General features: G+C 49.0%; 4 protein-coding genes across 6 annotated transcripts in view; 2 read left to right on the forward strand and 2 right to left on the reverse strand.

Moving 5' to 3' along the window:
- The window catches only part of DNAJA3 (DnaJ heat shock protein family (Hsp40) member A3), a 12,235-nt gene extending 5,186 nt beyond the window's left edge, over positions 1-7,049 (forward strand). The window contains exons 2-10 of the mRNA XM_035339814.1: positions 34-161; positions 301-384; positions 1,081-1,293; positions 2,331-2,483; positions 3,502-3,649; positions 4,492-4,556; positions 5,459-5,587; positions 6,025-6,140; positions 6,935-7,049. Coding sequence (XP_035195705.1) covers positions 34-161; positions 301-384; positions 1,081-1,293; positions 2,331-2,483; positions 3,502-3,649; positions 4,492-4,556; positions 5,459-5,587; positions 6,025-6,140; positions 6,935-7,049 — 1,151 coding nt within the window. The remainder of the gene's footprint in view (positions 1-33; positions 162-300; positions 385-1,080; positions 1,294-2,330; positions 2,484-3,501; positions 3,650-4,491; positions 4,557-5,458; positions 5,588-6,024; positions 6,141-6,934) is intronic.
- A 3,075-nt stretch (positions 7,050-10,124) lies between these two features.
- NMRAL1 (NmrA like redox sensor 1) lies at positions 10,125-14,654 on the reverse strand. The gene is made up of 5 exons (XM_035339905.1): positions 14,472-14,654; positions 14,147-14,385; positions 13,164-13,413; positions 12,731-12,921; positions 10,125-11,926 (listed from the first exon to the last, which is right to left on the reverse strand). The coding sequence occupies exons 1-5, from the start codon at positions 14,509-14,511 to the stop codon at positions 11,756-11,758; spliced, it is 891 nt and encodes a 296-aa protein (XP_035195796.1). The 5' UTR covers positions 14,512-14,654; the 3' UTR covers positions 10,125-11,755.
- A 7,136-nt stretch (positions 14,655-21,790) lies between these two features.
- On the forward strand, positions 21,791-34,901 carry NLRC3 (NLR family CARD domain containing 3). The gene is made up of 18 exons (XM_035339890.1): positions 21,791-21,960; positions 22,527-22,787; positions 23,989-25,732; positions 26,057-26,143; positions 26,884-26,967; positions 27,351-27,434; positions 27,844-27,927; positions 28,303-28,386; positions 29,021-29,104; positions 29,327-29,410; positions 30,144-30,227; positions 30,329-30,412; positions 30,658-30,741; positions 30,900-30,983; positions 31,100-31,183; positions 31,427-31,510; positions 31,599-31,682; positions 32,187-34,901. The coding sequence occupies exons 1-18, from the start codon at positions 21,954-21,956 to the stop codon at positions 32,275-32,277; spliced, it is 3,282 nt and encodes a 1,093-aa protein (XP_035195781.1). The 5' UTR covers positions 21,791-21,953; the 3' UTR covers positions 32,278-34,901.
- Positions 34,902-36,178: 1,277 nt separating this feature from the next.
- Positions 36,179-106,712, reverse strand: CLUAP1 (clusterin associated protein 1). 3 transcript variants are annotated; one of them, XM_035339902.1, is made up of 13 exons: positions 106,679-106,712; positions 105,954-106,065; positions 103,875-103,959; positions 99,091-99,270; positions 98,011-98,106; positions 82,472-82,555; positions 80,268-80,401; positions 78,936-79,077; positions 58,544-58,616; positions 48,906-49,013; positions 39,471-39,526; positions 37,235-37,288; positions 36,179-36,711 (listed from the first exon to the last, which is right to left on the reverse strand). In XM_035339902.1, exons 1-13 carry the CDS (start codon positions 106,695-106,697, stop codon positions 36,556-36,558), a joined length of 1,299 nt encoding a protein of 432 aa, XP_035195793.1. In that variant the 5' UTR covers positions 106,698-106,712; the 3' UTR covers positions 36,179-36,555. The 3 variants fall into 3 exon arrangements, with proteins under 3 accessions (XP_035195793.1, XP_035195792.1, XP_035195794.1); XM_035339901.1 differs by lacking the exon at positions 106,679-106,712 and adding an exon at positions 106,282-106,374; XM_035339903.1 differs by lacking the exons at positions 37,235-37,288; positions 106,679-106,712 and adding an exon at positions 106,282-106,374.
- Positions 106,713-107,632: the final 920 nt, after the last annotated feature.

A 107,632-nucleotide genomic window follows, 5' to 3' on the forward strand; every position in this document is an offset into this window, starting at 1 on the left:
CCCCTCACCGCCCCCCTCCTCCTCCTCCCGCAGGCCCCAGCCGCGTCCCGGCCTCCTCCTTCCACAGCAGCGCGGCGGCCCGCGCCAAGGAGGACTACTACCAGGTGCTGGGGGTGCCGCGCTCGGCCAGCCAGAAGGAGATCAAGAAGGCCTACTACCAGGCACGGCCCCGCCGCTCCCCCTCCTCCGGGGCGCCCGCCGAGGGGCTCTGCCCCCCGGGAGCAGGCACCGAGCTTCGCCTGCCGCCTGCGAGGTTGGTCTCGGCTGTCTCTAACGCTTGGGTTTTTTTTTCTCGTTTAGCTGGCGAAGAAATACCATCCCGACACAAATAAGGATGACCCCAAAGCGAAGGAGAAGTTCGCGCAGCTGGCAGAAGCCTACGAGGTAACGCGCGGGGTTTTATTGCCGTGAAAGGGGAAGAGAAACGGGAACGGCTCTTGGAGTAGGAATACCGCGTCTTCTTGTGCGCGTTTGTTGTAAAAGCATAGCTGGATTTTGGCCTCTTGTGCTTCAGGTTTGGGTGCACCTGCCCCAGAGGTGTCTACAGCAAGTTATTTAGCCCAGATTTCTGATTTACCTGATGGTGTTTTGGCTCTTAGCAATGAGGGACCGGCGCAGTTGGGAAAGGTGGTTTCTGCGGTGGAGTTAGCGCGTAGGTTAAACAAACAAAGCAACCTGTCAGCAGTTAGGAGCTTTCTGAGACCAAGGTACGTTCCACTGTGCTTCAGCTCCGTTGCTGCTCTCCACCTTGCTGCGTGCTGGTTTGCCCTCTGGCGGGTTTCAGATTTCCTCCAGCGCTCTTACCACCAGCTTTCATTCAATATACAAGCAACGAAATGCACGACCTAAGTTACTCGTGCTTGTTGTGAACCAGTAAGACCTTGTCGTGCTGCTGATGACAAGCTCTTTGATAATTCATACAATCGCGGAGGCTGGGGCGCTCTTCCTGAGCACATGGAGGTCTGAGCGAGCGCCGTCCGGTACCAGACAGCCCTGAGTTCCCCTGGGGGGGCTGCCCAGGACAGCCAGGCCGCTCGGGACCTGGTCGGTGTCCTGATGGCATCGTTCTTTACCCCCAAGGTATTAAGCGACGAAGTGAAGCGGAAGCAGTACGACGCTTATGGCACAGCTAGTTTTGATCCCGGCGCAACAGGCGCCGGTGCCGGTGCTGGGCGCCAGTACTGGAGCAGCGGTCCGTCGATTGATCCGGAGGAGCTTTTCAGGAAAATCTTCGGCGAATTTTCGGGGTCCCCTTTCGGCGATTTCCAGAACGTCTTCGACCAGCCGCAGGAGGTACGAGACGCGCGCGTTTCCTGGGTGTGTGAAGCCGCAAGGCTGCAGCGGGGCAGCAGGCTGCCAGATCGCTCCCGGAGCGAGTTTAAGCAAAGCGTTTGGGGATGTCAGCACGTGAGCGTCCTGCTGTGGGGGGGGGGGGGTATTTTTGGTAAGCCACGCGGATACGCTCTCCACGCCTCCAGACCGAGCATTTTTTTGTGGACATCAGCTGCTTCTCCTGGTGTTTACTGACCCGGTTAGTGCTGCCAAACAATTTCCATCTCTGCACAGGCAGCTCTTCTGCTCTAAGTTGCTTTGCGTACGTCTGCTTTGTGCTGTAATGCTGAAAACCACAAAATACCTTTCAACTGTAAAACAAGCCTTCCGGCGTTGGATTTGACTGCCTAATTGAGTTAATTTTGCAAGTGAATTGACTTAACTTTGCAGCGGAGCCCGTAATAACGCAAAAACTATTTCTTGGTCTTTGCGCTGCAGCTAAACGCTCGTTCAGTCTTGACGGCCTCGATTCACGCACTGCCCTCGGAGCTGTGTGGTGTTCAGTGCTCCTAGCTGGAAGCGGCCTTCCTGTTGCAAACAGAACTTCCTGTTTTGTGGAGTCACCTTTTCTGCTGAATTCCCTTGCTCGGAGTTTATTCAGGAAGAGCAGATGCTTTCCTTGGGAGCGAAAGCCTCCGCCCTTACCTGTTGATGTATTTCTGCTCAGTAAAACCTTTGGGAATACTAAAGGTCTTTCCTGAGCGCAGAGAAATACATGACTTGTATTTCTACTTCTCTCGTTTCTCTTTTACAATCCCCTTTCTGTTACACAAACATCATTCCTGTAACGTTTGCCATCCTTTTTATTTACGTGAGGCAGGCTGTTGCTTCCCAAATCGAGGCAGAACGTTTCCGAACGAGTTGTGCATCCGTTTCTTTCCCCCCCCTGTTACCCGGACGTATTTTAGCGCAGTTTGATATTTGGCAAAACCAATTCCAGTTTGCTTAAGGCCCCACCACACCTCGGTTGTGGACTGACGTCAGTGTTTCCCGTGCAGTACATCATGGAACTGACCTTCACCCAAGCTGCAAAAGGTGTTAACAAGGAGATCGTGGTGAACATCAATGACTCCTGCGAGCGGTGTGGAGGGAAAGGCAACGAGCCTGGTACCAAAGCGCAGCACTGCCACTACTGCAACGGCACCGGCATGGTGAGTGCTTAACGCGCAGCGGGACCCGCGTCTCTTCCTTACCGGGGCAAGTCAGTCCCTTCCACGCCGAAGAATTCTCACCACGCTCATCGGCTTATCTTGGGTGAAATCAGGTTAATGTGGACTTGATGTTAATCTGCGCTAGGAACGTTTTGTCCGAAGTTAAAGGCGTGTTCTGCCCAGCTGGGCAGTGGCCTTCAGGGTGAGGTCAGTTCAGTATCGTGCCCAGTAAGCGGTATTTACCTGATGTAGCCATTCTGAAATTCCTCGGGCATTAAAGGGGATACTTGGAATTGAGGCTGGAGGGTGGAGCAAGGGTAGCTTAAGGATAATCACGCAATGAGAAGAGGTGTGCTGCTGACAGTAAGTAGAGAAGTCAGGAAAGAAATAATCAAGCCTTGGGCTTCTGATTTTCCACGCATCAAAATGGAAACTGGCGATCGCTCTGTGGCCAGAATAGCTCGCTGTGCGGAACGGGTGCAGTTGGCCAGAGGACAGAGCAAGCCTTTCCCACCGCCTCCTCCTGTGACGGGTTGGTCCATAGTTTAGTCCCCGTAACCTTTTCTTGGATACAGCAATAATTCTTGCAAGTGGATTGTCCTTGGGCTCCTCAGGGTACAGTTGTTTGTGACGCCCTGTGAAAGAGCACTGCGAGGAGTCTTGTTCTGCGTTACATCCTCGAGATGAGAAGGGTCGTGTCTCCCTTCCCCAGGCCAGCAGACACTTGCTCATAGTCGGGATGGTTTTCAGTGGAAATCAGCATATGGTAAGGGAAGCTGGATGCGATCCAGCGTCTCACAGGCAGCATCCTCACAGGCAGCATCCTCTTTGGATTTCTGAGCCTGTTTGCTGCTCCACCCCTTGTTAAAAGATAACGCCGCCCTCACCTGTCCTGTCAGGCTGCGTGCGCGATTAGAGGGATGCAAGTCTGCCGGGCCCGTCACTGTCAGCGGTGCTGTGGAGGTGAGAAGTACCACCGCAGTGCTAAATATTGGATGATCTGTGTTTTCTTCACCAGGAAACGATAAATACGGGCCCCTTTGTAATGCGATCTACGTGCCGACGGTGTGGCGGTCGTGGTTCCATCATCACGACCCCGTGCGTAGTGTGCCGAGGAACGGGGCAAACCAAACAGAGGAAGACGGTGGTGGTTCCGGTGCCAGCTGGTCAGTGTTGTGTTTGTGCGCTGCTGTTCAAGGCTCTGTAGTTAGCTATTTCTGCTGGGCTAACAGCAAGGCACTTGCCAGGTACAAACGTCAGGGCAAGGTAAAGAAGTTTTGCTGCAGATAATTGAATCTTAAGAACAAAGCGGATCCATAGCTTGGTAACTGAACGCATTAGTAATGAGAGAAACTTTCTGGCCGTGCGTTTGTACCTGGCAGATCAAAAATACTTGCTTTGCCCTCTTTGAGAGGAAGTTCTGTTTCTTGCATGGATCCTTCGTGGCAGTTTTTGAAGAGTGACGCTTTCAAAAGATTTTAACTTGAATTTTTCATTTGTCCTTGGTGAAGCTGGTGGAGAGGGTGGGAATCCTGAAAGCCTTAGCTTAGCTCAGAAAAGTTTCCTGATTGCTTTCCTCACCAAAGACGATAAAACGAGCAGTGGGACTGAAAACTTGCTGCTTTGAGACCACCCTGGGTAACCAGCATGTATTTTTCCTGTAGCTCGTAGAGGCTGCCCAGCGTTCCTTAGGCCGATGCGTTTCTCAGGAGAACTCTGTAGGCACTGAGGGGCTCTGTAGGGCTGCTGCTCTGCTCGGCAGGCAGTGACCACCCCTGGGGTACCAGCGTGTGCTGGCCCTCTGCCCTTCGGCCACGGTCCTGGGCTCGTGGCGAGGGGCTCGCTGTGCCTCTGGTAGGCCTTGTGCCCCCGCTCGTGGTCTGCGGGCGCTGCTGCGGTGGGGTGGCAGGGACCTCACGGGGAAGCTGTGGTATTCCAGTGGCACGTAGACTATAATACGAGACTAACATGATAACGTTCCCCCTTTTTTTCTCTCTCCTGATTGCAGGTGTTGAGGATGGGCAGACAGTTCGGATGCCTGTGGGGAAGAAGGAAATTTTCATTACGTTCAGGGTACGTATCGTTACAGCGCAAGCTCCTTTCCATTACTAAGTTGCTCGTTCCCTTCACTACTGCCGGGGAAGCCCAACAAAATGGGGAGCAGGAGGAGGAAGAGCAAGTGATCCTTCCAAACAGCTGAGGTAACGTGAGCCGTGTGAACTTTCTGAGGTAGCAGAAGATCTGCATTGTGACAAGTTGAGTCTGCTCAGGAGGAATTGTGCTGCTAGTTCTGGGGTGAGGCCTTTGTGGTCCTGCGTATCAAAACGCAGAGCAGGTTCTTGGTGCCTTGAGAATTTGACTTGGAGACTTGAAGGAGGTGTCTGCAGCGGTGGGAGGGCTGGAGGAACGCACGTGAGGCTGGCTGGCCAAGTGCCCGTTTGCAGATTTGCATTAAGTGCCGCTTTGCACGTTCTTTGTAGCTGGGGCCCTCTTCTCCTGCAGGTATCCTGTTATATGCGGCTCTGTCAGGGAGAAAACTCTTATTTTCAGTACCTTGGTGGTGCAGGAGGATTTAATTCTCTTTCAGCTTGTGAGGCCACCGCAAAGGCTCCAGCCTCCCTCTTCAGGCTTTGCTTTTTTCAGGGTACTGGACAAGACAGCGTTGTCTTTGTCTCTGCAGAATCGTACTGACGCTGACGAATTAACAAACGGGATTAGAGGAGGGAGCTGCTGAGATAAGCAGCAGACACCCCCCTAAGCCTCTGGCTAGTTACAGTTATGTCAAGAGCTGTGATTTTCATAGAGTGAACGTTAACCTAGGCTTGTTAGCCACGCGGTTTGTGGGTGGTGAAGATAAAGGCGGTGAAGATAAAGGTGCAGCTTCTGGTGTTTTCTGCTGAGACCTTTCAAAGCCATTTGCCGTGATAACTCTGTATTGTTCTGCTCACTGCTTTTTGGAACTGCCTGCCTTTCAGGTTCAAAAAAGTTCCGTGTTCAGAAGAAATGGAGCAGATATCCATTCAGACCTCCTTATTTCCGTAGCACAAGCTGTTCTGGGAGGTACAGCCAGATGTCAAGGCTTGTACGAGACAATCAATATCACGGTAGGTACCGTTCCGTGGAAGACCTCGGGCGTAAATCACTGTGGGGCATCAGAGCCCCGCAGTGCTGCAGAGATGGTGCAAATCTCTCAAATCTTCCCCCAGTATCAAGTATCAGACCTCCTCAGGAGTGTCAGGTAGCTTGCGACCTGCTTGGGCCCACCTCCTTCCCAGCTCACTGCGTGGGGGCAGGGACAGGAGCGGCTGGGTGGATTGCTGCACAAATCCCTTCTGAAGTCTGATGAACCCTGCGAGGTTCTTTACAAGCTTGCCCATCGTTGCTGACGTAGCCTCTGACCGTGTTCGGACGCACGAACCTACCAGATCTCTCCCATCTTCTTTTGAAGCCCGCTGGAGAAACAATTGATTACGAACATGCGGCACAATGACTATGTAAATGCATGCAGTGGAATAACAAACGTGCCCCTGTGTGTTCACAGATACCCCCCGGTATTCAGCCAGACCAGAGAATTCGCATGAGTGGGAAAGGCATTCCCAAGGTGAATAGTTACGGCTACGGAGACCACTACATTCACATAAAGATAAAAGTTCCTCAGTAAGTACTGCAAGTTTCTGGGAAATCTTGGGCTTTTTGCAAAAAAAAAAAAATAAATGTTCAGAAAGATTTTGTGAAAATTTCTTACTGCTTTATCAAGAACTGGTTTGAATTTTCCCTGGACAGTTAGAGTCGTTTCTCTGCCTTTTTTTCCTAGTGTGAGGTAGACAGGCAGACTTTTGGACTTCTGTTGTGTTTTTTGTTTGTTGGCTTACTTTTTTTTTGAGAATACATTTTGGCAACACAGCTGTAAAAATCCGAAACCCTAGAAATATACAAACAGTCACACACCTGCATATCTGCCGCTTCTTGTCTGGAACCCAGGGATGTAAATGCAGTGTTCTGGCTTACAACGTGTCCGTGCTCTTATACCTGCAGCTTAAAGTATCTGAAGTCCTTGGCAGTTGCTTTTCAGGCTGCCTCACCACCCTCTGCTCCTGTGGTGAAGCAAACCTTTTAGTTTGCATTGCTGCACGCAGCAAGGGAGGTCATTTCCCGAGGCCTCCCCCCACAGGTGTCTGTTCTGTTGCAGCTCCAGATGTTTCTCTCAGCACTTGAAAAGGTTTTGCTGTTTCACGGCAGTTTGGTGACCTGCAGTGGGTCGTCTCCCTCCTCTTCCAGCGGGGCTGGCTCTTTACAGATCGGTCGCAGGGATTCTCAGGGAATGCCGGCCGTGTTAACCTTGTGCTTCCAGTAGCTGCCTCTTGTGTGTGCTGCCGGAGGAGGTTAAGGAAGCCTGGCGATGTCTCTAAAGGCAGCCGCGACCAACAAACACCTCTGCCTTTGACCTGCAGGAGGCTGACGGATCGCCAGAGAGCCTTAATGATGAGCTATGCCGAGGACGAGACCGATGTGGACGGCACAGTGAACGGAGTCACAAATACAGCATCAGGTGGGCTGGGGGAATGAGTGCTCCTTCCTCGGGGGGCGGTGTGGGAGAGCACAGTGCTCCCCGGGGGCTCAGGGGCTCAGCGGAAGGTGAGCCGAGGCGACTGTCGGACGGCGTGTCGGCACAACCTGCCGTGTTACTTGGAAATTAGTTTCAGTGAGATGTTTCTAGGCCGTGGCACAAAGCCTCTTCCCAGGGAGCCTTGCTCTGATAGTCACCGGGCAAAATCTCTGTGAACAAAGAGCAGGTACTGCGGTACTCCAGGTCCTGACAAGTTCTGGTGAGCCTCGCTGTGGTGATGAGTGCCTTCTGCTGCCAGCTTTTACCCCCGGGCCAGCAGTAACTTGTCGTGGTAGCAGAGGTGGAAAACGCGAATGTGCTTCAGGCCAGCTCTCTGCCTGAGCTAATCCGTCCTCAGCGCTTGCTTCTGGCTGCAGTGGGGACATTTCTCCTTGAAAGCTGAAGGGGAGTACTGCTGTCAAGGTTACTCTGAGCCGTACTTGGTGCACATGGGGAAACCTTGGCTGGAAAGGTTTGTTGGTGCTGGGTGTCGGCTCCAGTCGGCAGAGAGCATCCAGCATGACGGAAGGCATGAAGTCAGCTGGGAGCTTTGTAAAGCTGCTTTTTCAGTTCCAGATTAAAACCTTGGATCCTGCAATTGTGTTTAAAGTGTCAGTGGTGAGGTATCTGGCAGCAACAGCAGCTGCAGGGAAAATATATGCAGAACAGTGAAGCAAGACAAACGTTTTGTCTTCTCTGTTAGCAAAACAGTGTTTTCCTTACTCACACTGGAACAATGAGCTTCTTAATGCCTGTTAGGTTGTGGTTTATTTTTGGCTGAAACCAAAAAGGGCATTTTTGACTGCGTACAGCTAGGCAAAGGGAAGCTTTTCAAAGCTGCTAAGTGGTTGTGGGAATTCAGGTCCTCTCTACCTCACGTGCCAAAGCCTATGGTGTTGGGAGTTCAGGGTACTGGAAGATGGAAGCTGCCACATACTTACCGAGGTTGTGTTTTAGAGTGCTTTGATGATACAGAAGTGAATGGGATTGCCTTTTCCGCTGCAGGTAACATTAAAGATGCATCTTGGAGGGAAGGGCAGAGATCTCTTAAACGCAATTAAGCAACAAGGTGGATTAAAACCAAAGCCAGTAGCTTGCAGTACTGAGATGGGCTGCTGCTGAAAGCCTGTCCTTGCTCTGGGAGGCAGAAAGTACCCTGAGCATCCACGGTCTGCTGCAGGCCTCACTGTTTCATGCCATTGCATCAGTCTGAGCTCGGGTGTCAGCTGTGGGAGGATGGGGAGGACTGGACTTTGTGCCCTCTGTGTCCCAGAAAAGGCTGGGGAGGATTTTGGTTTGGCTGATGGTTAGGCTGCAGAAAAAACAGAGTAGCAAAGAGGTTCCCTTTGTTTTTGCTGTAGCCACTTCTCAGAAGCACAAAAAACTTCGCAGGACTTTTTTATACAGGAAAACTCTGCTGGCTGCTGCCAGTAAGGTTCCTTATCTGGACACTTGTTCTGAACTATCTGTAGCCTTTTTATTCTAGCCTGAGCTGGGTTTCTCCTTGATCCTGTTTGTCTGAGCACTGCATGAGAATTACAACAGGCCCCTGCTGTGGTTTCGCACGGCTTTGCCCTAACCGTGACACAGACGACGGATGGAACACGGGCAGACAGATTTGTCCAGGGACTGCTAGCGTAGCATTTTTTTTCTTCTGTAGGGTGAAGTCAAGAATTTGCTTTCAGTGGCAGACCCTTGCCTCCAAGTGCGTGTGTTCTAAGTCTGTCAGGCCTCTGCCCTGGTTGTGCAGAGCACAGGAATTCCCTGGGCAGCTGGAGGGGTGAGGAGAAGGGAAAGGGACTGCTCTTACCTGGGCTGACATCCTTCTCTTCCCCTTCTGGGGGGGTCCAGGCTCTCTGGTGCTTTCAGAGAGTGGCCCTGGTACTGCGGCTCGCTGCCTGCTGCAGCCCCTCATGGGCAGAGATACTTGAGGGTGCTGGCAGAACCAGCTGACCCGACCATTCCCGGTCTGAAATAACCCTCTCCCTTTGTCGGGGGCGCTGGCTGCTGGTGGGAGACGTAACTGGGGCAGCCTGAGGAGCGTGTCTGACTGCAGCCCTTTGCTGTTTGTGTCCAGGTGGCAGGGCCACGGCTAGCGCTGACGCAGGCGAGGATAGGCCTGAGGCTGAGGAGAACAAGGAGGGATTCCTTTCCAAACTTAAGAAAATGTTTAGCTCCTGATACCCCATCCGAGGTAGGAAGCCTCTTATGTTTTGTTGTTGCCTTTCCCCCACCCCGAGCGGAACTTGCCCTTCTTGGGAGGTGGAAGAAGCGAAAGCAGCGCGTTGCTTCTCACTTAGCCTCAGGCCTTCCAGCCACCGACGTGACCAGCCCTAGCTGTCCCCTGCGACCTGGAGCAAAAAGCCACGGTCCCAGTTGCATTGTTGCTGCACCAGAAAGGGAAACGCTGGAGACAGCTTCAGGGAGGTTGGTGGCCTCCCCTGCAGCTCCGCTTCCTGGGAGTACTTGTACCCTCAGGGACTGTCCCTCCTCCAAAGCACTGAGGGCGTTCCTGTGAGCTGCCAAAGCTGGGGGAGCACTGAGGGCGTTCCTGAGCCTCTGGTGCTGGTCGTGGGCTGCCAGCAGCCCACTTGGAAATACCCCTTTGGATTCCAGGGGCTCAGCTCCCTGTGGCTGACAAAGCGTGACTGCGGGTCAGGCAGGGACGTGCTCATGCTCCAAAGCAGGCTGGAGGGGCTGTGCACCTCAACCTGGTGCATTCAGGAAAAAAACAAACATTTTGCTTGCTTCAATTGCAGGGAAACGCTCTACTGGAAACTAAGAGCCAGCAGCAGCAGATCATCTTAGCAGTCGGGGATGAATCCTTCTGGCAGCGGGCTCTGGAGAGCGAAGGATGTCAGTCAGCAGCACAGTGAGAATCCCAGCTGGAGGCCACAAAGCACTGAGGCACCAACCCTCATCACGACACAATAGCAACCCAGCGTCCCTGGTAACAGTGGAAAATGCCAGCTTTGTGGTAACGTGGGTGTCTCCTGAGGTTGTTCCACTGTCCATACTGCTGCTAGAAGCTTATTTGGTTTAAAAAAAAAAAAAGTTGAAAAATTATTTAGAATCCAAACCAGTGGAAATGTGAAAATAAAGAATTGTCCTTCCAGCACAGAGTGGAGCAGTCTGCTGTATGGAGCCCGAGATGGCTGCTGTTCACTCAGGTGCCCCTCTGAATGCTAGACGTGCGTGGTGAACTTGGCACTGCTTATCTTCTCCTAGGAGACTCGGTGTGTCTGTGGCCTTTAAGCCCGTCTTCACAACAGTCTCCCGTGCCCTTCTAGCTGCCCTGCATCGCGCTCGCAGCAGGATGTCTCCCCTTCGCTGGGACTTGTCCGAGCCCAGCTGCCCCGGCTTCCTCAGCGGCCTTGGGGTTTCTTAGTCCTGCTGATTTCCTGCACGAAGCGCAGAGATGGGATCTGCGCTTTGCCTCAGGTTTCCTCCCCCTCCTCAATCACCTGAAGTTACCCCGGAGATGCTGTTGCTTCTGAGCTGGTACAAGTTTATCACCAAGCCCTTTGCCAGTTTGGACAAACTATTTTATTGTTAGTGCAACACCCATAGCATAACCGATTGGTCAGAGTCATTGTTCTACATGTGTGAGAATGCAAGTGAAGCGGATCACTCCTTCCAGGAGGAGCCGAGCTCTTGCAGTGAGTATTTTCATGGTTACCGTTGCCCGCTGTTGTTAGCTATACCGTGCAGGTACCATCAGCCCACGCACTAATCAACCAGCTAAACGAGAACATGGCGTAGTCCTGCCCTTCTTCATTTGCAGAAATAAAGCACGCGTTGCCTCCTGATTAAATTGCCTGTAAAGTGATTCTGTATCCATGTAAATAAGATTGATAAAGATATTTAACACGTGCTGTGCCTCGCTGCCTCGTCTGCTCTTCCCCCATCCTGCCTCTGTGGGTTTGTCTTCGCTCCCTTCCCTGCCCCAGTGACGGGCAAGGAACGAAGGGCGGCTCTGGGAGGGGGGCGCAGGGCTGGGTGCCGGAGTCGTGCCCACAGCTGACTTCAAGCAGGAAGCCAGCCGTGGCCCAGAGCTCACCCAAACAAGTACCTTCAGGGGAGGGTGAGGGAAAAAGCTTTAACAAGCCTTAAATCCGAAGGCTGGGCAATTGTGAAAGTTATACTCAGCTAATGAGGGCAGTGTTTGAAATTAGCCCTGGGAGCCCAATGGCCAGGCTGCAGCTGCTGGCTTGAGGAACTGAGCTCTCACCCCTCGGGGCTGTCAGCACCAGGCTGTGTCTCCACAGACACGCGGCCAGGCCTGCCGGCTTACCTGCGATGCCTGAACGTGGTCCAAGGAGAAACCCCCGCCTGCCCCAGTGCTGCTTTGGGGCACTGCTGTGGGTACCTGGCGTGGGCACCGCGCTGCTGGGAGCTGAGTGCACGACATGCGGTGTGCTCGGAGCTGCCTAGGAAAGCGTGCGATCCTGAGAAACCAACCCCACGGATGTAAAAACACCCAGAATCACTGAACACCTCCCTAAAGACAGCGTGCAAGGCAGTTACAGTCGCAGCCCAGCCAGCACGCTGCTCCTGCACGTGCTCCTGGAGGTCAGCTGCACCCAGGCACGAGCAGAAAGCTGCGTGGCTCACGGCCTCGGCCAGGTCCCGCTACCTGCTGCAAATGCTCGGGTGGAAGGAAAGGTCAGAGAGCAGCTTTGTTGTCTGCCAGCCACTGATGGAAGGTGCGGGCCTTGGGGTTGAGTTTCATCGTCAGCTCCACGTTGCGGTCTGGCCTCAGGGCATAGAAACGGAACATGGCAGCCAGCTCCTTCGCCCCCGGGAAGCCGAGTTTCTCATACTCCTCTGGTGAGATCTGCAGAGAGGATCAAGGAAAAGCACCGTCCTCACAGGGAAAAAGCCGTAGGGCATTTCTCTTACACCATGCAGGGAGGCTGAAGAGGGCTGCATTATAGCAGCATGCTGCATTACTTTCCACAGGTGAGGGAGATCTGCTGCTCAGTGAGTCCATTGGGTAGGGTCCACGAGTCCTCCCCAGCCCAGCCTTCAGCGCGAGGAAGGTGTGCGTAGGGGGACATCACACCGCAGATGCTCAGGAGCTTGTTCTGCATCCGTCCCGACGCAGCTGCCTCCCAGATCCACAGCCACATGGCAGGGCAGTGTCACTGAGCGCCCTGAGGTCCCATCTGGCAGGGAACAGCCCAGGCTGTTCGGGGCCGGCACCCAGCCAGGCTGAAGCTCAGACACGCCACGCACACGTCCCAGCAGCCGAGGCCCAGGGCAGGCACCAGGAGCCTTTCCCTGCCCCGAGGCACAGCCGTGGCTGAGGGGCTCTGGAAACACCTGGAGGGGTCTGGGAGAGCTCTGGGGCAGCCCAAGCAGCCCGGGCTGCCACCAGGTACCACAGGAGCTGCTGTCCCTGCCTGAAGCAAGGTGTGGGGCACTGCTTCTGCACTGTGCTGAAGGCCTGGGAAGAACAAGTCTGCTTGCCTATCCCTGGCAGAGAAGCTACAGCGAGCATCAGTGGTGCTTTGTTTCTGCTCAGAGGTGCTTTGTTCTCAGAGCAGAGAGCTGCTGCAGCCCCCGTTTGTTGTCCCAGACGGGACCCAGCTTCCCACCCCACTCAGCAGCATCAAACACACCCAGGGGTGCTTCCTACCTTGGAGGCTTCCACGGTCTTGCCCGTCTGCTGGGAGAAGGCAGCGGCGTACTCTGCCACGGTGAGCTTGCCAGTGCTGAGCCCGATCACTCGGCCTATGTACTCCTCTGGGGACTTCAGCAGGCTCAGCACAACGGGGCCCAAGTCCTCCACTGCCATCCCATCCATGGGGGTGTCCCCCATGGGCAGCGCTGCAAGGGAGAGAGCGATCCCAGTCAGAGCGCAGCCCTGCGCAGGAGCCCAGCTCCCCCGATGCACAGCTGCAGTTTTTGACACCCAACACGAGGTGTGGAAAAACCAGGATCTTTTGAGCCTCTACGTTCTGAGCTGTGGAGAAGCCCGCAGAGGGGATGGTTCCTCCAGCCCAGGGACTTAGCACTGAGCGGACAAGAAGTTGGGACAGCGAGCTGCAGAGCGAGAGACCCCGTCTTACCCAGGACAAACGCATCTCCTTGTGGGGCCTTCTCAGGTCTGAAGCAAGAAAGAAAATTCTCGAAGTAGCACGGCATTCGGATAACTGTGGTGGGAACGCCGATGGCCTGGAAGTACTCCTCCACCACACCTTTGCCATCGAAGTGGGGCACCTCGAGGCAGCCTCCTGTCAGCTGCTTGACGTTCTCCAGGCCGCTGTACACCACGTGGCGCAAACCCAGGCGCTTCGACAGATCAGCGAGCCGCTTCCCCTGCGTGAAGAGCGACACGAAGAGAAGCATGGCTCCCATGGGGCACACGCAAGCTTTCATCCCCACACCCCCCATTCCCCTTCGTTCCACTGGGCGGACAGGCAGCATCCAACACACCAGGGGACAAGCTCCACACACCTCGTGCTCTGAGCCCTCAGCTGGACCGGGGCTGAGCAGACCCAGCAGTGTGAGCTGGCCAGGTGGAGCAGTCCGCTTATACATCCTACTTTAAAGGCTCACAACCCCTCCAGCTCCTCCGCCAAGTGCACAAACCCCAGCCCTAAGCACCTACCAGGGATCTACCCCAGCAGATCTCACCTTTTGAAGCCATCAGCCTCCCCTGGGGTGAACTCCTCCCGCAGGGGAAGGTCCCGGGATTTCTGATGCTGCAACGCGCTTTGGCCCCACAGCTGCACGTGCAGCGGAGCGCAGGCAGCCACAGCCCTGGCTCCCCCCTGGGAAGGCTCTGCGGGGCCGTCAGCCCACCCCTGCCTCTGAGGGCCCTCCACCGCCCCGACTCTCAGGGCATCTAACCGTGTGACAACGTGGGCGCAGGGAACGAGTTCTGGCTTAGCAAGAACCGGGACCCGATTCACTTGCAAAGCCCGGTGACTGCTGCGGACTGGGTGCCTGAGCCAGCGGGGCTGCAGGAAGAGCTCTGAGAGCACCCGCGCCCTGCTGCCACACGGCTGTACCCCCACGAGGCGCGGGGCCCGGGACGGCAAGGCGCTACCTGCTCCACTTCCCTCTCCTGGCTGCAGTGCTCCCAGAAGTCGGTGACCACGAAGGCTCCGTAGGCGCCCGCCAAGGCCGGCTCCAGCGTCCGCCCGTCGTCCAGGTCCGCCGCCACCACGCGGGCCCCCAGCCGCCTCAGCTGCACGGCCGCCCTGCTGCCGGGGCTCCGCGTCACGGCGCGGACCTCCCCGCTGCCCTCGGCCAGCAGGGCCCGGGCCACCGAGCCGCCCTGAGCCCCTGCGGCGGGGGGTGACACGGGGCCGTGAGCCAGGGGCCGCCGGGTCGAGCCCCCGGCCCCCGGCCCGCCCCGGGCCCTCGCTCACCGGTGGCCCCGAACACGACGAGCGGCCCCCGGCCCGCCATGGCCTCACCTCAGGCACCTCGGCTGTGCTCGGCTCCGCCCGGCTGCCTTCGGCTCTTCTCGGCTCCGCTCGGCTGCCTTCGGCTCCGCTCGGCTACTTTCGGCTCGGCTCCTTTGGGCTCTGCTCTTCTGGGAGCATTATTTCCTATTATTATTATTATTAATGCTATTATTGCTATCATTATCATTGTTATTATTAATTATTAATAATTATTATTAATCGTTATTATTTCATTTTAATGCCGCATTCTTTTCTGACTGATGTGAGGTTTCTGCAAAGTTCATCGCTCCCCACCTCCTTGTGCTGGGACAATGGACACGGATATATTAATATAATATATAATATTATAATATATAATATAGCATATAATATATTATCTAATATATAATAATACACTATATTAATATAAATAAATTATCGTATTAATGTATTAATGTAATATTTTGATATATTCTATTAATATGTGTTAAATAAATTAATGTATTAATTATATAAGTGTATATTCATTTAATTTATGTATATTAATATATATCAATATATCAATATATCAATATATATTGATATATATATATCAATATTGATATATATATATCAATATATATTGATATATATGGGTTCATATTAATATATATAAGCAAACATATGGGCACATGATACTAGCTGAAAAAATCAATGTCCCGTTCCCCAAGACCTAGGGGCTGCACAACGGGCATCGGGGGTTTCACTGCGGCTTCATTCGCGCTACCTGCCAGAAACGGAGCGACCCCGTCCCCACGCAGGACACGCTGTCCCCACCCCACACGCAGGGCAGACAGGCGGCGGCAGGCAGAACGGCAGGGCTGGCACGGCGATGGCAGCCCCGCGCCCACGGGCCGTGCTGCTGCTGGGGGGCACCTGCCGGGGGACACCCAGCTGGGGACACCCGCTGGGGACCTACAGCCAGACCCACGGAGTGACCGAACAGCCCAAGGTGGACGGGACCCACGAGGATCCTCACGTCCATCTCCTGGCTCCACGCCCGGCAACCTGAGTTACACCTTGAGAGCATTGCCCAAGCGCTGCTCCAGTGCTGGCAGGAGCACAGCTCCGGAGGAAAGGGACTTTATTCCTCCCCTTCTGCTCGTTCAGCGTTTTCAAGACACAACTTGAATTTACCGGTGGAATGGCAAAGGTTTCCTGGTGCAGCCCAGCGAGGGGAAGAGCTGCTGTGCGTGGCAGCAGCCTCCTCTGTCGGGTCTCCCTGGAGCCTGAGCCCCGGCTTTGCGACGTTCAGCACCCAGCTCCCCCGAGCTGTGCCCACGCAGGGCTCCCCCGTGCTGTTGTCTGGGGGGAATTTGGTTTAGTTTGCAATCGCTCGGTGGAGATGCAGCAGCCAGGAGAGCAGCCATGGCTCGGGCGGCGGCCGTGCGCCGGGGCCTCACGTCGGATGGGGTGGTTACCAGCACTGCGGGTTTCTCGGTAGAGCCGCGCTTCGATTTGTGTACACGGCAGCCCGACAGCTCTGCCGTGACAGGAAGGAAGATCGAGCAAGACCCACAGCACAGGAAGGGGCAAGGAGCGAGACAGAGCAAAAGCAGCTCGGCTGGCACGGCACGGCGGGCGGGGGGAGCCGCCACCACCACCCCCCAGTGCTGCCCCGGCTCCTCTGTGGGGGCCCGTGGCCCCCAGCTCCTCCTCGGGTCCCGGAGGGGCAGGGGCAGGGGCTTGGCTTCCATTTTCTGACTCGAGCAAGAACATCCGGACGGCGAGAGAGCAAAGCTTTGGGGAGACGTCCGAGCGGGGCCATGCAGGGGCGTGGAGGATGCTCCCACCAGGACTAGGGGCGTCCTCCCTGCCGCCCTGCTCGCACAGGGACCCGGGGAAGGCGGCGCGAGGCAGAGGTAAGGTCTTGGTGGGGCTGGTTGGAGCTTGGCCCTTGTCACCTGGGTGGTGTGCGGGATGGCCACGGGTGCCGCTTGGCCACGAATTCTGTCCCCTTGCCTGCTGCTGGCTGCACACATGGGCCCGGTGCAGCCTGCCCACCTCATGCATCGCCAGGTTCTGCCCCCACCTTAATGCCGCTTTGATGATTTGACTCCTCTTCAAAAACAGCCAAAGAAATGTAGAGTAAATAGAATATGCTATTTATGTGGTGGAAACAGAGAAGGATGAGATCAGCATCCTTCAGCGCATCAAAGAGTGAGTGGGGGTCCTGGGGCTGGGATGAAGCCAGATGGGCCTTGAAAGCTTCTCTGCTGAGCTACACCCACACGTCCTTCTTCGGGACATGGGACCACTGAGCCCTCCCTGGGCCCAGCCGCAGGAACAGGGAGGCCGAAGGCTCAGTGGCTGCACCTGGTACCTCCTTGGGCTCTTTTTGCTTGTGGGGATCCCAAACACGACGCACGAACTGCAGGTGCCAGGGCAGGCCGAGGAGGCAGGGGACGTGTGTCCATGCTCAGCATCCCGCAGCACAACACTGCGTGCTGGGCACCGCGGGCAGTGCTTGAGGCTTAATCCTGCTCTTATTTGAGTACCAAAGAGCATCAGGGATGCTCTGAACCCTGGAGGCATGGGACTGTTGGGAGAGGGCAGCCAGAGCAGGGGCCGGGTGCTGTCACCAGACGCCTGCGGTTTGAGCGCTGTGTGGAGGGCGATCCAAGGCCAGGCACGTAATTTGGGGCAGTCTGAGGAGAGCGCAGCACGAAGGACATTCGGTGTTGCACGAAAGTTTCTTGAGAACTTGCAGCTGGTTTTGGGGCTTCACAGCCGCAGCTCCGGGCAGGCGCCGTGTGACCGAAGCCCTGGGGGACCTGGCGCGTCCCCAGGGTTCGGCAGCGGGGCAGCACCGCGGCAGCTCAGCGCCCTCAGCTCGGCCTCGCCGCTGGGGCTGAGGCCTCTTGCTTTGGGGCAGGCTCGTGCTCAGTGTTTGTGCTGATATCCTGAGAACGGAGATCCCCGGGGCGAGAGAGGCTGAAACTGCTCAGGGGGAGAGGATCTGCATTTCCGTGAGCTGCAGACACGTATGTGCTGAAGTTTGTCCTGGGGCCACGGTCGGCTCAGTAAATGCTTCATTTTTCATTTTGAGGCTTCTGAGGTGTAGCAGCACCCTGCAGGAAACCTTCTCTGAAATTAGCTTCATTTTTGTCGGTTTGGAGTTACCCGTAGATCAATCCTTGCTTTTTGCTGATGAGATCTGGTGTTCGGGCTCCTAGCACACAGCCTGCGGGCACTCTCCGGCTCCTCACCTCCACTGCTTGCTGTTTAACTCCAGCTGTGTCTGGGCCCTGCTCTTCTGGTTGAGGTTTTGGAGGGAAAAAAAATGAACCTGGTAGGGGTTAGATGTGGTGCATCTGGAAGACATTTACCGGGGCAGTGACAGCACTGCCTGCTGCGATGCTGGGACGCGCGAGGCCCGGCCAGCCTCGTGTCCTGGGGACACTTCACACCGGCTGGTCTCTACGGGGCGGTGGCCGGGGTAAAATGGCCTCTGGGGCCTCTGGTTTTGAGCAAGTCCTCCTGGTAAAGAAGGGCTGGCGGCAGAGTGCACACAGGAAACTCTCTTAGTGGGCACAATCATCTTTGCTAACATCAGGTGCAAACGGTAAAAATAAAATAAGGTGGCATCGTGTGCAAGCTGAGGTGGGCGAGTTACCTGCAGATTTGTTGGTTCTGTCATTGGGTCGAACGCAGAAGACGCTTCAGTGAAATTCTTTTCTGTTCTGCCAAAAGGTGGCAGCCCGGGCTGCGCCTGGAGGATTTGCTCAAACCATCGGTGGAGGGAGAGCGGCTGGAGAGGACGGCCTGGAGCGATGGAGTGCGATGCGCTGCCCCTCAGGGAGCTGCCCTCCCTCCCCGCCCCGTAGATAAGCAGCAGGAAAAACCAAAGCACCCACTGCTGCTGGGGTGGTGCACCGATAAAGGAGACTTCCAGCCTTGCAGCAAGAGCACCGCCACCTCCCACGTCACTTTAGCAGGGGCAGTTTTCTACTTTCAGCTTCCAAGCTTGCCACCGGCTTTACCTACAGCCCCGAGTCCACGGTGCTGTGGGGACAGATCCCGCTCCGGTCCTGGGGACCCAGCTGCTCTCACGCCGCCTGCCCCAGCTCGGAGAGCGCTGCCGGAGGAGGATGCCACCGAGGCTCATGCGCGCCAGGAAATGGTGGGAAGGCAGGCTGGTTTCTCTCTGAGCAACGCTGCTGCCATGGCTGGGGGAGAGCGAGCACAAGAGCACTGGTCTTGGCGCGGGGCCTCCCGAATTAACCAGCGAGCCCCAGCAGGGTGGTTGTGAAACGGGGAGAAGGCAGAGGCAGCACCGAGGGTTTCTGCTGGTTTGAGGGCATGGAGCTGCACTGGAACGGGCAGTTCTTTGCTCCTAGAGGCACCTTTTTAATAATGCAGCTACTAATTAATGTAAGAAGCTTTATAACATACCTAAATACTGCAGATCAGCCATTTTCCACAGTTTTCCAGGTAGTCTGGCATCTGCAAAGGCTCCGTGCCATGCCACCCCATCCTGTCCCACCAAGACAGGCCGGGCCCCTTGGCTCTGCCAGCTGGGCTGCGCTGCTCGGCGTCAGCCACATCCCCCGGAGCACGCTGCTCCGCACCTCGGTCACACACACCGCACGAAGCAGGGTTACGGTGCGCGCAGCCCGCTGAACCAGGCCTGCTGCAGGCAGGCACCCGAATTCCCTCGCGGTTGTGCTGAGAGCAGGAGCGTGTTTAGGGAGCTGGAGCCAAAGGCGAGCAGAAGGGAGGATGTGCGGCTGCGTACGGGACCCTTCCAGCACGGTGTCTGCGACTCCCGGGCACGGACGTGTTGTGGACACCGTGCCCTCTGCTCACAAGCGTGGTGGGATGAAGGAGGTGGGGCCGCAGCTCTGCTACGGGACAACGCGAGCGTTGAGCGGACATCCTCAGCTGGGCGAATCTTCTGTTGGAAGACAAAAGCACTGCTAAAACCAAAGCACTCTGCACTCCGCTGTGCCCAGGGGTCACCCGCAGAAGCCTTCCCATGCATTGGCACTCCACTTACCCCAGCCACCACTTACCCCATGTCCCCAGAGCCCCGCATCTGGTGGCATCCCACCACGTGGGACCCTTCCAACGATTAACGCCACCTTCTTGCAAACTAAATCCCCCACTTCCCTGCCTGGGGCTCACAGACGCTGTTCGCCAGCTCAGCTGTGCAGCTTCTCCTTCTCCCTCTTACCACCTTGATGCCCCCAGGGACACTGGCAGCAAGGCAGGACAGACACGAGCCACCGCTGGATCCTCCTCAGGCGGCCGGGCAGCGTTCACAGCCTCCTGGCTGGTGCAGGTAACACCTTCTGCCCTCCTGGAGAAAACCAGCACCCACCGGGCAGTCCTGGAGCAGTGTCCATGGGAAACTTTCCTGCTGGAAGCAGAAAGAAATTGCTGCCACTGCATCATTTCTTCTGCTGCTTTCTTCTCCGTGTCAGATGCTTTTGGATGAGCTGAGCCACGGCTGCTGGCTTCCAGCAGCAGGATTACGTTTTGATGTAGCACCAAGGGATGTGATCAAATGATCTCTAGCATTAGAGCAGGTTCTCCCCCATCAAAGGGCTTTTCCTGACCAGCCACGTTTCAGAGGAAGGGCTGACAGGGAAACATCACTGCAAGCAGCAAAAACCCCTTTCATTTTAACCACACTACTGGGTGCGGAGCAAAGATGAGAAACCTAGAGACTGCTGCATGCAAAGGCTTAATTGAACCTTCCAGGCCAGTTAGAGATGAGAAGACATCAAAGGTGAAAATTTTGCTGTGAACTGCTCCCTGAGCTCTTTTAATTTGTGCTGATATTTTAATTGACCTAGAGGCTGCCTGGGAGGTGAAATGCGAGGCAGCTGAGCTGCCTCCAGGCCCCTGAAACCAGAGGGTCAGAGCTGGGCAGCCGAGGAGGAGCAGAAGGACTTGGCTTTCCCTCTTGGCTGCCCCGCATCCTAGCCTTGTACCATGGACCTGACCACAGACCAGAATCTCCTCCAGGTTCCCTTGGTCAAAGCTGTATTGACGCTTTTTCTCTGGAAGAGGTCGGGTTTGTTTGACCAAAGCAAGCAAGAGTTAGCTGGGACTGCTGGCCAGGCAGCACAAAGCCCCCGTGGTGCCCGCGTTTGGCTCGGGAGAGGGTTTGGGCAAGGGCAGCCCTGCCTGCGAGCTGGGTCACTTCTCGCAGAGCACCTGGCTGTGGGGGTGAAGTGGCACGGACCTACACAACCCTGGTGCTGTGCCAGGGCACTAGGATGTGGTGCCCGCGTCGCTGCTGTGTTCAGGCTGCCCCGGCCCAAAGCAGCTGCCCCAGGAGGTGCTGGGGCTCCTGGCTCCGCGAGCTCCCCCCCGGACACAGCCACAGCGATGGCTTCAGGGCTGGTGACGAGGCACGGTACAAAGTGCTAATGCAGATGAAGCCTGGAGCATTCTCAGCAGGAAGGTATTTCCCTGCTCGGCCCTGCTCTCTGCTTTAAAAACAAAGGGACTTAGTGACTGGATACGCTTCTAAACAACAAAACAAAAGTCCGAGCAGTCCGGCAGCGGTCCGGCAGCAGACGAGGGGGAGGGAGTGGGTAGGTGCTCTGTCTGCGCTGCGATTCACCAGCACTGCCGCTGAAATGGAGCGCCTACAGCTCTGCAACAGGATGTGGTGTTTGCCACCGATCTGTGACGGAGGTTCTGGACGACGGCAACGAGGTGGCTTGGAAACTGAAACGGGTCCTTTGTCGTTCTGCTGCTGCCCCACCACTTCCTTTACAACAAGAAGAAAATTGACGAGCAGGGCACAGTCCTGCTGACCCATGGGTGATGGTGCCGGCACCCAAACGCTTGCCGGGTGCCCTGCAGGTGGCACGGGGGTGTCACCGCATGTCTGGGCACTTAACGCAGCCACAGTGCCCGAGAAAGGCACCTGCAGAAGCGGTGCTGGCAAAGGCACCAAGCCTGCAGCACGCGAGGTCCGGGCAAGCAGGCAGAGATGCTGCAGCACGATGGGCTCAGCCCCCGCCGAGCCCACAGCAGGCTGAGCTTTGGGCTGACCTGAGCCCCAGGCTCAGACGGACGCTGCTGGATTTTAGTGTCAGAGGAGCAGGCGGGGCAGGGCTGGCATCCGAGCTCTGCACGCAGCAGCCTCAGCGTGGGTCCATGAGGGCTCGTGGCAGTGGCTGTGGATGGCCACCAGCTCAGAGCACGTCCCCCTGTGCCGGTGGCGGGGAGGGCAGCGTTACCTCGAGGCAGCTCCCTCCCACGCCGCTCCTCTCGTTCCAGCAGGAAGATGGATAAGGGCTGAGCGGGGCAGCCAGAGCCTGCACTGACGTGCCGTCTGCTGCGTGCCTGCCCGAGGGAACAGCGGGCTGTCCATGGGAAGGTGGTGGGCGCAGGCTGAGAGCCGTGCTGCTGCCAACACCGTGCTCCTTGCCCCGGGATCGCCGATGCCACGGGAGGCCTCTGATGGAAGGTGAGTGGTGGCCGCAGGGAGCTGCAGGGACACAGCCGGGTCCTCGGGCCTGGCTGTGGCTGGGCTCTGCAGCAGGATGGGCAGTGGTCCAAGGAAGTCCAGCACCTTGGTGGGGTTCGTGTCCAAAAATGGGGTGAGGGGGGCACCCAGGTGTGAGCACTGACAGTGGTCCCTGGTCCAAGGGCTTGGGGACTGCCGTGCTGGCATGGGGGGAGCAGCTGCCTTTGAAGGCAGACGATCTTCCTGAGACCCTGCTCTCTGCACAGGCTTTGTTTCCAGGAAGAAGCACCATCTCTTGTGTTCTTGGGTTTCTTTAACTCCATTTTTTATGGCCACCACCTTGACCAAGCACCTCCTAACAAACCAGCCTGCCACAGCTGTGGGACGGCATCACCCCCAGGAGGATTTTGTCACATTCCCCTGGAGGGCTCTGTTTTACGCCCTGCTCCCAGCAGAGCTGCCCTCACAGCTAGACCGGGCGCTCCACTGCCGCCCTCCCCAGCACCCCCGAGCCACGCACCCAGGACTCGTACCAGACCCAACCCTGCTGCTCTCCTCTCCCACAGAGGCTTGGATCAATCGCTACCAGAAGCAGCTGGTGAGGTCCATCTCACCACAGTTCCTGGAGGAGATCATCTGCCACCTGCGGAGGCTGGACCTCCTCACGGCGGAGGAGGCCGGCCGGGCGCAGGAGGCGAGCTCCCTGCCCGAGCAGGTGAGGGCCGTGGTGGATGTCCTGGCTGGCAAGGGCAGCTATGCCTCCCAGTGCCTGCAGACCTTCATCGAGACCACCAACTCCCAGCTCTACCTCCACATCACTGTTTACGGTAGGCAGCGCACAGGGGGTCAGGACACGGGGTGTCCGCGTGCCCGTGGCCAGGAGCCGGAGCGCCCCGCGGTGCGCACAGAGCCGGGCTGCGACTGGCAGCTCAGGTGGGCTCCGCAGCCCCATGGCAGCGCTGCTGCTGCTGCCTCAGCTGAGGAAGGACACAGCAAGGGGGTGACAGGAGCCGTGCCAGCTCTGAGGGACCTTCCTACTGCCTGCTCTAGCGCACTTCCCCGGGCAGCCGTCACATTTGGCAACGGCCACACCGGGGGCAGGGCCTCGCAGCCCTGTAGGCAGAGCAGAGCAGAGCTGAGGGTACAGGCAGCAGCCGGGCTTGCGAGAGTCACAGCAGAGAGCGGCACCCCCGCGGGATGCAGCAGCGATGCCGTACCCGTGCTCAGAGGGCCGTGTCTCCCAGGGAGTTCACGCAGTCTGACAGGACCTTCTGGGGATGGATCCTCCATCGCCACCCAACTGCAGCAGTGCGGGGATGCAGCAGGGCCTCGGGCAGGCCACGCAGCCTCCGAGACACTTCTGCAGCCTGGGAAGAGGCAGAAAGCGAGAGGACCATGTCAGTAGTGCTGAACTGCAGCCCCCAGGCTCATACCCCAGCTGAGGCACCTCCTCTGCTCCCTAACCAGAGGCAGCAGCCCCAGACACCAGCTTCTTCCTCCCCTCGAGTCCCTCTTTTATCCCGCACCTCGATATAAACAACTTGCTGGGGTTCGGGTGCAAGCAAGGGTCCAGCTCTGTGGCAACGAGGCTGAGGCCAAGCCAAGTCACGCCGCAGGATCGGGCCCAGGGAGGAAAAACGGGGCCAGGCACATGCCAGAGATCCCCAGGCAAGTGCAGAGTGCTGAGGAGGGCCCGAGGACAAGCTGCAAAGGCAGTGCACAGATCAGGGTCGGATCAACAAGGCCCACAGCAGGCACAGGGGAGGTGGAGCTGTCGACAAGCACTCCCACAGCACAGCTCGGGCAGGGGCGGGAGGCCCAGGCCTGAGCTTAAACGGGCTCTGGGCCCTCTGGGCGCGCGTGGAGGCTGCAGGCGAGGCCAGTCGGGGCCTGGCACACGCCTCGCGTACGGGCTCCATGCAGCTTCCCCTCTTCACGGGAGTGGCAGAAAAGTGGAGCAGCGTCTCTCATTTGCATTTGTGGTTATTCTCCTCCCCCTCACCTCCTGTTTCATTTCTCTCTGTGCAGAGCCGATGGTGCAGAAACACCTGGAGAGCCTCCAAAGCTACTATGGCAATGGCCTGGAGACGGGTCCTCTCCAGCGCCTCACGAACCTGCTGCTGGTGGAAGGCTTGACCGACATCCAGCAGAAGGAGCACGACATCCTGCAGATGGAAACCACCAAAGGCCTACGAAACGTATCCAAGAGCATCCCTTTAGAGAAGCTCTTCCTGCCCCTGTCCAAGGTCAGCATCCCCCCACGGATCTCCGTGACCGTAGGGGTGGCTGGGATCGGCAAAAGCACGCTGGTGAAGCTGTTTGTCTACAGCTGGGCAAAGGGGGAGATCAACAGGGACATCATGTTGGTGCTGCCCCTCACCTTCCGGGACCTCAACACCTACGAGAAGCTCTCTGCCGAGCGGCTCATCCGCCTGGCCTTCCCTCACATCACCGAGCCCAGCTGCATCTCCGCGGGAGCCACCAGGACGCTGCTCATCCTCGACGGCTTGGACGAGTTCAAGACTCCTTTGGATTTTTCCAACACGGTTGTGTGCACCGATCCCAAGAAGGAGATTCAGGTGGACAACTTGATCACTAACATCATACGTGGCAACCTGTTACAGGAGGCTTCTGTCTGGGTCACCTCACGGCCAACAGCAGCCAGCCAGATCCCCGGTGGCCTGGTTGACCGGATGACAGAAATACGAGGTTTCGCAGCCGCAGAGATGAAAGAATTTTTGGACCAGATGTTCCTCGACAACAGAGACTTGGCCAGCCAAGTTCTGCATCATATCAAGGCGAACAGATCTTTACACATCATGTGCACAGTTCCTGGCTTTTGCTGGATTTCTGGCTCTTCAATTGGTTATTACCTAAAAAACATCACCGATCAATCCCAAGAAATGACAGTTGTTCCTAGGACCTTATCAGAAATCTATTCCTATTATTTTAAAATGGCTTTGAGCAGCGACTGGCCAGAAAAACAGAGAGAAACACTCAGGATTGAGCAAGCTGTGAACAGCAGCAAGAAAATAATGGGCAGCCTGGGCAGGCTGGCCTTCTACGGCCTGCTCAAAAGGAAGTACGTGTTTTACGAGCAGGACATGAAGACGTACGGCATAGACCTTTCCTTGCTGCAGAGCAGCTTGTGCAGCAGACTCTTACTCAAAGAGGAGATGCAGTCCTCCACAGCCTATTATTTTTCCCACTTAACCATACAGGAGTTTTTAGCAGCTATTTATTATTACACCGCTGCGAAGCGGGCTATATTCGACCTCTTCACGGAGAACGGGATGTCCTGGCCCAAGCTGGGTTTCCTCAACCACTTCAAGAGCGCCGTTCAGAGGTCTCTGCAGGCCGAGGATGGGCAGCTCGATATCTTCGTGCGTTTCCTCTCGGGGCTCCTCTCCCCCCAGGTGAACAAGCTGCTCTCCGGGTGGCTCCTGGCAAAGGATGAGCACAACAGCTTCAGGAGCCAAGCGATCAGCTTCCTCCAGGGCTGCCTGAACACGGACTACGTTATCTCCTCGCGGACAGTGAACACCGTGCACTGCCTCTATGAGATCCAGCACATGGAGATTGCCAAGTCTGTGGAGGAAGCGATGAAGAACGAGAGCTTGGCCGGGATGCTCACGCCAGTGAACTGCTCCGTCCTGGCGTATCTCCTGCAGGTCTCCGACGTGTGCATGGAGGAGACCAACCTCTCCAACTGCCTCACTTACAACGTCTGTAAGAGCCTGCTCCCCCAGCTCCTCTTCTGCCACAACCTCAGGTAAGGCGCAGTGGGGCTGCCCTCGGATTAGCAAGCAGGGACACCAGACTGCTCCCATGACTCAAAACCCCAGGTGTCTACGGGAGATGTAGGCCCACCAGCGCTGTCTGTCAGCACAAAGCTGTCCTCCTGTCCTGGGGATGGCATGGGGCCAGCTCTGCAGTCTCAGGGAAGCCACCTCTGCTTCTGTGCCTGGGTTTTTCTACTTGTGAAGTGCAGACGTCATGGGACAGCTGTGTTCCTATGCAGTTGTGGGTAGTCTTTTCCTCACTCTTTGTTCTCCAAAATACCTTGGCTTTTGCTCTTTCCTTCTGTTTCCTCCAGGCTGGACAATAACCAGTTTAAGGACAACGTGATGGAGCTGCTGGGCAGCGTGCTGAGCGTGAAGGACTGTCAGATCCAGAAGCTCAGGTAGGGCCCGGCCCAGATGAGCTCTTCCTGGGGAGAACCAGAGCGAGGGGCCTCCAGGAGCGGCCGTCCTGCTGGCTCCCCAGGGTGCCAGGTGACAAGGACAGCCCCACACGGGGGGCTCCTGCACCTTACCCCTGCACCTTACCCCTGCTTTGGGAGCGTGCTCTCGCCCAGGCTCCCTGGGACAAGCTGCCAGCAGCAGCCCTGTGTTTGTCTTCAGTGCAGACGTGAATCATCCAAAACCCCGATCAGTGCAACCCCCCCTCAGTTATTTTTAGCTGGACTCCTACCTCCTTGCCGTTCTTAAACCTGTAATTTGGGCAGCAAGCTGCAGATCGCTTGTCTTCCCAAGGTCCTGGTTGTTTGCAGGGCACAAGGGGCTCAGCATGGGTTAGACCAGCTGGTACATGGAGATGCGGTCCCCTCTCTCCCATCTCCCTCCCCTTCCTTGACTGCGGCTGCACGCAGAGGCCCCTTCACTGTGACCTCTCCATTTCACTACATGAATTAAGTCTAGAAACTCCCCTTCCACCCTGTCCCTGCAGTCCCACCCCAGGGGCGCACACCCCAAGGCAGTTGCACAGTGAGGCAGGGCTGTGCTGCCCACTAAGCAGATGCTCCCCATCGCTCTCCTCTGCCGCACCGTCCCCAGCTGTGTCCCAGCGGCGCTCGTAGTCACACCGGGGCTGCAAGCGCCTCTTCCTTCCCCTGACAGACACCCACTCTCTTTTTCCGGGCAGCTTGGCAGAAAATCAGATCAGCAACAAGGGTGCCAAAGCGCTGGCCAGGTCGCTGATGGTGAACAGGAGCCTGATGGTGCTGGAGTAAGTGTTACCCCCTCCCAGCTCGCGCCGTCCCTGCGCAGCCAAACCCCTCCTGACCCGACGGTGCTGGGGACAGCCTCGTGCCCGACCGGCATCCCACAGCAGCACTCAGCTGAGCGCGTGTCGGCCAACTGCCACAGTCCCTTCACGTGGGTTTGTTAATAAAGATCAGACTGATGGCATCCCACCCAGCCACTAACAGCTTGGGGACAAGGGGACATCAGGAGGGAGCGCAGTGGTCCCAGGGCAGCGCCACGTGGAGGCTTTTGGCTTAAAGCGGGCTCAGATGCCGCAGCCGGCCGGTCCCGGCGTGGGTGGGTGAGTGATGCTCGCACCTTGCTAACCGCGTCCTTTCTGCTCACCTCTCCCCTGCCTCGCCCCAGCCTGCGGAGCAACTCCATCGGCCCCTCAGGAGCGAAAGCGCTGGCTGATGCGCTGAAGAAAAACCAAGTCCTGCTCTCCCTGAAGTAAGTCTCAGCTTCTGCAGCACCCCCAGGAGCAGACGCAGGGGACGAGCTGCCTGCGGGGCTGCATGTCGCGGTTTCCCTGCCCTGGTGAGGAGTCCCTGGGCACACCCTGGTTCAGCTGTGCTGGGCAGCAAGTGTGACTGCAGGAGGCACAGAAATAATACGGCCCCAGAACCCCCATCAGCCAGAGGGGCCCTAAATCTCCGTTGGGATGCAGGACTGCGCAACAGCAAAGCAGACTGCTGTGGGCAGTGAAGCTGGGAACCCTTCAGCGCTGTAACGGGGGGGTCCTGCTCACCCAGCACTGGTGGCAGCCCTGGACGGGTGTTTGTGTGTCTGGGGGTGCTGAGATGAAGCAGGTGCTGCCCGCCCTGGCGCTCGCTCACAGCTTGCTCCTCCCTCCTTGCAGCCTGCAGCACAACGTGATCAAGGAGGACGGTGCCATGTTCCTGGCCGAGGCCCTGCTCACCAACCACAAGCTGACGACCCTGCAGTGAGTGACGGGGACCTGGTGCCCCCCTGCTCCTCCCAGCCACCAGCAGACCCCGCGCAGGCTCTGGCTCGGCCGCATCCTGGTGTCTGGCTGGCCACGAGGGCCAAGCAGCAGAGCCCGGGCTTTCCCATTGCTCTGCTTCTCCTAGCTTACTGTCCCCACACCACCCCTGTCAGCAAAGACCTTCCAGACCTTCAGAGATTGTCACAACCCAATTTCTTTCCCAGCCTGACGTGTTCTCAGGGTGCATGCGGGGTGGAAGAGCACTGCCAGAGCTGGGAACGGTCCGCAGGGGAGGAAGGGGGTGCAGGTGCTGCTAGCAGAGACGTGGCTGGGGCTGGCAGATAATCGTGGGTGATTTCCTCTCCTTCGCAGCCTGCAGAAAAACTCCATCGGAGCCCAGGGCGCGAGGAAAATAGCAGAAGCACTGAAGCGGAACTGCAGCCTCAAGGAACTGATGTGAGAGCCGAGAGGGGCAGCATGAGGCCGAGGGATGGCAGCACCAATGCCACACGTCCCTGGGAGCTGAGGGCAGGGGTCAGGGCCTGTACTGGGTCTGGCGCAGCCAGGGCAGGCTTCGCTAGCGTTGTCCAAGGGGGCTGTCGTGGGTGAGGGTGGGAAGCGCGTCAGGATGGCGTTTGGATAGAGCCGGTGCTGAGATGCTCTGCTTACCTCCGGGGAAGCAGGGAGCCGCGGAGCGAACCAAGGGGCCAAGCTGCCCTCCAGAATGGTGGGTCTCCAGGCCCTGTAGGTACGTTAAAAGAGGTTTCAGCTAAAAAGTAACTTCGATACAGCAACACAGGTGTGTGGGGGTTGGAAATTAGACCGCAGCAAATTCCTGCTTGTTGTTGGACCCTGAGGGTGTTCCCGGGACCCAAAGGTACACCAGGGGGCACATGAGGACCCTGTGGTGGGACTCCTGCTGGGTCAAATGAATCCTTGGCAGCAGGTCTAAGCACGGCCCCAGCAAGGGAAGGCCAGCAAAGCTGCTCAAGTCCCGCCGGAGGGCAGGGGGCTGCGGACCCCAGGCTGCTGGCAGGGGCTCTGGCCGTGACACGGCTGCTGGTAACGCTCGCTCGGCCTCGCGTCTTAGGCTCTCCAGCAACTCCGTTGGAGACAACGGCTCGGTCGCCTTGGCTGAAGCTCTGAAGGTCAATCACAGCCTGCAAAGCCTCGAGTAAGTCCCGGACACGTGGCAGCCCCTGGCTGCCTCCCACCCTGCTGCCACAAAGCCCCTTGCTGGGTGCTCACTGCTTCCTCCGCGTTTGGCCTCGGCTCCCCGCAGCGGGGAGCTGCTGGTTTCTTGCTGTACCAGGCGCTTTTAACCCCCGACGCACCCCCACAGCCCACCTAGTGCTGCCAAGAGCGGCCCATCCTAACGCCCCCCTGTCTGTGTCAGTCTCCAGAGCAATTCCATCAGCAGCGCCGGGGTCGCCGCTCTGACAGCAGCTCTCTGCTCCAACAAGGGACTCATCAACCTCAAGTAAGTGTCGGCCCCTCTGGTCACCCTGTCCCAGCGATGTCGCCCTGGGGCACAGCTCTCTCGACAGACGGGACACGGGAGCTCCTCGGCAGTCTGGGCTTGCGCCCGGCTGCTTCCACGAGTGCTCAGGATGCTGAAAGCAGCCCCGGCCCCTCCAAAGGCCGAGAGCTGGCAGTCGTTAACTTTCTCCCCACGAGGCAGGATCAGCTCAGCTGTCTCTCGCAGCACAGTGATCGCGGCAGGGAAATAGGCTGAGAAAAGCCCCGATAAGCTGGCAGTGCTCACGGCTCTGGGATGCACTGCGAAAACTAGCTGCTGCAGGGAGGGGTGGCAGCAGGGCACTTGTGACAGCAGCTCTGTTCCATCTAATGCCACCCCACAGAAATCGCAGGAGGCTGGCTGAACACCAGGAAGCACTTCTTTACAGGTGATGGAGCTCTGGCACAGGTGGAGTCTCCTCCTTGGAGATCTCCAAAAGCCACCCGGACACAGGCCTGGGCAGCCTGGGGGTGGAGGAGATAGGCCCAGGGGTCCCCTCCAACCTCAGCCACGCTGTGATCCGTGATCCCTATTTTCAGTGGGGCAGACAGCAACGCAGGGACTGGAGATGCAGATGCTGGTGGAGGTGTTGGTGCCACAGATGGTTACAGCCCCAGAGCAGGGGGCAGAGGGGCTGGGGGGGCAGCCGGTGCCCTGCCTTGGCTCTCCCCCCCCAGCCTCTGTCTTTCCCCAGCCTACGGGAGAACTCCATCAGCAAGGAGGGGGGCCCCGCCATCGCCCGCGCCCTGCGGACCAACAGCACCCTCAGGAGGCTGGAGTAAGTCCCACGGGCCCAGGAGGGCACCCACGCTGCTGCGCCGTGTCGCTGGAGATGCCCCAAACCACGTGTGACTCGTGTCCCCTGTCCTCTGCCCCTAGCTTAGCAGCCAACCTGCTGTACGACGAAGGCGGCAAGGCCATCGCTCTGGCGATGAAGGAGAACAGGGCGCTCACGTCCCTCCAGTGAGTTTCCCCTCGGACCTGGTGTGCAAGTGGCTTCCTTGAGGTGCCCTTCCACGGGACGTGGAGCGTGCCATCCTGCATGGACCCGTGGGGGCCTTGCACTGGGTGAACAGGGTCACCCCTGAGCCTCCACTGCGTTGGAGGTGGTGAGCGGATGGGTGCTCAGCTCACTGGGTGCTGAGCCCGGAGGGCCCGGGGCACCCCACAGCCTGCAGCCCCGGCCTTCACCTCCCCTTCTTTTGCAGCTTGCAGTGGAACTTCATTCAGGCAAACGCTGCCACGGCGCTGGCACAAGCACTCAAGTCCAACAGCAGCCTGGCCAGCCTCGAGTAAGTGGGGATACAGGTGGGCAGGTCCTGGGCACCCCCGGGCAGGGACCCCCAGGGCACTTTGGCACACCGTGCCCTGCGCTCGATGCCCTTCGCTGCCCGTCTCCGTGCTCCTGGGTGCTCGGGCTGGGGGCAGACGCAGGATTTCCGTGTCTTAGCTTGCAGGAGAATGCCATCGGAGACGAGGGAATGGCCGCCCTGTCCGCTGCACTGAAGGTCAACACGACCCTGGCAGATCTCCAGTGAGTACCTGGGCTGTGGCAGGGCCCTGGCATTGCAGCTAGTCTGATTAGCTCGCCTAATTAGCACACCACAGCCACCTCAGGACGTGCACTGAAGAGCTCTTGTTCTCTTGCAGCCTTCAGGTGGCTTCAGTTGGCGCGGCCGGGGCCCAAGCCCTAGCAGAGGCCTTGATGGTCAACAAGAGTCTGCAGATCCTGGAGTAAGTGCTTGGTGGGACCAGCGAGTCCCCATCATGGTGACACTGCTTCCTGGGGGTGTCCGAGGCCCCGGTCTTTGGCTCACCACCTCTTGCATCCCCTACATCACTCCCTACCAGACTTACCTGTCCCTTGGCTCGCTGATGTGGAGCTGCCTCTCCCACCTCCTCCTCTTGCCCATGGAGAGTGCGGGGCCCACGGGTCACCCCGGGCTGTCCTTCCCCATGGCCTGCCTTCCTTTGCAGCTTGAGAGGAAACTTCATCGGCGTGGCAGGGGCCAAAGCGATGGCCAACGCGCTGAAGGTGAACCGGAGCCTCCGCAGGCTCAAGTGAGTACCCTGCTCCCCGGGGAGAGGCAGGAAGAACGCTCCCAGACCTTGCTGGAGGTCGGTGCTCTGACCCTGCCGCCTCCCGCAGCCTGCAGGAGAACTCCCTGGGCATGGACGGAGCCATCTGCATCGCCACCGCTCTGAAGGGGAACCACGGCCTCACATATGTCAAGTAAGTGGCTGCTGAGCTGGACGGTAAGGCAGGGGTGGGGGAGACCGCAGGAATGGTAAGGAGACCTCCCCCACTGCTGGCTCTGCCCATCCCCAGCTGCCCTGAAGGGTCCTCCCCAGCGGGGCTGGGGGCCAGGGCACCCTGATCTGCTCCCAAGTGGCAGCCAACATCCCTACGCTGCTCCAGACCCCACAGCTCCTCTGGGGATGCCTTCAGGGCAAAGAACCATCCTAAAAGTCAAATGCTCCCCAAAATACAAGGTCCAGCTGGATCAGCCCTTCCAGCTCCCCAGGGGCATTCTGCAGCTACTCACGGGGCTGCCTCAGGGCTCTCAAAGCCAGAGTCCTCTGTGGCCAGGGTCCTTGCAAGAGGTCTGGGCTGGCATGGGGAGGGTGCAAGCGATGCTGGAGGCCGGTGCAAAGCTGGGGAGCTTCTCTCGAACTCGCTGGGGATCTTGCTGCACCCCACGTCCAAGCCTGAGCTCCTCTTCCTCCCCTCTCTCAGCCTGCAAGGGAACCGCATCGGCCAGTCGGGAGCCAAGATGATCTCCGACGCCATCCGGACAAACTCACCCGACTGCGTCGTGGAGGTGTGAGGGCCCCTGGCTGCCACGAGGAGGTGGCCTGGTGGGGCAGAGAGCGTCCCTTCGGCCGCTGTGCGTGTGCAGGGGGACGCTGGGCCCGCTGCCCGTGGGGAAAGCAGGGGCAAGGAGAGCCCCACAGCTCTCGGCATGGCCCCGAGGGGCTCGCGGCTGCTGGGACCTGGGGCTCCAGATCAGCAGTGCACGAGGGTCAATGCTCACCTGCGTTAGAAAGCTGGGAACGCATGGCTGGGTGCCCCTTCAGCGGAGCCCCGGGGGAGCTCTGAGGCTATGTGAAAGGGTGAAATGGAAACAGGAGGGAGGGGGGGACACCCCACACGCCAGGCCCTTTTCCCATGCAGAGGGGTGACTTACCTCCCACTGCCGGGGCAGCACACCCCTCCTGTGATCTCCGTGATGCTGGGGCCGCGGTGCTGTGCCCAGAGCCTGTCCTAGACCAGGCACATCCTGACCACCCAGGAGCTCGGCTCTCTCCTCACCCTGGGCTGCTGTAGGCAAACGTCGTGGCACCCCAGCCTGGCCCCAGGACATTGCTCCCAGTGCCAGCTCTTCTCCATCGAGGTCTGCTAGGGAGAGGCTGGGAGAACCGGGTGAAACAGCTGCCCCTTCTCACCAGACCAAACACAGCCCCGTCCTGCAGCTCCCGCTGAAGTCCCGGAGAGATGAGAGCTTTGCTGTTCCCTTGCTCAGATCAGTCGGTGGTGCTTTGGACCAGGGTGCTTCAGAGCAGGGGCTGCTCCTTGTGCAGCGGGGTGCCTTGCCGTGCCCTCAGCAAACACGATGCTTTTGGCTGGGCGTGCCCAAAGCGTTTGGCAGTGCTGTCCTGCATCAAAGCCTCTTGGAAGAGACGGAAATCCCAAGGTGTAGGAGTAGAACCAGCTAGAAAGGCCTTGGGAAATAAAGAGCCCTTTGGAGAAAGGAAGGAGCGGGAGGACGTTTGGAAGAGGAACAGCGCTGCACGAGGATGGGCCATCTCCAGCACGTGCATCCAGGTGCTGCTGGGAAGCCTCCTGACAACATTCTGCCTCTCACAAGCTTAGGCTGGGCTTCTTGGGTTTCCTGTTCTTGCCATCGGTGACAAGCTGGGTGACCTTGGGATGTGTCTTCCCACTGTCCCAGCTCCAGAGAGGGTCGTCCCCTAGCAGGTCACCTTCTGGACAGGCAGCTGCTGAGAGCAGAGGTGCCCAGCGATGCCTCTGGGTGTGCAGCAGACACGGTGATTCTCCAGAAGGTGACCAGAAGGCAGTCTGTGCAGCCCCCAGAGCCCCCGCCAGCCGCTGCCCCTCTCCCTGATCCACCCCAGCCGGAGTCCACACTTGGACATGCTGCTGCTGTAGTCCTGCTCCAAACACCTCTGGGGGCTGATCCTGGAGGAGTGCTGGGGTGAGCTGTGCGATATATACATACTTGGAAATAAATTGGTTCCTAGCTGGAGAAATGCCTTTGCACTGCCTTCCTCGATCAGCTGTGGATCATTACATAGGACAGTCAGGGTGCACCACTAGGGCTACGTTCCCCTGCCCAGGCTGGAGACCCCACGCCCTGTTCTAGCACATCAGGAGGGCTCATGGCTTTTCCATGAGGCATTAGAGGCTGGCTCGTGATCTCCAATCACTCAGCATCACTATATCCTGTTGAAGTCCTACCTGTCATCATTATTTCAGGGCAGACAGGGCCTTGAGACCAGCTCTGCCCCAAGTCTGTGTTTAAGCCCAAGCTGAAACGTTACCTGAAGTACCAAAGGGAGACAGCAATCAACAATCCCAAGCAGGCTCGCAAACCCTGGGGCTCCAGGAAATATGGGGTTAACAACAATCTGAAAGACATTTATAGATCTGTTTGCATGTACACATACCTAGCTATAGATAAACACTTCCGTGCTGAAAGCGTCAAATACTCAGAGGGTGCATTTCCCCTGGCACCGGGGGGTGGCTGCTAAAAGCACTTCTGTTCGTGCCTGCTACAAGAAGCTGCAACGCAAACCACAGCTCCCCTAAAAAGGAGCCCCGGCAGGCTGTGTTGAAAGGCTAGGTGGCAGTGCTGCCTGAAGAGGCTCTGGCTCAGGATTTAATACATCAGCTTTCCATTTCAGCCTACGGTATAGGAAATAACAGAAAACCGGTCCAAACTCAGAGACTGTGCCCTGTCACACGGGAAATCTCCCTCACAGGTGAAATGTGTCTCTTTCAGCACGCAGGGAGGACCAGAACAGATTCCCTGAATACCACAAAAGAATGTTTTCAGATCAGGTCCTAAAATCAGGACATTTCAGCCCCTTGGAAAAGGGATGGGGCAAGCACGTACACTTTTTCCCTGGCTGTCACAGGACCCCCCTAATGGATTTGCAGTAGGTATCCAGCACTAAGAACGCCATCTTCTATGTCTGCTTTCTTTGAAGCGAGGTGCAAAATGCTGATTAACTTTATAATTAAGGGTGCAAAGGAAGGTCCTAACTGTCAGCCAGTTCAGCTCAAGCCTATGTAATTCTGTGCACTTCAGCACATCACAGCACCCACATGTCCTGTTAACGACACAAAAATTGTGGAGTGTTTACCTGGGAAGTTTTGGCTCATTCCAACAGGACACTTTAAATTCTAAGCTCTGCTGACAGGTGTCAGAGAATCAGAGAGATGAAAAGTCTCTTGGTTTTTCAAGTAACTCACGTGCGTTCCTTCAGTGCAAAAATGGAGGGGTTGGACCTGACTGTAGACTTCAGATGGAGGGAAAGCAAAATACTTCGGTGATGTGAAGAAAAGGGAAGGGCAAGAGAACAGCCTGGGCTCTTGCCTGCCCTGATGAACACACACCAGAATGAACTCTTCTAATCAAGCACTGATTTCTGCTCCTGTGAAGACAAACCGTGACACTAAAGCAGAGCTAAAGGAAAGGAGGGAACACGCTAGAAAAACTCCAGCTTTTGCTTTCATCTGAGTACCTTCACTGATGGCATCAGTTAAACCCACCGACCTTCCCAGTATGCTAAGCACTTCTGTGAGCAGCAGACTACCAAAGCCTGGATGCCTACAGGCTTGTGCTCATGTCCCAACACCACCACTGCCCTCTACTAACCCTCAGCTCCTACCACATACCTTCTGATCTTCTGGCTCCTGCACACATCTCTTATTCCTCAACAGGTTAACTGAGTATCTCCATTAAGTATTCTCCTAACATCTCCTTATTTTTTCCCCAAAGTGTGCAGGAATTTGATATCCAGACATCCTTACCACTCTTCACTGAAACTGGCTGGGTATCCTAAAAGTTCTTCAGGGAGGGGTAGACAAAGGGGGCAATCACTTGATCTTGTTCCTGTAGAAAATCAGGCTAAAACTGGTGAATAATTAAGTACAGAGAATACACCTATTCCTGGTACAAGTGGGAATGCTTTCTTAAATAAAAAAAATGCAAAGGGGACCTCTTCTACCAGGAGAACAGCACTGCACACCTGCCAATTTCTACTGATTTTGGGGTTTGGACATTTGTTCTCTTGGTGACCCGTGATACATGAAGAAAGGCAAGCAGAGGAACAGAAGGAAGCAACAGTGCCCAACTTTTGGCCATTTGAATGCCTAAAGCTTAGTCTGCCCCAGAAGTACCAGTCTAATTAAAGGACTAATTTCATATGGATTTAATTACAGCACAGTCTCACACAGTTGCTCTCAGGACACTCAAGCATGGCGCACTTAAGTCTGAGAACAATTCCCATTGACACAGCTGAAATACTAAGAGATGCCGCATGGAAGGCAGGCTTTGAGGATCCCTTCACTAGTTTCCCAGCTTTAACTTCCCTCCTTCAGTCCTGCTGGCACTGCTTTTTGTAGAGACAAGCCCTTGATTAAGTAAAGGGTATGTTTAGGATAAACAGATTTAAGCCAGTTTTAAAATCAATTTAAATGTGTTCCCAGAGCAGCTTTTCATCCAGCTTTATTAAGCCAAAAAATCTGTTTGGACATAATAAAATGCAGGGAAATCAGGCACACAATGCTCACTGGAGTGAGACTTCTGGCACTGCAGCGCATGAGGGCCAGTTCTAATGCAATTATGGAAATAACAGCACTCCACATCACTGTGACTCTCATTACGGATAAACTGTTCATACTTTGCGAGTCACAGGACTGGCAATCCAAGTTTAATTTTCAAGTTTAATGAACATTATTTACCAACTCCTGAATTCATGCTGACGAGCACTTTTCAGATGGCAGGACATTAGTTCCTGGCCTGAACGCTCTCCAAAGTTTTTATTTCAAGGTGCCTCCTGGCCCTGCTACTAGAGGGTCAGAAGTCGTTGTCACTTTCCTCTAGAGGCTCTGGCTTCTTTGCTCGGTGATTGGATTTGCCTGGGGAGATTTCCATGCTGTCATCTTCCACATCCTCTTCCTCCTCTTCATCTTCATCATCATCCAGGTCAATCTCACTATCCCCCGACTCCTCCTGCAGGGAAGCACACAGAGTCCATGAGCAGTTCAGCTCTCAGGTGGCGAGGCACCTCTGCCAGCTCAGAAGTGAGGGCTGGCGCTTCTGGCTGACATCAAGCTGCTTCCTCCCCTGTGCAATCACACGCCCGGGGGCTGTGGGGAAGGCCATTTGCCTGGACTGCTATGGATCCTGGATCCAGACTTGGACTTGCCCTGGGCAGCAGCAGCAGATTCTGCAAGAGGTTTCATTCTAGCCCACGGCTCCGGCTGCTGCCTTTTAGAATAACAATAGGCCAGAGCTCAGCTGCCTCTGGGAGCTAAATGCCCACACGGCTCCCCCAGCAGCTCCCCGCCTTGCTGCTCCAGTCGATTCACAACAAACATCCTTCCTCGCTTCATGGGGCTGACAAAAACGAACTTCCTGACTTCTGCTCAATCTGGGGTATTAAAGGCCTCGCAGTGTTTAGTTTCAAAGTGATGCCTACTGCGAGGCCGAAGAATCAAGGCCTAGTGGAAGAAAAACTGCAGAAGAAACCCACCTGTGCCTTGGTGATGATCTTGCGCTTGCCTGGCTGGGCTGGGGCAGATCTCCCCTTGGAGAACCCGAGCACAAAGAACAGGAGAGGCAGAGCAGGAAAAAAAAGGACAATAACATAAAAGAAAAAAAAGAAAGTAACCAGAATGGGAGCAGGAGGGAAGGCGGCAAAGGCAGGTACAGCTGGGGCATCGCGTGCCACATCTGAGAACCCTTTGTTATACGCTGCAAAGGACACTGAGAATACAACCAAAATGGGGGAAACTGAGCCGAAACTACAAAGCACGAGCAGGTGCCCAGAGACCTGCTCACCAAAAGGAGGCATGCAGGTGTCCTGCCTGAAACGGGTGCTGCAGGAAAGCAGCTGCCCTGTATGGGAGGGGAGCTACAAGCAGGGAAAGGCAGAAGAGACTGGGCTCACACCCACCCTCATCCCATGTGGGGCAGCGGTCACCTGCAGTTGGAGTGCTCACCTGGTCTTCCCAGACTCAAGGGCAGCTCTGCCACATGACGGGGTCGGTGACTGGACCCCAGCTGTGCTGCTGCAGGAGATGCCCTGCTCCACACAGGAGAAAACCCCAAGCAAAGGTGGGGTGCTCCATGCAGGGGGTGCAGGCTCACTGGTGCAGCTCAGGGGCTCATTGGAGAGGAGTAGGGAAGGGAAGGGGAGCCACACAAGCAAAGAAGTGCCAGAGGCCAGCTCCTGGGGAGGCTGAAGTCTGCTCTCAAACCCACAGCCTGATTAACTCCTAACCAGCCTCACTAGTTTTGTTTCCTGACCTCAGACACAGAAGCCTGTGAGAGTCCCTAGCAAGCTTCTCAGCCCTGATGCCTGCTGAGATGCAGAACTAGGAGGGCAGAGCCCAAAGACAACCAGCGTGGCTGCAGCTGAGGCAACGAGAGGCTTTCCTTTCCATACCTGATGTGCTCGGGCTGTGCCAACAGGGAGACATGGGAGAAGGCTGTGAGCAGGTGTGGTAAAAAAAAAACAACACGAGGGAAATCCAAAGGGTGGAGAAATTACAGAGGATGATTATTCACAGACAGAGCTGGCAAGGACTTGGTAAAGAACAATCAGGCAGCACTGTGACTGAAGTCACGGCGTCTTCACCTACAGCGCTGGCACACCTGACCCTACCCAGAACTGGGTCTGAGTGCCAAGGGCCTAACTCACTCCCCAGAAGGCAACAAACAGCCTTCTCTACATCCATTCTGGCAGAAACAAACAGCAGAGCATGGTCTGTAAGCTGCTTTCCAGAGAAAAAAAGCGAGGACAAACCAGGTGAAGGCAGCTCGGCCCTCTCTGGCAGGGCACTTAACTCCCTTCTCGCTATGGTGCCTCCGAGTCTCTACAACGAACACTTAACAGCGGCGTTTTCTCTCTTCTGACACTACCTGCAGGAGAAATAGCGTGCCCAGAGCTTGGGGAACAGGACAGCCCCTCTGATCCCTGCTGGCAGCTTGCATACAGGCACCTTTCTGGGATGGTGGGGACAGCTTACGGTGTGGATGCAAGCCATATCAGAGCAGCTGGCTTCAGGGCCAGAGGTTCTGTCTTCCTTGTACAGATGTAGCCACTTAAGAGCACCTAGAGGCACAGGAAGATCGCCCATATGCCAAAGGCTGAGCAGAGCAGTCAGAACAACTGCCCGCTGTACAAACCTGGGTGTACCTGTTTAGCTACCATCTATTCACCAGGTCAGCCTCAACCAGATGCAAAGCCATCGGATGGCTTCATCTGCAAGGCAGGGACCCCAGGGGTACAGCTCGCAGCTCAGCTCCCACCCACCCCATCAGCTGGAGGACTGATGCTTGAGGTGCTGCGTGGTAGTACAGGTTGCTGAGAGGGCTCCAGGGAGCAAGACTTTGAGCAAATTAGGGGATCCAGATCAACACATCGAACTCCTATTACGTTGCACTGATCCTTCCTCCCAGCAACCTGCCCCCATGGCTCAGCAAAACAGCATCACTGTCCCCTGCGCGCCGCTACTGACGTGCTCTGGGCTGAGGTGAAAGCACAGGGAAACACACAGGGACTCTAAGAGCAAAAGAACAACGGGAAAGTGTGTGTGTGTGTGTGCAGATAAAGGGAGAGCAGGCAGCTGGAGGGAAAGAGGGGAAAAGCAGGCCCGTGGCGTGAAGATTGAGCAGATACAAATCTGTTTCTCCAGCTAAGGAGAGGGCTGTCATTCTAAAGCACTGCCAGAGAAGCCCTGCAGGCGCGTGGGATGGTTACTTACTTCTTCCTCTGTGTCTCCACCTTGCATCGTTCCCACGATCCGCGTGCCAGTTCTCCCTGCAGAGCAAAGAGAATCACCATAAAGCCTGGCTCATGGTTAGCACGGAGGGAGAACGAAAGATGAAGTTCAGGGTTTCCTTTTAGAGAAGCAACCAAACGGCAGTGGGAGGGGGAGATCCCGACGCACGTAAGGCCACCCCGCGTGTTAAGCCTCAGAACTGGGAAGAAGGCGGAGAGGGTGAGGCTGACAGGAATTCCAGTCAAGACTATTCCCAGAGCCACCTGATGCTGCTAGGCCAAGGCATACAATAGGCTGAAGAAGAGAGACGCATGACAAGTGAATCAAGAACTTGATAGCAGTGTTTAGACACCTCTTTATACCTTCAAGCAAGGAGAACCCCCAGCCACGTAGCTCGATCTATTCAGGTCACTGGAAATCTGACAGAGAGGACAAAGCACTCCAGCTTCGCTTTGGTACTTTGGGACACGTAGAGGCCATCTGAAATAGGAAGGTGACGGCACGGTCCTTTTTGCTGAGAAAGGAGGCTGGAAAGGGTTGGGAAAGGGTAAAGCAGAGTAGTAACTGGCAAATTCTGCACACGGGCTGCCTGGCTGAGCCAGCCCTGCTTCCTGCAGCCACTGGAAATGACCCAGCACCAGCTGGATGCCTGTTTAACAACCCTGCTGTGGCCATCCCATTTCTCCAGCTCATGCCATCACTAGTTTTCTCTCTGACAGGCAGATACGGGACTTTTTCCAACTTAGACAAAATCTTTTTTTTTTTTTTTTTAAGCATGAGAACACCACAACTTTAAGATACATCCTGTCAAACCTCCTTTGCACCTCCCAAAGGACAGAAGACGGGTCCCTCTCACCCCTTTTGCAGGTTGCTTTGGGTTAGTTGTAGCAAACAGCTGGCTAACTCATCCAGAAGCCACCAAACAGCCCTTGCTGTGTCAGGACAGGTAATTTAAAGGACCCCGGATCTTCAAATAAAACGTATCGAGCTGGCCGCTGACAACACAGGGAGTGGAGATGGAATTATAAGATGACTCCTGGACAGAGCTTTAGATTCTCAAGCTTTAGAGACTGACACACATAGGCATACTAAGTAAATTCAGAGGTGATTGCAGCTGACATCATTAGATGACGATGGAACTACCCGTTTGCTCAGCCTACAAAAGGAACCAAGAGTTTACCTGCAATTTTCTTCCGTAGAAGATTCGGCCTAAAGTGCTAGATAGGGATTTATTACCTCAAAGCAGAAAGCAGCAGAGTTCCTAAGATTTACTGATAAGACAAAGCTGAGAGAGATCCTGAAGAGAACCAGACTATCAAACGAGGAGAGCTGATGAAATAGGGCAGTTCAAAAACGCAAGGAAAGAGCCTGGAGAATGCTAACAAAGTCTGCAAGATGCTTTTCCATCAGCAGATACAGGAATGGCACCTTACTGGCATCCAACTGCTTACAGCTGGAGAAAGAAGAGGATCAGGTACTGGAAGTCGGTGCCCCGACTTTGATACCTACGTGGGTTTAAGCTGGGAGGACATCTTCAAACTAGCGCCTGCGGGATCAGCAGCATTAGATCCCGTGGCACAGCCCTGGGATGCTCACAGAAGACACCACGACACGCAGAGAGCCTGGAGCTTCAGGCTGTGCAATACGCTGTAGTCTAAGCAGGAGAGCAGGCAGATTTTCCATGTTACCAGAAGAGCTTCTGTGACAAAGGCAGGAGCCTTTTTACAAAAGCAGGATCTCATTTTACCGTTCCGATATTAAGCCCCAAGTCTCTGCGTGTGGGAGCAAGAGAAGTGACCGCAGTGAATTTCCTTGTGTGCTGGAGGGGAGGCAGGAAACAGAGGCGTTGCCTGCACGCAACAGGGAGGGCTGGCAGGTACGGGGGTGTTTGGCACTTGAAATGTACTGGGTTCAATTTAGCTGGGCTCAGCTTGCTGCGGCATTAGTGCCGCACCACTCTGGCCACAGAGGCTCACGCAGCTTCCAAGCGGGTGAAAGCCTGTTATGTTTACTTACAGATAATGTGAATTCAGCTGGGACAGGCTGTACAAAGTGATAATTAGGTAAAATGCTAGTAATGAACAGACTGCAATTCACTGCACCTTTGGATTCAAATCTAATCTCAGTGCATCGCCATGGTTTACAGCCACTGAGCTATCAAAGATCAGAAGAGAATGTGCATCCATGATTTTATCCCGTGAGCATTTGCCATTTTTCCTCTGCGTGTGATGCCTGCCATTGTACTGACCTGTGCAGCTGCCTACAATGGATCCACAGGACCAGAATGATTTACATCTTACTCAGCAGTAGGCATATGTTAACCCTGTTCCTGACAACAAGAAGTGATGTCCTAACCTCTCAGGTTAAGCAACCTACCACGAGGGGAAGGCGGATTTGCAGCTGAAACATTTTGCCTCCCGTTTGGAGATCTACCTTCAGTCTTCCGATCTCAATGCAAATTTCCAGGGTGAGCTCCCTACCCTCTGGCTTCCCCTCCCTGCACAGAAAATGAGGATGAATTTTTTGCCTGATCTTTCTGATTCGTGCACCCCTTGGATTCTGCCCTCTTATGTGTGAGCGTAGCCCTTAGAAGGCCCTGATCTCAGCAGCGTTTTGCAGACACTGCCAAGATCCAGTGATTTACCAAGCACACTACAGCTGCTGCTCGTAGTTCTATTTCTTATACCACCCACGGAAAGGAAACTTGCTTGGAAGTAAGTCACCTGTCTCAACCCCACCAGCTCAGACCTACAGCCCTCCTCCTCCACTAGGTCCAGCGGCCATAAAACGGGCTGAAAGCACAGGGACACACTTCCTCCATCCCTGTGAGCACTTCACTTTGATGACACAATAGGTGAGGTCGGAGATAGCTCTACTGGGAGAAGATGATGAGATGGAGGGAAGGCTATTTCAAGGTAAGACAAACTCACTTCCATGAATTCCGAACTGCTGCCCCTTTTTGGTGTGTCCAAAACCACCCGACTCTTCTTTCCCCAGCCACACGAGCACGTCCAGCAGCTAGCCACATCAGTAAACCTGAAGACTTTGCAGACTCTCATCTTGAGGATGGGAATTTACAGAGATCCACACAGAAATACGCTAAGATCAGAAGAGCAGCTCTATTGGCTTTCCTCCTCCCCTGACGAGTTTCCTCTGAGCACTGCCAGTCAGACCCAGCCAAATGCCTTTCTGCAAGACCCATTCTTCACGCCTCAGCCTTCTCCCTCTGCCACCACCACAGGACGTGCAAAATCCAGAGCCACTCATCTCCTGACTTGCACAGACTTTGGATCGAGGCCTGTTTGCAAACACAAGCAACGAGAGGCCTGCAAACGCCTGCCTTTGTGAAGAGCTGTCAGGAAGAGAGCAGTCTGACCGGGTCAGAAGGGAGTTTTGTTTCTGTTGCTGTGCATCTCTTGTTACCTGCCAAAGAATCAGATGGGGATTTTCAGAGGAGCTATGGGGTTACAGACAAGAACCACGATCCTCCAACAGAAGGGAAAAGTAAGAAGAGTTCAATGCCCAGCAGAGCTGGTGTCAAGGCTGCTGTTCGCCCCGACTCACCTTTCTGTGAGATGTGTGCACACCTGTATCTCCTTTCACTGCAAGCATCAAACTCCATTCTCTAGTCTGTAGAATGCCTGCAAGCCTCACTGAGTATTTGAACTGCAGACTCCTGGTACTTTTGTGAGCTCTTGGGACATCGGAGGGACGCTGAGAGTTTCTTGAGTCTGTGGCTGAAGTCTGCATGTGCAACAGACCCTGGGCAAATCCTCCTTAGTGCCACTTCAGTTACCAAGTGTGGCATGACTCTGAACAAGGCATTTTCTTCTGTTCATTTATTTCTTTCCAACAACACAAGCTCCAGTGCCTCTGACTGCAGCAGCAGGGAGATCCTGACTGCTGCTTCTGAACACTAGGGGGGGGATGACTGGGCAACAGTAAAGGGGGAGACCACATCCTACACTAAGCTGCATGCCAGTAAGAGGCAGCTGTCCCTAGGGAAGAAGCAGAGAGATCACGGATAGGCTCACACAACATCTGAATGATGTCTAGACAGCTGCAGCAGGCTTCAGCGTGTTCTTCTTATCAAAACTCATTTTCACAAAAGCAAAGAACGCAACATTTTGAGAAAACCTGTGTTTGTAAAGATAAATGCACTTGTATGTTTCTTGGTCTTACAAACGTAATTTCTTCTAGGAACCAGAGAAAAGCGAAGACGTAGATTAATTATTTAACGCACATTTTTAAAAATCAGACAGGTGACATCCACAGGAACTCAATGTGAACAAGCCATCAAACAAGGAACAGGCAGCTGTTGCACATTCATAATTGCATCCCTCAATTCCTCCTCATATTGATGCCATGCTTCTGGTTTCTAGGCACCGAGGAGGTTAGAGGGAAGTAAAGCATTCTAGAAATTCAGTAGCAGAAGCCTGACCACGGTCATGAGCTGGGGAGAGAACTGCCACAGGAGGAGTCTGGCCACTTCCTTATGTGAGAACAGATAAGGACTTTCTTGGTTTTCAGCTTGTGTGCTGTAAGGAGGGATTAGGAAACAGGACAGTGCAGGCCTGGGAGGATTTCTTGCTGCTCTGTCAAAGTTCCCATTCTCCCTAAAGGACTGAAAACGTGAGGCTAATTCCCCCGCTGGGGCCTTGCCCCCAGCATGCAGGGTATCCTTAGCCCTTGCCCCACGCCTGCTAGCCAGCTCCTACTTAAGTATCACCAAAAAAAAAGCTTAAGAAGAAACGTGGGACAGGGAGACTAAACATCACTGTCATCTCAAAACACCAAATATCTGCCGCAAAAGCATCATTGGCATGCTTTAGGCGCGCTGCTCTGTGTGCACTGCCTCCCTGAGGTTCATCTGTACGGGACCAGGGATCCCCACAGGCCCGGCTGCAGCACAGGAACAGCTGGCAATGGCAAGCCAGCCCCTGTCCACGGGGACCTGGGGCCGTGCTCCCTGCCTGTCCCCAAACTCATCTGTGGTTTGATTGCTGTCTATTTGGTTCCACTTCCTTCAGTGAGCTGGCTTTCTTAATAAAAGCCCTCTGTTCTCATCCGCTGCCCTTGCTGCGTTAAGCTGCAGGTTGTCACAGGCTAACATTTTATCCCTTCCCTGGCAAGCAGCCTTGCTAACCTGGCTGCCAGGACTTCATTACCACATTGATCCTCTGGGGCAGATCTGGAAAGGTAAGAGGCTCCAGGAGAGCTGTTCTCGCTGTTTCACCGTGGACTGATTGTTTAGAAAGGAACATTCAGCATTTGATAAAGCTGCCTCACAACAAAGACCAAATGGAGCTGAAGTTGTTATTGTCTCGACAGCAGAATAGTCTCTGTAGTCCTAACGGGACAAAAATGCCCCTCAACGCCAACATCACAAACGGAAACATAAGAGAGAGAACAACTGGTTAACTGGTTTTGGGGAGCTGAAAGATCCTGACAGTGGGGAATAGAGGACGATTTACTATATGGGCACAGTCCCACTGTTTTGCAAGCACTAATCACTTCTGTTTCATTCAGTAGCATTTCCACTGCCTACCTTGTTCCAAGCACAGCATGTGCCAGTCTGCCACGGCTCGCACAGTCAGCCAGGGCAGCCTCTGGGAAGAGGAGAGGTCCTGAATTTGCTCGTGATTCCACAACGCATTTCAGAACTCTGGATGAATGAGACTGAAAAGATGGATCTGCACATGTAACCACAGCACCACTTCAAAACCTGCCACTTTTGGTAGCGTGGGTAATAAAAAACCACTTTGGTTCAAGGGGAGACCGGACAGGTTCTCAGAATAGAACGCCTATCAGGGGTTCGAGCAAGTATGTGGAAACCAAAACCAGCTCAGAAAACCCCGATGGAGCTGGAGCCAGTTTGAGAATGGGAGAGAACCTGAGGGAGGTTCTTGCAGTCATCCCCAGGCACGTTCTTTCAGGCAGTGCTGGAAACAGCAGACCTACATGGACCTTACGCCTGACCTGGCATGGTAACTTCTACCTTCCCAGGATGAAGCCTTGCGTATTTCTCCCCAACATTTATACCATCTGCGCGTGAACAACCACGCTGCTGCAAAACACTGGTCTATGGCCTGATCCAGGGAAGAGCTTTGTCTGCATTGCAGATGGCTAAGACCTTGCAACACTGCAAGAACTTCTTTTTCTTTGGCTCTCTGACAAAACAGAGTTATTTCAAACATCAACACTAACTCACAGTTTGACCTCAGGAAAGTTCAAGCATTTGCTATTTTATTTGTGTAACAGCCTCACTTATCTATTCCCAGGCAGAACAAAAGTGGATGTGGATTTTTATTTACACTCACAAAGTTCAAATTAAAAGATGCAGATGATAAATAAATGCATTCTTTCACTTATAAAAGCAAATGATTGGTGACACGTGAATTTGTTACAATAAGCCACATCAAGGAGAAGGCTTTGCCTTTAGCTGTGTTGACAATGCTGGCTGTAGTGCCACAAAGCCAACAAGCCAGCGTCTGCCAGCTTGGTGACCATCCTTCTAGACTTTCATTCTCACCCCTGTGCCTGTTCTCTCCTTGTACAGAAGCACCTCCTGGCTTCCTAAGGCTGGGTTTGCTCTATCAGTGAATCAGTGTAAATATCCTGAACCCAAAGGAGATACAGGCTCCATAGCCCATTTCAACCTCCTCCTTTGCCCACCTATTCCTCTTTGTGCATGGGGAATAAGGATTTGATTCTCTCTCTGTACCACAGGAGTTGGCAGTCTGTCACGTCTCCCCTAGCCAACACTCTTTTCTGCTCCATGGGAGACTAAATCCTATACCTTCAAGTTTTTTAATTGGCTAAAAGAATAAAACCAGGAGCAATACTGTCAAAGCTGCATTTAGTGTGAATTTTACTGCATTGAGACAGAGCTGCTGAAACGACTCGAGAGGGAAAGTGTGTTGATTTTCCTCATTTATACCCAGTGGCCTAATAAGAGTCTCCCTATGAATGAGAACACACGAGACTGCCTGCCCACCTATTATAGAGGGAGGAAGTCTTCTCTTAGAATACTAATAACGTGGAAATTAGAGATGTAAAACCGAATCACAGCTACTGCAAGAACTGACCACAGCGAACTACTTCTCCTTAGCAGAACAAATACGGCTCAGAAGCATCACTTTGTAAGAAGACACAATACTTCAAAAGAAAGCAATGGGAATCTCTTGAATTGAGCCAAGGAAAAAAGTGGTAATTAATAAAAATGATGTTCTTATTATATTGTCTTCGTTATTAAGTACATTTTAAAATGAACCTACCCATGCTGAAGTACACGTATAGATTCTCTCTGCATTTAAGGATGAATGGCTCCAGCTCAACCTGCTAACGAAGCTGAAGAACCTGACATTGTCTCCAGTGCTTCAGTTTGCCAGGTTCATGCAGTCAAACACAGCCTCACCACTGCTGTGACCGAAGGGGCCAATTAACACAAAAAAGAGGCAGACTGAGCTTGTCCTCGAGGCTAGAACTGCTCCTCACTAAGTGCGCACTCTGGATCAGGCTGGACCTCCTGAAGGCCTGGCTGGTGTCTTGACATAGTCTTTCTTCTTTCCCTGTGTTCTGTACCGATAAGGAATCAGCAGGCCTGAGAGAGCTCATTTTACACCAGAGGCAGAGATATAGGAAGGCTGAGTTTCCTAAACAAAACATTTTGAAGCAACGCCAGCAGTACGCAGAGCCTGCTGTTAATCTCAGTGTACGTACAGCTAGAGCAACTAGGTGATTTGCCCACGACGATGAGGAGTAACCTCAGCAAGGCAGAAAAGCAAGCTGATAATTCTTCCCTTAGAAGTCTAAGGATGTTTGTATCCATCTCTGCCAGCAGAGATTGCATGGCAGCACAGTAGGACTGAGGTGCTGTGAGTTACAGTGGGAGAATGCAGCCTCACCCCTGGATGAACCATGGAAAAGGCATCTCAGGATCCATTTAAACGTACAAGGAGTTGGTTCAGTGCTTCTGTTCATAGCAAGTGAGAGGCAAAAAGAGGACAGAGAGCTAAGGGAGACTTCCAAATTACAGAGACACACTGAGTAAAGATTGGTAAGGCTACCGGGTAGTCAGCAAACCACAATCAGGACATGCAAAAAAGAGGATAATTGTGTCAGAAGTAGTTTACTGAGGACTAGGATGAGACCTACAAGAGCAAAGAAGCCATCTAAGCAGGATGGCAGAGGAAATACCTCAGGGATTTCAACTGCTTTCTTTAGGTTGGACAAGTTCAGGCTGAGTCTCCAGTAAGTGTAATTAGCGATAAAGTTCATTCTAGAAAAATTCTATTTGCAACAAAATCTACAGCTTTTAGCATAATAATACTTCCTCCTGAAGCTGATGTTAAGAGCTGACTCTAACTGCAGCCGGGATCCACACTGCTGGGTTATGATGCCTGCTGAGAGGGGGCAGCACAGACAGTTACAGTCAGCTCTAAAGCTCTAAAAACCGAGTACAAACTTCTCTTTGAGAAACTGCACTTTTTTGTTAGTGAATATTAGCGTATCTGGCACTTTCAAGACTTTCAACTTTTCAAACTTTTCAAGAGTTTTTGACTTTATGAAAAGTAGAGGAAATGGGGATAAAAATGTTTGAATTTTTTTGACTTGAGAACTTCAGCTTCTTGCTCTAGTCTCAGTTAGAAAGAGGAGAGCAGAACTCTGCTCAGAAAGAAAACACATTTGCAGTCTCTACAAGTAACACGTTCCAGCAGAAGTAGTGGCACACGATGTTATCCACACTGGCGCTTCATCCAGAGCCCAGAGAGGCTTTTGCTGATGGACAGAATCACTCACAGCTGACAAGAGCACCGGTGAGAAATAACCCGATTTCCTGGTTTCATTTTGCTTGACTGTAAACTGAGCAGAACATTTTTTTTCCACCTAAAACACAGAGCCTCAGACTGCTTCTGACCCGGAATCTATAGGAATCGGCAGCCAGGGGCTGAAGTTCCACTCCGCATGAGCTGTGCCAGAAGCTGGGGGTCCTCCCCTGAATGAAGTAACTCAGATGTGTCACACCCTTGCCTGTGTCAGTGCAGGAGGCTTTACAGACTCACTGAAGGTGCCATTTTGAAGACGACCCTACAGGAGGTAATGTCTACACCTAAAGGGAAATAAATGCCTTGCAATGAGAAATCATATTACTTTTCTAAGGCTTTGCACAAAGCTACTTCTGAATCTGCAAAGTAATACTAGGAAAGGATTCTCTCACTTTTTTTCCCTTCAGTAAATCCTCCTTAATTCACTCCCCTGAAAGTATTTTCTGTATTTTCTCCCTCTGTCCTCTTACAGCTCGCGTGAATGGAGCAGTGCCAATGTCCTTGAACAAGGTCTTTTATATTTAAGATTACTCAAGACGCTTTGAGCACCTCCTTTTGAGTAAAAGCAACTCAGGATAGCTGAAGGTACCTTGCACTAGAGCCTCCGTGGCTGTGTGCTGCTTCATGATCTGCCCCTCTTCCACTTCACTATCAGAGCCTTCATCTTCTTGACTGTCTGCATCGGAATCATCATTATCTGGTTAAAACAAAAGCAGAAGATAAACATCACTGAAAACAAACCGCAGCAGCCCATAATAGCAGTTAGACGGAAGAGATGCTAGCGCTCTCTGTCTTTGTTCGAGTCTAAGATTAATTCATTAATTCAAAACGTGTTGGAAACAGGGCACTGTCTCTGCTGACAGGCGCAGGGGAATAGCCGGTTTGCACAGCCTCACTAAGGAAGGCATCTTTCCACACCTAAGTGCCGAAGAAGTTGAGATGAGCAGTGTGCAATACAAACAATTGTCCTGAGACCACGCTCAGGTCGTACCGTGAAGGCAATGTCCTGAACGCACTCCCTGGGTATGAGCCGTATGTCCAGTCAGGAGGTGCTATTTCTGAAACTGATCTCAAAATAAAGGTCTTTTAACAGCTTTTGGGAAGTGTGGGCTTATTAATACACCTTAGTTTTTTACTCTGCTGTAAGTAATACTAAAAAATGTCCCCTTAGACTCTCTGCCTTTCATTTAGTCATAGGTTAGAAAAGCACAATGAGACATCTCCAGATAAATGAAAGTTGTTAGAGCTAAACCCAAGCTGTCTAGAAAAACAGGACGAGGAAGAGAGCCTGGAGTTCCCCAGATGCAGGAACTTCAAAAGTTTTCATAACCTGCCTTTGTTTTCTTCCTCCCACCCAAACTACAGGTGAATCCCTGCCAGCAACCCCCCAGTCACCAAACTGGAATAAACCTAAAGGACTGGTCCTTCAGAGGTTGGAAAGGATGACAAAAACCTTCAAACACGTCGAAGCACCTGCAGTGGAACCGAGGGCAGGCTGTTCTCCCAGTCAGCCATATCAGTCCCATCTGAGCCCAACCTCGGGGTTCACATGCAAGACCAACCAAACTGATTCTGCTCTGAGCCTCTTCAGAAGCAGTCCAGTTGGGTGCAGGAGCATGTGGGAAGTTTGGAAGAGGCTCTGCTCCATTTAAGTCTCCTTCTACCTATGAGCTTTTTTCCCCTCTGTGCACACAAGCTTACTTGTTCATGCTCCTTGGCTCACGAAGACCAAGCTCTGCCTTCCAGCTTCTGCCCACTTGTGATTGCTTAATTCCCTCCCCAGCTGAGCCTTCAGCTCCTGGCATCTTACGAACTCGTGTATTTTACATAGAGACGAGCCCCCCTACAACAGCTGATCCGACAGCTCAGGGCCAATGCTCCAGCAAGAAGCGCAGCTGCGTGGTGGCCGCTCTGCAGGAGCTTAAGGAATCACCGGTGCTCTGCCAAAGCCCACGGGGCTGCACGAGCTTAGCACTTGGCACAGCAACAAGAGTTGTCTGTTATTTGCAGAAAGCAGGCAGTTCTTCCCCAGGTACACTTAATTACACGTCTCAGGTGAACATGGAAGTAACTACTTCGATTAGTAACGAGCTGATATGTCTTCACAATATTTAATTATCAGACAATATACGATATATCAGACTTTTTTCCCATAATCTTTTTCATTGCAATATTAAGCTAATGACAAAACGACAAGGGATATATTTGATGCCCTGGTAAGACTGTGAGGCTCTTTTTCATTTTGGACTTCTTTTTTTGCCCCTTCTTTGAGCAGTAATTCCTCTCTTGCAGACTGTGTCACATGCGCCCCTCCTGTTCCGCAGCACCACCAGCCAGAGCGGAGGATGCTGCCGAGGACCCTCATGCCCGCTCTGCCAGACCAGTTGAGTTTCCTCCCCATTCTCACCTTCTCCTTCTCACTCTGAACGTGAGCGGACAGCTGGGACCTAGACTAATGGATCCGGCGCTCTCTGGTGGCAACCCAAAGTGACAAACCCAGTTAACTCCACTTCGGGGACAGGACTTAGAGCCTTCACCCTGCATAGGCACAGCGATGCAATTCCGCTCGGGGTGGGGGCACTGCTGTAACACACGGGGCTTTAATTCTGCATTTCACTTTCCTGGAAACCTTTTTTTAAACCATTTGTAGCAACACTCTCAGATACAACACCTAAAGCATACTTCCCTTCAGACAGAACAGCGGTAAGATGACAAGAAGGACAGAAATGAGCCTGCCACCATCCCTCTGCTGCCCGTAGAGGTGCTCTCTCCCCTAACCAGCCGTGCTGATGGCTTAATGCTCTCCTGAACCCCACGAACCCTGCTGCTGCCTGCAGCGTGCTCCTGGGCTCTCCAGCCATTTCTGACCCATTTCAACTTGCAAAAGAGGAAGATCAGCTCATCATAATTCCCCACAATATCTTTCTGCTGGAATTGGGACTGGCAGAAAGATCCCACGGCGAACAGTGCCTTGGGACAGAACTGATACCTACTGTGGAGAGAGAATCCATGGCCGGAGGGCCTCAAGCTACTGCTTTAGGAAAGGAGATGGTTTAAACACAGCTGCTTTCTCTCCTAACCTCTTTCACTCAGTTGCTCTGCTCCTCCTAATGCTCTCTTTCTCACACTTACTTTTATCCCTCTCCCCCACTGCCCCAGATGTTTGGCCTCTCACCTGCCAGTGATGGAGGTGCTCAGCCCATGCGTGGCCAGAGAGCCATGGGCACCCCACAAAAAGCACACCCGGTGCCTCAGCTCCACCTCTCCTCTTTCAGAGTGTGCTCTACCAATCAAGTCACCAGCAGCTGAAAACGTAGCTTTTATTTACACCTTCAAAAATCCTGCATTACTTCTCAGTAAAAATGAAGAGAAAATTCGTCAGGTGAGTTACCGCATGCAAACGCGGTGCATCGTTCTTCCAGCTGAGCTGGGACCTCAAAACAAAGCTTGTTACGGATTTTGGCAAGGATCTGGACTTCCTTTGAACAGCCTGTCTGGAACTGTGCTGCACAGACCCCAAGGTGAAGTTTCACCGGGCTGCTACAGTGAGCACATGCTGAAGGAACAGAAAGGCTGGAGCTGAACTACCAATTCAGCAACAACCTGTGCCTCCGAGCCTCCTGCCCACCGCTTGGACAGACTCTGAGCACCCTCTTCACTTGCAAAAAAACTTACTGCGCTGCTCTAACCCGGCCTTCTGTGATGGGTGGCTCAGCAGCTCCTAGCACTGCGCTCTTCAGCCCGTGTTATCGCCCACAGGGCACAGCTGTGCAGGGCCAAAACACCAAGGATGCTGAGCATATTGCTAAAAAACGATTCATGCATGGTGAAAACAGGCTGAGTACAGGTTTTATGGACGGATGAAATGGCAAACTAGCCTAATGTTGTGTGATCTGACCTACCTAGAGCATTACAGGACTCCTCCGCCCTGTATGTCTCGTTGTACATGCCCAGGGTGTCCAGTTTACAGAAAAACATTCTGGATAGCCAAAACAAAAAAAAAGGTGACAATTCAGAATGTTTCACTTAACACACAAAGAAACCACCTGTTGTCCTCGGAGAGGTGACAACCACTAGCTGTGTAATGCTGCACAACAGAAATTACAGCACGTCACACATGACAATGCCTCCATTCTGAGCACACAAGGAGAGTTCTTCACGGAGGAAATGCGGATTTCTCTTAGTATCAATATAAAGCAATGAGAATAATGAAGCATACGACTTCAAATTCCCACATACTCGTACACGAAGTACAGAACACCTGCTAATGTAGCTGGATTAAGAGATTTGCATGGCTTTACATGAAGATTATTTAACTTTTAACCAGAAACTGCAACTCAGCAAGCTACGTGCCCAAATTTAGGCTAATGCTGGCAGCTCACTGAGGCTTAAGGCTGGTATTTTAACACGCTCCTGTATTTTTACTATGCAAAGGTAATCAAGAGAAACACTTCATGAACTGCATTTGGCCCAATTCCTCGCTGCTGGGATTAACTCCACTGCACAGAGAACACAGGCAAATATCAGACCACCGGAGAGAGAATACACTGGGATTATAAACTCTTGCCTTATATTTCAGTCTTTCCATTTCATAAAGGTGAGCTTTAGTCAACTAAATTAGTCTCAATTAAACTAGTCCAGCCACACAAAGGACATCCTGGTTATAGCTGGGAAACGGTGCTCTCAGAAGGTGTGTCACTTGTTCCAAAACACACCTGTTTCCAGAAAAAAAGCGAGAGCAGATACCTGGACTGATGGTACTACATTTAAATGATTTAATTTGGGGTAATTTGCAAAGCTTGAAGGAGAAACAGCATGATTGAATAACGTACCGGTGATGTCATTACAGATTTGTAGGTTTGCATAAATATTCAAGTAAACGTATCCAACTGTAAAATAAGAAGGTACTGGGGTGAGGATAATGAGCACAAAGGGCATAGTTTAATGATAAGAATAAATAATTTTAGAATTAGATGCAAGTGTTGCTTCACATGTTCACTTTGTTAATAAAAATCACCGCTTTGAAAACAGGCCCTGGTTGCACAATTACCGTATTCAGCAAGATGCTGCTTTTGGTGAAAAATGTCATGAGAAAACCAAGTGGGGAACCAACAGCCACTTGAGCCAAAATAAAATCCACTTAATAAATAGCATTACATTTTAGAACAGGAAAGAAAAAAGGAGCGGATTAGGACTTTAACGTTACCAAGGGAGGAAAAACGTTCAGCTCCCACTTGAAAGGCTCGGTTCTACCGAAGCCATACTCACGTCTCACCAACCTCAGAGAAACCAGTCAGACGTATCAGCCCGAACACTGACGTGTTTGCAGCTCTGCAAATTTGAATGGGAAGAAGTGCTTTGATGTATGCATTTCAGCAGGGAATATCCCGTGTCCTTCGCACACAACCGAGACCCTGTGTGTCATCTCTGAAAAAGCCACCTTGGTCTAAGAACTCCCGAGCAAGTCCAAGCTATGGTCCTCCTGACCTCAGCAGGACGCACGGATGTTCAGACTTCACGTAGGAAAATGGAGCAATACCGTGCCACAAACACCAAGCAGGTGTTGCACTTAGGTCTAAGTGCCCTTTCTCACCTCTCACCTTTTGCCATTTTAAAATGGTCTCTTGCTGCACCATCTGATCTCGTGTCTTAAACAGTACAGATAACTAACCGCTGCCCAGGGAACCTATCGGTCTCCATCACCTGAAGTTGTGAAGAATAATTTTCCATTCAAACTGAGATTCACAGCCTTGGCACGGGAGCGAGTAGCTATTTGGCCCGTTTTACAGAGGGGTCATATTCAGCCACCATAACAAGTTTCTAATGATCTCAGAGGCCAAGAATCCATCGCAGGACTATTAAATCAGAACATGAATTTGCAATTATTTAATAAGCCAAACACAAGACAATCGTGGACAAGTTCCAAGTGCCTCTTACAAGACGGATGGTCTTAGCACGCTACTGGTGAAGGTGCTGAGCATCAGCAATACCATCCAGGCACCCGTGGGGATTACCCAGCAACTCCCTGCTACACTTCACATATGACAATTACTGCCACAGGGCTTTTTGTTTATCACCTGTCAGATATCAGAGGAACAGTTCTGGAGCAGAAGGAATACAAGAGATTCAGAGTGCTGCGTGGCACGGGTGCTTCTTCCTTCTACAGACCAAGCGAGAGCAGCCAGGGCTGGGCGGGCTGGCTGCAGCAGCAAGCCGGAGAGCGGCGCCTGCACTGCACCATGCAATTGTACAGCAAGTATTTCTGCAAACCGAAATAAAAAGCTAGGCATAGATTTGGCCAAAAGAAATATAGGAAACAGTTTGAAACCTTTTAAGGGTTTATTTTTATATACTGAAAATATATCTTTTAAAAATATGTATATATATTATGCTTTAAAATTCACAAAAAGAAAGAACATGTATAAATGAAACAGGCTGGTTAGTCTGAAAAAAATGTATTTTAGCTTAGAAAAAAATTCACTAGTTACTTTTGCTCTGTAAACACTTTTTTTTCCAAAAACAGGAGAAGCTGAAAAAATATCCTGAACTTCTGCTGTGGTCAGTGACCTTCCTAACCCTCTCCTCTCACACCAAACCATTATCAGAGCAACTCTTCACGTATCTACACCTGACAATAGTTCTATCAACAGTTTTCACAGTGCTCATCCAGCAGTGTCGAATATAATATTTTAAGAGGCACCGTGCCATTACCCACAACCACACAAGCCCTGGGTTTCAGGCAATTGGCTTTTGGTACCTTGCGCCAGCCTTGGATGTGCTACAAAGGCAGCACGCTGTGAAAAAACAGCGCACCGTGTATTGGTTTCTCTAACAGTGTCTTATGTGAAATTAGGATTACAAAAATACCAGCAATTTCCTTATCACTTCACACACAAAAAATGTTTCTGTAGTGCTGCAAGTACTTAACCGCATACATCGTCATCATGCAAATCCCGCTGAAAGCCCGATCTGGATCTAGAGTTCAACGTCTTTACATAATTTAAGAAGTTTTTACCACCTAACTTAGTGTTTTAGTGTTAGCTTTTTTTTTTTTTTTTACGTTCAGTGGTTTTATGAAGATCTTCTGTGAGAAATAAAAGATCATTTGTAATGTACACTAGATAAAAAAAAACTGGGCTGTTTCTGAATTGCACTAAATGTTGCAAATTTTGTGCATGCATCTTGACATATCCATTGCCTTTTGCCCTTCTGGGTTCTTAACAGACCTGCACAATTCAAGCAATGTTTCACAGCCGTTCTTCGTAATAAATATCATTTAGGTTTCCTCACTATTAGGTCAGCCTGAAACGAAACGGAGAGCTGTCCAGAATTCCTGCAACTTCTGCTGCAGAGGAATGAACTGTTAATTTGCAGCCCTTCTTACCAAATTAGCAGTGGATAAGGTCAAAGGATTCAGACAATAAAAGAACAGCATCGATTGCAAAGGTATGCAAAGGTGAGAGTGCTTACAGGGGCAGAATGATTGCTGACTTTTATCAGTTAACGGTAACAAATTTATCACCTGATTCCAGCCTGTGCTGTTCTGAGAGCCTCATTAAGTGCTTTGCAGCTCTCAGGGGCAAAGTGTAATGAGATTTAGAGCACCTTCCCTTTCCCTCGCAGGAGGCACTGGCCCCGAGCTGCTTCTGTGCAGGCAGACCACGAATCTGTCCCAGGGGAGCTCGCGGGAAGCTTCAGCCTTAGGAGACAGGGACCCAGGCCAGGCTGCCTGCCCCTGAACAGAGCTGCAGGGGAATGAAGCTCAGACGTGTTTGTTGCCCTAATAGCCCAAACAACAAGGTCCTGAGGCCTTTTGACACGATGAAGATTGAAAACAATGATAAAAGCACTTGGACTGTGTGTATTACTTAAAAATGCAAGTGGAATAAACAAGTGGTTTTTTTCCTCCTAAAACCTGCTTCAGAAAGATCTTTCTAATGGGGAAGAAAAGCCTTTCTTTAATCTTCCTTGTGCCTGTCTCACTAAAAGGCACGTCCTGTCTTTGAAGGAGGATACAGCATGTAGAACCTCAGCACCTCGGTAAAATAAGGTCTAAGCTCTCGTGCCCGTTAGGTTTTACACTGGTTCCCCACAATCCATGTGATGCTTGTAGTAGCTGTTGATAAAATCACGGAGTGCCAGGCCAAGGCTGCAGGGCTCTTGGGAACCCTCGACTGCCAAAGCTCCATCCCTTACCGTCCTTTCTATTTCTACTGCGAATTTCACTAATCACCCCTCTGGGGCCGGCAAAGCTGTTCAGTGATGCTGCACCGATTCAGCTGCTGTTTCGGTTTCCTCTTGTGCAAGATATATTCTTGACTTGCGACTGGGATCCTAGGGTTAACTTCACCCCCAGCAGATAGCAACTTCTTCCTTCTCTCCTCCAAGTAAATCTCTTTGTTTTGAGTTGTATAAAAGGCATCTTGTAACCCATAGTGAGAGGGGGAAGCGGGGTCTGGTCTAAGAGGAAAACACAACCTGGTACCTGATCATTTTACGTTAGCAAACTGTGATCTCAGCCAGTTTTACAGCATTCAATACATTAACCTCACAGCTCCCAGTAACAAGGCTGTGTTCCGTGCTGAGGAAACAGCCTCCAAGAAGCAAATTTATTGCCTCAGTTACATCTCTGCAGTTCCACAGACTTCAACGCCGTGTTCAGGTAAAGGCAGACTGTAGCTTAGGAAGATGACTTGATTTGCCAAGGGTATGGGACAATCAGTAAATAAGCCAGCACTGAAAACAAGGCTCCTATCACTAGAACAAACACTAATTTTGTCAATTTGGAATAAAGACATAATATAGCAATATTTTTTGAGGTCAGTACAAGTCTTTAAGTGTTCTTAGGTAGAAGTTAGGTCACTCACTAAAAGGCAAGGTTCGTATTATTTGAGAGATGTAAAATGACTGCACAATTTTCTAAGTGAAAGTCCACTGGCAAGGAAAAAAAAAAATCAGGAAAATTTCTGGAAACCTATTGAAACCAAACTTAATCATCCTGGAAACTACCACGTAGCAGAACCTGGACTTTTTCGCACAAGTAATTCCTTGAAATAGTTCCACATTCTTGCAATTTACATTACAAATCCTACATTTCAGATAAAGCTTCACTTTTTACTGCCTTGACATAAGGAGATGAGATCAAAGATGGGCAGAGATGAATGAATTTCCTCTTTCATGAGCTTGTTCAGAAAACATCTGCCAGCAAACAAACTGTGAAGCATAACTTTTATGTCCTTACCCAATTTTAGCTTTCATGAACTCTCCCTTTGATCCTGAGAGTTAACCCTCCTCTTGTTTTCTTTTCACTACCATATAAAAATGCACATATTGCAATATTCAATTCACACGGGCAATTAATGGGGAAGTTCTGCTGATGCTTGACTCAAAAGAAGCAAAATCTGGTTTGTTAGCTTTCTGTAAAATCCCAAGGGGTTCTTGTTCCTTTCTGTTCTTCAGCTAGAATTCTAATTAATTAAAAGTTTAGAAAAAAAAATAAGATAATCCCCAAATTTTAATTGCATTCACATTTTGCAGGTGCACTACACCAAGGAAACCCAAGAAGGCAAACATGGAGCACACTTTGAAGATGAGTGATATTAACGAGGATTTCAAACAGGTTTTCTCATCAGTGAATGTTACAATCTGATAGATAGATCACAAAGAATTAGTCCAAACACAGCCACCTCCACGGCACGCAACGTGGCGGACTAACTGGTGAGGACAAAAATGATCCTCCAGTTTTGCAAGGCAAACCAGCACCTGTGCAACACGAGGCAGCCAGGTAGTGCCAGGAACCAAGGAGAATATTGACCAGCACACGAGCATCTGCTCAGGTAGAATCCTCTAACCAAGCTTGTTGGCAAACCAACTTTTCATCATCAACCCCACTGTGCTGGGACAACTGCTTCAGCTGCAGCTAGCCTGAGGGGGCTCAGATGCCAGCAGAATGAAGCCTCCTTCTGCCCGCTGCAGCTGCACAGCACGTTTAGTGAGCAACTGTTTTTGCCTTGCAGCACTACAGGTAAAATTTACAAGGTAAAGGAGCATTTCACAGAGGTTAGGTTCTCCATTTCATTGGTGTTCTGTTAAAGTTATCATCATCCCACTTTTTCTAATATCTGTTGACTCAGTCGCCTATCCCGTGTCCCTGTGGCCTGCACATTTATACAGGTAGCCAGCTCTTTGTTTTTCCAACAATACAACTAGTTTAGAAATCCCACTTACTTCCACTCTTAAGCAGGTGTTGTTCCTCTTCCTTCAGCCTGTTCTGCATCAGACGCAGCATGTTTGCTGCTTCCTGTAACAGGTGAAAACAAACGAATCAGAACAGCTGCCACATTGCCCAGACAAGTAGCTAACTGGATGGCCCTCTAACAGTTAAGAGCACTCCAAAGCAGAATGAAAAAGGAAAATTTCAGCATTGGAAATACTTCATGAAAAAAAAAAAAGTCTTAATTGAAGCTTGGGAACCCCTACCTACTTTGCCCATGAGGTCAGGATATAAAGCATATACCCATGTACAACAGTGCACTGAAAATCAACCACACGTTCCCGCTAGCTGAAACTTCACTGAGTGCAGTGAAAATGAGTTCACTTGCTTTCGTCCCACGGAACACTACTGCCATTACAGAAGGGACTTGCTTTGGAAACCAGGATAAAATCACACATTTCCATGTATGCAAACAAAATGGGAAGAAAAAGCCCAAACAAAGAGCTGGAGGAGTATAGCCACACGCTATATAATAGCAGTATCCTGTGCTATATGGAACTACTGATAGTATTTGGGTGCAAAGGAGAACCACGATAGCAAGAGTGCACAAGGTGGATCACTGATTTTCTGTTTTAAATGTAGCAGGTTAAAACATGCTGAGGAACACTGCTGTACTGACAGCACGACGACGTTCTGACAAAGGCAGTTAGGAGCAAATGAGAAGGGTAAAGTAGAACAGTGGTTGCTGTGCTGAGGAAAAGCAGCAACCACAACCCTCAGCCCATTCAAATGAACGCCAACGATAAAAGGGATATTACAACAAGGCCTACAAGGGCTTAGAAACAACCAACCACACTGAAGTCTCGCAGTGTTAACTGAGCCAGAAACGTGACAGCTCAGAAGGGAAGAAGCGGGCTGACGGGAGCTGGGCAGCAGCAGTTAAAACAGACATTTTCATTCCAGCATAATGGATTGGTAAGAAAACACGCCTGCCTCTCCAGCCAGTAACAGATGGGAGTAATTTGAATCTCGTGGTATACGTGCATTTGCTGAGCATCGCGTACCAGGTCGACTAAAGGAACTGATTGCTAAACACCACACAATTCTAGGAGGTCTTTTGCTGAGCTCATGAAGCTCTCCATCCAGTTAGGCCTAACATCTACCGAAGTCACCAAGGGATTTTAGAAATTAAGGTTCATTATTCCAATAGCAGCAGCAGACAGAAAAACACATTTTTAATTACATCTAGTTCGAACTAGGACAAATCAATGCGAAAAGCAAACTGAACATGATAAAGTAAGACCTAAAACATACAACCAGATCAAGATAGAACCTATAATATTAAACAGATGGCAAACAACTGATGGAAGGATTTAGCCACTCATTTTACTAGCTCTAGTTTTTTCTACAATTGCACCCAAGCAAGACAAGTAGATGGGAACGTTAATTAGCTGTAGATTGAGCTGCAATTTTTCTGAGCCTTTGATTTTCTACGCAGAACTTGTATACAATTAAAAAATAAACGGACAACTGCTGCTCTGACATGGTCATGGTCACAGTCGGGTAGCTGGGTTAAAGGACTGCCTGCGTAAATGGTCAAAAATTATGTCTAATTATGTATGGAGTATAATTAACAAGCAAGGTCAGCAATGACATAGGAATCAGCACACACAGCACACACGCACGTGTGCTCGTATAACCTTACAAGTTGGTTCTAGGCCGAAGATCCCAGCTTCTGTGTGGTTGTGCTTGACCAACCGTAGCTTTGAATGCAATGGAAGTGGGAGACCACAGACAAAGCAAGACCTGGACTGGCTGGGGAAGCTGGTCACAAACGCTGCTGTGTCTGGTACTGACACCAGCTGCCAGCACAGGTGACCGGAGGAGTTTCCAACTAACACAGCCGAAGTTGCTCAGGAGGATGCCTGTGACTCCCAACATCACCTCCTGGACAGCGACGTTCATCCTGACAGCTTTCTGAGCAAGACTTACCCCAAAGATCCCAGTAAAGCTCTCTTACAAAGAATTGCAACCGACTGCTTATATCATGTGCAATAATTAAAGCATCACCAGCAAAGAGCTTTGAGTTTGTCTAAATCTTAGGAGAAGAAGTTGCAGGAAAAGAGAAGTTACCGGACCCCCAAATCCCCAGGTTAGTTCTTTGGGTACTTATAGTCCTGCTTGCCCAGATCTCAATTCTTCCATGAGAGACGAGGAGCAGACTGCAAAAGGCCTCTCCGTCCTGAGCCGTTGCGAGATGGGGTGGGCAGCGAAGCAGAGCCCCGGACCCTGAGAGGCTTCAGGGCGCCCCACGGTGCCCGATCAGCTCCTGCTTTGGGGTGACCCGGGAGGCCCCGCTGTAATCACCCTGATACGCAGAGCACGTTCACTGCCTCATTCAGATTTCTTAATTATAAGCTGACCGGGCTGCCTCAGCCTCTCTCCAGCGAGCCAGACGCATCCATAATACCCTAAGAGCTACTGCTCGGTGAGGCTGAGCTTGCTCCGGGTCTCAGCTGTTGCGAAGCAGCTGGAGCACAGGCACCTTTCACTGTCTGCAGAGCCTGAAGGAAGGAAATGACAAGTGCAAGAGGCATCTCCGTAATGCCACGGCAGCTCACACGGGCGTATGGGCAAGACACAAAATACCGACGCCTGAGGTGCAAACCTGGATGTTTTAACAGGGGGATGAGAGTGAGAAAGGGGTGGAAGGCTCCTTGGGAATTGTCAGGGTGTCCGTGAAGAAAGCCACAGAGAAATATTTCCCCTTATAATGAAAGCATCCTGACCAGAATTGTCTGTGTGCCTGCGCAGGTGCTGAGCACCGGTGGGTGCACAGACACTCAGCGCTGGGCCACCTGGGCTCACAAACCTGCCTGGGAACGTATGAAAGGTTCTGGGGAGAAACCAAACGACTCCTGCTGGGAGGTGGAAAGATGACTGCCATTGCAAGGAGCGTTACACCAAAGGCAATCGCGCAGAAGCCATGCTACCTAGAAATCAGAACCACTGCCGATGGATATGTATTCTGCAGGAAGAAGCTAATTCCACCTGCAAGAACAAGGAAGGGAAAAGGCAAAAGTGTTTTAATAACTTGTTTTGTGGAGGTTCAGAACATTTTAATCGCCTTGTTTAAGAAACTGCTCTTCTTTATTAGCTCTTTCTGTGGGGAACAAATGACCAGGAGACAGAGAAGCGTAACCAAGGATTAAAGGCAAGATGGAAGGGTGCTGAGGACAACACGGTGCAGTCAGCGGGCCAGTAAATCTCACCTGCCTCCTCTCACTCCGTGCTGCCGGCAACGATACAGTGAGTTTTCCAGAGCAGCAACACGTCCACACATCAACAGCAAACCAGCCCAGCTCCGTCCCGTGTCGCAGAAGGGTAACCGCTACAGTGATTACCACCTTCCACCCTCCTCTGTGTTAGCAAAGCCTTCTTAAAGACGGATGAACTTGAAAACGAATGCGGACTTGAGGAAAAATATTCCGAGGGTTCTAGCTACCCATGTTTCCTTTGGTGTCCGTAGCACATCCCCTTTCCAAGACCTCCCTCTGCAACAGTGGGTCCCAATATTTTCTGATCACGCCCTCAGCTGCTACCTGCTTTTCCCACCTTTTCTCCCAGCCAGCCATAAGACTTAAAGATGGTCACTGAAGGTACAGAAACTGAATTAGACAAGCCTTGCCCCTGCCCCAGCAAACATTTGCAACACTTGCTGTGTCCTTGGGATGAAGGGCTCAAACGAGGGGATCTGTCAGCTCTCTGAATCTCAACCCCCGTGGCTGCTGCAGCGCACGTGGCAAAAATCAGCAGGGAGGCAGAAAAAGAAAGGACCTTTCCCAAATATAATGGGGACAAATTCATAAACCTGGAAAACATTTTTAAGATGCATCTATTCACGGACCATTGAAATAATAACAGACAATCATTGCCTAATAGTGTAATTCCATGCATCTGTTAAGACTGCTGAAGGCAATCCAAATTCAACCAAATAAACAGCCTCACCTGCCCTGCACCCTCAGCCACTTGCTCCTTCGCTCCTGCTCTGGTGCGAGCATTTGTGCAGCTACACAAAAGAAACCCAGGTGAAAACTACTAATACATCAAAATAAAATTAAACTAGACAGATTCTCCAGTGCAGGTCAGCATGATGCTGCACAAAGTCTCAGCTTGCACACGGAGGACGGGGCGTTGCCATTGCAGGAAAAACTGTGAGGGTTAAGAAGAGGGAGTAGCGTTGCTTTCAGCTTCAGGGCTGATTCCTGTGCTTAAAATATAAGAGGAGTCTAAGCAAATGATTTGATCATACAGCTGAGACTTCTCCCCCTTTCTTGGAGCCTCTTCCTTGTGCTGGCAGCAGCCATCTCAGCTGACCTCGTAGCGAGCCAGCGCAGAGCTCACTGGCAGAAGAAAAAAAGTTGATTTTTCTAGGGTTTAGATTTCTGAATAGCTCCATGCATGGTCAGATAAACGCTGCAGTCAGCCCAAGGGAGCTGTTGGGACTGTACAACACCATCCCTTTCAACAACAGCCCATCACGGCATCAATTTAGCTGCGCTGCCAGGCTACATCCTACAAAAGCTTACCAAAAACTGCAGCAAAAGGAATTTGTTTCAAAAGGGCAGCCTCAAACCAGTTGGAACCAGGACTGCATCATTTCTGTGCTGGCTGTAGGAGTTCTGAACAAGCAAGATCTTCAAAGGCGAAGGCAGCAGCAGTAGCCATTTACGTATTTAGACAGTGAATTATATTTACCACGGTTTGTCTTTTTTGTCACATTCTCACAAGAATCTGAAGGAGACACGTTAAGTTAGTGAAAAAAATGCAACAGCTTCATTTGTTTTTAACGCTGAAATCTTAAAGCATGCCAGCTTTTAAACAGCTGCATCAGCGGTAGCTTCAGTTTCCCTCTTTCTCCCTGCTGCTTTCAGTGCCTGCCGTCTCCAGGCTGTATTTTCTGCCCCGCCTGGGCTCCACCTTCACCCCAAACACCACTCCCCAGACTTCACATTATCCAACAGAAGGGACTTATACCAGCTTGGGGAAAACAAGACCATGCTAATCGGAGATGGCTTCCAGTTTTATGCTGGACACTTCTGTGAGCTTTTTCATGCTTATTTCTTCAAGGCTGTCCCATTCAGCATCAGTGTTACCCATCCCTCCAGCAGGCCAAACGCTGTGGCAGGACAGGTGTACGTTCTGCATGGCACGGGGACTGAGGGAGCACGATACCCACACCCTGCAGCCACTTTCACTGGCAAAGTAAATGGCTTTACCTCTCACGTCTGGCTACAAAAGCCTTCGAAAAACAGCAAAGAGACAAAACATGTCTGTTTGGGAATGTTTTACTATCATCTAACTTATTACCCTACAGACAAGCAAAACGTCGTCTGCAATTCCCTACAGCAGGGAGCGGGAGTTGGCTTTGAAAATCCTTTTACAGAAAGCTATAGGAAAGCAAAGCCCAGGAAATGCTTTTTCATTTAGCAGCTTCTTATTAAATATGAATTATAATTTCTCTGAGGCATTGCTCAAAAACACGCCATTACAACCACTTGCAGACTATACATAGCTGTGAGCAGGGGCTGGGTGCGGGGCAGACTGTTTGGGTTTGGTTTTTTCTGGTTGTTTTTAAACAGACCAACATGCCACCGTGCAGAATATCCTCCAGGAGCTGACCCCCAGATCACACAAGCTCTGCCACCAGCTCATTATTTGGCTGAGGGAAGTGATCCATGATTTGAATAAGCCACATGATTCCTTGACAGCCAGTCCCTCATGATATAACTGATGCTGCTGGGCATTGTTTCAAACAATGAAATCGAGTTGCTGAAATCAGGTACCTGAAGACACCTCCACGTCCCTTCAGAATGAAAAGTGGCAAATCTAGGCTCAAGAAAAGAAAACCCAAACCGATGCACTATTTCATCATTTAAGGCTTTTAAAAATAAATAAATAAAAAACCTTGACATAAAAAAAAAAACTGGGGGAAAGGCATGGAGAAAATGTCAGCGGGATTCTGAATACCAAAAGCATGTGCCCTGCAGCCGGCTGGCAGACAGTATGGTGACCACTAAGCAGAAGGACAAAGGAAAGAACTTAAGAAAATAAGAGGGGGATAAGTGTGAAAGAATGACAAGACAACAACTGGAGATAGCTGTTTTTTTGTTCAGATGCTAACATTTCAATTTTTGCCTTCATTATTTCTTCTGCTCTCAGACACCCTCCAAATCCCAGAAATCTCTCAACATCTCCCTCTATGTATAACCTTTTCATCTTAGTAAGAGAAAATTATGTTTCCTTTTTTTCTTCTTTTTTTTTTTTCCTGGCAATTTGCTAGAGCATCTCGGCAATCCTCCTGCTCTGTAGTACACTCGAAGCGAAGCGAGTTGAAGATGAATCGAGCCACCTCATCTTCACCTTGCCTGTTAATCTCAGCAGCTGTTTCTTGCTTTGTTAGAGAACAAAGCAGCTGAGATTAGCTCTTGCTGCACTCATGCAATGGGATTTGTTTTTCATAATAGAGTGTTGCCACTCATTCAGCGGGGGTGATGAGATATAAGGACCAGGAGAAATTGCACGGTGCCTGAGCAGAGAACGTGACCGCACTCTTAGCGGGAAGAAGCCTGCTAGGTACAACAGACACATAGGGGACACAACACCAAGGCCGCACAGCTGAAGCCCACATCAGTGTGAGGTGCCAGCCTACCCAGAGTTGTTCTTTAAGAACTGAAGACAATGCTCTCTATCATGCTGAACTGCTTATAATTACCTCACCTCCAAATTAATTAACCGACCCGTGGAAGCCCATCTCTAGTCCTGTACACAAACACACACGGCATAAAGAATGAGACTGGAGGCACTGAGAGGTACGCAGGTGCAGAGCTTTGAACCCCCTGGGATTACAGAACCACGGTGAGAAAGCTTGCAGCCTCAGAGCGTTGCAAGAGATGGATACAGGCACTCCAGAAATGACAGGCTGGGAGAGGAGGATGAGGAGGGGCTGCTCTCTCTGCAAAGGAGCAGCTTGCATGCACCGAACCACCTTGCATTAGGCGCTGAGCCCGGTGAGAGCTTATGGTTACAGACCAGAGGACAAAGCACTGGCCTATAAACCAACACAGATCACGCCGCATAAACCAACGTTCATTTTAAGCAGCTCAGAGTCTGAGGTTAAGTCATATTCTTAGCACATCACATCACTTCTGTAAAAAGAAACAAAGAAACCAAAGGCATAGCTGGGTTTCTCTGGTTTCCCGTCTCACCTGCAGTCATTGGATAAAGACTTTCCCTTTCCGATAGAAGCTCCCCAGTCTGAAAAAAGTCCAAAAACAAACAAACAAACAAACACTTCTCTCTGTATCACACGGTATTGCACTCGGGGAGCAGCACAGAACCACAGTGGAGCTGGCTTGCAGTGCTTAAAGCTGGCAATAAATCAGGTCCCCAGCACCCTGGCTGGAAGACAGACTTTGCATCTAGAGGTTGCTTCCCTTTGATGCCACCACCTCAGTACGTGTGAACTGCTATCACTGCCTGATGAAGGCAAAAGCCACAACCTCCCTCCGCCCTGGTATTAAATCAAGGACAGTGCTTTGGAGATCGGGGCCTCCAACAAGCAAGTCACTGCTTCAAACACAGAGCTCCGCATCACGACCTTGTCCTAGCAGATTCTCTGGATCGCTCTAAGTTCACTCAAATAACTTTTACGTACATTTATTCCTCTTCACCATTTTGGCCTGAGGCGGGTCTGAAAATCACCACCTCTGGCCATTTTTTCTTTTATTTTTAAGAGAAGTCATCCTTCCAGTGGATGGGCACACACTGAATGAACTGAAAATCACCAGCCCCTATTATAGGACCATCTGTCTCCTCCCTGGTCTCATTATTCCCATCTTCTCCCTCAATTGTATGTCCTGAAACAGTCATTGCCTCTCATCATTAACAGCCATTTTTACAGTAATCATTTCTATTGAAACACACATAAAGCATACTAGAGAGGATTTGATACGCTTAACTGATACTCAACAGAAATTCACCACCTGTTATCACAACACTGTCCCTACAGCCATGGTGGAAAGCAGGGGGGGGCAGCTCATTTGTGCCAGTGTCATTATTTTAATGAATGAATTTGATTCACTGTCCTTCTTCAGAGAAAATTCTTTACCTTGAAACTATTTTTCTGTCCCAGCTAGCCACTACAAATACCAGCCGTTGATTTATCTATCTAGAATAATCTTTTTTTTTTTTTTTTGAAAAAACAGCAAATCTTGCGCTACTTTCCAACGTGATTTGGTCTTTCCAGTCTGCTCTTTTCCCGTCTTAAATCCTGCTAGCCTTCTGTTTTGCTGCTTTTTGTGGTAGAAGAAGTGTTCACAGGGAGTACTGTAATAGACACAGTAAAGGTACTTGAATAAATGGGGCAGAAGAGTATTAGTCACTAAAGCTGATGGAATAATACTTATCCGAGTGAAGCACCAACTTCACACTGAAAGGAGCTCGGCGGAATCACAAAGACGTTCGTGTTCATTGCTTCACAGCACAAGGAGAACACTGCACCCTCCCCAAGACAAACTCCAGTGATCACATTTAGCAAAATAAACAATGAGAACTGAGAGGTCACTACCAAAGTGCACTTTCATCAACCAAAGATGCAAAAAGACTTGAAATTTTCCTCGAACCGTTTATCTTTACCAGGAAACATGTGATAATTAACCAAACACCAGTCATGCTATCATAAAAGTGAGAAAAAGGCTAAAATGTTTTCTCATGGAATTAAATTTATCACACAGGAAAGATAGCGTAGTATAAAATACCAGTGTGAGCTCTCATGATGACCGCTTAGGAGAATGTCTTTAGGAAGGCAAGCTGCTGGCAAGGATCTGTGGGAGAGTGAAGCCAGCACCACGCTGCCCGGCTGTGCCTTTGCAGGATGTCACCTGAGCAGCAGAAGGCAGAGAGAGAGAAATCTGGGATTTATGGCCTGAACTACCGACACTAACGCTATTCCACCACAGCGGCTCTTAACGCTACCAAGCCCAGGCCACAACCTGTACAGTACGTTCAAAAAACCCACTGAACGTAACATGCTGAAACTTAATCCAGAGGAAGCATTTTGAAGTTATACTGCTGCAATGTTTCTCACACGCTTCTTCCTAAAACTGCCATGATTACCGAGCAGTTTTGACTTCGGTACTTCCAACTCACAAGCACGGCAATAACCACTTTTCCTGGAACAGATAAATAGGAATTGAAACTGAACAGCACATGTCATAAAGTGAAGTTGAGAGGTGGCGTCCTGAGACTTCAGGCGGATCGGTTACTCACCCTCTCGAATAAGCAAACTGCATGAAGGTCTCACCTTGAAATTAATACTTTCCCCTCAGGAACTCAAAAGGATGGGACTAAATAGGAAGAGCAAATTAGCTCAGGGTGATAAATTCCACCTTGGTGGGTGTTTGCTCTTGCACTCCTGGTTGGGTTTCACGACGTGCCCTACAGACTGGAGGGCCATGTTTATGCTTCCTGTAAACCTCTGCCTCCCCCTACAGCTCTCCCCTCTTGTCCTGATGAAGTAAATTGGTTATTCTCCTGGTGGCATGTTTCTTGATGCACTACAAAGTCTTTCTGCGCACCTCACTCCCCCGTCTCTGCCACATACACGTTGTGTTTTTCATTCACATGGTCCAACAGCGAACGGCTTGCCCAGGGAGGCCAGGCAGTCTCTGTCCTTGGAGGCTTTCAAGAACCTGTCTGGATAGAGTCTTGAGCAGCGCGGTCCGATGCCATAGCTGACCTTCCTTTGAGCAGGAGGTTTGGCTGGAGACCTCACAAAGTCCCCTCCAACCGGAATTAATCTGTGGATCAGTGTGAAGCAGGCTTAAACATTATTTACCTCTTTTGACAATTTTTCTATTTAAAACAAAACCACCACAAACTACCTCTGATAGCCATCCCCACTGCTGTACTGTACTTGTTTTGTGCTGTATATTATGATGGATGGCAATTCGAAGAATTTGACATAAGCTACACGAAGGCTCCTGAGAAGGATGGCAGTTCAGCTCTCTAATTTTATCTCCTTCATTACGAGCTCTGCCAGTTCTGAAGTCAACACCGGCTCCTATGAACTTGACGCTTCAAATCCTCCTTTATGCCATGACTTTCCCTCCCCTCTCTGCTTGAGGCGTCAGTGATCAGAATCCCTTCCTCAGGGATCTTCTGAAGGAATCCCTTCCTCAGGGATCTTCAGGATCCCTCACCCCTCACAAGCACCCTATTTTCATTACTTCCTGGGGCAGCCGGTCTCCCCCCCATCTGTGTGTGCATTTTATACAGGGTCACTTTGCAGATTGATGTAAATTTTCCCTTGACTACCTCCATTCGTTCAGTAATAAAGGGAAAGAGGCATCATAAAGACGGAGAAGCCTTCATAAAGCACACAGCTGACATTCATACCAAATGTTTCTGCTGAACTGCTTTTCCAGCGCTACTCCCAGAGCGCACTTCGTTGTGCCACCAGCCAGAGCCATCTCATTATTCACACAAATTGGGCCATTTGGAAACAAGGAAGGGTGCAATGTCACGATTCACCAGGGTAAGTAAAAAGCATGAACACCTTTCTTCAGGTGGTTAAAGTAGCACAGGGATGCTGCCTACAGGTAAGTCTAGCATGCTTATATTAGGCTTAGTTTCTTCTTTCACATAAAGATCCAGGCTCAATAAAGGCCTGAAGTTAAAGGCTCCAGGAGGATACAAGAAATACTCCTGAACCATCCAAGAACCACAGATCAGAGCTGAGGGAGCAGAACGTTACAGGTAATACAGCACTGGGTCACTGAGGATTTCTGCGACCACCTATGGCAGGACATAGCTCAAGAGGATCAGGAAGAGACAGAAGAGAAAAGGGTTGGAAGGGAAGCAGCCAGACTGCATCATGAGACTGGGTGAGATCACAGGCCCCTAAATCATCCTCCAGCGCTGAGTGATAGAATCCAAACGGAACTGAGGAAAAAAAAGGGGGGGGAGAAAAAAATCCCAGACTAACATTTTCTGCCGAGAATTTTCCAGTTAAAACGTTTTCATACGAGCTCCAAGTCAGCACTAACAATCCAGAATTCGCCACTACCTGAAATTGTGTCACAGAGGATGGACTCAAATGTAGGCATCATCAGATTTAGTGCAAGTTTACCATCACAACGGCTCCTCTCTATTTTTCCAATTTGCTTTTGTGGGAGATGTGAATTGTAATGCCTCAATAACAGCTCATTGAGCATTCCCTCCAGGTGTTACACTTTTATTGTACTAGCTTACAAGCTATATTGGTTAGATGTATGATTTATTTGAATTAATGTACTATCCCGCAATGTAAACCTGAGGTCAGTTTGCACTGTGTGAAGAAATTATCATCCACATTAGTATTGATTGGAAGTTAGTAGTCGCAGCTGTACCTTGTTTACCACCCCAAATCCTGTCCCATCACCACTGTCCCATCACCACTAAATCCAACAGCAGAATTATGCTCTCCCTGTGTCACAGGTAGCACAAACCAAGCGTTCCAAGGGGAGTCAGGATCACTCGCTCTTTCCAAGGATAGCATTTATTATATTACAGGGTAGTAATTCTTGTTGAACTCAGTGGTTCCAGGAATTGACAACAGAATCTGCTTTCATCTGGAGATCAATTAGTTCCAGTACAGCCCACGTTTCTTACAGCAAAGAATCTCTTCTACAGGTGGCTGACACACACTTCAGTTTATTTCTTAATTCCCACCAGTCAAGCCTCAAATTACGAGGCAGCACCAGCATGCCTCTGTCTTAACAGCGTTGCTGTTAGAACCCTAGCACAGGACGTAGAGACCTGGGTTTTACAATTCCTCCTGCCTGACAACATTTGAGCTCCTAGTTCCTGCTCACCAAGGCAGTGCTCTAGCTACAGCGTTAGAAGACGGGGATAAGGCCTTTTTTTAAAAAAAAAAAATATCTCATTGTGATGGGCTAGAGAAGAATAGAGTAGACAGGACTTATGATGCAGACAAATCTGTTTAAAGGAATAGCAAGCATTTTCTATTTAAAGGAATAGCAAGCAATTTCTAGGAGTGCTCGCATATCAGGCTGTTATTCTTTAACACAAAATAAGTAATCATTTCTGGACAACCACTGATCTACAAAAACAGCAGGTTTCACCTTCCACATTCTCCTCTACTTTTCAGTAATTGTGTTCTTCACGACAAAAGCTCTTACCTCATTTCAGGGTAGCTTCATTCCAGCCTAGCGTGCAGATTAAGAAACAGGCACTGTTGATTTAAATCTCCCTGTGCTGAGAAGAAATTGAGATGCAGGGTGCACTATACGATACTCCTGCTTCTTCTTACAAGATGGCCACCACCAAGTATTTCAAGCGCATGCAAACTGCCAAAGTGAGTTAGACCCTGCTTAACAGGCTGACCTCTCAAAGATGCAACAGAGCTTGAGCAAGAGAAAGGCACACAGCTCCACAACTCAACAGATTTAAAAGAGAAGGCCCTCGGAGAATCTAGCGGCCTTAAAATTGAAGTTCCCGTTGATTTTGGGACTATATTGTGCTCGATACAAGGCCAAGTGAGAACAAATAGGGAATCCTGGCAATACAAATGTGACTCTGGGCAGAAAGATGCCCTAGCATTTCTTACCTTTCCTTAATCCCAATGCTTGACCCTCCTGGAATGCTTCTGAACGGGTACAGCTCCCAGTTTAGAGTGCTGGTATCCACCTCAACATCAGAACCAACTTCTGAACCCCAACATTTGGGGGCATTCAGAGGAGGAAGGGAAGGACTCTGGGAGGTGCCGTATCTCCTACCACCAGCCCATGTGCTAGGCGGGCGTCTGACACAAGGCTTCTTGTTCTGTTCCTACTTGCACAGTCTTTCATTTTCATATATTTCACATAACTAGAAATTGTTTCTGCACAGCTGGAAATCTGAGAATTACTCTACTATTTAACACTATATAAAAAACAACCTGTTTTTCACATTGAGGTTACGCATGTTTGTGTGAATCAAAATGCCAGTGTTTCACAGCTACCTGCCTCTGCTGCTAAGTACCTTGTGCCGTAGCAGAACCTAAATTTCACATCATTTTAACGTTACCTACTTATGTCATTTGGTGCAAATCAGTTGCAAAATGTCAGTCCCAAAATAACTGTTATTTGGGCTTTTTCTTTCAACCAATTCCTGGGTTTGTAACCACTTATTAAAAGGTTTCTTGTAATGATTTTTATTTGTGTTGATGTTGGGGGGGAGGCTGAAACAACAACAAAAAAAGACTTGATCCACTTGATCAGTGTTGCTTCAAGTGATCTGTGATTGTCTTCTGCTTTGTCTTCTACTTAGCTAGATTTCTGTTACACAAGTCACACATCTAAAATACTTGTGAATATTCAAAAGCGTAACTCAGGCACACAGGGAGGGCAGAAAGACCGCCACGTGAACAATCCTCTTATCCTATTTTCTTACCAAATAGGATAAGAGAATTCTTAAAAACTAAAGGCAGTGCACTCTGAACACACAAAATAGACACCATTATCCTCTAACGTTTCTTCAGGAACGGGGTCACTGCAGAAGAAATTCAGCACGACAACCTAAGAACTTAAGAGGCTGCACAGTCTCTGATCTCTAGCAGCATTTGTGGATTTCGAAGCTAAGCGATCACGGCAAGCTGTTACATCTCGTGCTTTACAGAAACGATTGCTGTCACGTCAGAGAAGTTACCTCCGAATTACTACGGTGCGGGACTTAGTGGACGCTGCCCCCATCTTCCTTCCCCAGCTGCAGAGCATTTCATATCTAACAGGATGTTAGATGTGCAGGTTTGCAGCAGCAGCAAAGAACTAGCCTGGAGCAGCCCATGCGGGGGGTTCGTATCCAAGCACAGCACCAAGCCCAGATGCACAAGGATCCTTTCCACCTCTTACTGCTGAGGAGTTTGTGGGCTGCTGAGGGCAGGATATGAACATTGCTGTTGTTCAGAAAAAACCTGCTAAGTGATGAACCTGTACTGAGTAGCTCCTTCCAAAAACTGACAGCAGTAACAAGCGCAAGACAATTTAGCAGCCACTCTGGGCAGTCATCTTCAGTCCTGCCACCCCCTCAATTCTTTTAATGAATCCCACTTCAGGCAGTGTCAGAATTTGATGTGAGAGCAGAGATGACCTGCATTCCTGCATCATTCTCCTCTTACCAAGCCCCAGCAGTCTGGGCTTTTTTCTCTATCACCAGATGTGTATTGGCCTATTCAAAAACCTCTCTGCTTTCCCACGTATCCCTGGCACACTGAAATATTTTAAATCTCATCTTGGCTCCCTTTTTAATTTAGCGAGCATAGTGAAGACAATGTTGTCCATACAGAGTTGCAGTTCTGTACTGGTACCTCCTGAGCCACCAGAAAACAGTTAGGGCTTCTCAAATATCACTGTTCAATTCTTCCAAAGCCAAACTAGGGGTTAGCGTGCGCTACATACAGTGAGTTTTAAGTGGTAGTGTTGGGGTTTTAATCAACTGTTGTTTGATCTCTGAGTCTGCAAAAAGTTCTAGAGTCTGTCGAATCAAAGGAACACAAAGCCTTGAGTCAAATGGCCCCAAATCCAGGAGACAAACGCAAGCTTGTTTGCCCATATGGCACAACACATGTCCAGAGAATCCTAACAAATACACGGACCTTAGAGCACTGAGAAACATACATCTCAGTTGTTCCATTTTCCAAAAAGTTTATGCTAAGGTTTTTAAGGTGAGACTGCATCAATAAAGCACCAGGAGCACACAACCACTTCAGGGCAGTTCGAGGTACCTCTGAGACTCCAGCTCCAGTTGCCATGGCATTGGTAGGGGATTGCAGATTTTTGCTTTAGCAGAAGGAACACGTGCAGCAGCAGCTCCTCATAACCTCCATCTCTTCTAACTTGCTCTTCACATGCCCTCCCACCTTTTCTCTGTCTCACCCATCTTCTTCTGTGTGACCATAATTTCCCAGGCCAGCAGTTTCCTATGTCTTTTCCCTCCAATGCTCCATCGCCCTCATTCTCTGCCTATGCGATCCCTTCCTCCTCTTCTGTTTTTTTCCACGTTTCTCCATTATGGGATTTGTACGTCTCAGCCCACCATCGCTGTCGTACTTGTACACTGGACTAAATGCCAGAACAGAAGCAATCAACAATTAAGATGCCTGTGCTTACTTTTACATCTGATATTCAATATAATTTAGCAATGCTGGACCAGGCGTGCTCTCCTGATACCTATAAAAATGTTACCAAACAGTCATAATTCAAGTGCACATTAGCTAGAAGATTAAAGACTGTAACCAAACGCTTTTCATATTAACCTTCTGTCTGGCGATTTCAGCAGGCAGACATCGCAATGGGAACGTCTAGATTTCATATTTCAAAGGGACAGCGGAAGGTAAAAGACAAAAAGCAAAGCAGCAGAACCAAAGATTATCTTGGAGAGCAGCAGAACTCAGATATCCCTGATACGTACATATTCAGAGTAAGGCGCCTGCCTTGGCATGGAGCTCTGCTAGGAAAGCATTAGGTAAATGAAGGCAGGATTTTATCTGGGCAGGGTGGGTTACGAAGAGAAAGTCATGATGCAGTTTGGTTTTTCCCCTTGCTTAACCTTTCATCACGATGGACTGAAAGTAGTATCAGAATGATGAAAAAAATGATTTAAGCAATCCCAAACCAAAGATAATGACAGAGTAGCTTAGGACATCTTTTTCCATATGTCCACCACTCCATGGCATTTCTTAGTTGAGATTTCACAGTACCATCATAAAAGCAGTCTTAAAACACGTCGGTAGGAAGTAGCCAAAGAAAATACTCCAAGCATGCTCGCTGCAAAGCACAAGAGAAACGTTAAGTATATTCTGTCTAGAAAAAAGGCCAGCAAATGCTAAAGGATATTGCCAAGTTATTCTGGCATTACACAAACTAGCTTCAAAAATGCCTTTCTAACTGTATTAGCCTGTGCTGTCCTTTAAAGGACAGGCATCTATTACAGGCCCAGAATTCAGCCCCCAATCTGAAAACCCCTGAAACTTTGAATTTACAGCAGCCAAAGTTCTAATAACTTTAATGGCTAAACATCAGAACCAATTTTGTCTTAAAAATAGGATAAAAATTAATGAAGAGCATCGACTGTTTTTACTTGGTAGAAAAATAAGAACAAATCTTTCAGGAGACACGGCACATAAATCCCTGCTTCTGCACAGACAAGCAAGAAGATGGATTAGTGCCACAAGCAGCACAAGAGAACGGAAACAATAAAAGAGATGACTGAAAATGAAAAAATGGCTAAGGAAACCACAAAGACAAAATACCCTTATTTAAATTCCTTGGATCCAATAATAAATAGCGCATGACAGTTTGTCAATAAATGTGAGAAACTCACTCAAAAGAGGAGTCATGTAAGGACTTCTGACATTTCCACAAACGAGAGCTGATCACAGACAAATAATTTTGTATTTTTCATACATTTCAAAGGGTTTCCACATCAAACAGGCAGGCACTCTGCAGGTGGTAATTTCACCATCAATTAACTGTTCAGTTCTGCCAATTCTTTAAGTTGAGACTCAATAGCAAGCCTTCAAGTTCCTTTTAACACCGAGGGACATTTCTCAGTCCGGTGCTTGGCAGGAGACTACCGCCAATTGTCCTCCGAACGCTGCTCCCTGTTGTCACAGACACCGGGTGGCAAAAGGAAGCTCAAGGCCGCGGCGGCGTGAGCTCCGGAGCACACCTCTCCGAGCAGCCGCACGCCTCCTGTTTGAAAGAACAAACCCCAAAACTCCACACAAACAACCAGGCTTGGAAAGGCTGGAGTGCTTCCACTGCTCAATGTCACTTAATTAAATCTGTGTGCTTGGGTACAATCTTTAAATCACTTTTCTAATTAGGAAATGCACTCTGGCCTATGTCATTAGCCATGCTACGTCAGCAGGCTACCAAAATGGCTTTGAGTCTAAGCACGCCAGAGATTAGTCTTGTTATTCAGCAACAGTCTCTCAATCAGAACAAAAATTCCTCTTTAAGACATGCAGCCAGTCAAGGAAAGCGGTCCAGGAAACAGCCCTCAGTACTGAACGGCACACAGAGTGCTGGATTAATCTAATTACGTTGCTGTTGCTTTTCCTAGCAAGCTATTTAACAAAATACACAGCAATGATAAAAGAGTTGACTCTCACTTCTACCACACAAGATAATTAAGATTTGTTTGGTGGAACAAAAGACAAATCACAGTTAAAATCAACATAATTTTCAGTAGATTTGACAGTTCAAGAGACTGCAAATTAAAATGGATTAAATGCAATTATGCCAGTTATTTTTCCTCTGTTGATTCTAGAAGTGATACAGAGATGATAAACTCCAAGGCAGCACTCTGCATCAGTTTGGAGCAAATCCCTTTTTTCAAGCATGTAAGAAAACCACCCACTGTTTTCCTTCACCAACACATACCAAAGGTGAAGAAACACTACCGGAAAAGCAGACCAAGAAGTCAGAAAAATGCCCTGGTGTTCCAGCTTGGCGAGAGACTAACATGAAATGGATTAAACACTGCACTTTCAAAAATAAAAATACCCTCCCACCAGTTTGGAGCTAGGAGGTGCCAGCAAGTGTCTTGGCTTAGTCAGGACCCAGATTCTTCGTTCTCTTCCAGTTACCAAAGTCCTAGAGCCTGATTTCAAGCACTGACATCTCATGACTTCATCTACTAGCTTGGACTCCAGCACTCCTGAGAATCTGGCTGTAGAAGACACGCAGAACCTCTTCTTTTACCAAAGCAACAGCTTCTGCAACAAAGCGGTCATCACTGGATTGCTGCCCACAAAGGGCTGTATAGAACCTCACTCTTTAAACATGCTAAGTATTTTAGCAACTCCAGTTTTCTGTTCTTGATCCCCATGCTCTTTTCCTCAGTCTGAAGAAAAACTGTCAAGGGTAACTTTTTTCTCCTTTTTTTTTTTTTGTCTTTTTCTGGGGGAGGTGAGGGGGGGGAGTCACAGCATTCTCAAACATTTCCTCAGGAAAAGATTTAACAGACGTTAACCCATGGGAAGTGAAATGAAATGGTCTCAGGGTCTTTTCAGGGTTTAGCTCGAGCTATGGAACGGGACAGGTAAACTGCTGGTTTAAGCTAACACAATGCATTTTACAGATGGTTTAAGCAAGGTAACTCGATCGCTTGAGAGCATTGTTTGGAACACTCAACCACGCAAGAGCACATTCCAAGTGCAGACGACTCTATGCTATTTTAACATTAACATAAAACACATGTTAGTTTAAGAAGTTTCCAGTTCTGATGCTTGCTAATATGTACCACATATAACAAGTAACAGAAGTATGCAGAGAAAAACACGTCTTTTTGCACAGCCTTTAATACTCTTTAATTCTGCACAAAGTTGAAATATCACAATCTGTTTAGCCTACTAAATTAAAAGCCAAAAGAATCTATACGGATTCTCCGGGCATCTCACAGAAAGAAGATGGAAAATAAGAAGTGCTCGCCATATTCTAAGCACAGGAACATTCCTGAATGGTAAAGGCTTTTCCTTCATCTTATTATCTTTTAACAAAAATCCTCTCAAGAGCTGTAAGCCAACTCATTACTAACTTCTGAGCATGAATCTATAAACAGTTCCAGGTAGTCAAATTCAAAACATTTCTACCTCTGGTATTAAGTCTCAATGACATTTGAACAGAAGGGAAAAAAGTAAATCCGATTTTAGGCTTCATTTCAAGAGTATGATTTAATTGAGGAGGGTTTTTTTCTCTTCCAAAGAGATGGGGAAGAACTAGAGCGTTATTAAACAAGACAGATGAAAATATGAAGCTCGCTACTGGTTAGAAATATGTGACATAATTTCTATGGAGATAGATAGCTTATAAAAAGGGAGATTAATAGGAAGTTGGTTCACAACAATTAACAAGTTGTCAAATGCCCATGTTATCTTTTAAAATACAGATTGACTTTCTCCTAAAACAAATAATACAGCAAGATATTTGAGCCTTCTGAACAAAATAGAGCATCCTTTTCCTGTGTCCCAGAGGTGGTGGGCATTACTGTATTGTCTCTAGACAGCAAAAAGGACTGAGAGCCTGGTTATGAAGCCTCTGTACATCATGTTGTGCAGCTCAGACACACAGAGAGTGCAGACAATGCTCAAAGGGGAGGTTTCTTGACACAATCAATTCTAAAGAATTGCAAAGCTTTCTAAAAAGATACAGTCTCACCAGCTCAAGAGAGACATCATGGAAAAAGAGGGACAATAAAGTTACCTTATTTCTAGCCTAAGCACAGGTCACAAAGTTTTACTCTAACTAAACCTGGGGGTAAATGACTTAACTGTTTTTTTTTTTTTCTTCCCCAGGTCAGTCGGCTCACACAGATACGACAAAAGCAAAACGTGCAGTTATAGACCAGACACAAGGAAAGTTACTTGCAGCTCTCCCAAACTTCTGCGGAGAACGAGAGTGAGTTGTGTTGACAAAATAAAACACCATCTGCATATGAAAGGTAGGAGACCAGAATGTGGAAGCACTGTTTCACTCAAGCAAGGTAGAGCACACCCACCAAGACTAAGGCCCAAGGGGAGATCATTCACTGAAACATCTTTTCAACGCAGACAGAAAATGTACTCGGGTAAAGATTGCAAGGATGAAAAGCCAATAATATCAGTAAACCACGAAGCTAGAGGAAGCTGAATAAAAGGCTGGCTGAAAGTGCTGCAGTCCAGTAAACACCCAAAGGAAAGGAAAAGATGAAGTAAGATGAGATAAGAGATGCATATTTTCTATCCTGTTGGATAATCAAGAATCACCCTGAACTGATACAATTCAGGAAGTCAACAGAAAAGAGAATTTCTGCCAAACAAAAGTGAAGTCTGTGAGAGAGGATTCCAGCATATCTGATTTTTTCACTGCTACTTTTTGCTGTGTTTTCATTGAAGAGAACAACTATGAGGAAATTGAAGAGCCTTGTGCTAAGAAGCCCTTATAAATCAGTTGTTGGCAGACAACAAAAATAACTGTCTAATAGCTCTTGGCACATACGCTTTATGCAGCAAGTGGAAGATCAGCAATACTGAAAATACTCCACACAATAAAAGGCATCAACTGATAAAGAAAGAATCAAGAAAAGTTAGTCTGGAAAGGGGTATCGTTACACTGGTTTAACTTCACTAACTGAAAAGAGAAAGCTCTATTATCATGTTTGTCCAAGAGCAATCATACTTTACAGCACCTTAGTAAACCGCCGGTCATTCCGAGCTGGTTCCATGAGCAACAGGCTGCTTTGGCAGAGGGGTATTATGACATTTTCTGTTATAAGGCCAAGGACTACAGTATAGTCTTGATGAGCATTTCTAAACTGTTTTACCTCAAACATCTCTTGCTCTATCCGACGATGATCATCCAGGAGCTGCTCCAAGTAGGTTAGATTACGGAATTTTTCTAGGTAACTACTGTATTGTTTCTGCAGTTGTTCCTCTATCTTCTCATACTCATCCATGAAAGCAGGGCTGCAGACAACAAGAACAAACTACTCAGAGAAACATAGACCTGTACACGCAGAAATCTGGAACAGCATTCTTGGTTTTGCAGCTGCTTTTCCATGTCTGCTATATTAATCTATAAGGACCTTCTCTTCCAAGGTTCCACGCTATTTCAGAGACTAAAAGCATGAGGCAAAGAAATACTAAGCTATCCCATGAAAATTATGCATAGCAAAGGAAATGTTACTGCCTATCCACTACCATTCCTTTCCAAACACACAGGAGGCAGCACTTTGGCCTCTTTGACAGACAAATCTAAATTAATCAGCTTGCTGTTCCTTAACTCCAAAAAATAAAAAATAAAATCAGCTTGTTGCATGGATGATGGTAAGCCACCTACTTTACTGGAGGCTTACCTGCAACACAACTGTGCTGCATTGTTAGAAGCATAATTAGTCCCGATATGAGTAAGTGATGAGGCCCCTTTACTACAGTGCCTACTGCTGTGCCCCACAGAATGCTGCTGCTGCTCAGTGCTTCACATCTACCAGCTGAGGTGTTCCAGATCACGTGTATATGAATCCAATGTTATTCTTCCCACCACTCATTTTTCTCATATTTATATTCTTTTTTCTTCAAATGAGGTTCAAAAATAGAGAACGATCTTATAGATTGCATAAATCTGCAATTTAATTAAGGGAGAATGGTTAATTTAACCAAGCTAAACCACGGATCTGTACATTTTGATTTTACGGCAAGCTGTGTCACTGCCCAGAGGAACCTCTCCCAACAAGGGATGCCTAGTTACTTCGGTGGCTGGGAACGCTGGAAGCCTCTGGAACAGAGGGAATACTTGCACCACATGTCATTTGCAGTGGAAGTACATGCCTCCGGTTATGTTTAATGACAAAGGAAAAAGGACACGTTACTTGACCATTTTGTACAGCTCAAGCAGCACCTAGGCAGCCCACCAAATAATGTTCTGGGGGTTTTTAACAGTCCTGATAATCTGATTTCAAATACAAAATAACCGAAAAAATAAACAACTACAATCCAGATTGGGCATCTCTAGAGATGAAAATCCTTCTCCCACAGGCCATCATCTCAGTCTCATTTACAGACTTCACTCCTGGCTGCTCTAAGCATTAAGAACACACAATACCATCATTTATGCTAGCACTCATTTATGCAGTAGGTAATCGGTTCATAATCTTTACCGAACACTCTGTAGGGTCTGTAGCCTCTTCTGGCTTCTTTCCAGCTCCAATTTCCTTTTTTCAATCTTGGCTTCCAAATTGGCTTCATCCAAAGCGACATTATTCAACATGTCTTTAGTCTTTTGGACTTGTTCCTAAAGGAGAAGGATGATAAACCATAGCGTGCACTGGAATAATTAGAATTGTCTTTCAGATGCTAGACATACCCCTGTATTATCTCATATAACATGTTTTCATAAAACTTTATAACAATGAGCTAGAACAAGCCAGGCAATGAGATTTTTTTTTTTGTGACCAGGATAATGAACTAGCTATACATTTAGAAATTTAAAATACCTATTTTTCCCCCCATACATTCTTAAAGAAAAAAAAAAAAAAAGTTGTCCTGAGCTTTAACTTTCTTACTTTCTTTTTCATCAAAATGGTACTAAAAGATGAGAAGGAAAGAAGGCCCCTCCAAAAATCTGACAGGATATAGAGAGTCATCCTTCAACAGGTAAGTATCTGAATAAACACAGATGAGAAATGTATTTATTTCTTGGCACTATTTCAGGGAATATCTGGGCTTTTATCAACATTCTTTTTCTTCCTGATAAATGTTCCTTTTGAAAAGAAGTTAATCTATCCCAATACCTTCATCCTCTTCGGAGTCTTGCTGCATCCATCTTTTCAAAATCTGGGAAGCATCCCAAAATTTGTAACACATTACAGGAACAAGGAGGGGAAAGCTTGTTAGAACAACTGAGTGCATTCAGGGTGCTCATGCTCTAGAAACTCTGAATCTCGCTTGAGTGAAAGGGAAGAAGGACTTCACAGCTGCTGAAATTCTAGCAGTAGTTGTTACGTGCTGCACAGCTATAATAGGTTGTTTCATTAACTGGCCAAAACTAACCCAGATGAGGTATGTGTTATTGGTATTTCCCAATTGCTCTAATATTTTCCTGTTAGTTTATTAGCACTACTGCCTAGAATATCAATGCACATTAACAACATTTAGAGTTCATATGGACTGCAAGTAGGAGCAGAAACAAAAAGAAAGATTGCCAGGAGTATCTATTGATTATGCACTGGCTGTTTAAAACCTGGAACTTCACTCCTTGTAATTATACAATTGGACTGGATGTAGTTTGCAGTTAAATAACTTGTAGTGTTCACTAGGATTTAATTAACCACCATACTTGCCTATCGGGGCAGCTAATGATTCAGAGATACAGGAACCCAAGCACTGGAGCAAGGACAATGTTTCCGAGACTATGACAAGGGACTTCTGAAACTAGGTCCGTAGTGATGCACTGGCATGCCACTAATTGGCACGGTGCAAGTTCTTCTCACCCCTTTCCCAGTTCAGCTATCCTTTTTCCAGAGCCCACCTTCACAACCCCAGAGGTAGCAACACATTTTGAGTTACCAAGTATGCCACTTGCAGCCCGGACTGTAAAATTGACACAGCTTAAACAACGGAGGTGGCACGCAGATTGCTGTGCTGATGCAGTCAATCATTTCTGTAGAGATTCTGGGGCTACTGCTGAGCCCCCACCAGAAGCAGGGATTACGACTAAACCACAGAGAGGTTTTCTGTTGTTTTCTCCCAAGACAGAGGCCAAGGGAAGCTGTTCTTTGACACAGCTGTATTGACAGCAACACCACAGGTTTGTTACCAAAGTCAGTGCAGCTGGGGGAATATTTCTGCACATTAAACCAACACAACCGTCTGGCAGCAGAGCTGTTCTTAACATGTTCTCCTAGGTGCTGCTGCTAACATAGTTTATCCTTTCTGCTGCAGGCTGTGATTTCTGACTGCCAGCTCACAATCACCACCGTGCAGACACCTCTTCTGCTCTGCCAAGAAAAGCTACCAGTTACAGTTAACAGGGCTGTTCACTTTGAACACAACAGATTTGCCACAGAAATCATGAAGATCATCACTGTGTTCATTGCCACGATGCAAGGAGTCACCGCAGACTGATCTCTGCCTTGATGAACGTAGTAACATTAGACGTGTTAACACAAAGAGCAAAGCTTGCATTAGCCAGTAGTTGAAGTTTCACATTACCTGTTAACTAACCAGGCAGAGCATTACTTGGCCCAGTCAGTTGAAGGTGATGTGTGCACTACAACTTAACCCTAGGCTGTTGATAAGAACAACTGCGTTCTTCTTGCAGGAGAGGAATGATGATTTCACAATTAAATATCAATTTGCTTACCAGAACACAGTCAATGGCAATTTTCATCATCTTCTCGGCCTCATTTATCTCCAAAGGTCTGGCAATAGATTCTGTTCTTGCTTCCTATGAAACAGAAGTACATAAATATATTTAAACAGTACACTAAGAAATTAGTATTTGCAGAACAGAGGACGGTCAAGCAACAACATAATCATCTGCATAACAAATGGCATAGGATTTAGTATTTATGCACCAAGGCTCAAACAATTAAAAGAACGGGAGGTTATGAAAGAGTCAGTTCAGTGAGGCTGGGATCAGCATGGAGCAATTAAGGTAACTTTTCAAAACAAGCTAAGTGTTACCATTTGAACTGCAACTATTCTTGAATGCAGATTTTTTGGAAACTGCACAGGTTATTACACATTAAGCAAAGTGTGCAACATTACATGGAAGATTTCATCATTACAATGCAGCTCACATAAACAGCAATGCACAGGAGCCCAGTGTCAAAAATTCACAGAGGCACAAGCAGTGTGAACCCATCTAACTAAGCCAAGCAGTTGGGACAGTCCCTAGGTGCTTCCCATGTGGATGTAGAGCCATATGAAATGAGCTGATGCAGATGTATGGGCTTCTCTGATTCAGACTCCTCATCAAAACAGCATTCCTTATTTATATCCCCCCAGAAACCTCTTCTGCACACAGCAGTTTTGGGGACAGATGGGCTTAGGAGTATTCAGCATGCCCTCATCTGTATGATGTCTTACAAAACCAACCAGGTCATTACACAAAAACACTGGATTGGTTGCTTGACTGGGAGAAGAGAGAGATTTTTCCAGCCAAAGGTCTTTAAAATCTTCTTATGTCGGCAAACCATTTGGTAGCAGGTGGATAAAGACAGAAATAGCATCTCTCTAGAGAACCTCTGACTAAGAACCTGAAAACGCTTTACACACATTGCAACAGGCTGCACCCAGCCTACTACAGGACGGATGCTGGAAGCAGATACAATTACTCTGTTACGTTACCAGGCCAGACGCTCCAGCTTGCGTAAGCACATACTGGTGGAGGCAGCCCAACTTCATCCCGCTGCCTCACCAACTCAGACTCAGGGAGATGCACAGAGAACCCAGTCGGGGAGCTCACCCAGACAAAGGTGGCTGCTTTTCATGCAGAGCTTATTCCTCTGCTGGATCAGCTCCCTGAATCAGCCTGCCACATGATGTGTGGAGGGCTTTTGTTATTTTTGGGGGGGGGGCGCCCCCCCCACAAGAGAAATAGGGAGAAATACTCTGTTGGGGAATGACAAGAGCTACATCTGTTAGTGGCAGCGACAGCTTACACTGCCTAAGGTGCTTGTGAACGTTCCCCTGCCCACGCAGAAATACAGCGCCAAGCAGCAGAAAGCCAGTCTGGTTGAATATAGGATGCAAAGAGTCTGCACAGTACATGTTCCTGAATAACTCCACAGGTAGACGCTTTTGGAGGAAGGCCGGATAGGAACAACGTAGCTCAGTAGCTATTAGGAGACCATTTTGCATCTACAAGCTCAACAAAATGCCTGTTCATTTGTGAAGATTCCACCTGAGCCGAGATGCACAGAAGCTGAAAAGGAAGCCAGATCAGCTGCTGGAAACACCGCCCTGCCAAGTGCACTCAGCTCTCCTGATGGCAACAGTGAGATCTCTGCTACAAAGCAACCGTATTTCAAACAAAACAGTTTACCACTCAGCGGGAGGAAGGAAATTATTTTCCTTTCCATTTTCAAATGAGATAAAAGGAATAGCGAGGACCTTAGGTTTTAATTATACGCAACTCCCTCACCAATTTCCTTTCAGTAGCCTGGTGAAGCACCCGCAGATAATGCACAAGTCACTCTGACCTGTGTCAGATCAGTGTAACTGATGGGATTCAGATATACCTTTGAGGAGCCACCATTTCAAGTTAGAGTCATCTCTACAAGTTTGATGTCTCTCCTACCTTCCCTCTACTACCCACGGAAGTTTTACAGACAGTCTTCATGGAGAAATCCACATCAATGTCCAGAACCAGGTTCAGTCCTGAAGTCACGCCTGCTTGGAAATATTTGTCAGGCCAGCGAAGAGCAGAGTTAAGGCAGCAGTTTGTATTTTCAGACCTGATTGCTGAACCACAGCTTAACCAAAACGAAGGCAGTCAGCGCCATGAACGTCCTCCTCGCGCTCCAGCAGACCGAGAGGTGAACCCAGGTAGACTATCGCAGCTTCCACGGGCACACAGCTCCTCCCTAAGGGTCTCTGTTTGCATGCCCATTTTGCACTTCACTGCTCCAAACAGTGCCATTAACCTGTGACACTTCAGAGCAGTAAATATAAGTGGGCACTAAATCATAATGGAAAAATAAATACGTTTTGAGAAGATGAAAATGGTCAATGAATTTGTTAATGGATGTTTGCAAAGGCTCCCATGGATATCTGTCAGTGGGACATTTCCTGGCACCCCATGAAAATTCTTGAAGCTTTTACTTTCAGTACCTCTTTTGAGGAAGGACCCTGCGACTGGCCATAAAAATAAGACAGTTCATGTTAATGTGCATGGAGAAAAATAAAATACCCCACAAAGACTACAGAGTTGTTATGAAAAGTATTTACTTGAGAATACCAGAGTTGACTAATTTAAACATTATTAAGCCATTAGCAAATGAAAGAAAATGAATTTAAGTTCACACAACCACTTTGACAATCTCTGACTCCCCACACGAGCGAATAAACCGTGTTTTCCTGCCAGCCCAACTTGTCATCAACAGCATTTCTTACCCGGTATAAAATACGCAGTAAGATGACAACTGAGATTTTTAAAACCTGACTTGGCACAAAAGCTGCCTGTTTGTTGCTTAGATCTGTGCCTACAAATAGGTTGTACGCCTGAAGGCAAACCGATATTCTGAATTTGCCCAAATACCAGGCAGTACATTGCTGCTGGCTGTACTCACAATGCCACGTGCTCAGAAAAGGTGTGCAAATGGAACCAAGCTGCAAGATGTGTCTTTCTTTATTTTCTTTTAAAGTAATGTACTCTTTGCAATTAGGTGTACTAATCAGAACGCACGTTATAATACACAAGAGGCTTCCTTTAAATTAACCATTAAAAACAGAGTTCTCAGGAGAGGTGAAAAAACGTAGAAAAAAATTATCAAGGCAAGAGGAGGGAAGAAGCTGAACAATTTAGGACCATGCCTAGTAATTACAACTTAAGAAGACAAACATATACAAAACCAGAGAGGTATTCATGAACAAGCTGATTGTTTACCACTTACCAGTGCTTCCTGTTCAAAGAGCTCCCTGGCTATACTTTTACATGATAAATGCTAATTAAAAACCAGGGAAACCAAGTGTAAAATTATTTTTGATGAACTAAAGCTGACAATTATTAAAGAAAACACAGAGAAGTACACAAGGGACACCATTTGCTGGCATTCTTTACCCAGTCTGGTTCAAGTAGTATTTGGTGCTGCGTGGAAAGTCTGAGATGTTAGTTCTTCAAGTTTTGCATCTCACTTTGGACAAAGCCAACTGGAAGTACAATCAAATTAGTTGGCTGGTTTAGACTCAACAACTTTGTTGTCTTTGGAAATGAGAATTTCATTTCCAAGTTAGAAAGATCGCTAATCGAAGGCCAGCTGACTGCCCGATCAAGCAGAACAGAGCACAGCCTGACAGAACGAGCCCTGCAGGGTGCAGAAGGCTAACTCTGACGCCAGCTCCACCCAAGTTGCACCAGTTTTGGCATCAAAAGCAAAGATAAGTTTCCTTAGAGCAAAACTGTACTGCCATCGTTTCAGGAAATAACACTGAGCTCAAAGCCTTCCAAACTCCATCTGCCTAAAGAAATTACTAGTCTCACGTGTGCACTGCAGCTGAGTGACGGTCCCCTGGGTCAAAAAGCAGCAAAGGAGAAGGCCCCAGCAGATCCTCACGGCAGAAGCCTGAGGTTCTGTCGACAGAAACCACACCAGCAGCTGGCCTTCCAGCAGCTGCGACAAGCTGCGGTTCTGGTCACCTACCCCAGCAGCCACCTTCTGGCTCCTGTTGGAGACGTCTGCCTGACACAGGACACGAACTGTCGTTAGAGTCACAACTCTCAGTTTGGCGTCACCGTACAGCTTCTTTCTGCCAAAGGGCAAGGAAGCAACTCGTTCATCGCACAAGGAGTTCTGCAGCGCTCACCGAAGAAGCATCCCGTAGGATACAAATACGGGGACGGTAATTTTATCAAACCCTCTTTCAGCTTCACTGCCAAATACCGAGCTAACGTACAAAGGCCGTTTGAAATATAAAATGCAGACAAGCAGCACAGGACCTGCCTCTCCTGTCACCGCAGACCTGTCCCACAAAGCTCTACAGACAAATTTCCTGGATGTGGAAAAAACATGGGGCTCTAGGACCATTAGGGAATACCTATCCTTTATTCAAAGCAAAGTGCCCCCTCAGGCATATACAGGATCTCTGAAATAGATGCTAACTTGCAGGGGACTCCAGTGCCCGAACAAAGATGTCACTCATCTTCCAGGTATGCCCTAGGTCCTGTATTACATTTGCCAGCCATTTTCAGATGTCTTGGTCACCCTCAGCCATCCGAAATGGGCTTAGATGGCTAGATTTAGGCACCTGTACTGCAAATTAAACAAAACAAAGAAAAAACACAGTATGGCTTTGCAATCTTCCTGAATAAAAAGCAAAAAATAAAAGCTAGATAAAAGCTCCAAGTTTGGACTTCCACCCACTTACACATCGGTTATAAGAAATATTCCGTGCAGGCAACTAAAATTGTCAAGAAAGAAATGCAAAAACTCTCCCAAAGCACCAGATTCAGTAGCAAACACCACAAAAGGAACTGGTTTGTTGTCAAGTGTCATATGGGCTCCACAGAGCAATTACTGGCAGAGGGTCAAGATACAGCTCCCAGCATCTTCTGAAAGTACATGGGATCGTGGCCTCAGCAGAAACCAGCAGCAGCACTTCCAAGGTACGTTTTAGCTTTCCATTATGCAAGAGGTGTTATAATCTGATTCAGAACCCTTATGTGAAGGGCAATGTTGTGAGCCCATTGCGAAATCTAGAAGCACTTACATGGGCTCAGCTGCAGCGTGGCTCATTTGCCTTGCATTTGAGACCTAGAGTGGGAAATAGCCGTACAATTTCTCAGCCTTCTACCACAACCTGAAGAGCTTCTATTAAGGTCAGCGGACTCTGAGTACAGCGGCGATGCTGGCGCTGGTCTGTACAGGAAGTTCCTGCAAACAGAGCTAAGGTGGTGGATGTTGGGTGTACCTGTGCTACTTCGCGTTGTCTTGCTGAGCAAACACGCTGACATGCAAGAGTGATGCAGCTCATTCCCACTGCACTGGGCTCCCGTTGACTCGTTTCCCTGGGTGCTGCAGTGACAACAAGGAACATTTAAGCCATCCTAAACTCACAGGCTGCCTGGCCACGAAGTAATGTCAGCACGCAGAAAAGCCAAATGCACCTGCTACCCACGCTACGTTGGGCCGGGAAGTCGCTGCCCTTCCTGCAAAAGCCCCCACCGCTTCCTTTACTAAGAATTTTTCCCTCTAGGGGTTTTATAGTTGGTTAAAAATGAAGAGCCCCTAATGCAAAGATGCCCAGTGAAGAATTTCCAGCTGTTGTTTGCCATCACGCTGAATCCCAACCAGCTAAGCCAGCTTCCTGCAGGCCTGGTATGTGCACTACCTGGATGCACGTGTCTTCTGAAGTGCAGGAAGGGGTGCACAACTAGCACACCAGGCACTCGTGATAACCGTTGTATATTACATGTATATACTGCGGTGCAGAGGTCTAACGGAGGTTTCTATATCTTTTTTTTGTCTTAAGGACCAGACACAAAAGCTTTTCTCCACCATAGCACACTTTGCACGTACCATTTGTTGACCACGCATTAAATCCTTGCTCCTCTCTCAGGAGCACACGTGAGTTACCTCCTCACCGCCACTCCCTGCTGCTGTCAGTCTTACTCCGGGAAGCATTACATCCCATACTCACTGCAGACAGGGGTTTTGTGACTACAGCTGTCCATGCAGGTAATAAGACTCTACTTTTGGAGAGTTTACCATTCAGGACACTAATTAACATACACCGTGATCACATTTGGCCAAAATGGAATGGATTATTAGGCACAGTTACACATGACCAGGAAGGTACAGGATGGAAATTAAAAACAATCAAGACCTTCTGAAGGAACCCGATACTTCTAACAGCCTACTTTCTCCTTCAGGAGATTAAAGCTCAAGTTAATCGAGATTTTTGCTGCTTCCAGGCTCCCGGGAAGCTGCTGTCTTGTATGCTCGTCTCAGTAGTCCACAAAGTAAATCCACAGAGACATCTGCCTACTCAGCAATGCAGAGCCCTCAACCAAAGCTACCGTCCGAAGCCCCAGTTGCTATCGCAATGTTTAGAAAGCACGGCACGAGGAGGGGAGCTGAGCTAAAGAACCAGCTGGAAAGCATAATTTTCTGCAGACCAGAAAGAATCAGGCAGCCTGCCTAGCCAGATAAGACGTAACCTGAACATATGCTTTATGACGGAAGAACCCCCTTGCAAACATCAGCATCCAGACTGCTGAACTGCGAGGCAAGGAGAATTGTAAAGCTTTCTGCCAGGCACGTAGTTACGCTGCTCTCCCCTCCCCACATGGGTCTCCAGGTGGGCCGCGGGTGTTCTAGCTCAAGAGCTGTTTCCACTGAATTACCTTCCGCTCACAAACCCCAGCACGGCTTCCTGGTGCCTTCCTGCATCCATAAAACCCTCTCCTTTAATTTAATACTTGACAGGTTTCACGGCACATTGCATTGGTAAAGCTTGGAGTAGTCCACAGGGCTGCAGGGTGCTGCTTGGACTAGGGGTCCTGACCCAGGCGACAGCTCGTGATCTCTTTTCCACAGTCCAGCAAGACGACCATGAACGTGTGTCTGTCAGCACAGCAGAAGCTGTGTTTGTGGGTGGATTTCCTATGACAAACAGATGAAATTGGCCTTGGGCAGCATGGACAGTTGGGAGCACGCTTTTTGGTCTTTAAAGGAAAAAACAGCAGGGTCATCAAAAAGGCAAGGCACCTGGTCAGGCCAAAAGTTACTTCAGTATCTCCTTTTATCCGCATCCTTCTGTAACAAGTGTCTTTAAAAGTATTTCCCTTCCCTACTCGATAAAAATAAAAGGAAAGCCTCAGGCGGGGTTCTGATTTCCTCAGAACAAAGAAGCAGCATCAATAAAAAGAGCGTTTTGTTCAGCAGCACCTTTCAGACCTCACAAGCACACTATGGCCCCATGCAAAGCTGCAGTAAAAGCAGGAACAGGCACTGGGTATGCAGCAGTGCCACCCGAGGGACAGCTTGAACTTTTTAACTCGCGTCGAGCCCTTGATTCCGCAAGCATTGCCGCGCAGCTTGGGGTTCCATTCCCAACAGAGCTTAACCAGCAAGAAGTGGAGTGGCCGGTGTGCTCCAGGGACAGAAACGCAGGGCGGCTTTCGGCAGAAACAAAGGCAATTTAAAGTCAGCACATTTTCCTCTGATGTAATTAAAGTGTTGACATGGCTATACTTCGTGTCTAATGAAGGAAGGTTAGGAATAACGAGCAAGCGAAGCCTCACCAGATATTCAGAACGCAGCGTTTCTGATGTAGCCCAATTATTAATCGAACCTTCTTGCAGAGTCGTGCAGTTTTTGACAAATGCTGTGATATACAGAAGATGGTTTGGATGGGATTTTCTTCCCAGCTAAGCTAGAATGGCTTTACAAAACAGCCTAGAGCTGAGCTACAAGCATGCAAGTCTCCCAGCTAGTTGCCAAAACCATCACTGCGCTGAAACAACTGGCCCCAAACCGCGATGGGCAGTGAGCCCCCTACCAATTTATAGGTGATGCTACGTCTCCAGGCCAAATACTGATGCAAAGCTCACTAGAAAATCATTTGTCACATGAACAGATAACCACGCCTATGGTTAAAGCAATCCAAAGTACAGGACAGTATTAATTCAACTTCTCACGATTTCGAGGTTTAATTTTGGCTTCCCACCGTGCAATAATCCCTCTTCTTCAAAACTGGGAAGTTCAGTTTGGGGTTGAAGCAGCACAGTTCAAAGAAATTGTAGCAAACTAGGCAATTCTCTGGAGTTCTGGGAACTTTGAATTACAAGTTCCCACTAGAAATCACTTTTACCCCTGTGATGTGCGTGGCAACTTTGTAGCCAAGGCACGGGAAAGAGAGGAATTTGTTTACCAGCATCCCCTAGGCAGTACCTAGCACCCAGAACCAACATTTGGCAGATGGAAAACGTTTCTGACGTTACAGGTAAAATAATTTCTTGTAGTCACCTTTCAGGAATGCAGCTGCCACTCCAAGCCGACCCGCCTCTCCCTCCACGGAAAGGGGCAGGCAGCAAACTGCAACGGAACGAGCAGGGGGAGGCAGGGGAGAGGGAATCTTTAATCAAAAAGCAGGGAATGAAGAGATCCGGTTAAATGTCCTTAGCGGCATCTCTTTATGTTGTAACTAATGCCATTTCAGTTCCGCAGCTGGATCTAAATGCCTCTGGCTCTCCTGAGAGTTTAATTCAAGCATGTCACAAACTGAAGTCAGCAAAGAGATTCTCGATGGCTTCCATCCGTTTCGGAATAAGCTTCTACTGTGCGCATACATAACAACACTCGTACCAACGCCCTGCACTTCAGAATTTATCCTCCGCAGACTTGGAAACACAATCTAGCTGTTAAAAGCTTTGATCTACACAATTACAGAAATTACTTTATTTACACAGGGACTAAATGGTTTGTCCAAGGTCGCAGATTGAGTAAGAGCCAAGAGGGGCGTGAGAATACTGACCCAGGGTGCTGCCCATCTTCAGCACAAGCAAAGTACATCAAAAGAGAGATTATGTTCACCTTCCTTCGGTTTTACATGGCTTGGAGTTAATTAAGAGGTAAATAAAATGAAAACAACCTTGCGAAGGTCAGAAATCTTTACGCCTGCCACCAGCACAGAGGCAGTTTTAGTTTGGAATTTTTTTTGCTTCATTATCTTAGCGCGTCTAATAAGTCAGCAAGCCGAAGCAAGGCAGCTACTTGACAGGCTTCTGCTAACATGTCCACAGGACCTCTGGCAGATGCAAAGTGGCAGCCTCCCAGAGACCGTCAGCTTCGCCCGAGTGTTATAAATAGCCGTGAATTTTTCCTTTTGGATGTTCAACGTATGACAGCTCAGGAGCACCCTTCCTCAATTGATCACAATTGACCTTGAAAGTCGTTACTGCTTTACGCTAAAGAATTTTTTGGGTCACTTCATCAGCCCTCCCTCCCGGTACAGGCTCATCTTGCCATCTTCCCCACGAACAACCTGTTGGTAACCAGCTGTTACACGCCACAGAGGACCACTGACTTTTCTAAGGTCTCTGGGTCATTTCCAAGACCATAGCAGTTAGCTGTGCGGGTCCAGAGCCAGCCGACCCACGTGAAAACTGATCGGAACGTACAGTGAATGGTGCTGCATTTTGCCTGAGCACCAACATTCATCACTCTGGTGCTTTTCTTGAATTGGGGCTTGACAAGCTTGATCACAGCACCGGTAGTTTCAACTTCTACTTCTTTTGGTCCTCCTAAGCATAGAAAACAGTGTATGTAGAGAGAGAGAGAGGGAGAGGGGGAGAGAGAGAGAGGGATGGAGAGAGGGAGACTTATAAATAAAATCTCTCCATCCCTACTCCAAACTCAAATCAACCCCCACATTCCCTCATCTGGGAGGGGAGGGAGTGCTAGGAAATGAGAACTCAGTGTCTAATTACTCTTCCAAAGCTGGATATAAATGCTCTGAAAATTAAGGCCACATAGTCATGCAATGCAGAGGAAGTCCCGCTGGCAGTAAAGGAGACAATGAAGATAAATACATGCATCTCCGTGCACAGAATTTGCTTTTCAGCTGGGGAACTCGCTGTGTTGCACCAGAACTCATTCATCAGCTCCACTATAGCCCTAACATATATCAAGATTACAATGATTCCACACATGAAGAAACAATCACTGAGCGCCAGGAACCAGCATATTTAAAAACAGACTCTACGAACTCCAACTTTCCAGTTTCTATACTTGGACCAGTAAGGCTGCAAACTGCAAACTATCTGCAGATATAAGGGCTAAATCCATTTTAAAACAAGAATCCTGTCCCTCTCCCAGCGCTCTCCCACAGGACACCAACCTCTGCTGTGCTCACCGTGTTCCTGAAACACGGCATCCCAGCAGCTTCAGTGGACCCCAGCACGGAACTCCAAAGATCCCCTGATGAAGAACAGCTTTCCATCTCTCCCCCCTTAGTGCTGAACTGTGCCAAGTTCCCCGCCCCGGCAGTTCCCTGGCTGCACCGGTGTCCCAGCCGGAACAGGGCCAAGGCAGCGCCTGCACTTCTCCCCATCCACACCTCACGCCCCGACGCACGAGGTGGGAGAGCAGGAGAGGAAATCTCCCGACCCGTCTGCAGGGCTGGAACCCAGTGGCTTCTCCTCACATTTTGGCTTTCTGCTGCTGTTGGGCTGTTTATCAGGAAATGCCTTCCTGTTCTGCTCAAATATAATTTCTTTTCTGATTTCTTATTTAAACCAAAAATGACATTTGTGGTTTTCATCTGACAAGACAAGCATAGCTTTTAGTTAAGATTCTGACCAAAAGAGTTACCAACAGCACCCTAGCCTGAGTTAAGCAACTGAGTACCTGTAGGTTTTGCTTCCTCCAGTATTCTTAAATTAAAGGTTTGAGTGATGTTTATCGGTTGTGGGGTTTTTTGTTGCTTGAACGTTATAGATTAATTCTAAAAGCAGTTTACAAACATATCATAAATTCAATGAGGAAATCATGGATTTATTAATGGCATTACAAAGGCACAGTACCACATGTCCACAAAGACAAATACTCTTCCAAATTAATACAGATGCCTTTACATCAATGCGTACCTACAACACATCTGATATAAACTTTCCTTTAACGAGCCCTTCCTTTCTCTAGCTGAAATTTGTTTTCATTCAGAAAGTAATTTACAGAAGTGGCCCGTGACTTGGATCAATAAGGTTTATCCTATGCGTAAGGATTTTCTACACAGCTTCTTTACAAATTATGTGCAAAAAGAGCTCCAATAGAGAAAGTGAAGATTGTGACACAAATTATAGCCAACATTGCTACAGGAAATAAAAACAAGTTTTAGTTCACTGTTCCCAGTGATCTTTCCCCAGAAGGTGCTTAGACAGTGAAAACAGATCTATTCAGCCCATTAATACAAATGCTGGCATTTCTTTTACAGTTACAGGAAAATGAAGCAGTCTTTGCTTAGAATAGAAACGAGATCCTCAGCTTAACTGAGCCTAGGTAGCAACATCCTCCAATTACATATTTGGAGATGGATGAATTGGCAGGGAAAGGGGAAGGAGCTCGAGGAAAATAAAACAGCCATGTTCTCAAATTCATTAAAACATCACAACTGTCGATGCATTTTAATATATGCAACAGGTTTCAGGACATAAAACGTAATTAACAAATAAACCATTCTGCTCTCCTACTGCCCTTCAACAGCACAGTCTCTCCTCCAGTGCAATTTATTGTGTGCATTACTTAGCCATGCAATGTCAAAAGAAAATAAGCAATGGAAATCAATAACCAACACATTAAAAAAATACTAAAAGTAACCTTAGATTAATGGCAGCTAATTTGATATGTACAGACAAAGCTCTAGCTCTCCACATGAAGGCAGAATTCCCAGCACTTCTCTTGCCCACCTGGAACGGGGTGGGAAGGGCAGGCACAGGATCCCACCCCATCAGCTTCACAGCGCCTCACTGAGTCTGTGAGGAACGCAGGAGATGGTGTGAAATGACAACAGGCAATTCCGTACTGCCCTCACCACCGGCGGTTTGGAAATAACTACAACTCCACTGACTTCCACAGGCATTATCAGACCTCATGGCGATGGCAGAAAACGGCAGCATTTGGCTCTCCGCCTCTCACTTGATGAGTTCATTTCATACTCAAGTGAGCTCATGTAGCCCAATTATTTTAAAATATTTGCGAGGAAAAAACAGGATGATGAAGCCTTCTAAAGATTACCATACATCTCCCTTTTACCCCCCAGTGACATCCTCTCTCCCTGCCACAAACCTTGCGTAGGAAAACCCCGCTGCCCTGAGGATTCTGCTCCCCCAGCTGGGACAGCCTGCAGCGAGGCTGGAGCTGCTGCTGCCAGGAGTCCTAGGCACAGGAAAGCCCTCAAGCTGGGCATCGCCAGGCAGCACGTCAACTGTCTTACACCACACACGCTCAGGTGCTCGTATCTGTGATTGCAGGGTCACCTGGTGCACCCAGCCAAGACCTTCGACCAAGGGCTGCACCAGCAGGTGAAAGGGAAAAGCCGTCTCAGCAAGCTGCAGGTGCCTCTTGTTCGTGCCATCCACACCGAGTTCCCTTCACACTGAACAGAAACGTGCATGCATACGGTGCAGTTCTGCTGCTCCAACATACACGTGAACTTTAGGGGTGACACATCACAACCCGGGCTCCACTGATGAAACACCTGGGTTACCACCAACTAAAAAGGAAGCAAGGGCACTTATGTACAGAGGCTCGTTGTGGAAACAGGACCAAAGTCATGAAGTTTGAAAGGAATTAAAGTGCAACATCTGTGGTGCGGTAAGATTTATCTCCCACCTACACTTTATTTCTGGATCTCCCTTTCCCACCTGCTTCCAAAAGCACAGAGCGAGGTTCTCAGGTTCTGTCACAGAGATCCTGGCACCTGCCAAAAGGAAGGTTATCCCTCCTGAATCGAATCCTGGCTGTAATTATTCACAATTGTATTGCAGATTCCATCAGAAAAGCCCAAGACAACACTTCCCATATTATTAGTTAAGCTTCACAGAGGAAGAGACAGTTGTTACATCTACTTTACAAAGAGGTAAACTGAAGTGACCCCAGTACCAATTGGAGGGTAAAGGTTTTGCTTTGTGACTCCTGAAAATATGGAAATGACATGAGCCAGGGGAATTCTCTGTTATTTAGTCTCACTTCACCTTAAGTTTTCTAAGCTCTCCCAAAGGCGCTGTGCTGGCCTCCACTGTCTCTCCAAACAACAAGAGGCACGACAGTGCTAAAACCAATAAAGCTGCCCAGCACGTCGGTCATTTCCTGGTATGAGTGATCTGTAAACTACTCAGAACAGCACATGAAGTTCAGCTCATTTTTAAGAGATTACTTTTTCTGCTGCATGGGCTGGAAATAATTTTTACAGCACCTGAACTGCAATTAAAAAAAAAAAGTCAGCAACAGGTGTCTAGTTATAAACTTTCTATTAGTAATTGAAAGCAAATTCTTCATCCCTTGCTATCAATTTATAGGCTCTTCATACAATTAAATACATTTTCCATTAAAAAAAAATAAGAAGTCCCAGTTAAAAACCAACCACTGTGAAAGTGCATTTCCATACCCATTTTACAATATTTGTTCAACAGAACAGGACCTGAAGACACAGTCCTCAGGGAAGACCACATCCATTGTGCTCCCATACACAGCCCAGACATATTCCAGGCATGGATCAGGTCCAAAGAGGCCACGGCTACAACTGCCTTTCGTCCCTTTCTCTTTCAAAGATGTTGCAAGTGCTCCCAGTCCCCATTTAAAATAAACAAACAACAAGCCAAGTAATCACCATCACCATGCTAGCAGTCTTTGTAGAAAAAGACAAAGCCATGAAGTAAAAATAAATAAATAAATAACTCTGCTTATAATTGAAACAGACAAACTTGACGAACTCCACCAGAAAACTGCTTGTTGCAACCTCATGGCTTTTTAAGCTGGAAATTATTTGCTTTGCTAAATGCTTAAATCTCAAACTCGTCACGCAATTACATACCAAACCTGGCATTTAACACACAAGGCAAAAGTGTTTTTTGCTTTTTCCAGTTTTAACAAATCACTCAGAAGGCTGCAACCAGTATCAAATGAAAAGGAACAGAGCACGGAAGTTTCTTTGTTGCTCTCGAGGTACTCCCTGCACTGGCATAGTGTCACCTTGTGCTTTAAAGATATACACTTGTAGCTAATGAGACAGAAGGAAAGGTCATCTTTCCTAGGACAGGATTTCTTAAAGATAACAAATTCAGTCTGTCAAACCTTTTTGCAAAGTACAAACTGTGTACCTCTGTAAGATTAGTTAGCCCCAGCTCGTGCACTCGGTCATTACACCACAAGAAACATACGCTCTCTACAGTACATAATGAATTCCATCCTTTTACAAATTGCACCTTTAAACAGACTCCCACTGAAGGTCTCTTACTGGGTGCAAGGAGAAGTGGCTGCGATGAAGCACTTACCCATCTCTCGATTTTTCATTTCATGCTTTCAGCACTCTGCACTTGTCTAAGTCCCTATTTATGGCCCAGTTCTAAAGTCAGTTGGACTCCCAAGAGCCCTGATTTAAAGCGATTAAACAACGACCAATTTCAAAGCAATGCTTAAGTACTTTCTAAAAATGCTGACTTACACTGACCTAAACTTGACTTTTTAGCTGAGCTCTGAGAGATGCTGTACACAGAAAAAAATAGTTTAATGCTCTAAAGCAAACATTTACACATGAATACTGCCTAACGTGCTAATTATTTCAAAGCCAGCAAATTAAGCAAAAAGTACAAGATGAGAAGTGACCGATTAACAGTTCTGTAAGACTTGTGTATGTTGAATTAAACTGGTTATCACTTCTCTCTCCCTTCTAAGATACTGACGTCTTTCACACAGCTGTACACCATGCTAATGTATCTAGCAGAAAAGACAACGCTCCACGGGTAATCTTCCCTGTACATCATCCATCCTTTGAAACACTTGCACTCCATCAAACAAGGACCTGGGAGCATTAGTTGTCAAGGCACACAGCCTACTGCTCTTACAGGATGCACTTCCCACAGCTCAGATCCTACAGATCTGAAGATTACCCAAAACAATACCAAAATATTCCAGGCTTCCCTTGCTTAAATGTCTGTTACCAGCAAACAAATCATCTACAGCATTACAGACAAAAGCACTAAAGAAAATATTGAAAGCAACGTGTTTGATGACACCTCCGTGACTTCATGCAATGCCTTGTGATTTTACAACTGAGCTAAAGAATATGTACCCTGCAGGCTTGCGGGGCTTTCAATTACTGTAACAGAAATAATGAGCCTTGCACTTGGAGAACTAAAGGCATTAATCATTTATCTTTCAGAACACATTCATCACCGCTGCTAAAACACACACACAAAGTCAATATTCCCAAATCGTTCTTCAGAAGAAAACTGAAATAGTCTCCGAAGAGAAAAGTGCCAAACTGTTCTCTCAGCTTGACTGCAATCCAGGTGTTAATACGAGTGGGAAGAAAATGCAAACTTTCTGACCCAATCCTACAAATAACAGGATATTCATTTTAGATGCAGCTGTTAAGAACAGCTACGTACTTTTTCCACCTTTTTTCCTTTGCAGCACCCAGCGAATCGCAGTTCTTATACTCTCTCCAGGGTTTACTTACCCTTAGCTCAACTTCTTTGCCAAGTAAGTCATACAGACTTGCTCCTTTGGAGGTGATTTCAGAAGCAAGCTGTCTGGCTGCCTTCAAGTCAGCAATCTGGAAACAGAGCAACAGCACTCAATGGAAAAAGAGAATCCACAATATCACACCGAAGATCCGCAGATATTTCCCATTTTATGTTAAAAATGCATGGGAGGCCAGCACAGAGGCTGGATCTCTACTGTAGCACTGAAGTTCCCCACTGGAATCGCAGTGAGCCTGCCTCTTGGCTTTAACGTGGTCTAGATGAGCCTCCATTTACACTTCAGTAAAACCCCAGACACCTCAGGCCAACAAAAAGCACTCCTCAAAACCGGTTGTTGGTTCACGTGCTGCCCAGAGCAAAGGAAATATCTTTTTCCACATGCAAAAGTAAGAAGTGCATATAATAGAAGGTACATGACGAGCACGGTGCAGAGGCAGCAAGTGCTGATCATCCAGAAGTGTTTTTTCATTATTTCCTCTAGTAAATCTGACATAGCACAGCTACAACAGAATCAAAGACTCAAAATAACAGAATATAAAGAGGTGCTAAAAGTAACAAAAAGCAGCAACAAGAACTCCTCTTATTTAACACAGTTCTGTTGGTTGCCTTTTTTTTTTTTAAAGAAATATCTAGAGAAGGCATTTATTTTAAGGGCTTGAACAACTTTGATGTCCGTTCGGACGATAGGAAGACTCCCCTTTCACTCAATGCAAATTGGCTTGAAACCCAACTATCGGTGGTTTGGAAGCTCCCTTGTTGCAATGAGATTGAGAGAGAGAAAATAGTCTTTATTCCGGCCTACTCCAACAGCTCTGCAATTTCAATAGCAATTCAAAACAAAGATAACCAACTTCGTGCCTCTGTTGCCTCTACTTCTGCTTAAGAACACACAAATTAAAAAGAAGTCAGCGTGTGTAACTTCAGCCACAGAAAGTCTGAGATAAAGACATATCAGCTTCCTTTAGAGAACTCTCTACTTAAGTTTCAGCCAGTAAATGTTTGTGTTTGTTTTTTCCACAGATGAATACAAAGACAAGACTACAAGTTTTCCTTACTTTTGAGCCAAGATCAAACTTGAATTTGCTGCTGTCTTCCTCACTCACGTCCGTGCGCTCCGCTCCCTTGGTGTTCATAGCACTGTAAAGCACAGAGGTGACTTTCAGCAGTTCCTTCACTGCATAGCCATCTGCCTGGTAAAGCTTCTTCGTGTTGAGCTTTATGTGAGCCTTGGTAGCCTTTGGGAAGAAAGAATTTATCACGTAACAAAGAATAAAATCTTTACCTTTTCACACTTCACTCTAAAGCTCTTTTCGGGGGCACCATCCTCTGCTTTATGAGAATAAATCTTCCTGTTTGGAAACAAATTTGCCTCACCGTATTGCTGATGTTTCTAAAAGAAATCTTTCTGAAATATGTGCACTTTCTGCACGTCAGAACATTTGCAGATAATTACCAGAACAAAAAAAAACCACCTCAAACTATCCATTAATTCTTCCCTGTGTGAAGATCAGCAAAAACCCTGTGCACTACTTAAATTCAAATTAAGTTTAAGTGGAATGTAAGTGCTGCCCAGGTCTTGTGATGATGCTGCAGAGAGGTAAATTTCACCCTTAATGAGTTACAAGAATAAGATCAATTATCCTAATTTAACTGTCTTCTCTTCCAGCAGTACGTTCAGAATATTTTATTGTTTCTCTCAAATTATTCCCTGCTACAATATTACCAACTTTATTCCCTTGTCTTCCATCTCTGAAAAGTACAGACAGGCCAGTAAGGAAAAAAACATCAAAAACGGTAACGTTCTCATTGTTTGATTCAAAATACCAACGGGAAAAAGTGAGCTTCACGGAAGCTACACATCTGTTGTAGAAAGGACACAAACGGAGTTCTTGAAACCCCTGACAAGATTATGTTGCAAATGAACGGCCACAAGGAGCCAACGCCAAACTCCAGGTTAAACTCTGAGGCACTCTTGGTGATGGCCTGACTAAACAGACAAGCAAAGAAAAACCGTTCACCCTCCAGTTCTACAAATACAAAAGCTAAGTTTTAGCTTAACATCCTCTCACGGATGCCTAGCAGCGCGATACCTTCAGCCTTGGCATACACGGCTCGAACACCAAACCAGTTGGTACTTGGTTTGCCCACTCTGCTCTGGGCTTCTCCGAAAACTTCAACGCAGGAAAGTTTCATGTGAAACTAAAGCGAGAAAGGACTGCATCTCAAACCACAGACCTAGCTCCAACTTTTCAGGGAGCAAAGGAAACAAAGCAAACAGCTGTTCCATGTTTTTTCATCTGATTCCGGTCAAGCTTCATGACTTCACAACCTGATTTCTGGGCGGTGTTTGCATCTTGCCTCTTTCTTCACAAAGTCACAACGCAGCACAGAGACTCTAGGCCCACTTCCTGCACGCAGGAACAGAGCTAAAAGCGAAGTCACACTTCCCAGAACAGGTGACTGATGTCGCACACCCTGATCAGGGGCAGTATGAGACTTACGGTACAAAAACCCCAAACCGCTTTTAAAAATTTTGGCCAATGTGACCTCAAATGAACCAACACACACAGCAGAAAGCCAGATGTGCTCTTCCATCTCTTTGGGTACAAGGAATCTAAAAAAGTAAACCGCAGAAACAGGAGGTATTAAATTTTAAGGGAAGTATGCCATTAAATTGGCAGCATCTGTTAAACATCCACCACACAAAGACTAATACACCACATCACCAAGGACATGGTTAGGGACAGGAATTCCAATTTCAGTTCCATTCAACCTCAAGAGAGAAAAATCAATGTCTAGTAAAAGAAAAAAAAAAATGTTTTGCACTCAAAGGCTACTTAGAAAAAAAGAGGAAAAACACACATAAAACTACATATGTTTTTCAGATTGACATAATTGCACCGCCTATTCAAGCGAGCAAACTTCGTGTTTGGAAAGCTTGAGATTCAGCCACCTGTCTTCTAAGAACTCTAAATAGTTTTAAAGTATCATCAAGAATCACTTCCATCTATCCTGAAAATCCAATTATTACAATGCAATAGAAGAGAAAAAAAATTACTGCAAGAATGGAATCAACAGCCAGAAAGTTTGCTCTACTTTCAAACCTGTTTCATTATTATCATAGAGCCAAATTGTGGACCCAAGGCAAAGACATTCTGAGAAGTGGGAATGTGAAAGGTTCCTGCCTGACCCACAGAGCAGCACGGCACCGCGTCACTGCCACTGGGCTGCAAGTCCCCTTCCTGGGGAATAAAAGTGGCTGGTGGATTTCTACAGTCCCATCTTCCTTCCCTCTGTGCTGCGTAGGAGGGGATGCTATGCCATACCATTTAAACCAAAGGGTGGTGGGCTCAGTGCCCTTGTCCTTGCTTCTCCAAACGATCTACATCTTTCCTGTTATGTTAAAACTTTCTAACTATCAATTCAGTAATCCAATAAGAGATAACCACAGGCAGGAAGAATTTACGTTCCTATGAGACAGGACAGATGAAATGGATATCCTAATTACATGAGGTCATAGGGATCGTAACCCTCCTCCAAACTCCACAAAACCACTAGGTCCCAGATCTGACAAAAAACATTAATTCCTACAGGACTATATTAATTCCTACATTCCTGCACTAATTCCTGAGGGCAGTCCCAGGGCACAGAGCTATGGACATGCCACAAACACAGGGCCTTGCTGTGCGAAGCAACAAGCCCTGCAGTTTATTTCCTCTACCCCATGGCTCACTACTAACACTCCTGTGCTCCTAAGAGCTCTCTGCACGTTACCAATACAGCATCCAAGGACAGTAATAGTTCAGACCCCGAGATCCTTGGTTGGTTTCTGCAGCGATCCTTGTTGCTGACATGTGGCTTTTTTGGAGCCCTGACACAGCTGTAAAGCACACAGCCCAGGCAGTACCAAGAGCAGGATTTGTGCCTACGCCAGACACGGGTTTCAGTCCTTATAATCAGCTAATTAGCCAATTACTGTGTGATGGAAAAGCAAAAACAGCTCAGGGAAGAACCACCAGAACTCCCAGCTGTGTGCTCCAGCCATTCAGTCACAGAACCAAAGTCTTAATCCAATCTGGCCCAAACATTTCATGTTCTTTCCTGTACAACAGCACAGTCTCGATAGTATCTAAACCCAGTAACACAGGGCAATGCATTGTTTGAGGAAAAGCACATTTATACTCCTTGTCTGGTAAAGGAAAGGTATAGATATATTTCATGGTGATTAATCCATCCAGATAGTCCCTCAGATAAATCTGTCTCTATCACATCTCACCTCTGGCTATGGATGCATAAAGCTCCCAGCTACTAGACAAGGTAACTGTGGATTCCACAGACGTTGAGTTATGAAGGAAATGTCTACAAGCTTTTCTCACTCTGAAAATGCTGAAGAACTACAATAATCCCCATATTATTTTGTAATATTAACTAAGCATAGGACGATTAGAGAAATTTCAATTCATTTCATTTTCTGAATCAAATAATTCTTCAAAATCTTTAGGGATATCTTCGGTGAAATCAGGTAGTAAAAGGAAAATATATTAACAACATTATTAATGACTCCATCTTTTCAGTTCAAAACATGCTTGGTTTGGAGGGAAGAAATCCCTCCCAGCAAAACACATCTGTTCACTTCATCTTATGATGCTCCAGGGCTCAAAAGTACATTCCGGTATGTACAGATGTTCTGAACAAAGTAAAATTAAGAATCAAGGAAACTTATGGTGGACACCATCACAAATCTGAAGACAAAAGTCATCCTGATTAGAATATCATTTTAATATATTTTAAGAATTCAGAGAAGTTTGATAAAAAAAAAAAACAACTCAGTTTTTTCCAGCTGTTTAAAGTTGTGCAGAGGTGTCATAACAGCAAAGGCTCACACCACGTCAAAGTAACAAGGATGATGTGAAGGACTGCGTTCTTATCGCATCAGACTACAGAAGTTGATAACCTAATTCAAGTATGGTTAAGAATAGGGTGGTAAAAGGTTGGCTCTGAGAAAAATATGCCTCAGCCCAACCAGTGAGAAGGCTCAAATGACAGAGTACCCGTGTACAGTTCTATAGAGCACATCAGAGGTTATAACTGCTCAAGCATACGGACTAATTAGGCATCCAAAGTTAGAAGTAAATAAGACAGAATCTTTTCTGAACCCATTTAAAGGGCTTCACAAATGTCCTATCTACAGCTCTATCTTTCACTCTTACTTCCCCCTCCCCCCCCATAATAAGATAAAGATTAACTTTGTTTTATCGTTAGATGTTTAGATTCCAATTCTGTGAAGTCACGGACATAACTCCACACGATTTCAGTAACAGCATACCCTGGGCTGCTCAAGTTTATAACGGCTGTTACATCAGGATCCCAAGTCACAGAGAAGGTCACCACTTGTTTTGGATGCCTGCAAATACAAGCCAAAAAGAACACTCTAGGCCCAAAGAGCCTGCGAACCAAGGAAGAACACTTCTACTTGGCTTCACTACTATGACTCAAATGAAGCTACTTACAGTGTCAGGTAAGTAGTTATGCTTATATCATTGCAATAGCTGAAGCTTTATTAGTAGTTAGTTCTACAATGAAGCTCTCTCCCCCTTCCTCTTCATTCTCTTACTATTTTTTAATTCGTATTTTTGATCCTGAGCAGAATTCCCCAGTCAATTTTATAGCCTAAATCATTATTTCAGAGAGAAAACAAAGCTGACCTGCAATTTGACATACATCACAAGAGTACAGCGCATACTCAGCCACCCATCAAACAGAAATCATAAGGGATTAAGAGGGAAACCATTAAAGCTCACACGGAACACGTATTTCAATGTGAAATAAGCAGACATACCATAAACTGAGCTACAGCCTTAATGAAGAAAACACGGTCCTGTTCCGTCTCAACGTCAGGAGGAATGTCAGTCTGAGGCTCGTACCTGTGGAAAAAAGCATGCATCAATTCTGAAATAAATACACAGTATTGAGGAGACTCTTTCATTTGTGAGACAAAATCAAAGAGAAAAAAGACAACACACGTACGAAACTGGAAATAACTCTTTAGCTCCTACTGCAGACAGAGGGATCCAAGCCCTGGGGGGTCTGTGAACAAACTGCAAAAGCTAAGAAACTCAACACGCATTTCCAGCAGGAATTGTTACTTCAGGATCCAGAATACATCTTTTCACTCAGAGGAAAAGGAGCAAAACTTAGCTGACTTGATCAAATCTGTGAAACACTCACACTCAGCAATAACATTCTCCTTAAATCACAAACTGCTTCTGTAAATCAAACTAAACGTGATCCCATGTGGCCTCACAATTTAAAACACCTGGCATATGACAGAGCTCATCTTCTCAGCCTTTCAGGCGGTGTGGTAAAATGCTGTGTGCTAGATTACTACTGATGGCAGCAACAAAAAGAGCCACGTCGTCTTTTAAAATGTTACCATACCTGCTTCCACACTCTCAAAATACATAAGAGAAGTACACGCTCGCAGACATCCTTTCACACATATTACTTTCAGAATCAAATGAAACATGAAAAAGCAGACGGAAAGACTGTGAACTGCTTTTTAAAAAGCACTAGGGAAGTGTGGAAACTTCCAGAAGTCACCAGACTACAGGAACCAAGGAAGAAAAAAAAGTGAATTCCTGGGGTTATTCCTGGGCTTGGAGATTTTCACCATTCAGACAGGAAAAAAAAAAAGAAAGAAAGAAAAAAAAAAAAGCATTTTCCCTTTTCAAGTCACATTTGCAATTAAGAGCAAGGCATGTGCAAAGTAGCCTCTTTGCTCTAAAGTGTAATCACTTGAGAGGAAAAACTGCTTGTCAGTGTCAAGTGTAAACCTGACTCGTAACGGAGAAGGATGCTGGCATTCAGTTGCTGTTTGGTCTGAAAGTAAAGCGCTTCCCTACCAGGCACAGAGCTCCCAGTTATCTCACAGTGTCAAAGTTTAAGGTTTTAAGTAGAGAAATACTATTTTTTAAAATGATGTTATTATTTTTATTATTTTTAGAAATGCTATTTTTAAACTGATGTGTTATTTTCACAGCCACCCTGTTGTGTTGCTGTGGGGGGGACACTGACTTACACTTTTAAACACGAGGTGGAAACAACCAGTAATTCCCACCCTCTGTGTAACAGCACTAGTTTAAAGAATATTTGGCTAACTCATTTCAAGTACTTTTGAATCATTTTTAAGTATTCCCCTATTTTATTACCATTGTGACAGCATTCAGGAAGCATCCCTTAAATTTCATTTCCCAGTAATTCCCAGTAATTAATGATATTAATTACAAATCCAGGCCAAAGAAACAGCTATTGGGCAAACAGATCACTGTTATATTTTCCATTGCAATATTGGATGTGGGGAGTCGCTTGTTTTATTTTTTCACGTATGTGAGGGAAAGAAGAGTATGTATGAGCAGGTCAAGTTTCGTAAACATTTAAACGAAGCCTGTCAGTGGGTTAGGTGGGTGCAACACCTAACTGGTCAGCAGTAGGTGAATACTGCATTTATACGCACACGGTTTTAAAACGCAGCACGGATGCTAGACAAGCCCAGGCTGAAGCAGTAAGAACTGTAACAAGATAAAAGCTAACTGCATCTCGAGCAGCTCTGACTGCACATCGCCCTGGTCGGGGTGCAAGGCCAGACCCGGCAGGACAGCAGTGCAGCCTGAGGAACGCGTGAAGGATAAAACCACCCTTAAGCACCCTTCAGGGTGCCGCCTCTGACAGGAGTCGGGCACTATTCTCTACTTCAGTTACCAAAACGCATCGTTAGGTTCTGTAATTAAACCCCAAAGCCGCCAACTTAATTACTGCAGGTTCTACGTGATGCGGAGGGGAGATGGAGGACGGCCGGCTGGCGTTAAGCTTCTCCTTCGGCCCGAGGCTCACGGCCCCGCGGCAGCGACCACCCACCCACCTCTTCACCAGCCACAGCAGCACCTCGGCAACCAGCATGAAGTTCGGGGCGTGGAAGTTCTCCATCGAGATGAGCCGGGGATACCCCAGCGCCCTCATCATCTCGGTGAAATCTGAAAAACAGCCGAGAGCGAGCGTCCGGGGGCTGCCCCGAGCACCGACCCCCAGCCCCCCGTGAGGAGCCGGGGCCCGGCCGCCATCGCTGCGCCCCTAACGGAGCACGGCGCGGCTCCGAGCCCGGCCCGGGAGCCCTTTGCACCAGCCCGGGGACACGAGGGGGGACACGGGGGGACACGAAGGGACCCGGGGGGACCCGTGGCCGCGCTCACTGCGCAGGTCGCGGAACGACATCGGGAGCTCCGCCGCACCAGGCCGCGCCGCCCGTCGCTACAGCAACCGCCCTACGGCGCGGCGGCCGGGCCGAACTTCGTCGGGAAGCGAAGCGCCGAGGAGGGCCGCATCCTGCCTCGGGTCCTGCGGGAGGCAGGGGGCTGGGATGTCGGCGAGTCGGGGGCAGGCGGCTCTGCCCGCACACTGAGGCGGGGCTGAGCTCGAGGACGGGCAGGAACGCTTCGCTCCACACGGTCGCACACCTCCCGGGGTGTGACAGCCACTCCGAGGGTGCTGGCGCGACGTGTCCCGCTCCGAAACGCACAGGCAGCCCCACCAGCAGCCTATGCCGCGTGCAGCAGCACAAACCCCTGAGCAAATACCTCCAGCAAATACCTCCGTGGTCACTGTCCATCCTCACGACACCCAGGAACAGCCGTGTCCCCGGGCCAGCTGCCTGCCACCCCTCAGCTCCTGCCCACAGCTGACGCTGACTGATCCTGTCAGCGGGGTTTCATAACAAACTACTCAAAGGCTATCGGTGTCCCGAGTTTGCCCCTACAGACATAGCCAACAGGAGCTCTAACGTTGATGAATCAAGTAAGGACAACGTGACAGTTTTTCCACCAACACTTTGTTGTTTCAGATGTCCTAAAGGAACGGGAGCGCTGACCACGGGACTGCCGGAGCACCGGGCAGAGTGGCCACAGCTCTTACTGACAGGGCCATCAATATTGCTGGGCAGAATGAGCTGAAAATAATCTAGATGTCAGGCTGATCTATGGATGCCTCAGTACATTTTGTGAACAGTCCTCAGTTTACCCGTTCCGACTGCTCAAGCATATGTAACACATGCACACACAAACTCTGTCGAGCAGCGCCCTATCTACATGATCGAAAGAGCAATCAAAAGCAAGGAAATAACAATGAATCCCATAAAGATAAAATTTGAAAATAAGTAGTTACATTAAAAAACAGGATACATGATTAGAGGTTGGGTTCCTAATGCCAGAAAGCCGTAAGATAGAAAACCTTAAATAATTCATTAGTTCAAGAGCTTATCAGCCATCCAATGACTTTGGGCAGGGAAAACCAGAGAAGGAAGGAATCATTCGCCTGCCGTACTGCTGCACCACATTGACTGGTGGGCAAAATAAAATAAATGAAATAAGTGGCCATCATATTGTTTAACTCAGCTCTTCACTTCATATTCATAGATGAACATTAGGCAGCATGAATGTCACTGGAGTGAATGCAGCTTTGAAGTCCAGGAGCAAACTGCAGCCATGGAACTGACAGGAACCAGCAGCATGGAACCAGCCATGGAACTGACAGGAACCAGCAGCATGG

The sequence above is a fragment of the Oxyura jamaicensis genome, chromosome 14 (genome assembly GCF_011077185.1).
Source record: "Oxyura jamaicensis isolate SHBP4307 breed ruddy duck chromosome 14, BPBGC_Ojam_1.0, whole genome shotgun sequence".
Classification (NCBI taxonomy): Eukaryota; Metazoa; Chordata; class Aves; order Anseriformes; family Anatidae; genus Oxyura; species Oxyura jamaicensis.

Bases quoted from the DNA above. Each gene is read 5' to 3' on its own strand.
- NMRAL1 (XM_035339905.1), bottom strand. From the start codon at position 14,511: ATGGCGGGCCGGGGGCCGCTCGTCGTGTTCGGGGCCACCG. The intron at 13,414-14,146 runs GTAGCGCCTTGC...CTCTTCACGCAG, and splicing joins AGGAGAGGGAAGTGGAGCAG to GGGAAGCGGCTCGCTGATCT. The intron at 11,927-12,730 runs GTAGGAAGCACC...TCCTCTCTGCAG, and splicing joins AGACCGTGGAAGCCTCCAAG to ATCTCACCAGAGGAGTATGA.
- CLUAP1 (XM_035339901.1), bottom strand. From the start codon at position 106,303: ATGTCGTTCCGCGACCTGCGCA. The intron at 103,960-105,953 runs GTGGGTGGGTGG...TTTTTTCCACAG, and splicing joins CTGCTGTGGCTGGTGAAGAG to GTACGAGCCTCAGACTGACA. The intron at 49,014-58,543 runs GTAAGTGGGATT...TGTTTTAACCAG, and splicing joins ACACCTGCTTAAGAGTGGAA to ATAATGATGATTCCGATGCA.
- NLRC3 (XM_035339890.1), top strand. The intron at 28,387-29,020 runs GTGAGAGCCGAG...CTCGCGTCTTAG, and splicing joins TGCAGCCTCAAGGAACTGAT to GCTCTCCAGCAACTCCGTTG. The intron at 31,184-31,426 runs GTAAGTGCTTGG...CTTCCTTTGCAG, and splicing joins AAGAGTCTGCAGATCCTGGA to CTTGAGAGGAAACTTCATCG.